At 40.5% G+C, this 144,179-nt stretch overlaps 2 protein-coding genes and 1 long non-coding RNA gene across 3 annotated transcripts; 2 read left to right on the top strand and 1 right to left on the bottom strand.

The window, feature by feature from the left end:
• Window positions 1–50,965: 50,965 nt before the first annotated feature.
• On the bottom strand, window positions 50,966–63,711 carry CD83 (CD83 molecule). The gene is made up of 5 exons (XM_008924160.2): window positions 63,571–63,711; window positions 63,318–63,448; window positions 53,120–53,336; window positions 52,897–53,000; window positions 50,966–51,124 (listed from the first exon to the last, which is right to left on the bottom strand). Exons 1-5 carry the CDS (start codon window positions 63,611–63,613, stop codon window positions 50,966–50,968), a joined length of 654 nt encoding a protein of 217 aa, XP_008922408.1. The 5' UTR covers window positions 63,614–63,711.
• A 23,424-nt stretch (window positions 63,712–87,135) lies between these two features.
• Window positions 87,136–108,752, top strand: LOC108640611. The gene is made up of 3 exons (XR_001921306.3): window positions 87,136–87,251; window positions 93,277–93,405; window positions 108,673–108,752. It is a non-coding gene; the product is annotated as an uncharacterized LOC108640611 (long non-coding RNA).
• Window positions 108,753–114,257: 5,505 nt separating this feature from the next.
• Window positions 114,258–117,996, top strand: RNF182 (ring finger protein 182). Its single transcript, XM_018077638.2, has one exon. It carries the CDS (start codon window positions 114,446–114,448, stop codon window positions 115,181–115,183), a length of 738 nt encoding a protein of 245 aa, XP_017933127.1. The 5' UTR covers window positions 114,258–114,445; the 3' UTR covers window positions 115,184–117,996.
• The last annotated feature ends 26,183 nt before the right edge of the window (window positions 117,997–144,179 follow it).

The following is a 144,179-nucleotide window of genomic DNA, read 5'->3' as shown; positions in this document are numbered from 1 at the left end:
ATGAATATACTCTCTTGTGTCTATGCATTATGGATGCATGATTAATTTATATTGCATTTCAGCAATGTTATACTCTATTCCACACTTAATTATACTAGATAAATACCTAGAGTGAGGAACGTGTTACAGACACTTGCAGCTGAGGAGGTCTTTTGTCATAAAAATAAGGACTAAATTTTTGCAAGGTGGAGATGGTTTTAAGTATTTTCATAGTTAACGCAATCTCACTGCTGTTTCTAAATAGGCCATTAACATCCTACTGTTTCAGAGAGTTTTCTGCTGGAAGACCTTGACACCTACACCCCACCTCACATCAGTGAGATCAACTTCAATTAGTGATGCTGGACCTGGGCAGTTAAGCCAGGTCCACATGTTTTTATCAGAGTTGGTGGTGTGCTTTGTTTCCTTTATATTCCTTTTTAAGGCCTCCTCAAGCCATGAAGGAGTCTCTCTGTATTACGGTGGTGGCACGTGAAGCACGGTGGCCATGTGGTGGGAAGCTGCTCCTCTTCCTCCCTGCTGCCATGTCTTGTGGGCACAAACTTCCAACATGTACTCTAGCATAAAAGCAGTCCTCAGAACTTGGACAGTTTGAGTAGAACTGGTTTTGCACTTTATATTCTCATTTCAAGAGTTTTCCTTGTCTCCTAAGGCCAAGGGATACCCCAGGTAGTGGAAAACCTCCAATAACATCAATGGAGATTGATGGACTGGACAAGAACAGTACAGCTCTTAACCAGGAAATTGAGCAGGTGCTTTCACAGGGCCCTTTGCAAGCCATTGTGTCCTCTGACAGTAGAGAATTAACTGCATTTGCAGTATCGTTTGCCCCACTAATCCTCTAAAAAAAAGAACCCCAAACCCCAAAATGCCCTCACACAGCTCAAAAGATACCGGTTCCAAATATGTTTATTAAATCTTTACAACTTAGCAAATCAGGAACAAATCCTTTTGTACATCTCTATACCCTATAAAGATTCATAAGGATCTTGCACATGCAATTTATTACTCCTTTTTAGGTCGCCTCTGGGAGCCAGGGAGGCAGACACAGGCACGGCACTCCACTGTGTTTGGTGTTATAGACCTCCGAGAGGGCTTGGGACAGGCTCACAAGTGGGGGTAGAAATCAGCTGGAGGGAAAAGGCAGTTTTTAGAGATTTGCTGCTCATTGTCCCTCAGCTCGGTGAGTGACGTGATGCAGAGCAGGGCCGTCGCGCCTTTCCATCATTCTGCCACTCTGCTTGAGGAAGGTTAAAAAAGAAGGCTCTGCAAGCCTTCAGCCAGGAAGCCTGCTTGTGCATCTTTTGTCAAGCTGCGGTGCACACCACTGCTCCCAAACCCTGTCAGCATGCCTGGCTACACCAGTGTTGTGGAAAACTTGGAAACTGCTGAGAGACTGTTTGTTCTCATTGCCCTTAAAAGTGGAGCCCATAGGAAGAGGCTGCTGATTTCCAAAGTAGCCCTATTAGGAGCAGTTACCAAAAATGGAAGATAAAATAAGCATGTGACAAGGTTCATGTACATCTCAGAAGACTATTTGGAGATACAGCAAAGGAGATGACTTAATGCATTAAAATAATTTTTTCCATAAGTAACAGATAGATTATAGCTTGACTAAAAAAAATGAAATCACCATGTGTAAGGTTTAAGCATGCAGGAGATAGAAACCAGATAGAAACCTGGAAATTGTTTTGTTGTGTTCTTGGGCTTGTTGTCTGTCATTCTGGTCTTGATGGGATGCATTTGATGAGACAGACATGGGCTCAGACACTTGGTTTTCTGGGGCCTCTTGATGAAAATTTTTTGTGAGGAATCTCACTAAAGAACTCATAAATTGATACAAAGATGAGCTGGTGGCTGCCCCCAACAGGATTCCCTGCTGTAGAAATGTTTATAACTCAGCTTTGATGTGATTTGATACACAACATGCCACTTGATTTGGAACTGCTATCTTTTATATAATACAATTACACTTATTTTGTGATAATTCTATGAATACTGTTAGAATTAATATCCATCATATTAGTAACTGCCCAGGATAATACTTAATCCACTATTCAATTGAATGAGAGGATTTAAAAATCTCTAGATATGTTTTACACTATTGCCCTCTGGGTTTGATAGCTTTCCCAAGGATGACATTCAGAGTGGTATCAGAGACTAAATAGGTCTGTGGTAGGACAGTTCTTGTCTATTGGATGACACTAAGTTGGCATGCAGAGGTGCCAAGTTTTAGCTGACTGAAAAGAGGGCAGACTCTGTGGTGGAGAATGAATGAACACATTGAAATCACCCCAATTCAGTCTGAGGTTGGCAACTCTCTAAAGTAGCCAGCCTCGGGACTTTGCTTGCAGCTCTATTCAGATATCCCACTTGAGAAGTCTACAAACTCAAGAGTCTCTTCATGGGGAAACAAGCTCAGGCATCTTATTCTGGAATCATCAGAAACCCAGCATGACTGAAGGATAATCACACAAGGGAAGCATGTGTTTCCTGCCTTTCTCCATATTGCTTGTCTCTCCACTAGCTACTTGGAAACAGCAATGTGTGCCTCCAAGTCTAACTGCATGCCATCCTTCTCAGGTAAAAGTTGTTTGCACAAATACTATGTAAGAGCAGTACTGGGTTATTCCTCCTCTTTGAATGCTCCAGAATTGGAAATAGATGCTTCACCATTAAGTAGGTCAGATGTGTCCCCACCTCATGGATCCAAATGATAAGATGGATAGGAAAAGGAAGCAAAGGGTTACACAGTATGTGGGTTTAATGGATGTTTAGATTGGCTGTAAATGTGCAAGCGCGTGTTTGTTTAGAATTACCAGGATATGAATCAAAGAAATAAAAATAGCAATGCATTAAGGCTTAGAGAACCTCTTGGGAAGAAGCAATTTAATATTTTTAAATGTAAATATTTTGACCAAATCTATTAATCATGTTCTTGTGCTACAGTGTGAGAGAGTTGAGTTTGATCTGGTGTCTCCTGTTTTCTGCAGGAACGTTGTGCTTCATCCACCAGCACCTTATCTGACTGATTAAGTAGTCCTATTTTCTTCAGACTTTCCAGTATTACACCATGTATAATGTCTCACTGCATTATTGTGGTTTTGTGTAACAAAAAAATAAAATCAAAACTTTTTTTCCCAGGTTGTCTGTTGTTGATGCATGGCACAGCCAGCAAATTTCAAGTCTTGGCCTTCCTTTTAATGCCTTTACTACCGCGAGAAATTGCAGAAGACATTAAGAATGCTACTTAATTAAATCGGTAAGTTTCCTCATCCCTTTCTCTCTAGTCCTTATAATTCGCGTGGTCTTAGCTCAGATTTTTAAACAAAGGTGATGTTTAAAAAGTTTAATAAAAGATTAACACATGCCAGGACATTACAGGCATAAGAAACATGTTATAGATTGTTAAGAAACATTGTCACTCAAAGATGTCAACATAGTCCTCAGACAATTTTTTAAATACTGTATCATTTTACAACAATTTATTTTTTTTTAGTCCAACATCCTCCTAAGATATTTACAAATATAAAACTAATACTAAACATGAAGTGTATTTGCAATGATTTATTACATTGTTAGAAACAATGATAATTGGAACAATTATCTCTCCTAAGTGATGTACATCTAGAGAGATGATAGTAATCACTTTGCTTCTTTGGCTTTGGCTAGTTTTTCTGAAGAGTGCTGCTAAGCCAGAGGAATCATCTAGAGTTTGTGCAAGGATAGTTCCTAGTCATGGTATTCAAACACTATAGTTGTGGGGAGAGTGGGTTTACCAGCTTCATGCCTGAATCTAGTTGCCCAGGTAGAATTATGGTCTAGTCTGAGTGTTGTTTCTCCCTGCCTCATCCTCCCTTTGCGACTTACTACTTGTGATGCCTACAGCTCACTTTGGGTACCACAAGCCTTGAAGCACGCTCTTGTGTTTACTTTGCACTGTTAATTAAAGAAAGTCTATAAAACGAACACAACAGCGCCTGCACTGGGCTCCCTATCTCTGTGGGAGCAGTCCAGGCTGTGGTTGATGCCTCTGTGAGCCATGTTGCTTTGGCAGTGCATGATGGCATGAGCTAGAAGTGCCTAGACCAAACTATTATTATCATGAGCATTACAGCTTAGACTTAAAATCTTGGGCTATAAAAGAGGCATTGCTGGAGTGTGGTGGACCCAGTTGTTGGAATTTTCTTCTTCCATTGGTCTGCCCAATATGAAGCCTTTCTGCTTCCTCCATTTCTGCCTTACAGAACAGCTATTGTGAAGAATGTAAGGAGTTTTCTTCCAAGGAAGTAGTCTAATGAGGTTTATAATACTTGTAGATTCATATTTTTTATATGTCCCCAGATATATGTAAAGAATACATCTTATGAATGCTAGAAAAAATAATGTAATTGTGAACAAAAAAAAAAAGCATTGTATGTCGCAGCTGCATGCTTTGCCAACCTTTGTCTTGAGTGACCCATTCAAGGAGAAATGAAGCAAAGACTCCTTTTCCTGGGCTCACTTCCAATCATTCAGCATTTTAAGTATATTTAGGCCAGCCTTCTTTCTGGAATATTTGATTCTTAAGAATTTATAGGCAAAGAACAGCAATAAGAAGAATAACATAGCTATATCTGGCAATAGAGTGTTACCAAAATTTTGCTTTTTTAATGTCTTCAAGCACTCTCTAATTTTTTTTTCTCTTAAGTCTTTCTTTGGTGCCTATCAATGTATGGAAAGAAGACAAATTTCTGTATTTATTGAATATATTGATGTAGTCTAAAAGATATTTTATTTCCATTTGTTTCTGACTGGCTGTTAGTTGACTGAGTAACAGCAGATGACTGACTCTTTCTGCCCCTTTTTTATTCTTTATCAGAGATGCACAAAAGCTCTTATTTAACTTACTTTGTGCAAGCTTAGTTTTTCAGCTAAGAGGTTAGTGAACTGTACAATAAAAGTATTGATACTGAAAATTAGTTTGGAGATTCTCATGGGATAAAGGATGAGACAGTTGGAGGTCAGGCTGCATGATATGAGAAGACAAGAAAAAAACAAGTAAGTTTCAGAATTGGGCTCCTATAGATCATTATTGACCAGTGCAGGTAGTAAAATATGTCACTTAGCTCCAGTCACTATATTAAATCACATCAATTTTGCCACAGCTCTGAAATCTCCTTCCCAGATTGCCTCTCTCTTATAGTGTGCCCTGAAGACTTCTCCTGACTTTGAGGCGACGTGCTGATTTCCCACTGGAGTTATAATTCAAATGAAATCACGTCACGCTGACACCAGTACAATTAAATCATAAATAAAGGCCATGACATGTATTTCTAAAAGCTATTATGAAATATATATATAGGCATATAATCACCATTAGATTGCTATTTAAAAGGGGTTTTTTTAAAGCTCAATTTAAGTCAAAGTAGATTGTCCATATTTACTACCCTTCTTTTCTAATCTCAGGGTTTAGCAAACATGAGCCTGTGTTATACTGTCTATTATATAGATAGGAAGACAGATATTAAAGGTGACTTTCTCCTGGTCAGAAAGCTGGGGGCATGGGAATGTTTCAAATCTCAAGCTCCTCCACTCTTCTATCCTCTCTGTTGCATTGACATGTTTCCATACTTCCTTACTTAGCTACAGACTAGAAGTGATCTGGGAAATCCTTTATTGAATCTAGAGTCCTACCACTTCTATTCCCACTAGGGCTGTTCTCCAGCTTTTATAAGCATCCTTACTGTCCATTACCTTCCCAAAAGTATCTAGGCTAATTGAAGTTTTACTGTATTTGAAGCAGATTCTATTAAAATTAGACATGAAATGGAGTTTGTAGGAACACAGTTACTGGCATTAATAGGCATTAATTTGCAGGGGGTAGTGGCAGCCAAACCATGCCTCGTTCCCAGCTCAGTAAAGAGAAGCACATGACAGAAAAAGAAGGGGAAAAGCACTTGCACAGATCTTCCCTGGGGAATTAGGAGTCTGCAAAAGACATCAGCTGGTCCCAGACCCTCAGGAAATGGCTTTCATTTATTGGCATCTAGATAGTGTGGAATAATCCTGTGCCAGATGCCATCTTTTTATACCACATTTTGAAGAGGAGCTGGGCTGCGTTACTGCCATTTGAGAATGGATGCCTCTGAAGAAAAAGTTCAAATTTGCACCACAGCACAGGCTCAAGGCAAGCAGCAAATGTTGCATCCCATCACAATGCATGTGACAATGACATCATGGGAGGGGTTAACTGATGTCAACATGTGAAAGTTTAGTCTCTAGACTTATTGTTTTGAAGCTTGTCTTTGTTTCCTAATCCATCTGATTATCTTTTCAAGAGTATTTAAGTTCCTAGGCAAATGTAATAACACTTTCTCTCTATCTTTGGGTAGCGAATAGTCAGAAATCAACCAGATTAAAGTTATCACACAAAAAAGGAAAAGAAATACTATCCGTCTGGTGGAGACCTGGAGATTTGATTCCTAACTGGCAAAGGCCGAGAGGGATTGAGATTTTGAGTCTACAGGATCTTAACAAGGGGGCAAGTGGGGATATGGAGAACAGCAGCTGAGCCTACACCAGCTTGCATTAGTCTGCCACATGTTGTGTGTCAGCGACATTGACCAACGGCATAGGAATTAAGTGCATTTTGGCTCCATTCCTGCAAGGGTTTAGGCCTGCAGTCAAGATGCATGGAGGAAGGGTGATAAAGATTGGAGTATGCAAAAGACATTATGGGAGAGAGGCATTTTTTTCATCCAGAAACAGCCTTTTCTGCACAAATATTTGTGCCTCAGAATATCAAGCAGCAGCAGAGTTAAATGGAATCATATTAATAAGCATGGATAATCCCATCATCCGGGGCTGGGCTGACAGCAAAGCAGCTCCAAACACACGCAGCTGAGTGAAATGTTCCTGCAGTTAATTGGATTTGATTAAATTTCTCATTTAATGGCTGGAGGAAAAGAAACAGACCAAAGGCAGCAAGCAACTTTTTTTCTGACTGGAGATTTGAGTATAGGTTGCGGATGTGGGAAACTGGGTTCCCCACTGCATTACATGGGGAAAGTGTTGCTCTGAACATAAGGGCACAAGAACACAGATTCTCACAACCTTTCTCTTTGTCCTGACCTTTTCTGAAAGAAAATTTTGATGCCCACACAGCTGTTCTAATGCTGTTACGTTTCCATAAAAAAAGTTGAAACCATTTATTTTTGTTACCAGGAAGGGGAAAACCCAAGTTCAATGCCCTGAAAGCTATGGGGAAATGGAGCTGTCAGTCTCCAGCTAGCTTTAGATTATGATCTGTGAACTCAGATGGGGGCACGGAGCTACTGATACCATCCTTGTCCTTGTTTACATGGCGTTATGCTCTACTCAGAAACATTGAATCTTGATTAACATCTCTTACAGCAAGGTCCTCAAAAATCCCTAATTAGAACAAGCAGTTGCTTTTGCCATCTTGCTAAAATTGTGCATGACGCATGGAGGCTTACATGGATGCAAATCAGGCCTGATTTTGGCTTAATTTCTCATCTGTATCATCAAACTATGCTACTTGTTGAAAACTTGATTTATTTTATACCAGTGACTTGAGTCCTTTTTAGTGTCACCTTGAATAAAGAACTGAAAATTTTCCATGGAATTTTCCATGGAAACCCCAGATCATTCTACAAACTTTCCAGCTGAAACATGTAAAACCACTTTTTCGAAATGCACTGAAAGTCTCAGTGAACTCTGTCTTGCTTAGTTTTCCATCATGGGTAACACCAGTGATGTAACAACAGTGGGAGCTGACATTTACTAGATCACCTGCTTTAGGTCAGACTTATACACTGTAGTGTTTAATGTAAGGTTTTTGTCACAGGGATCCTGTTGTCTCCAAGAAGTAGCAGTTTCTCTACATGACAACAGGGAGGCCAAGTCCAATGCACAGCTCCTGGTGGATCAGGCATCACGATGTCACCACCAGTACATTTAATTCCTGAAATATTGGAACAGAAAAACTTAGTTTATATTCCACAGATTTACAATACCTGAAAAAATTAGAATTAAGACTGGATCAATGGGCTGAAGCCAGTTGTATGAGGCTAAACAAGGCTCAGTGCCAGGTCCTGCCCTTTGGTCACAACAACCCCATGCAATGCAAAAGGGTTGGGGTGGAGTGTCTAGAAAGCTGTCCATTGGAAAAGGACTAGGGGATGTTGGTCAAAAGCTGGCTGAACACGAGCCAGCAGTGTGCCCAGGTGGCCAAGAAGGACAATGGCATCCTGGCTTGAATCAGAAATAGCGTGGCCAGCAGGACTAGGGAAGTGATTGTCCCCCTGTACTCGGCACTGATGGGGTCACACCTCAAATCCTGCATTCAGTTTTGGGCCCCTCTCTTCAAGAAAGATTTGGACCTGCTGGAGTGTGTCCAGAGAACGGAAACAGATCTGGGGAGGCAGCAGGAGCACAAGTCCTATGAGGAGTGGCTGAAGGAGCTGGGGTTGTTTAGTCTGCAGAAACAGAGGCTCAGAGGGGACCTTATCACCCTCCATGACTACCTGAAAGGAAGTTGTATTGAGGTGGGAATTGGTCTCTATTCCCATGTAGCAAGAGACAGGATGAAGAAATGGCCTCAGGTTGGACCAGGGGAGGTTTAGATTGAATATTAGGAAAAATTTCTTTAGGGAAAGAGTGGTCTAGCACTGGAACAGGCTGCCCAGGAAAGTGGTTGAATCACCATCCCTGCAGGTATTTAAAAGACACGGAGATGTGGCATTTAAGGACATGGCAGTGTTTGGTTAATTGTTGAGTCAATGATCTGGAAAGTCTTTTCCAAACTGGGTGGTTGTACAAGTCTAAGAGAAGCAGCATCCCAGACAGTCTTGTGTGCACATATAAACACATAAAGTCAAGTACATATACACACATCTGCATATTTACACATGAGCACAGCTCACCCCCGTTCCTCAACATCATGTTTCTTAACATCAATGTGAATTTTCTCTGATTTGTATCACATGAATATAGATAATTTCTAAAACCATTGTAGGATAATGTAACTTGCAGATGACAAAAAAACCCCACACCTTCTCTTTCCTTCTTAGGTTCTTACATGTTCCAGTAAACCAAAATCCAAACACATACAAAACTAGCCATGCTGTAACTTACAGTGGTGGCTGTTAAAATGCTGGTCTAAGCCAGCCCCCACAACTACATGAGTGAAACTCGCAGGGGATCAAGCCACCTACTTTACCCTCCACTACAATAATTAATACTCCTCCTTTGGAAGTTCCCCAGGCTAAAGGGTGATTTGCTCCTGCACTGGCTTAGCTGGGCACTGACAAGTGCTCTAGGGGTACCCAACTGCAGCTTCAATCCCCATCTTCTCAGCAAGCAGCCCACAGCCAAGCCCTCCAGAAGGACGCAAATTCACTCTCTAATCCAGCATCCATCTTCAGCACCATCCATCAATAGCAGTGTCAGACAAAGTGCCCACACCCAATACAGCACATTTCAGATCCCTGCTCCATTATCTCTCTTTCTTGTGTGACTAATAACTTGCAGGGTTCACCTTGTTACAATCAGCCAGGCAACATGGAGCTACATGCAGCTGCTTCTAGACCAAAATCTGGCAACATCAGCTGCCTGACAGCTGCTGGTGGGATTGCTCCTGATGGATGTCAAGCCCCTAAATTTGCAGTGAAAGAAATGCCTTCTCTGTCCCTCTGGGCAGTAGGTGCAGGCACTTCAGCAGTATGAAGATGGACATTATTCTACAACTGAAATGCACAGAGACTGGAAAGAGCTATGCTGGCAGTGATGTGCCTTTTTTCCCTATGACATTATGGGTAATACCAGATCACACAGGGAATATAAGCTAAAAGCATAGTTTAGTGTTCATCTGTTTTTCTTAATTGCTGTATAGCAGCTCCCTGTCCATTACGAAGGTACCGTTATCCTTTCTTCACAGCCAGGGATTTACATAGCACAGATTTAGAGAGGAATCCAGGCCACGCTGAAATGCACAGATGAATTCCCAAGTTTGACCTTGGCAGGGCTGGGATTTCACCTAAAATGACTTGTGTTATGTATAATGCAAAAAGGCTGTGGCATAATATAGGGTTAAACACTGGTTTTGGCAAAAGAACCTGTTTAAAATATTTATATCTTTGGAGAAAATACTCACTTTGCAGAAATAAAAATCTGTTTGGCCTCATCTTAATTTTGGTGGTGATTTGTCAACATATTTCTTCAAGAGCCACTCAGAATGAAGTGCATGTTTTGTTATATTTTGCCATGAGATTGCTATTTTTTGTTTAAATGTTTTTCTGAAATCTGTACCACATTGTTCTTGTGAGAAACACCTGAACTTACTCTTGCTTTCCTGAGTGAATATAAGGACAATTGAGTTGAAAAGGTCAGAACAAAAATATGTTACCTCAGCTTTTCAACATTAAATACTCAATTTTACTACAACTAAAATTAAATCATTTTGACTTTCTACACCACAAGAAATTATCAATATTTCTGTACTCCTAATTTGGAGGCAACAAAGTTCCTAATCATAGCTTTTTCACCTTCTTCTCCCAAGAAAACAGAATTTCTGGTTTTCAGCCATCTCTGGCAACGTGTCCCTACCTTGTGTTTTAAAAGCTTCATCCTCTCATTGGCATGGGAAGGATCCCCTCCTTATTCTACCTGGTTACTGGTTGGCTTTGGATTCACCTCTCAGAAACTGCCTGGCTAGTGCTCATCCTTCACAATGATACACCCACGAAATACAGTGACAGGGACATGGGCTAGACACGTTTGGGTAGGTGGTACAGTCAGGCTTGTCTGGCCCCTTGAAGGTAAGAAAAGAAATGCAGCAGGCAGGCTGTGTTTCTTGATGAAGAGGTCTGACCATTATTCCTTCAGGGATAAACCCAGGCTAACAACTTATTTCATATCCACTAGTGCCAATCCGGCATCTGAGGGGCTGTGAGGGCTCTGCTGCTGCGAGCCTGCATCGGCTTCAGGCAGCTGACCTCGAGGTGAAAATCTCTCTATCCCATTATACACCCCCGGAGACACCCAGGCACCATCTACTTTGTTTTCTCTGCTCCCTGTCATTTATTTTCATCTCCCAATTTAATCTTCTTAGCATGTCATGTGTGCCCATCAAAGAGATGCTTTCTGTGCAATCTAGCAAGTACATTAATGTGTTTTGTTCCTCTCCACGTTTGGGTATCAGTAGTGCTTTTTTGACTATTTGTCAAACGTTTCCATAAAGATTATCTTTCAGGGCTTCATATAATCATGTTAACAGAGCAGACGTTAAATAGAAGTGGGGAAAAGGTGTTGAGAGGGACTGAGGGAAGAGAGAGCAGTTCTAGAAAAGGGTTCAGTTCTTTCATTGCAAGAAGAGGGTGACCAGAAGCAGAAGATGATTGCTGGATTCGTTTCCACAGCAAGGTTGAGAAATAAATAAACCAAGCTAAGGATGAGTGACTTTAGCTCTGTTAAAACTGGGATGCAAATATTCCGCAGAAATGGCCCAGAAATTTTATTTTGCAGGTAAATGGGGGGTAGGGGGAAGGGGTAGTGGGGGGGAACACTCAGGCTTATGTTACAAGAATGCAGAGCAGCTGGGATGAATAAACCTTGTCAGTATAAAAAGCTTCACTCATTAGGAAAGAATGACCTTCATTTTTGTAGTGGAGATCTTTGTTAGGGCCTTCTGGACTACTGTGGTCCCTAAATGAGGCTTCATTAGCTTATACATTAATTTTGGGTTTTAAATAAACAGCAGTATACCCCGATTTCATATCATATCATGTATCTGAACATATATGTGTTTTTATTCTGAACTGGAATTCATGACATGTTAAGGGCAGCTCTGGTTTTTTTACACTTACAAACGCCTTTTATCATTGGTAAGGCTCCATGACTTCTCCAGCTACTTACCTACATCTGTTCCTTATGCTAGGAATTAGCTTTGCAGGATCTTGCTGTTGTCTCTTCATACCTTAAAAGGCAATTCTACACTTTGACACTTTATTCCAAATAGTCAAAGTAAATGGGGAAAAAAAAAGTCAAAGTAGATGAGTACCAGTCGGTATAATGTTGGTGCTGTTCTACTTGCTCAGCTGAGGAGAGGTGAAAAAAGCCAACCTTAAGAAAAGTGGATGATTTAATATGATTTTTTTGCTTGTTCTGTGTAATTTTCCCAGAAGTGGCTGATGGTGGTACAAAATCTGTTGAATTCTTGGTTAAATATTATCATGGGGGGGGGAGGGGTGGTGTCTGTAATTTCCATGCAACACTCAATAAAATTCCTAAGTCTTTTTGGCAACTCTTCTGCTCCACCAACCCTCGCATAAACACCTAACTGGAGAATTTACTTGCAGCATATTTTATCCAGGTGTCTTCAGTGGTGTGGCAAATGATACTGCTACACCCCAAGTATTCCTTCAAGCTGCACAAAGGCACATTGAAGATTGGACAGAAGCCAGTTCTTGTACTCCGATGACTGTACAACCAGGATACAAAGAGCCTTATCCTTTGGCCTGGTTCTGCCCCAGTGTGGCTCTGAATGCCAGCCCTTTGCCATTTCTGGAAGGTTTTAACCAGTATGTAGTACAATCCTGGCATCCTGCTGCTTGTGGGTTGTTCCTAACGCCTAATCTTAAGGCAATTTCTACACTGCTCGTCTGTCATCTCTCTTCCCTATTTGCAGAAGTTTCTGATTTGGGAAGAGCACTAACTAAAGATGTGTTTTGGTTGGACTATGAGGGGATGAGTTTTAGAGGGGCCTACAGACAATGAAGATGGGAGAGTGCTGTTAGCCCAGGCCTGGCAGGAGCAGCCCTCTGTGCACTTTGTTCTCTGGGGCACCAGAAGTGGGAAGGCAGAGGAAAGCACCTGAAAAGACAGTAAAAATATTAAATGCTAAGGGAAATTGATGCTGAAAAAGGGGAGAAGTGCTGCAGTTATGAATCCAGCCAAATGGCTGCAGTACAGGTGACGTGGCTGGTGATGCTCTGAGGCCAGCAAGGACCTTGACCCAGAGAACTGTGGTCTCCATCCCATGCAGCCTGGAGCTGGTAGCCACACAACATGGAAACTGGGCCACAACTGCCAGAACCCAAATATTGCACAGTTTGGTATTAAATTTTCTTGTGTGGATAGATTCTTCTGCCTAGAAAACGTGTTTTTCCTAACTAAGCAAAGATATTTTTGGTGTTGTCTGTCCTGGCTCCTAGTGCCAAAGGTATCATAGGATGAATGCACCTTTGTGTATAAAAAGAATTAGGATAGTAATAAAGGCAAGGAAATATTGAGCAGTCCTGAATCCTGGTTACTTTTCTGCATTATTTCCAAGTGGGAGGGTCAGATTTGCCCCCGGCTGCAGTCTATGAAGTCTAGATGAAAACATTTATGATATGAATCTGAAAAATCTTTTGCAGACTTTCTTACTAATGTGGTAAGTTTTTGTTTGTTGCTTTAGTTTTTTGTGTTTTGTTTTTTTTTTTAATGTGGCCAACATTGGAAATGTTATATGCCTGAATACAAAATCACACAAGTCAAAGGCAGGATAATGAAAGCCACACTTTCACCGAGCTGATGAGATAAAACAGTAAGGAGGAGCTTGTTAATACAGTCACAGGAGTCTTGGCTTGGATACCCCCTCAATCATCTGCATCTAGCAAGTCTGAATTTTATAACTCTGGGTGTGAAGACTAAACATTAGATTCCATGGACAACCACAAAAGTGTTTTAATACAGGTTTAACTATGAAGCCCAGGAAGATAGTTTAGCTCTGGAAGGAAGGTAATAAGCAGCACTTCAGTTGAAATATGTTGTTCCATAGCTGAGAAGAAGCATGCACAAAACCTTTTTTATTGTGTTGGGACAAACATTAGAATAATGGATGTTGTTTTTCTTATATTGTGCATTTAGATTAGTACTGAAGAAAGTACTTAAATAACTTTAGGTCACTTGCAATAAGGAAAGCACTTATGCACATTATATAACTTTATGCAGGTATTAAAAACATCTCCGGTCTCTAGTGCTTTTACTGAATCAAATTCAGTATTTATTAGTAAATTGTATGAAAAACTACTTTCATATACACACAGCTTGAGTTCCCTAAAACCAAATGTGAACTAGAAATATTTCCATGACTCTTGCATTTAATTGCGCTATAGAGGAAAAAAAGAACAGTTGGAAAGAGAATAAAAACAGTTCCCTGTAGCTTATTATTAGCTTTTGAGCCCCGAAAAGGAGATCATGGTTGATAAATAGAACAGAACAGTTACTTACTACAACAAGAAGCAGAAAACCCATATGAAAGAGAAAAATGTGGGGGATTTAAACCTTTGTCTTGGGAAGCTTTAGTTGATTATTCAGTTAGTTATCTGAAAAATGTCCTAAATCAGGCTTCTGTCCAATCTTCAATGTGCCTTTGTGCAGCCTGAAGGAATACTTGGGGTGTAGCAGTATCATGTACAATAACAAAGGACCACTAAGCCTGGCACTTCAGAAACTTGGATCACTCTCCCTCCCTCTTGAGCAGTTCTCCATCTTGAGTAACAACCCATTAAGTGTTATTTGTAATGTGAGTCAAAGCATTCCTACATACCCCTTGATTTCAATCTTTGCAGCTTCTACGTCAATTTTCAAGGGAAAATTTTCATGTAAAAAGATGCCCTTTGACAGATTAAGGGCATGATTCTCCTACATCTTTTGAATAAGGCAGAATAATACCTGTTGCAGTGTTATTCTTAAGAATTTGAATGTCAATATCAGCACTGAACAGCCTTGAGGAAAGTGGAGAACTGGGAATATAGGAAGATGTCTAAGCAAAGGCAAGTATATGGCTTTGATGTTATTTACAAAGCAGAGAGCTCAGACAGCCCTTGGTATAAAGCCACCATTTGGCTCAGTTGGCCCAAGCTTTCTTGGTTCTCCCTAAATTATTTTTCAATTTTGGAAATGTGTGTGCACACACATGCCAACCTTTTAAGTCTCCTTGGAAAAGGGGAAATTTTGGGTTCAACACTGAGACACTCTGTGTCTTTTTGGTTAAAAAAACCCAAACCAAACCAAAAACCCGCACCAAACCTTGAAGGTAAATACAGAAGCAGGTCACCCTGTGTGTTTGTGTGGCAGTAAGCACAGAAGGGTCACAATTCCAGATGGGGTAAGAGCAACACAAAGTACAGCCAGAAGAGAGTTGGTGAGCAAAGTTACACCTGCTTTGCCTGTGTGCTCATGTATTTGTTGCAAAGTACATGGCCCAATTCTTGTCCCGTACCTATATAGGTATGAGAAGTCTGTATAGTAAAGAGAACAATACCAAAGGAAGCAAGGAAACAAACTGGGCTATTTATAATTGCTCTGTTACCAATATACTCCTCCAATAGCTTGTCCTGATTAGACATAATTGTGTATACTGTCTGGGAGAGTGGTTCTGAATCCTGTACATATAATTTTGTCTCTTTTCAGAAGATGGTTTTATAATGCAGTTTGTATTTATAACTGGATTCTACACATCCTATTACATGGATACTTTAATATTAATTGCTTTGACCTCTGCTTGACTACTGAGTAAAGGAACAGGGGGTTTTTCCAGGAACACAATCCTCATTTTTCAGGAGAATTTAATTTTAGTTTAATTTTATTTCTCTCCAATTACTGTAACACTTGTCTTGTTCTTAGGGTCCTTTTACAAGAGGAAATGATCTTTCTATGTGAGCTTTTTCCCTTAAAATTTCCCCTCAGACTTCCTCCCTACCAACAGACAGAGTAGAAAATCTGGCATGTTGAAAAACAGCAAAAAACTCAGGTTCCTGCCAATCTGTGGTCAGCTGCCAAACACCATAGCTGCCTGCCTTTTCCTCAGGGCAAAAGGCAGGCACCTGAAGGGGGTTCCATGATGCTTCTTTCTACAGAGGGAGGATTTAACTGCTCCCAGTGTTTAATGTGGAGCAACAGCCCCACAGCTGGCAGAGGAGGCCAGCTCGTACTGTGCCAGAAGACCCACTCCCTGCTTCTTCTGCAGCAGATCAGAGAGGCAGCCACCTTGCTGAGACCCCAGACCTTCCCTGCATCTCTATTCCCTTTCCCACCTTCGTTCTGCCTTGCCTAATTACTGTGTGAGCTCTTCAGGGCAGTCTCTGCCACCATGTGCACAGCACAGTGGCGGTCTGATATGGGTTAGGGCCCTGGGGCACTAAATGCAGTAAAAGTCATTACAGGTCAAGAGAAAAATTGTGAAGCATGCAGTAAGGATAGAGAATTAGCAAAACCCTGAAAATTCCCAAATGTTTACTGACCTGAGTTCAGAGCAAAGTGTTCTTTGAAATCTAAGATCTTGGCTTAACTCTTTGATGTTTCTTCTTTTTCCTGACTGAGGATCAGTAGGTTTTGTCCAGTCATTCTGCTTCCCTCTTCTCTTCCCTTCTCTCCTTATTCACTGACAAATCCTTTGGATGGTACAGGTTTTTGGGTTGCAGGAGAGAGTATCATCTCCAGCAAGGGAAGTGGGCTGTCCACTGCTCCTCTGCAATCTTCCAGGGTCCACCAGCCCAGAGGATTGCAGTGGAGCAAACACTTTATTTTTCAATACAGCAAAGGTTTTATTGGTAATGTCAGTGATTCCCATATTGAACGCAACCATTTAAAGAAACAAAAACTCCCATCAAACAAAAATCCCTATAGCTTAAACCTTTACAATGATGGCATCAGGGCAGAGGCTTCTCTCACCTCTCTGGAAGTGGGGATAGGGAAGGTGCTGCGTTGCAATGAGTGTGTTACGTGCTGCATAAGCAGGCACTCATCTGCTGGTACCCATGAGGGAACTAATGTTCCTCTTATTTCCCCATCCCTCCACCACCAGCTAATCTGTGCCTGCCCTTCTAATTTCCTGGCAACTGCTCTAATGTACAGGCTAATAATGTTTGCAGCAATCCTGGGAGACATCAGTGTGCAGGCTAGCTAGATCCAAAGGAGGATTAATTAGGGGAATTGTGGCATGTGGAAAGGGGTAGCTTTTGAGAAGCCCTTCATCCAGGTGGTGTAAGCAGGAGTTCAGATAAGCACCCAAATATTTCTGTGAAGAACTGGAATGCCATCCCCTATTGAAGTTCAACCGCTACTAAGTCTCCTTGATGATTTCTCCTTCTTTTTTCCTCAGACTATCTTTTTTGTTGTTGTTTCCAGCTACAACTTAATGAAAACACATTTGAAAGTAAAATGATGAGTTTCTCAGGGACTATGACCCTTAGGGGCAGCCATGGAAATGCCGCAGAAGGAGCTGAGTACACAAGCTCCAGTTAATTAGAGTGAATGATTCATAGGAAATAATTTATTCAATTAATTTAGCCTCTCTTTCTTTTGCAAATTATCTATGAAAAGTTTGCAATTTTATTGCATTCAGCTGCTAGACAGCAAATGATTTCTCTGCATGTAGTTGACCCCTATGTGGCTTGAAATGTAAGCTCTGGCTTTTGGTTTTTCAGTGGACAAGGGCACTGGAGTTAGTGTTCTTTCTTGATTAAACAACTAGCTTTTAATATGTGCCTTGAAAAACTGATGTTCATTGTTACAAATGTAGAGGTGACCTTCCACAAATATTATTAACCATGGCATAGAAATGTCTCTGCCTGAGAACCCATTTGCTAGAACAATGATCTGGAAAGTCTGTCCAGCACTTCCCCTCCTGTGTCCGACATGATGTGTCTTTGTGAGCTTTCCCCTCTGGCATGCTCAGGGAATTTTCACTCTTTCTCCTTCACCAGTCCTGCACAGAGTCCTTTGCTTAAGCTTATCTCAATGTAGAGGCAACCTCTCCAGAATATCAATTGTCTGATCAAAGCAGCCATGAAGCACAGTTGTTAAAGTCAAAGTCATAAAATTCATTGCCAATAATCTCGTGCCTACTTGCTGAAGTCCTTGTCAGCAAGGTGGATGTTTATTCACCAGAAAGCATCCATGAAGCTTACCATTTTTGATGATAAAGATTATAGCATACTTCACAAGCAGCCAAAAACCTAAATTGTACGTGTAATGACCCTCCACCGCCAAGCAAACAGCCCTACTCTTTGCAGCATTTCCCTCTGCCTGACTTCCACGCCCAGGATAAATTAAATTCACACAGACCTTGGGTGTGAGCAACTGAATGTGCATATCTGACTATCTGGGTTTAGAGTGGGGTCACTGTCTCCAGTGGACTTCATAGAATCACAGAATATGATGAGTTGGAAGGAACCCACAAGAATCATAGAGTCCAGCTCTTAGCCCTGCACAGGAGAAGGGGGATGTGTGGAGAGCCCAACCCATGGAAGGCAGGCTTTTCCTGAGATGCGTCTGAGCATGGGGGTTGCAATGCTGAGCTCAAGGCAAGATTAGTTTCAGTAACAGCTTTTCACACTCCATCAAAAAACATTTTTAAAGAGGACCGATACTGCATGAAAATTAATGCAGGGTAGCGTTCTTGTAACAGGTGCGTTATATTTCAGTAATAGGCTTGTGGGATGTTTATTCACTTGCCAAATTCATTTATCAGGTATTGGATTCAAAGGATTTCCCAACAGGATATCTGCAGAGATTAGTGAGCTAGGCAAATGTGCTTTGAACAAATGCATCCTTTCATCAGGCAGTCATTTGGATAATTCCAGCATCAACATGCTTCGCTGCTGGAATGGGTCAGCTGGTAATTGCATTAACCATTTTTCCGGTGGTTGAATATATCTACGTGTTTAGATCCTACAAGGGCAGAGTTTGGCCTGCAACCTGTTAGTCAAGAGGCACCTGCCCATCCTTGCCTGCACACATGCAGTTTTAGCTAGCCCATTGTTGCCCAAAGTAACCTTTCTTGCCTGGAAAGAGCAGTTGTATCAAAAAAGAAAAAAAAAAAAAAAGACTTTTTCAGCCCAGGTTGACAATACTTTTTTTTAAAAAATAATTCAAATAAAATTACCTTGAAGATGCAAGAACACTTTATTTCAAAGTATTTTAGAATAAAGTAGTCCTCATTTTCATTTTCTTGTTCTTTAGAAGATCTTTGATTTTGTTTTTTAAGTTGAAAGTGAAATTAAACATAGTTTTATCAAGAGAAATTTCCCATCTGATTTGAACTTTTTTACCCTTGAAATTTTTCTTAGGAGAAATTTTGAATGGATTGTCATTTTGATGGAGGAAGGAAATTAATACTGAAATAAGAGGAATTGAAAACTTCAGAAGTTCAGCTTTAGGATAACAAGCCATGCAACAGATGTATTGGAAGCCATGTTTTATTACCAGATTAATGAAGAAATAGCAAAAGTTTTGTTGGTCTTGTTCCAACAACTAAGTGGCTCATTTCTTTTCTTATCTGCTGCATTCTATAGTATTTCTGGTCTTAAATGCTGCAGTGGGTAATCATGGAAAAAGTAATCAGCTTGGCTTATTAAATGGCTGCTTACCTCTACAGAAATTAATTTTTTTCTTTTTAGCTGCCTGACCTAAGAAAATGAGCCTCTATTTGAGATACTTGAAGTGGAGAACCATCATTCTTTCATTGATTTTTGAAAATATGGGTCACCATATATAAAGTACCAAGCTTAAAGCTTATAATGACTTAAATGTGGTTATTCTGTGCCTTGAGCTGCAGAAGTACAAACAAAAGCATGGATTTAGGGGTTAGCATATGATTTTTCAACTTACTGTTTGCTTTTTTGTCATCTTTTTTGAGCCTTTAAAATTGCGGAGGGATGAAAGAACATTCAATAAATTAACTTTTGAGTATACCAATGCTTACCTGCCTTATGAAACCAAATCTTACCAAGTCTTCAGTGTAAAGGGAACCAGAGCCATGGAGACAGAGAAGGACTTTGTGAGAAACAGAAGAAGAATAAGGAGGGTGAAGTGTTTGCAGAATTGGGAAGGTCGTCTGATATGCTTGTGTTTTTCTTTCTTTTTTTTCTCTTTTTTTTTCAGGATATTTTTCATGTAATTTGTAAAGCATAATATTTTGCTGTCCAAGCAATGGTACTCTCCCAGAAACCCCTTCCCATGTTTGCATCCTTTGGAGGTCACTAGCTGCTCACGCACGCTGTTGAGTGGAGGAACAACATTTGTTCACAAGCAGAGACAAGAAGCCAAATTGCTTTCTTGTGTTCATTATAACAACACAAGAGCAGCTGTCTCAGGCTGTAAACCTCAAGTTGTGTTCTGCAGGCCCCAGGAACAGTGAGGTATGATGCAGATCTGTGTTTGGGCTTGGCCTGTTCCAAGGATACATGTCAGCTGTGTGCTCCACATCTGTGTTCAAGTCCACGTTCCCCAAAAAGCTCTACTCGGAGCTCAGGCTTTGCATGTGCCCACCTCAATATATCAGAAATGGCATGGGACAGGGATGATAGCCTTCTACACACAGTTTTCCCATGGTGATAGCACAAACAGGTAGCACATCACCACCTCATCTTTCACTGCCAGACAGCCCACATATGGCCACATCTTGGCTCATTCCACCACAATTTGCCCAGATGTCCCCAGGCTGGGTTCTCCTGGGGAACCAGGACCTTGCACCATGCGTACCCAGCCATGGGTGGGAGACAGTAGGGAAGGATGCTCGCAGTTGTCATGCCCACCATCATGAGCAGGCTTCTCTGGATGGCTCTGGCATGGAAGCAAGTACATGCTGGAGCCCTTCAGCAGTGAGGAAAGCAAAGCCAGAGCACACTGCTGCTTTCTATCAGGGAGAGGTTAAAAGCAACTTGCCAACTGACAGAAGCAGCAGCTGCAAGGAAATTTCTCCGTCACCATGACTTCCCCCCACCCCCACCGCTTTTTTTTAATGACAGCAACATTTTAATCAACTTGGGCTGAGCATGAAAATCTGAGTGGGAGGTGGGAGGAATAGCTGGGGAGGAGAGGAGGAACAGAGGAATGGCTGGCTGCTGGCATATGTCTGAGCTGAGGGACGCTCTCTGCCTAGGAGGACAGTTAACCTACACAAAATGTTCTGGCTTCTTGACTGTATCAGTCACATCATGCTGCTCCAGCCTTTTGTGCCAGATCCCCGAGATGGTGACTGTCACTCTGATAGAGGGAGAGAGAAGAAAAAAAGAGGGGGGGAAAACAGCAAAACAACCACAAAACCACAAAATCAAACATCACTACCCAGTAATAAGCTTGCTGTCAGGCTCAGGTAGAGCAGCTGTATTTTTCAGGTCTGAGCACCACTGGAAAAGTAGCAAGCCAGCTTTGTGCTTCTGCAGAATAAATCAAGGTTGGACTGGAAGCCTCAGAGAGTAAAGTCAGCAGAGCTCCACAGAAATGGCTGTGAACGTACGGCATTTAATAGGGAGCCTGAACTCATACAGTCTAGCTGCGAGCAAACTGAGACCCAGGCTGGGAATTTTTTTTTAAATCCAGGTGGAAGAAACATTGATTCCTAGAAAAGAAAATTCATTGTCAGAAATATCTTGATAACACTTTTGTTTATACCATAGACTTTCTTATACAAGGGACATTATGATAGCCCATTGATCAAGACTGCCTCTGGTTTTGGGTCAAATCTCCTGATCTCCTTAGGTCAGGACTTTTGTCACCTTCTCCCTTACAAACTTTATCTTCTGGAGAAGGCTATTAGCTCGCACAAATAAGAAGTTCTCTTTCCAATTTATTCTGGAAAGCCAAGCGGTTGCTTTCCTCCCCAACACTTTGCATGTGGGAGTTGACAGACCCATGTCATTAACCAGTCCACAAAAAAATCTTTGTTATTAGCAACACAACTGCTGTTCCTGGGTTACTCCACGCAGCTCTCACAGACTGTTCCAGCACCACTGAATTAGTTGGACGTTGTCCATGCAGAGCAAAAATGTCCTCCTTTGGCCACGGTTGTCTCCTCAGCCTCGTGGCTTGAGTTTGGAGCTGGTGGCTCCCCTGGCAAATGACAAAGGAGGGGCTGTCTGTGCCTGCTGAATGCTGGGGTAGGAGCAGAGGGGCACAGCAGCTTTTTGGAGGATGGAGAAGAGTTGCAACTGATCAAAAGGCAAGTGTTCAGAAGTGAAGATACTGCTGGAAAGTGCATCTTAATAGCTAAAAGTCGTGTGTGACTTCGCTTTGAGACCTGGTGGCAGATATAGCCTGCACTCAAATTGTCTTTTCAAGCTGTTCTCTGAAACCACTTATCTATTTCAAAAATATTTTTGATGGAGCCTGAGATCCTCCAGTAGCTTGAGTTCCAAGGGAAAACACCAAATATAAGATTCACGTCAGAATAACACATTATTCCAGGATGAAGATGAAGGAAGGTAGCTAAATTCATTCAAATAAAAGGATGCAGGGTGGGAAGGCTTGAGTATAATTTAATATATTTTGCTTAGACTCATCACAGAAAAATGGAAAACTTCTAGGGACAATTAATGTGATTTTTAAATCTGCATAAGCCACAAATCAAGAAATTTTTTGGAAGCAAACAGAGAAACAGTTGATTTCAAGTACACATTGGGTGCATATGGACCCACCCCTGCTCTTATTCCAACCACCACCCAAGGTATAGGTCTTTTGGTGAGCCAGCCTGTCACACAAGGACCATGTCAGATACCTTGCAAAAACCCTCTCAGTGCCTCCCTCTTCTGTGCCACCTGCCTCTGAAGGGCAGAAAGAGAGAGAGAGTGGACAGAGGGCTACAGCAAACACCTTCCAGCTGGTAGGAAGCTTTCATCTACTCCAAATAGATGGTAAGGTTGCTTTAATAAGCTGTGTATTTATTTCACATCTCCTCAGAGAATTATACAAGTGGCACTGCTGTACCTCAGTGGAAAGACACCAGAGGCTGAAAAAGAAAACAGAAAAGCCTGGGGGATGAATTTTTAGAAGCTTCAGACCTTTCTGCTTTCTTACCATAAATCTACTGATATCTTGCTAGAGGTAATCATGTGGGATGCAGATACATCTGTGGTTGTTTAGGTGCCAGGTTAGGTGTCACACATGGTATGGGATGTAAAAGTTGGAGGGAAAAAAAGGAATCTCTGTGCTTTTGAGCACTTGTTTGGGGTTTATGTGTAAAGAATCACGAAAGATGTGTTTTTTCAGGGCCCTATTTTCTTTCCACCTCTCTACTTCTTGGCAATATTATCTGTCTCAATTTCGTTGTTCAGCTGTCTCTGGTGAAAAACTTCTTGCAGGCATCAACAGTAAAGGTCCTTGAGGTTTTACCTGGATGTTTTAACTCTTGAACAAAGACTTCTTTCTCTCATATCTGTTAATAAAAAGTCCTTCACAACTCCCTGAAGCTTTTAATAACTGTATAGATATTAGAATAGGTGAAAGATGTTAACAGAACAGGGGGATGCTCACTGATGCATTTTTCTCTGTGAGAATGCTACAGGCAGCTCACCCAGCAGTCCTCTCTGTCCAGATACCCTGAAAAAGCCTTCAGCAATGGAGCAGGTGGGGTTCCTTGGGTCATAATGCAGAGATGCGCTCAGTCAGTGGCCTCCCTATAGCCCACTTCTGAAACCAAATGTAGAGAGTAGAGGTCTGTAGAAAGGTGGTAGCAGTTGGGAATGGCTTTCATTGCACCTGCTTTGGTCCATCAGACTCAATCCATGAGTCAGGCACCAAGGCCAAACCAGAGGCCAGCTGGTCACTGGAGAGAAGCTGCTCATCCTGATATGGACACAAGTCATTCTTGTGTTAAATACCCACCTTAGAGTGGTGTGCCTCAATGCCCACAAGCTGCCACAGTGGGCATTTTGCCAGTCTAACCAACTGACTCTGACTTGTTGCTTCACTTTAAGGTCGATAAATTTTTAGACAGTAGTATAAATGCCATCTCTGGTTTCTGAACAGACAAAGCAATAATCAGTTGTTAAATAATGAGTGTTCTGTCACACTGGCTTTCTAGCAAGTCCTGTGGTCAAAACAGACTCCAGCAATTAGCTTCCCTCAGTCTCCTTGACAAAAAATACAGAGCACATCACATCATTTAATGGTTAAGAAAATGAGCTTCGGTTAAATCATGATAAATGGGTTCAGCACTTAGCAAGTTAATGTTAGACATTGCAACAGTCTGCATTTAGAGCAGGATGCATTTAAGTGTGGCATAAGCATGAATATCCCATAAGAGGTGGTGCACCTTGTTCAGTTGATCAGGGATATAAAATCAGAATTGCCCTCAGAAGTATATGTAACTATACACAGAGTGGATTTTAGACAAACATCACTTGAGGATGTGTTTCATTGAGACACTAGGTGTGTCTGAAGGAGGATACAGGGTCCTTTTAAAGCAGAGCAGGGGATAACACTGCCCTCATTCTGTGTGAGAGAACATCTCTCATGATCACCAGGTATCCTCAGCATAATTCCTGGGAAACGCTGCTGTTATGCAGCTAGTAATATCAGTCTTATACAGAGATCCTTTCTGCAGTGTGGAAGAGGCTCTTTTCAGCCTAAAAAGAGGAAGAATTATGAGTTCAATTTGACATGTGCAAATTATCTGAGAACCAGGTCACACAGGCAGGCTCACTGGCATTCGGAGGGCAAGATTATATTTTTCCTCTAGCCCTAAAGACTTAAAGTGCCTTGCTCAAGAAAGACACCAGAGCATGAATGTGTGTCTGCTGAGCACGTGCTGGGGCTCAAGTTCATGTCAAGTGGAGCTCTCTATCTGAGCGTGGATTTGGACCATGTTCAGAGGCTTTATAGAGAAGGCAGGAGCTTCTATTATGAAACAGGGGTTTCATCTGCTTGTTAGGGAAGTGTGTCAGCCAAGATGTTTCATTTGTGATTTCATGGTCATATTAAAGTCCTGTATCTTGGCAGTCATTACAAAATGCCCTGAAGTCCAAGTCTGTTTCTGAGCCCTGAAGTGACCAGATCAGTAACCTCCTCTCAGGTCTCACTGGTTGTTCCTCCCACCAGAAAGGAAGGATATTTTCAGCATCCCTCCTTCAACCTTCAGCAAGAATGAACAAAACAAGCATAGAGATCTTCTGCTCACCCCTTTCAGATCCACACTGTGGATGCACCAGTGATGTTCTTGAGAGGGTCACGTGTTTCCTTTGGGTTCTTGCTACACAGCAATAGGCAGGCGAAATGTTTGCAAGGCAAATGCTTTCTGATGGGCCTGCCTCCGCACTCACCAGTTACAAGCCATTTGTATGGAAATGACACTAAAATTGCTATCCTAGAGCTGCATCCAACCTCAGCTTCTGCCAGCAGAAAATATAGGGTACCAGATGGCAGAAATCCTACCCGAGCACCAAGTGGTTTAAACTGCTCTTTTTGCTAGGAATTTAAATAGTCCATATGCTGAAAGTATAACGCTCGGCTGCACCCTGGCTGCCTAGTGGAGATCTCTGCTGTCTGAGCTAAAGGAGATGAGCAATTAGCTCATAGCAGCTAGGCACTTGTATCCCCCTTAGGTCCCAATGTCAGACTGTGCTACAGTCATACACATGTTAAAATGTCTGATTATGCATTTGGAGGAGGATGGTGGTGCCTGCATATAGTCTGATTCTCAAACTGAGGGTGTTGTGTCAAACACTTGAGAGAAAAGCAAAGACTGAGAGTGATCTCGGTGCCTGGCCTCCTCTTTTTCTCAGCTATCTGCTTCTGGGATTGCCTGGTGAAACCCTAAGCTAAGGCACTCAAAGGGCATAGTTTGTTGTGGATTTCAGAGGAGCACAAACACTGCTCTGTGGGATATTTGCAGTCTCAGATTTCCAGGGTGAGACATTGCAGCTGCTTTGCAGCAAGCTGCACAGTGCCTGGAGCAGAAGGTCCTCAGCTCTGGTCACAGGTTGCTCGCCACTGTGCAGCCAGAATGGCCCTGCTCTTTGATCATTTGGGTGGTTTCATTTAGTTGCTTGAAAGGGCTTGCTTCTTATAGGCATATCCCCTGCTTTATAAGTCATTTTCCGAAGATCTGTCCTCAGTCTGGTTGGCTGAGGCTGTACCCACTGCAGGGCAGTAATGTCTTCTTTTTTTGTGTTGAAAAGGTGACCAAGCACAGTGCTTCAAATGAAGATCTGCCCTGCCTCATGCAGAAATTTTATCCCTTCTCCTGATTTATAATCTCTTATTTATCCAGTCTCCCCTTGTGCCGGAGTTGAACCCATCCGGACGGCTCGGAAAGCTTTGCTAAAGTAACCCCTGGAGAAAATGCCTTTCCTGGTCAGATCACTCTGAATTACTCCTTTGCTTAAAATGCACTCTTGCTGTCCTGGTTCACTGACTCTAGATTTATTACGTAACATTTTTCTAATTTAAATTGTGTTTTATATTTACTGGCCCAGTTGCCTCAAAGGTCTGCTTCATCCTGAATCCAGCTACGTTGTTCATTATTCACTTCTTCTCTTCAGTTCTGGCAGTATCAACCACACTGGTATCTCACATCTGACGTCCTTATCTAAATCATTTACATAGATTCATTTAAACAATAGGGAGGTCAAATGTTTCGAAATCTTGCAAGGTCACTGAAAATAAAGCTAAGATGTCATTTGGTTTTTGCTTGTCTTTTTATGTGGAAAATTGTATTTTGATATTCATAAGGAGACTTTTATTAGCAAATGCAAGAGTGCCTTGAAATGAATATTTTAATTATGCATGTAATTTTTTATAATTGTGACTATTAGTATTTAGTGTGCTTGCTATCCTTGATGGTTTTTTTTTCCCAGAGGGTCTCCAGATGAACAAAGCACAACACACTTCAGTAAATTATTCTCTCTGTATCTGTGAGTTATTGACCCTTTTAAAAAGACTTTTTGCTAATATATATATATATAATAGTACAGTATTGTTTCTAATGAGAATAGACATCAAGCATTTCCCAGTGCAAATGACTCTGTCTAGCTGTTTCTCTCAGACCTGTGTCAGAGCTAGATAGCTTCCAAGGGGCTCCAAGCCCCTAGGAACACAGAGATTCTTGAAGGCAATACTAAGTACTGCTGTTAGGGTGAACATTAAATAGAACTTCTGAAAGGCTTCAGGCTTGTGAAAACAAGTAGCAAGCATTTTGGGCTAGGTCCTCGGAGGAGTCTGAACACTGGATGCTGCCTCTGCAGCAGTGGAGCACTGGGGTGATGTTTCCTCATCTCCTCATATCATGGGGCATATAAAGGCAACTTGAGCCTCAGCAGAGATCTGAGCAGTGTCATGCTGCGTATACACCACCCCACAAAAGCCTTGCCACCAACCCTGTTCAGGAGCATGCTGGTCTGTTTGGGGCCCCAGCAGGCACACATTTCCAGAGGACAAATCCCACCCAAGTGAGGAGGAACCAGTAACCATTTGCTGTCAGAAAGCCTCTTAGGTTCTGAAGAGTGGCCATAAATGAAAGCTGTCTGCCAAATCGCTTCTGCCCTGTGTGCAGCTGGCTCTTTGGGAATAGACTGGGTGCTCCTCACTGTGGACCCTCATGTTTCAGAATTGGGAAGACATGACTCACAGGTTCAATCCAGGCTCAAAATCTCTCCAATTCTCCCCAAAGGCAGTTCAGAGGAATCATAAAACCTTGAACCGCAGGAGGCTCAACCCTTCCTACTATGTATGAACTTGTCTACAGTGTTTCACTGGGCTCCAGGGCAAGTTTGTTCATTTCAACAAAAATTATTTTTCTTCCCAAATACAGAAAATTGTAGGCAATCCTTAACAGTAGATGTGAATCCATTTTCACATGTGTAAGGTCTTACCTCTCAGTAAGTAGACTCCATTTTCACAGAACATGTAGATAAAGGGATTGAGGTCTGGAAATCTTCAAAGAAAGTATCGCATAACGGGGTGATGAAAACTTTTCTCACATATAGCACGCACTGAACTGGTGCATGCTTGCTTTACTGTACATCTCCTCACACTAATTACTTCTCTGAAGTGAGGAAGTGTTGTTATTCTTATTGGATACGTGGGGTCGTTTAATGATGGACAGACAGGAAATCTCTTAGAAAGCTAGAAAATAATCTAGATTTCACAAGTTCTGGACTAGGAAACGCAAGGTTGGGGGTTAAAAAGTGCTATGGATTAGAGAATAAGTCACCAGACTAGGAGACTGAAGTGTGTTTTATCAGGGATTTAATGCCTTTACTCTTTCTCAGCTTACAGTAGTGAAATAAAAATGTCAACGATTGACAAAGAAATTAAACTGATCCAATAGCTATTAACATTTTATACTCCTCAGGTGGCACTAGTCACAAAATAGCCCTTGATTAATGCATGTGCTAAATATCAACAGTAAGTTTCAGTATTTGTCATCAAATGTGCTTTAATACTGGAGCTACCAGTATTAGAAAAATAGAAGGAGAAAATAATGTTTGCAGACAGGAAGAAGACTAGAGATACCATACTAAATATGAAAACAATGCTTCAGAAAGCCACTCTGGTTATTAGGAAAAGAGAATTATTAGAGATAAAACAAGCATTAATATGAGAAAATTAGAAAAGATAATTTTCTGCATGTTAAATGTAAAACTAAATTAAGTAGAAAAATCAGATTTTCAGGAGAACTTTGCCAAAAACATAAATGGTACCAGTGGTGAAAAGGGCAGCAGAATTAGCAATAACAAATGCAACCACCTTTGACAGAGGACAAGAGTTGATGAAACCAGCAGATGAACAAGAAGCAAAAGACATTCAAGAGAGGCAAGGTCATCATGGCAAGATGAAACAAATTATTGGTCTCATTACTCATTACCTGTGGCACAGGTACTGTATTTGGACAAGGATTACACCAGAACTGTATTTGGTAGTGAGTAGCCTAAGGAGCTATCTAAAACAGAAGCATCAATAGAAGAGATTGCTGCACAAATCACAAGAAAGAGATAGAGGTCATTGAAGAGTTATAAGGGAATTCCAATATGAAATTATTCAACAACTAATTGTCATCTGTAACCTATCATTTTTTGTTGGAATAATGTATAGTGGTAAATGTGTCACCAGTCTTTAGTAATGACTGTAGGCATCACTAGGAACTACAGACCAGTAAATTCCCAGTAAAACTTTTCTAAACAATCATAAACAGAATTCTTAGACACAAAAATACATGCATGTTGTTTAGAAAGAACTGCACAGATTTTGTAAAATCTAAACTTTAAAACATATCAAAGAGACTTGGAACAGATGTGATCCAACTGATAAGTAATGAACTTATGTTTCACAAGTCTTTTGACAAGATCTCTCACCACAAGATTTTAAGGAAGGGACATTCTCGTGTGTTCCACAGTACAAGGGACAAGGCAGGGAGGGGAGTTACCAGGCAGCAAAGTTCTTGCTCTTTTTCTACGTATTTGTGTGATTTTCAGCAAAGCTAGTGAATCGTGAAGTGACAAAATTCTGCAGAAAGAATAAAATTACTCAGGATAATAAAATATGAGAAAACTTTTGAGGGAGAATATCAAAGAAGTCTACAGATTTGAGAGTGATGTAGAGCAGGCAAATGGGGAATGGTGATTCATTATTTCTTTCAATATCAGAGCCATGAGGTACCCAATGAAAACCATGAAGCAGAAAGACTGAAATAAATAAAGGCATTTTTTTCACAATATATATAAATTCTTAAACTGTGGTACTCATTACCACTGAACATTGCAGACGTCAACTAAAAATAAGTTCAAAACCAGATCAGGCAACTCAGGGCTATCAGTGACTAAGACATGCTGGTGTGAATGAATTTCAGGTCAGGCCCAGTGTGGCAGTTTCAATACCCTGTGGAAAAAAAGTCATGTTGCTAAAGACACGAAATGGTACTTCTTGTATTAAAGTATTCTTACATTTAAAATGTCACTTTTCCTTAGATGGAGAATTGAGCTGTCAGAGTTTTGTTCTTGGCACAGTTGGTCAGAAAAATTGCAGAAAGACTTCATTACCATCAGAAATCAAAACAGTTTGCAAAAGAGGACTTCTTTCAGCAGACTCCTGGAAGGAAATCACTAGAAAAAGTTCTGACAGTGTAGTGTTGAACCATCTCAACCTATTTTTTATTTTGAAACAATTTTCTACCTTGATTTTTTTTTTTTACTTTGTATTAGCTTTCTTGCTACAACATAATACTAACTGTAAAAAGTCAAAGTCAAAACAGAATGTTTCAGTTTCCATTACAACAAAACCTGTCAATCAACTTGAAATACATTGAGGGGTTTTTTTTTAAATTCCCCTTTCCTGAGAATTTCAGACTTTGGGGGTTTTGTTGCAACTCAGAATAAAGTCAACTTTTGAAACCTAAAGGGTCTGCAAAAACCAGGACTCTTGCTCTTTAAAACTTGAGCAAAGTCACTCTGTTCTTTCTCTTTCAGTTTGCTAATCTGAAAGGTAGCAATAATGTTGCAGACACATTTTTGCGAAGTTTTTTCAGACTGAGCAGGGAAGAATCCCACATTTCTGTGCCTGATGCTAAAATTGCATGATTCCCAAGCACCATCCTAATACGACCACTTTCAGCTGTGACCCTCTTTCCCCTAGTCACGTTCACAAATTTCGGTGGGACTTCTTTTTCCCCTCTCCTTTTCTTCCTGTCCCCGTCTAATGTTTTGGGTCTGCCTTCTGATTCATGCAAACTGCGAATTGTTCCCTTCTGGAATGGGGGGAGGAGTTACTTTCTTGAGGGCTATTGGATTTGCCCTTGTCCAAGATCTCTTTATGATTACTGGCTTATTGAGTGGAGCATGCAAACTCCTGACAGTCCAAGCAGACCTGAATCAACTTTGGCAGGGCAGTATGAGGAAGCTCACAGTGCCTCCGCTTGCGCTATAAATACAAAAATAAGAGGAAGAGCTCATCCCCTAAACTGTACACATCACACCCTCAAACTGGGGACTTAAGCAGGCTTTGTGCTGTACATTAGCCATCTGCACCAGAGGGACTGTCTTCCTTGTTCTGTTCCCAGGACGGATGCATCAGGATTGCTATGAAATAGCGTGAGGCAGGAAGAGTTTTCTGGGTCCTGGAATGCCAATAAGCACTTCAAACATCTTTCTTGGCTTCTGGAGTCCCTGCATCCAGCACCCCGGAGTGTGATTTCTTTTTTTAAAAAGAAAGCCTGTGCTATTTTTCATACCAATCACATGCTGTTCTAAATGGCTTAAAAGTTTCAAGGACTCCAAATGCTGAAAAACAGCTGTATGCTGATGTGAGCAGCATGTGTAAGGATGATTTAAATCTAGTTTTTATCCTATTTAACTCCCAGTGGCTTTTATGTTTTCCATAAATGGATGAGAAAAGTTCTTGGCTGGAAAGAGCCATAAAAACATGTAATAAATTCTTTGTAGTCTCAACATGAGCAATTCATCATATTTTTGTTTGTTTGTTTTCTGGGATTGTGTTTGCTTTCTGTGACTTTGACATGCCTTGGATCTCTGATGAGTCTCTCATTCCTCACTACATGCTGATCCACACTGATCCAAATTGTTCTTTAAGCTTTGGTTACAAGGTAGTGACCCACATCCAGAACTGAATACCCACTGCCTGGGATCGCCACAAGGACAAGGACCACCTCTGTCCTGATGAAATGTGAGTCTTCCTTAAAATTTCTCCTATAGGATAATTACTCTCAGCAAGCCAGAGGCCACAAGAGGCAGTAGGACTCCTTAGCAAGAGTTTAGCAGATTATGAGTAGAAGTTTTGGGTTTTGACTATCCCCTGTTGCTCATTTGGGAAGTGCTTTGTGGCACACAATCCAGCCCAGCAGAACTGCTGACAGAGGATTCCAGGTTTTCCTGAGCAGATTGTAGTGCACGTATTCACATCACATCTCCAGGGTCAGATTTAGTGATAATTTGACTCAAACTAATATCTACATAAGGGGATTTTGCAAATTTATAATTTCCAAAGGGCACATCTGCTAATATTCTATTATAATTTCTGAACTCCATTTCTTTCATTAAGGAGCTAATTTTGTTCCCAAGAGGATCATTAGCTTTTACCCATTTTGATTAATTTAATTCATATTACCAATAGCTACCTAAGGCTTTATGAACTGGATGGGAACTTTTAGCTTTTGCTTTAACGCAGTCTCTCACCATGAGAAATCTTGTCACCTCTAATTGCATTTAGAGGAATTTAAATTCATTTCCTTTGACTTTTTTTTCAGATCTATACTAAGTGCATGTTACGCTCTTCACAATGCTCTTATTCTGCCTTCATAAAAATGTTAAACATGGAAGGCTCTTTGTCCAGGATTATCCCAAAATCATTCTCGAGAGACTTGGTCCCAAGAGGTCCTGGATTTCCTCAACTCCCGCTGAGCTACAGAGCAGCTGTATAGATTTTCTTCTCCTTGTATCTATTGCAGTAGAGTTTAGCCTTGGGCTCTTCTCCTCCTGGGGTTCTTACATCCAGCTTTACAGCTGTCTTGGAAGATATGTGCATAGGAGAGAAGAAGTGGCCAAGGGAATTACCTTTCACCCATCATTGACACGGGGATGAGGTAAAAACAGCAAAGAAAGGACCAAAGGGTGCTTGGTGTATGGCACCTGGGACAACACCCGCACTTTTACAGACGTAGGAGCAGATGTTCTTAGTGAATGGGCCAAACAGGGCTTCTCAGACATCCCTGGTGGCTACCACTCTCTCTGCAGCCCCTGACAAGCAAAAGCCAGCATGCTTTCTCTTTCCCCACTGTCACATTCAAGATCCAAGCACTCGCTATGACCGCGAATATATCCATTACCAGCAATTTCTTTGTAAATCCTAATGGTGACTTGATAGCAAAATCCAAGTGGATGTTCATGCAATCCCCATTTCTTTCCATTTTTGCTTGGATTTGCAAAAGGTACAGTGTTATTCATTTCTATTGACTGTCAATGGGAATTCATCATAGCTGGATGAAAAAAATCACCCTCCTTAGGCCTAAAATGCCACTCTGCATGTTCCTAATTGCCTTGTTATTTTTGGATGCTTAGCTTCAGCTGTGGGGATTGTAGTTGATCCTTCAATTCCCTGACATTATCATTAAAACTGGTGGGTTGTGATCACAGGTAAAACCATGTGATTTAAGAAACAGGCTTTCAAAGCCCTTTACAGTGGCAGCTATAAATGGCAGAAACACAGTAAATGTTTTGCATGGGCAAAGTACAAGCAGAGTCTACATTCTCTAAATGGCACATCCTTGGAGACCACACAGTTGCTATTTAGAGACCTTGAGCATCCACTAAATCCAGCAGGAACTGTGGGCACTATAAATAGACCATGCTAGGACTGACATAGCAGAGCTGGAGCTGAGGAATGGTGCTGCAAAACCCCTGGGATAAAGGCAGAGATGTAAAAAAAAAATAGGTCTGGATGCAGAGTCCACACCACACCTTTGAAGCTAAGGAAGTTAAACCCACAACTTATGTGAATTCCCTTGCTGTGTGTGTTTTGCAGTGCACAAGCAGGAGGCAGCCTGCAAAGCCTTACCTTGTTGCGTGCTGATTGTGAGCTGGAGACAACACCGAGCAGCAGCGCAGGCAGGACCTCCTGAAACAGCTGGCTGCCCTGTGCTTGCAGCACAAAGGCAGTAAACTGCTTATCTCACCAGCCTATAAATCTTTGTTGACCATCTCTGTGCATGTCTATATAAGAACATTTGATCTAATAGCCTTTTAAAAAATTTGCCTTAATTTTCCAGTATAACCCCCCAGTGAATCATTAATGTAACAAGATAAAGATCTCTAGCTAAGGAATTATTCTTATTATAAAGTTCCCAAGTTCTACTAGCAAACCTCTCTAGGGTATATATTAAACCAAAAAGGTCCCACACAATCATTTAAATCTACAAAATTCAATTCATTTCTGACTCCCTCCAGGCACTTGTTTTATAGTGATCTAATAAAGGGGAGTTGTGGCTGTTAAATGATAAAGTCTCCAAAGGGGACGTGGGAACTCTGCAGACTAGTCCCCAACATTTGCTGGGAAGCTTTATTCCTCCACCTGCCTGCATACATCCCTTTTGACAAGGAAACCTTTCAATGTCTTGCAAAATGAATAGATTATTCCGGTTTTAAAGGAAAGCAGAGTCCACAAAATTTCCCTACATAAATGTACTGCTCAAGGATATAGGTTACCAAAAGATTAAGCACTTAATTGTTTCAGAAACTATATGTATGTCTTCACCAAATCACTGAAACTGAAGATGGAGCAGATGCGCATTTGCTCTATTTCCTTTCTACTACGTCCCTGAGATGCTTTTTGTGCTACCTCCTCCTGCTTAGTTCTAAATTACCTGTGAAATTATCATTGGTGCAATTCTGCAGTGCAGTAATGCACATAGGTTCTCTGGCAGGCAGTGTCTGATGGTTTGGGGTTTTTTCCCATAATCTTGAAATTAGAGCGGTAGGGATAACACAATACCAGCTCTCCTGATTGCATCAAAAACATAACTGCAGGTATGTCAGTATCATCCATTAAATTGCACTCAAGAGGCATGAGATGCATTTTTTACAGTTGGAAAATATATTTACATGAGGTGTTAAAAAAATGAGTTGCTTTCCTGATGTTAACCACAACTTCCTACCTAATGCAGACACGGGGCTAGGTCAAAGATTATACTACCACAGCTAGTTACAGTCCACCTGAGAATCCCCAGGGTTAATCACCATCAGGTAATACAGGTTTTGCAGTATCCATTTTTGTCCATGACAAGAGATTATTTATGTTCATTTTTAACTCTATGCTACTTACTGTATTTTGCAACACGCACTATTTTCTTGCAAAGCTGAGACACAAAAGAGAAAATCGGAGCTTCCTTCCAAATTGCAAAAAATAATCCTTCTGAGGTGGATGCACAGAGACCAGAAGAGAGCCAGCTTTATTTCCAAGGAAGCCGATTCAATTTGTCCTCCAGTACCCACACCTTAATGCATCATTTTGGGGGGGGGTTGCCACTGGGAAAGAATGGATTTTTAAGCCAAAGTCAGGCTTTGTAAGAATGTTTAAAGAAATCAGTATGTGATGTTTGTCTAAGGTTACATGTTTGTTAATGTTTTATTGATTACACTATTGGTTGTAAATTATGTAACTTAATAAAGCTGTGGACTCTGTCTAATAAAGACAAAAAGGTTATTCCATTAGCTGGCAACTTAAGGCAAAAGAAACTTAATAATATAGCACATTATAAGACCACAGCCCAGAAACTGACAAATCCAATTCATCATGGAAGTGGCTGTGATGTTGCAGACACTGGGCTATGTCCTCATGCAATTAGGCTGTGCAGGTCAAGTTTAAAAGACCGTGAAGTCTGCTTTCTGAAGCTGTGATGTGGCCATAAAAAGCAGATGAGAACAGTGAGGTGGCCTGAAAGGACACACACAGTTGTTCTGGAGTCTGGAGCACACCCTGGGCACCTTGCACATGTGCACCATTGCAACCTTCTGTCGCGTGTTCATGTCGTGTTCATTTTGTTATCTGAGACTTCTGTTAAGCGTTAGTTTTCCCCAAAACTGCTTCCCACATCTCCTTGGAGATGAACCTGTTTTATTTTATTTTATTTTAAAGAAAGCTCTCAACACTCAGGGGAAAAAATAAATCCTGAAATTGCTTTAAAAGGAAATGAAATGGTGAATTTCTGAGTGACTAAAGATTGCCTCTCCACAATACAATTGCATTTCCACAGCTGTGAAGGACAGATACTGCAGCTCCTCTTGGGGCATGTGGGATTGACAAGCAGTTGGTTGCAGCAGTGGGTCTAATATTTGACTTGAACGCAGTTGCCAGGCATGGGAGTTGTTTTCAGAGCAGAAAAAAAGCACCCCATGTCAAAGAATGATGGAGCACCTCCTCCAGCTGCCTCTGCAACCTGATGCTTTTTTTTAGATGGGAGCAGAGACTCCAAATCCTGTCTCCTGAGTGATGCCCAACCCTAGTCCCCATCCATTCTCACATATCCCTTCCAGCACTCAGCAGTTAAGCACAGGTGTCAGCAAGACCACCTGGACCACTCTTTGGTGCTTGAAGCATCGTCAGTCCACAGGGGACATGGCGAGCACACAGATTTCATAGAAACACAGAATCATGGAATGATTGGAAGAGATCACCTGTTCCAGCCCCCCTGCCATGGACAGGGAGACCTTCCACTAGACCAAGTGTTCCGATCCACTTAGATGCAGAGGGGAACCAGGTTCTAAAACATTCCGATAAATGAGATTAAGGCACAAACGAGGCCAGATGCTGGATCCCAAAACAATAATTCAACTTTATTGTGTAACACAAAAGAGCAGAGAGAAAGAAGGAAGATAGAAAAGTAGGAAAAGCTAAGCATAATTGTTAAAAGCACAGGACAGGAGTTACTACCACTATGAAGTGCCGCTGGCTTGCAAGCTGGTAGATCTCTGCTGGGCTTTTTCCCTGGTCACCTTGTAGCCTCTGAGGAACAAGCCGAACAGGCAGGGTAACAGAGTGGCAGCAGCTCCCGCAGCAGTCCTCCAACAGCCCCCTCAGGAGTCCCCAGGCATGGCCTTAAATATCCCTGTCATGGTAGCCCCCAGACTCACCAGTATCCAAGCAAAGATCGCCTGGTACCACGATGGGCCCTGAGTGACCACTGGCAGGTTCCCCAGTCTTCAAGCAAGATCTGCCTGGCATACCTTATGTGGGAGAGTAAATCCTTGCCATGTTCTTGATTGTAACAAAATTTTATCTTTTTGCTGTTCCACCTGCCTCCGATGGCTTGCTAGGTACCTCCTGGAGCTTTTGCAAATAGCTCAGCTCCTGCAGCAACCTAGTTGTAGCATCAAGGCTTTTTAGCTCTGTGCTCGAGACAATGGTGAAGCAGACTCCATCTTATAATCAGTCCATTACACCAGGTTGCTCAAAGCCCCATCCCTTGAACACTGCCAGGAATGGGACATTCACAGGTTCTCTGGGCAACCTGTGCCAGTGCCTCACCACCCTCACAGCAAAGAATTTCTTCCTAATATCTAATCTAAACCCACTGTCTTTCAGTTTAAAGCCATTCCCCCGTGTCCTGTCACTACATGCCCTTATGAAAAGTTCCTCTCCAGCCCTCCTGCAGGCCCCCTTAAGGTACTGGAAGGCTGCTCTAAGGTCTCTCTGGAGTCTTCCTTTCTTTAGGCTGAACAGCCCTAACTCTCTCAGCCTGTCTTCATAGGAGAGGTGTTTCAGCCCCCCGACCATCTTCGTCACACCCTCCTCCTTATGCTGGGGGCTCTGGAGCTGGACACCATTAATTTCGGATTGACGTATATGGGCTGAAGGAGTAGGTCTGCTGCCAGCAGAGTGCTCCTCTCCAGGACAGCCAGACCTCCTTTTGCCTCCCAGTCTGTCAGTGCAACCATTAGCTGCTGAAATGGAAACTGTCTGTTAGACAACACGGGTCTACCCCATCAGGAAGCACTGGGTGTTGTCTGGTGAAAACACCTGAAATCTGTCTCTTGGGTCAATGAATTTGGACAGCTAAAATGGACATACTTAGGGTCGCCTGGTACATTTTGCAAATGTAAGGTTTTCCAGCTGCTGTCACTAGGAGCTTTTCAGTTTCTCATTTTGATAATTAAACCCCTTATTTTCATAAAAAATTCAGAGGCTGGGGTCAGATTCTGCTCAAAGCTACATCTGTGTGAAGTCGAGGCAGTTATTAGGTGCTGCATGCATGGATTTGAAGCTGTGAATAAATCCCACAGGAAGGCACTTCACTGAGAATTTCAGGAGAATGGCATAACAAAACTGACTCTATGTATTTGCGCTTTTAAAGTGACAGATGTGTCCTGCCCTGCAGTATCCATTGTTACAAACCCACTAAGGTTGTAATCAGCATCCTAAACTGAAGTCCATCCCCCAAACTAATACCTTTCCCTTTCACTAAAATCACTGGCATCTCAACACTGGAAGAGTAACAAAAATCTCACAGTCCAAGTATTAACTCATAAAAAACCTGAAGTTTAAAGAAAGGGTCAAAATAAATAAATAATTTTAAAGAATCCTTAAGGACAGTGATTAACTCTTAATTAATATGGCTGTGTAGGAAGGAAGAGATCAGACCACATTAACACAACACCATGTAGAGTGTTTTGAACAAGGCAGGTCTCCCAGAGTGAGCCTGTGTGCCAGCAGCAGTAGGTTTTATTTTTAAAAGTGAAATGATGGACTGTCAATGCTCTGCAGGGCACACAATGAGCTCCAAAGCATACGACCCACATAACAGCAAATTATTCTGACTTGACCGTTACCCACAGGTAATAAAGCTAATGAGCTAACGAGGTGCTGCCAGCCCAGCCTTGATCTCGAGTGGGAGATGTTGGCCTGAACACTGCAGCAATGACAAGTTGTTCAACTGTTAGCAAGAGAGCAGCTTCGAATCCTTCATTTATCCGACTGGAAGTTAAATTTTGTAGGGGGGTACAAATAATGATGGAAATGAATGATTAAACACAGATTTAAGGTTGTCTTTGCAAGCTGAATTTCTGTTGTATGAAAGTGAATATCTCTGCTGATGGTTGTTTTAGCAACACTGCCATTACTCTATACTGGCAGTGCTGCTGCCAGTATACCACTGACCCCAGTCCCCACCCCATTGTTCCTGGCTCTCTCTGGGCTTCTGGTTTCTGACTCCAAGCAAGCATGAAAGGAGAAGGGAAAATAGAGAAGCTGGTACAGCACCCAGGTGAGCTGTACATTTTTCCACCTTTCTGTTGTCTTGCAATGTGTCATGTCCACATCTAATTATGATCTGACAGTGCCAATACTTGGTATTATTTTAATATTTATTCTTATGAATAACCCCTCTAAAATGAAAAGATTAGGTAGTGTATGATCAAAGCCACTGTAAACTCTGTGTTCTTTGAGGTGGCAAGTGTGTTTCATATTTGCTTCCTAAGCTTCTTTGAACACTGTGGCCACTGCAAAAATAGTGCATAACAATGAGTTTTCAACGGCAACACTTAACAACCCTTCACTGGTGATAAGGGAGAATGTCTGATTCAATCATAATTTTGTTATGGTGGTGTTGTAGTTTTTTTTTCTTTATGAGATTGTTAAATAAGTATGAATGAGGTTGAGTACCCTGGGTTTTATTGGAGGCATAAGCATCAGAGTCATTCACAAAATGGTCCCCATAATCATATGTAATTGAAAAACAAAACAAAATAATCTCTTTGGGAGTTTAAGATATATGATTTCTTTTAAAGAGCTTACACTGTGGGAGATAGGCAGCATTAATTCTGTGCATGCTCTTTTTAACTTGATTTTTTAAAATCTTTTCAATAACTAAATGTTCCTAGTTAAAAGTGCCTTTTTTTTCCTAATTAATGCTAATAGTCCAATGTCAGTTAGCTTTCTCTATGCATGACTTGGATACTTAACTTTATTGCTTATTGATTTTGGTTACGGTGGGACCCAGCACTGTCAATCACTGAGCTACTCTACAGACTTCTGCCAAATCTACATGATCAGAAATAACATTTGGGCAAAAGCAATAAGCAGCAGCTCCCAGGCCAGGGGGATGGGGGGGATGGGGAGGGAAGACAAGGCAAGGGAACAAGTTCACATGTTTTTGTGGAGTTTTGCAGAAACTGCTACCCCACTTTCCCGACATACCTTCTCCTTGCCTGTTGCATGCAGCTTTTTAAAAATACAGGTTGCTATAAAGTGATAGAGAAGAAAAACTAACACCACAGAAGGTGGTGGAGTACAAAGCAGGATCTTGATGGGAACTGTATTTTATTAACTGGTCTGTGGTAGGAAAATGTTTGGAAATTACTCCTGAGGTTTCTGTTCTGCTTCAGGTTTTTTTGTCCCTGGGAGAGTTGTCTTACTGTCTTTCCTTTATCGTATTAACTCAAAGGACAAATATGTTCTGATGTAGCAAGTGTGCACGGAGCAATGGCTGAGGCACAGGATGGCCACAGTGCAAGCAGTTGATGCAAATGTACAGAGAAGGTCTTTCCCATGTCCACAGGGGGTCCCGATGGTGACATTTCTTTCACGTCTTGGGATAGCGAAGTTCTCATCCTCAGCAACGATGAGGCCAGGGAAGTTTCTCATTCCTACCCTCACAGCATCTGGGAATAGCACAGAGCAGCAAAAGGTGGGAGGAGAGTAAAGATGTTATTGAAGATCATAGGTCAGGTTCTGTGAAACTCTTTAAACTTAGCCTAATTTTGTCTACTTAGCATTTCATCAAAATGCATCCATGTTTTAAACAAGCCTCCGATGCCTCTCTCTCCAGTGAAGCCCATTAGATTTTGTGCTGCACAACTTTGATCTCACAGAACAGTCTCTTTATATTAAGTAATAAGGCATCATTTGGTTTGCATTTCATCCATTCTTTATCACATCTACATTCAGGTAATTGCTTCCACATGCTCTTTAGTAAAGAAAAGCTCAACTGCAGTTCAAGCATGTTTACGTTTATGGATGGATTGAGTATGTCAAGTGTCGATGCTTTATTTTATTTTTTTTTCTCCAAGGCGACCAATCCTCACAGACCATTTGAAGGGGGGAGGAGAAAAAAAGTCAGTAATTCATGTTTCAAAAATTTCCAAAATTGCTCCCAACTGAGATGTTTTCAAAGCCCTAATTTACCATATACAAAGCTTTAACACTTGCCATGCCATTGTGTTTATGTCAGGGCAGGCCTCCCATGCATGTGGTTGTGTGTTGCTATTCAATGTGGCAAAAGCTTTAACTCTTTCTATGCTACAAAATGTTAATAATAACCTGTGAGTATTTCTTAAAAGTGGAACAAAGCTGTATTTTTTCCTTCCTAGGAATATGGAGTGAGTAACTCCGTTTGTCTACTGTGCTGCTAGCAGAAAGAGAAATAGTTTGCCAACTAGAGCATGAATTGTGAAGCCTGGGAGAATAACAGTGTGAACATACTAATGCTAAAATACAGTGATTTTTTTTTTTTTTTTAATGAAAGCTATTGTTGAGAAGGAGTAGAAACAAAGTACGGGCTGTTCTGGAAGATGTAGAACAGATCAGTGTTCTGCATGCTATATAAAGATTAATCTTCATATACCGACAGTTGTCAGCCGAGTTGGCTTTTTTTTTCCTTTTGCTAATGTTAATGGAAATGTACTAGCACAACTTACCAGAGACACAGCTGTTAAGATGGAGTGAAATGGAAAGAAGCTGTGTGAAGACAAACCCAGGAGATTTGACACCTGTTTAGGTGATAGGAAGCATGAACTAAGGGGAGAATCTCTTACTTTAGGGTCAATGCAAACTTTGCCAAATTTGGTTGTTTAGGAGCTGTAGGAGTGTTGCTTGTCTTGTTTTACTGTTGGGTGGGTTTTAGAGGTAGTAACATGGGAGAGTAGGGGGTTTTTTCCAAGGGAAGGAGCACTTCAACTAGTCCTTTTAAGCTGAAAGCAGTGAGTCAGTGACAATGGCCTGGATCTTAATCCACTTGCCTGTATTTATGTAATATGTAGGACAGGGGGCCTGGCAACCTGATTTGCCTGTAGACACTGCTCTCTGCAGTTAACAAAAGAGCTCCTATAGTGTAGAAATCTCTTTTCTTCCTGGGAACCAGGTGCCCTCCCAAAAGTCCCACACAGATCATCTGTTTATCCTGGGCACTTCATAGTCCTTAACATAGGCTTACTGCTACTATCCCCAGAAAATAAGGAGTTTCTGAACAACTTAGATCCTGCAAAATGCATGTTTAGAGGAGCTTAGCTGAAAGACATAGCCTCAGAACCAGTGATTTGCATCCTAGAAGGAAGGTCTCAGCATCTGATCTGGGATCTCAACTTTTGGCAAGTTAAGGGCACAGCTGCAAGCCCAAGAATGGGAGCTGTGTGAGACAGTGTGGAGGAGAGCTGCTTCCTTCAGCTAGGAAAGTGGATTTGCAGCTCCCTCAGCAGTGACCCTCCTGCTGAACTGCCCCACAAGGCAGCAGTTTCCAAACCCTGATGTCTGCAAGGACAAAGGCTTTGTAAACATGCAAGGACAAAGGCTCTTTTGCCAGAGTGTGCCACAGGTTAGGAATTTATTTTGTTTTTTTTTTTTATCCACACATAAAACCCGGTGTGGCACAGTGCTGCATAGACCAAAAAAACTATGAGATCATGTGCTAGGCTCCTTGAACTCATGTGTGCATGTGGAGTGACTTGCCCATTGCTGTCATATAGTTCCGAGACTCAGGGATGGGATGAAGACAAAAATTGTTGTTATTAAATGTCACACATTATGAACACTTCCAAAATTCAAGTACAAGATATTCTGGAGACTGTGAATTCCTGCGAGGGCCAATATCATAAGTATTTCATGTTGAGAAAAGCCAGAACATAGAGAAATGTCTCTGATAGTATTCCATGTATCCTTGTGTTTTTGTCCTTGAGTGAAGAGGCGAAGTTTAAAAAATCAAGTTTGTTACCTTTTTTGACTTGCATTCTTCTTTTGAGGCACAAATTGTCCACAATTTATTCTTTCTTTTATCCACAGCTACTTTTTGTACTGTAGTCTAAAAATTCTGTGTGAGATACTGTCGGTCATTACTGGCAGAGGGCAAATGTCTTAGAGTGCTCTATTTGTAGTGCGATTAACATCTTGAAGAGCAGTGATAGTTTTTCTCTGACCATGAAAAGTGTAGATTCATAGGATAATTAAGGTGGGAAGGGACCTCAGAAAGTCTCTAGTCCAGCCTCCTGCTCAAAGTAGGATAAGCTATAGGACCAGACCAAGTTCCTCACAGCTGTGTCCAGTTAGGTCTTGAAAACCTTTGAGAATGGAGACTCCACAACCTCTGTGAACAACCTGTTCTGCTCTTTGGCTGTCCTCACAGGGAAAATGATATTCCTGTCTGAACTACTCTTGTTCAACTTATGCTCCTTACCTTTCATCCTCCAACCATGCATCACTATGAAAAGCCTGGCTCTGTCTTCTTGATAACTTCCTCATAGGTACTGGAGAACTTCTTTTAGGGTCTCCCCAAACCCACCTCTTCTCCAGGCTGAGCAAGCCCCAGTTCCTCAGCCTCTCCTCACAGGACTAGCCCTCTAGCCCTGACTGCCTTGGGGACAGTTTTGGGGGTACCAAACTGGATGATGGAGCCAGGCACAGTCTAAGAGGCTGAGCTGAGTAGGTGGACCTACTTGATCTGCTGACTGTGCTCCTGTTCACAGAGCCCCAGATGCTGCTGGCCTTCCAGACCTCCTGTAATCTCTATGTATCAGCAAGGCTATTTTGGCAGTAATGTGATCAGCTCACTCTCCATTTGGGGAGCTGACACAGCCCCATCAACCCTGCTGCCCACCCAAACACCAGCAACCACGTCTCAAGAGAGGCATGCTAGCTGGTGCTAATGAAGGGAAGGGGTTAATTTCTCTTGGCTTGTACACAGTCCTACACTTCCAGCTTGATAGATGGAAGGAATGTGATTAAATCGGTGTTGATACCAAGTCTGAGAACAGATGTGAGAGTGAATTGGCAGAGCTGGAATTCAGATGTGATGAAAATAGCAAAATGGAGTGGGTGGGAACTGTCACACATTTGTGTTACAGGTGCTTGGTCTAGACCCCAGCATTTGCAGAGACTCCTGAATTTTTCTCCTTACTAATTCTTATTAATCCAGTTTCTCTTGTCAGCAGGGCCTTTTTCCCTTAACATTAATGTCCAGCAGCTCAAACCTCCTGTTCTCTCTCCTGAAGGACAACTTGGGCAAAAAGTTCCTTTCAGCTCCAAGTAGAAAAGTTGTAAATACTGCCAGTTTCTCTGCCTCTCACACTTGAACCCATTCGCTCCCACTTATAGACAGGGAAACTGAGGCACACAGTGCAAATGTTTTTTTTTTAAAACAAACACACAAGAAACCCCAACCACTACAGGCTGTTCTTATTCCCTTCACAGAAGCAACTGAAAGACTCTGCAAGGACCAAAGCCCATGTTTGTGCTGGGCTTGTGCAAGCCATGTTTCCCCTAGGACCTGTCTCTGCTCTCAGTTGTTGCCCCTTGCCTTCAATCTGTCCATGGGGTTGGTTTCTGGCTTTGTTTGAGGTTTTTTTGAAAGTGGTTGTGGTGTCTGTCTTGTAACAGAGCAAAGGCTTCAGCCCAGGCTGTCCATTTCCAGTGTAACAGATGCACTTGCAACTCAGCCACAAGAGTCATATGGCTTGGACACAAAATGAAGCCTTCAAAGGACCCACCACTCCTTGCAGTGATCTGTCAGTCTTGTCACCGCCCATTCCCTTGCTGGATTTTTCAGAATTTACGTCACCACTCCAGAGAGTTAACAGCACTCTTCTTGCAGCTTGACGCAGAAGTAATATCAGCTGTAGCCAGTGAAAAGCAGAGTACTACAAACACAGATCTTGGCAGCAAAGTGAAGAGAGAACAGACCGTCAGCTAAAAAATTTGGTATTGCATTTATTTTTAAGTCTTTAATCTCCCCAACAATTTGTTCCACAAATGACTAAGAACCAGAGTTTCACTGATGCTTAGAAAGGGGTTGTGGGGAAAGCACTTCCAGTTTACCTATCTATGTAGCTGTAACATAATGTAGAAGTGTTGTCTTCACATACAGAGATGAAGAAATTCAATTGCAGCTCCCAAAGGGCAGGTTTATTGGTTGAGGTCACTAAATACTTGCAGTTGATCAATGGACTTGGAACTAGATCCCCTTTGCTCTGCATCGCTGCTCGGCTCAGCACTGAGAGTGGGAAGAAAGGGGACGCATGCTCCAGAGGGAGAAGCTCTTTATGCTCTCCAAAAGGGTCTTATCAAGGGCAGAAGAAAGAAGGGAGGGAGCAACTTAGTGTGCTCAAAGAGCCATATTCTGTTTGTATCATTTATGGGCACATACTGAGGATTACTTCGGTCCACGTTGTTGAATACAAGCATGCTTGTAGCTCCCACTCAGGAGAAATAGGTTGAAAACTGTTCAGCCTTTACAGAAACTATTACTGTTGCAGTGCTGCCAAGGTCACTGTCAGTCTGGGCTATCTGCTGTGTAAGTACTAGTCTCACAAATCAGGCTTAACTAAGGGCTGTAATTCCTACACTCAGCATTTTGTGGATTATGTCCTTTAGCTTTCCCTCATTGCCATTTTGGATATTCATTTAGCTCCAGTGCGTGACTCTTGAAATTTCTCTTTGGGGTAATTTCCCCATGTGACACAGTGTTTCCCTGTACATTTCTTAATCACAGATGTACAAACTCGCTCTCTATGAGTAATTTTATATATAATGCTTATTGTTATCTTTGAATGCAGATAGTTCACTGTTGGATAGAACAATAGAAAAATGCAGATCACAGGGAAAAAAAATCAGTAAAAAAATTACAAAACCCACAAGAAATAATAATAAGAAAGGTCCTGTAGTTAAGGCATCCACAGGAGAGTCAGAAAAAAGCATCTCTGTGATTCTGATCCAGACTTTTATTTATAAAACAAATATTATGGTGTTTCCCACCTCGTGGATTTATCAACATTAACTGAATTCCTCCTTCTAAAAAGTATTGTTAAAAAGTATTATGAAGAGCAGTTCCAGCATACATGTATGCTGTTATGTTATCTTACGAAACTGAGGACGTGAATAATAAGATGAGTGGTAGAAAATCAAACAAATTTTTCTGTCCAACAAAGCAATTATTCTGTGTAATCAAAACAGGCTTTAGATTATGCAATACAGAAACACGTTCTCTTCAATAATGAAGTCTTAAAGTCTAAAGAATGTGTGTGTATGCTCATCCTCTGTATGCTGGGCTGGCTGAGGCATTATTTTTGAATCAGTTTACTTAGATCCAGAGATCCATATTGCAAGGAAAGGACTGTCTCTTCTGAGATACTATGCTGAAAAACATGTGTATCTCATTCTGTAAGATTATCAGCTAATACGTGATTTTTTTTTAATATTTTCCTGTTAGTGCTGGAGTCACTGTAGTATATGAACTTATATCCTTCAGTTGTCTGGTTCTGATTCGTAATATTTCTAGCTAATGTTAGTTTTTGTCCTACAATGCCTCGAGAGTTTCTTTATATCCTTTACACCCCAGATGTGCAAGCACCTTCATCACATTAGGAGGTTACCTGTTTCTCTCCAGCTTTGTGATTTAGTGAAGCATCTTGGCATAAGATTTTCCGTCTACTTTACTTCTTCTAAACAATTTAACACATTTAAGTGGCCTTGAACACAATCACTTCTACTGCACAGCTGGGCCTACAGCAAATCCCCAGAATCAACCAGCCTGAAACTTCTAAGCCTGAAATTTGACTCACAGTGTTGTTGCCTCAGGCACAGTCTTCTGTATTGCAGTTTGGCTCAGAAAAAAATAATGGGTATAGCTGTTTGTGCAAAGTCCTTTTTTCCCATTCTGTCCTATCTGATCTGATCCTATTTATCCTTCTGAAGAAATAATTTTAAAAGTGTTTCGGCATTTGCTGCTGATTATTTATCAACTCCTTTCAAGTGAATTTTCCCTTCCTTCCTCTTGTCTGCTCTCCTAAAAAAAAAAATAAAAATTAAAGATATTTTAAAAATACATAAAGATAATGCAAAGGCATTCCAGATACTCCAGCCAGTGAGTCAGCTTTATCCAGGGCCCAGCTCAGATGTCTATACACAAATACATGTAGTAGGGGGAACAAACAAGAGGAACTAGAGAAGTGCGCACGCCTATGTGGGTATGATATTACCAGCATCACAGAGACATGGTGGAATGGTTCCTACGACTGGAGCATTGGAATGGAAGGTTTAGGCCTTTTAGGAAAGACAGGCTAGGAAGACAAGGAGAAGGTGTAACCCTCTATGTCAACGACCAGCTGGAGAGTATGGAACTCTGCCTCTGCCTGGGGAAGGATGAGGAGCCAGTCAAGAACTTGTGGGTGAAGATTAAGGGGAGGGCAGGGACAGGGGATGTTATAGTGGGGGACTGTTACAGGCCACCCAATCAGGAGGATGGTGTTGATGAAGCCCTCTATAGGCAGATAGGAGCAGCCTCACGCTCGCAAGCCCTGGTCCACAAGGGGGATTTCAACCACTCTGATGTCTGCTGGAGGGACAACAAGACAGGGCACAAGCAATCCTGGAGATTCCTCGAATGTGCGAAAGACAACTTCCTTACACAGGTGATTGAGGAGACACCAAGCAGAGGTGCAATGCTGGACCTTGTACTCACCACTGGGGAGGAGCTGGTGAGGAATGTAGTGCTCCAAGGCAGCCTTGGCTGTAGTGACCACGAGATGGTGGAGTTCAAGATCCTCAGGGCAGTGAGGAGGGCACACAGCAAGCTTACTGCCCTGGACTTCAGGAGAGCAGACATTGGCCTGTTCAAGGACCTACTCCATAGAGTACCATGAGATAGAGCACTGGAAGGCAGAGGAGCCCAAAAATGCTGGCTGAATTTCAGGGATCATTTCCTCCAAGCTTAGCAGCAATGCATCCCAACAAGGAGGAAATCGGGAAAAAATGCCCGGAGGCCTTCATAGATAGATAAGGATCTGCTGAGCAAGGTCAAAGCAAAAAAAGAAGCTTTCAGGAAGTGGAAATGAGGACAGGTGGTCTGGGAGGAATACAGGGAAATCATACGGGAAGCTAGGGACAAGGTTAGGGAAGCAACGGCCCAGCTGGAATTGAGTCTGGCCAGGGATATTAAGGATAAGAGGAATGGCTTCTATAGATATGTTGCAAGCAAAAGAAAGACTAGGGACAATGTAGGCCCTCTCCAGAAGGAAACGGGAGACCTGGATACCCTGGACAAAGAGAAGGCTGAGGTTCTCAGCGATTTCTATGCCTCAGTCTTCAACAGCAAGTGCTCCAGGCATGCCATCAAAGTCAAGAAAGACAATTGCAGAGACTGGGAGAAAGAAGACCCTAAGCCCACTGTAGGAGAGGGCCAAGTTTGAGACCATCTAAGGAACCTGATTGTGCAAAGTCCATGGGACCTGATGAGATCCATCCACAGGTCCTGAGGGAGCTGGTAGACGAAGTTGCTAAGCCACTATCCATCCTTTTTGAAAAATCGTGGTAGCCAGGTGAGGTTCCCAGTGACTGGAAAAAGGAAAATATAACCCCCATTTTTAAAAAGGGGAAAGCAGAAGACCCAGGGAACTACAAACCAGTCAGTCCTACTTCTGTGCCAGGCAAGAATCATGGAGCAGATTCTCCTGGGAACTCTACTAAAGCATATAGAAAACAAAAAGGTGAATGGTAACAGGCAACATGGCTTTACAAAATCATGTCTGACAAATATGATGACCTTGTATGACAGGGCTACAGCATTGGTAGATATGAGCAGAGTAACTGACATTGTCTACCTGGACTTATGCAAAGAGTTTGACACTGTCCAACACAATATCTTTGTCTCCAAACTGGAGAGACATGGATTTGATGGATGGACCACTCAGTGTATTAAGAACTGGCTGAATGACTGCATGCAAAGAGCTGTGGTCAGTGACTCATTGTCCATGTGGAGACCAGTGACGACTGGTATGCCTCAGCCATTGTTACTGGGGCTTATACTGTTCAACATCTTTGTCAATGATATTGACATGGACAGTGGGATTAAGTGCACCCTTGGCAAATTTATGGATGACACCAAGCCGTGTGGTGCAGTTGACACACTGGAGGGAAGGGATGCCATCCAGAGGGACCTGGACAGGCTTAAGTGGTGTGCCAATGTAAATCTCACGAAGTTCAGCAAAGCAAAGTGCAAGGTCCTACACCTGGGTCGTGGCAATCCCAGGAACACCTACAGGCTGGATTAAGAAGTGGTTGAGAGCAGCCCTGTGACGAAAGACTTTGGGGTGGTGGTTGATGAACTGGTAGTGTGTGCTTGCAGCTCAGAAAGCCAATGGAATACTGAGATGCATCAAAAAGAGCAGGTCGAGGGAGGGGATTCTCTCCCTCTACTCTGTTCTTGTGAGACCCCACCTGGAGTCCTGTGTACAGTTCTGGTGTCCCCAACATAAGAAAGACATGGAACTTTTGGAGCAAGTCCAGAGGAGGGCCATGAAGTTGATAAGAGGACTGGGGCAACTCCACTATGAAGAGAGGCTGAGAACGTTGGAGCCCTTCAGCCTGGGAAAGAGAATATGCCGATTTGAAAGGGACCCAAAAGGATCATCAAGTCCAACTCCTGGCCCTGCACAGGACCACCTCCAAGAGTCACAGCATGTGCCCAAGAGTATCATCCAAACACTTCTTTAACTGTCAGGCTTGGTGCTTCAACCACTTCCCTGGTTTGCCAGCAAAACCTAAACTCTGGACATGAGGAGACCAGACTTTAGGCTGCTCAGAGAATTAGTAAGGTCCCTTGGAAAAGTGTTTTTGCAGGTGATGGGGTCCATCAATTCTGGTCACTTCTTAAACATCACATCCTAAGGGCACAGGAACAGGCAATTCCCAAATGTCTGAAGTCAACTAGGTGAAGCAGAAGGCCGGCTTGTCTACCTTAGGTGTCTCCCTTAATTGATGTAATTTCATTGGTTGTAAAATAAAATGCAATTGATACGGAGTATTTCTGGGTTTATTTGCCATATGTGCACACAAAACCAAATGCGAGGTTACCTCTGAATTTTTATTTTAAGTATGCTACACACATTTATAAGTAAAAATTACAAAAAAAGCAAATGTGACATTAGTTTACTATGTTCTAAGTAAATTGCATATCCCTTGTAGCTAGAAGTCATTCTTCTGGTCACAAGCCTCTTGAATTCCAGCAATGTAGGCATCTACCCTGCTCACAGAAGCAATACTGAATGACGTGCAGCTTTCTTCCCCTGAGCAGTTCAAAATTAGCCAAAGGATTATGGGAAGGGCCTCCTTGCCAACAGCCTGGAATTCCGAACTGCATTAAAAATTCTAATGTTGCTGGTCAGTTCTTGAAGTATTTTTTTAAGACTGTTTTTAAGGGCATGCAAATTCTCATGTTTAGGCTCAAATTCCGACATTGTGTCATAAGCATCCACAGCCACTCTAGACTCCTTTTCCCTCACCTTCAGCACCAGCAGTCCAATAAAGGGAAGTTCCTTGATTTCAGACTCCAGGATGTGTCTTGTGCTTTGGTCCAAAAGGACAAATCTTCTCTCCCTTTATTGTGTGCCTGAATTCAGCTTTTTCATGTCCTTGTTTCACATATATACACACTGTCAGCACAAAAAGTAGGTGCTCATATGCCCCATCTTCCATTCCTGTATCTCATGGCTAATTAATACATTGCAAAGACATGGTCAATTGATCTCTTCTAAGCCATGGCTTTGGTCATCACTTGGGTAACTGATATAGGTGTTGCATACATTTGGTTTCATGTTTTATAAACCACAAAATAAGTCATCTTTATATGTCCTTAATATCACAGACTTCTTCATTCTTATTTAACAGTCTCTTTGAAGCTTCCTATGGATTAATCTAGAGATGCCTCTGGGAAATATGTTCCTATTTCTCCTGCAGAGATAGAAAGTTCATCTCTGTCCAGAAAGATTTTGAAAAAATCTTCTCCCTTCTTACGTTTCAGCCTGCCTATAACTCCAAGATTTAAAAGTGGTTTCAGCCTGTCTGTCACTCCAAGATTTAAAAGTGGATGTTGCTTTGATCCATCCGGGACAAGTCCATGAAGTTACCACTTCAGCTTACTTAAACATCACATGATAAGTTACATCTCAGTTGCAGTAAAAGAACTCCACCCAGAATCAGGCTCAGAACGGAGACAGCCCCACACACGTAGCTTTTCATACCGCAGCACCTGTTGTGTTTGCTTTGGAAAGGTGAGAGCTATCAGTTCAGTGAAGAGCTTAATCCCCCAGCTTTGCACTGCCATGGCCTCCCTATAACTTGGTCTTCGTATTATAAGTGTGTTCTTGCTCAGAAAAAGAGGGCTTCACAGCAGAGTGAAATAAAGATGGTACCAACTTCATAACAGCGTTGTAACACGTTGTGTAGCTGTAATGGTATTTCTTAGCTGACTAACTCTCAAAAGTTACTGTAGTGCATAACAGTGCTTGTTGAAGGCTTGTCCAGCACAAACAGATCACTGACAAGTTACCTGTACTTTCAGGCTGTTCTGAAGAGACCATATATTATCATTCATTTCCTCTCCATACCACTCAGCCATCCAGCTTGCATTTACTGATAAGCCCACAGTGTCATCAACGTCAGCTTAGACAGAACTTGAAGTAAGCTCATTTTTGCAAGTGCTGTTGCTGTTTAAATCCTGGAAAGTTGTCATTTCATGTACATTGATGAGGGTGAGCATGTGTTTCATATCTGGTCTGGTTTTTTGGTAACTGGGAGACATACTCTCTTTTCTTAGACATGTCTAAAAGAGAGAACACAAAGGAAAGCTTAAAACTGAGAATCCCTATGAAAGGCAATTTAAAAAAAAAAAAACATAATTTTGAAAGTTCTGCTTTTTCTCCTTGCTAACCATATACCTTTTCCATTTGTTTGTTGCCAGAAGCAGCCAGTACAAAGAAAAACTGCTGTTTCTACCGAAATCAATGAATTTTATAGGACAAAAGCCTTAGTGACAAAAGGCAATTTATATTTTATTCACATTTTCATCTCAACAGGCCTTGCATCAAGCTCTTTCAAGTATGCTTCTACCCGCCTTCAATGCAAGCCAGGGCCTGAAATATTTTCATCAAGTTATCAAAGTAAAACCCCAGTCCTGTCAGCCACTTCTAAACTGAATGTCACTGCTGAGTTTAGTGGAGATAAGGCACAATCTCCACTAAAGGAGAGGACAAGGCAACATGTAAGAACTTATCAGGAATTTTAAATAATGAAGCTCACTTGTGAGATCAGGGTAATATTAAATTTCGATGAAAGCCAGGTTAATACCTAAGACTGGACTTCACCCAAGAGTAAGATACACATAATTCCACCAGAGTGGTTATCTTCACTACACAGCTCTGCCTTTTATAACTGCACTAAAACTGGGACTGTTTTTTTAACGAAAGCTAAGGACAGATTTCTGTAGATTTTTCTAAGACAGATTTCCTGAAATTCTTTCAGGACACTGAGAAGAACGGGGGCATCTATCTCTTCTGAGTGATATCCTTGCTTTCATACTTTCATCCTAACAAATTCCTACAAGATTTGTCTTGTCAAACTTTAGTCTGAACAGCACAAATTACTGGCAGAATTGTCAATCTAAAAAAGAGACAGGCATAAATTTAATTGCTCCCTGAAGATACATGGAAAGCTACATTTAGTTTCAGCTAATTAGATATTCTCCAATCAACAGTTATGATTCATCTGCTGAGAAGCAAAACAAGATGGCAAATATGAAATAGGCAGCAGAAGTTAAATTTGACCTCCCAAAATGCTGAGATTGGTTTTGTTTTATTTTTAATTACAAAGGCAGCCAGTGATGCACTGTATCAACACCCAAAACTCATGCTGCCTCGGAGCCAGGAGGCAGAGACTTCTGCACGAGGGGGTGTCCTCACTGCCACCGCAGACAAAGCATAGTTTTGCTTCTGTGGAGTGAGCTTCCCGAGTACCTCGTCTCCCCTCCTGTCCCAGAACTGCCAGTCAGCATTAAAGGTATGGATAAAACCCATGTATCTGAAAATGTCTGTTTAACAAGAAAGACGGGTGTTCACAAAAATGCCCATGTGAAAGGGGTTGTCACCACTTTAGAGGTGTGAAAACTGAGGCAAAATACAGGTGGACTTGAACATGTCTATCATGCCACCACACAAAGCAATGCTACAGGTGGGAAAGGGATCCCATGGGCCTGTGCCTCCATCTGAGGCAAATGCTATTGCCAGGTACCAAAACAGAAGATCTGTTGCTGTACCCATAACCTGATGAGTAGTTTGCACACAGAGTAACTAGAAACAGAAATGGGCAGTGAGGTGCAGAAAAACAACTGATGGTTTGAGTTATATCAGGGTGCAGTGAAATGTTCTATCTCTTTGGAACTCCATCCTGTGTTCCTTGTGATCAAACCTGAGTTTGATCATAAATTAAGTATGAACACCAACTTCAGACCAGCTGTGCTAAAGTAGTGCTAGCACAGAAAATGAGTGGGGGGGTTTTGTTGTTTTTATTGCTTTGATTATGAAAAAGCGAGTTACTTACACAGGTAAAGAAGATGAGCAGCAAGTAAAAAATCCCCAGGCAAGTCAGCATGAAGAGCTCACCCTTGTACTTTTTAAATTTTTCTTTTTCTATTCCAGGGCAACCTAAAACGTAAAGAAAGGTGTTTGTAAAACATTATTCTGGTGTTTGTAAAATATTTTTAAACTGTTACCTTCATGAAGTGCCATATAGAGCATGGAACAGTTGAAGCTTTCTACTGTACCTGTTACTTTTAATGTGACTGTGCTGCTTAGATTGTGTTCCCCATTCTGTTCCCCCAAAGTGCATTTATATGTCCCGCTGTTTTGGCTGGTAACATTTTTGATCCTCAGTGAAAAGAAGGTGTCGTTGGAGAGCTCCAAGGACCCCCCAAGTTCTTTTGGATAATGCGATTCCACATCAAGGACTTCCCATGCTATTCCTTTGCCGTCTCCAGCCATCTGGAAAACACAAATACATGTCTTTTCTTGGGCAACAGTGTCATCCTCAGTTTTAGGAGGAAGAAAATTTTAAAGCCAGCTTATGGCTGAAAATGAGAGGCTAAAGAGAGGAGGGGAACATAACCTCAAACCCATTTAATACGTTCATGCTCACAATCCGAAAGTATAAGGGCTTTTGCTTAAATGGACACTACATTTATAAATAGGTACTATAGAGCTATTCTGTAATAATTTCTTAAGCTGCCTCACCCGGATACAAGCCTGGTAGGGATGCAACATGATAAAAGGCAGCAGTAGAGTCTGCTCTCAATGTGCCTATGCAGAGGCCCCAGAAGAGTTCAGATAGAGAGAGACAGTCCGTGGGGATGGAGCTGAGGCAGCAAGAGGCAGCCCTAACCAGCTGCTTATCTGTGGCTCTGGGGAACACAGGTCCCCAGGAGAGCATGGCAGCAGGCAGGTAAGCTCCACCGCTGCCTGTGCTTGCCCTGCTAGCACACTTTCTGCCATGCAGTGGTGAGAATTAATCCTGCTAACCCAGCCAGCATGCCACAGCAAGATGCCTCTGCCAGCATGGGCTGGCATTCTCCCAGCAGTCCCCCAGCCCAGAGTTCCTTGTGTGGGAATGCAGCCCAGGAAACTGCACTTCCCTGTGCCACTTTCTGTGCAGCTGACGCCTGAAACTATGATGCCTCTCTGGAGGAATGGGGGTTCCCTTCCTTCCCTTCCTTCCACTGTTTATTGGAACCAAAGAACAAAAAATTGCTTCGACTCCTTCAGATTCAGTTGCGTGAAGGTCACAAGCAGGTTCTGGTGCACTTGGGGAGCATTTGTATGTTGAATTTCTTAATAATAACCAGAAGAGCTACATTCCTTGGCATTGCTGAGAGGCTGCTGGAGGAATGAAGTGTATTCCCAGAACAGTTCGTATTGCAGGGTGATAGGATGCGCTGAAAATGACAATTGGCTAGGAACCACAAAGAAGAGAGAAATCACTAAGCTGATTTGAAAGATGGGAGAAGGGTTTGAATTAGCCCGTGTCCATTCTTATTCATCGAAGTCACTCCCAGGGATTTGAGGCAGCATGCCCTCCATGAAGGTTTCCCAAGTAATGAATTCAGTCTTTCTGTAGACCAGCAGAGCCAGAGCCAGCTCATAAGTCCAAGGCTCAGCATTTCAGCCAAACCTATAACTAATGTAAGCCAAGGACATTTTATTATTATTATTTTATTTTAATAGACACATTTTTGGGTTGTATGTTGGTGCTTACTTGCTATCAATATAGCTACTGCATCGGGGTATAACAGTTACACTGTAAGTTATTAAAATTAACAAAATTTTCTCATACTGGGGCTAGGAGTATCTGGTTTCCCTTTCATGTGTTCGCATGAGGAAAACACACTTGGGAGTCTGGAGAGATATATGGGCCTGCTGCTCCATTATATTTTGCTATTTTTTGCAGCCCTAAAATGGTGTAAAACAAGCTGCAAGTTGAGGAACTTTTCAGGAACTGGAGAATGACACTAAAACACAAAATTTCCGTAATTGTAAAGATTCTTTCTCAGAAAGGTTTCAGGTTTTTTAGTGCATGAACTGAAACATAGAGCAGTAATTCCCTGGGACTTTCCATACATTACCCAGAAAGAGGGAAGAAAGTACCTTCTTCCTCTTAATCCCCCTGTAAATTTACCCCAGGTTCTCTTTCTTATTACACCCAGCCCCAAGCAGCTACAAGCATACGTATGGTGGTTTTCAGGCTATAAGGGCTTCACTGTGCTACGGGGATTTAGGTATTTTCAGGCCCTGCATATTGTCAGACATGTGGCCAGAGGAATTCCAATACCCAGGCTGGGCTCAGCTCTGGTTACAACTCGGTCAATAGCAGTTAAGTGGATATAGCTGACCTCCCTCAAATCTAATTTTTGCCACTCTCCCTTCCCTTACCATCCCCTTCCTCAGTGAAATTTAAAACTGCCCACAGGGCAATAAGGAGAACCAGCCTGTCTGGTCTTTGCGTTGCCCTAAATTGCAAATAGAAGGTCTGAGCTACACACAGAAAATTAGTTTTGTTTTAGGGGTTTTTTTCTTTTTTCAACTCACTGGTAGCATAAATAATTGCTGTCTTGGGTGGCAAATGGTGCTGCAGTTCTTGTGGCTGAGATCTGGGAATGAGAAAACACTTTGATCTTTCTGTATGCAATTGTAATCAGCACTGCTCATATAAGGGAGAAGTCAATTAAGTCCATGTATCCCATGCCTGACTATGTGCTTATTCCAAGTGAAATGTTGGGTGAATGATTTAATTTCCCTGTTTGACGGGAACAGTGAGGGATAGGATTGGTTATTGCCTCCAAAGCTTTTTAAGGTGCTCAGTTGCTGTCACAAGCAGAATGATGGTGACCCTGGTGACAAGCCAATCAGAATTTTGCCTTACATAGACCCGCTCCATGTAAGGCAAAACAGTGTCGATGAAGCTGCACTAACAACGTGCCTTTCCCCAAAACAGAAGAAAAAGTTACTTTGTGGTCTAATCTGACTCTGCCACTTGTGCTGAAACCGGTGGTGACCTGGATGGGGATTGCAAACCTTGCATTTGGGCAGGAGGAGGAGGAGGAAGGGGTCATCTGTGTGGGTTTAATTGGGGGTTTGCATGCATCTCTTTCTTCATTAAATCCCCTTTACTGAAGGGCAAAGGCAAGCAAGGCAGTCTGTGGGGGTGCTCTGTGCCCAGCAGCGTCCCAACATTTTTTAGGCTGCAGAGACATCTGGTGGCATTTTTCCCAGCCTCTGCAGGCAGCGCATCCACCTCTATTCCGGTCACAGCAAGCCCTTCTCTGATGCCTGAACCAAGCGTGTTTCCACTGCAGTCTTATCTCCTGCTATCTTATTAAAAAACAAAACCTCCCCCTCTTAGAGAGGAAACATCTGAGCAAATTTGCAGTGTGTCCCCATATCCCAGCTTTATAAAAGGAAGTCCGTGAGATGTTCAGTAAGGTCATCGTTCTGCCTCTTGCTCTATTCAAGCTGACCTCTTTTCCCCTCAAACCTAATTAAAATTACAAAAATGCCATTTTGTTTGCCACCTCCTGTGAATTACTTGGCAGACTATCACTAGACAGATCATTTTGCAGCTCAAGCTTTTATGATAAACCAGCTCTAATTCATGCCAAGTGTCCTCCAGGTGATACCGCAGCCCAAGGTAACTGCTAGGGGTTTTACCTAATTAATTCCACACATGCTTAGAGGAATCGAAGCAAGTGCTGTCAGTGACAGTAATCCACTTGTGTAGGGACCATGCCTTTCCCAATCAGTGAAAAAATATTTTCTGCCCAGGTTTCATTTGTGTTTCATTTTCTTTACACTTTGCTGGTGAGCCAGCTGCAGCATGCCAGCTTCCCCTGCTCCCGACCTCCAAAGGGAGTAGAAAAGGAAGGTGGTCTGTTCCTGCTCCCATTTTTGCTGCTAATGGCTTTACCACAATACAAAAGTGGGGACAGGTAGAAATTCTAGTGAATCTATTTGCATAAAAAGGGCCTTATTTCCATGCTGTCTGGTGGGGGCTACTGAATCGAGAATTTTTCTGGGAAACAGGGACCTGCAGGTTGCCAGCATCATTCTGCCTATCTGCATAAAACTACCCATTAAGAAAATTAAAAAACAAAAGAAATGCAAGTTTATGTTTATTGTCACATATACATTGGCCTGCAGCAATGTCTGTGACAGACTTTCAGAAATTAGCTTGGGGAAAAAAAAACCTACAGAAGTCTGGTTTTTTCCATCTCCTCCATAGCAATGAGAAGAAATGCTCCCGCCAAGGGCTGATACTGTCCAACACCTTCATTAAGGGCCTGGACACTGGGATAGTACTCACCTAGTTGCAGGTGACATAAAACTGGGAACAGTGGCTGATACACCAGAGGGTCATGCCATCCAGAGGGACCTTGATGGGCTGGAGGAATTGGCTGACAAGAACCTTGTGAAATTCAAGAAATGGAAACACCAAGTCCTGTCCCTGGGGTAGAATAACCCCAGGCATCAAAACAGGCTGAGGACAACATGCTGGGAAGGCCCTGGTGTCCCAGTGGACACCAAGTTGACCACAAATCAGCAATAAACCCTTGTGACAAAGAAGGTTGATAGTCCTGGGCTGCACTTGGCAGAACATCTTCACCAGATGCTGAAACAAGGTGATCCTTCCCCTCTGTTCGGTCCCTAATGAGACACACCCTGAAGTGCTGGGGTCAGTGCTGGGCTCCCTGGTGCAAGAAAGGCATGGGCATAGCGGAGAGAGTCCAGCTAAGGGCCACAAAGATGACTAGTATCTTGGAGCACCTGACCTATGAGCAGAGGGTAGAAGAGATTATTCAGCCTGGAGGAGACCAGGCTCAGGGTCATCTTATCAATATTGATTCAACCTGATTGCCAAGGGGATGCAAAAAACGAAGCCAGCCTCTTCTCAATGACCTTCAGAGACAAGAGGCAATGGGCACAAACTAAAATTAAGGAAATTACACTTAAACACAAGAAAAGCTTTTTTTACTGTCAGAGTGGTTGAACACTCGAATGGGCTGCCCAGAGAGGGTGGGGAGTCTGTATCCTTTCAGATATTCAAAACTAAACTGGACACAGCCGTGAGCGACTAGCTCTAGTTGTCTTTTTTTAGTGAGTGTAATTGAAAATTATTATAGGTCCCAAAAGCTTGGAAACACTTGGTCTAAAGAGGTTGTGATTTTCCCACATATATTCTCTAATCAATTGACTGATTCTTATTAAGTTTCTCCTAGCCCGGAGCTTTTTGATAAGAACAGTGGTGCTGATACAGGGGATATTAAAAAGAGATATGTTTGATTGAAAATACCACTGAGCTGGTATATTCCTGTTCTCTGACTGGATGAATTATGAGAAATAGGTAGAATAATTAGACATCCAAAATTTAAGTGCTCTTCAGCAAATATTTCTTTTTCAGAGAACTAAAAAAAAGGTGGAAGAAGGAGGAGCAACACTTCTCTCAGACCTAGCTGTCTGGGTTTTAGCTGCAGTTTTGCAAAGTGCTACACCATTACATGGTAATACCACTAAACAAAGGCAATTCACCCACGCTGTAGTACTTGCACCCAACTAATCAATTAAATTTTAATTTTACCATTAACACGTGAGAGTGAGCAGTTGTAAACTCTGCTCTCATTAAATACCTTTTCTCATTGAACTTTTCCCACACTAAGGTTATCTTCCAGGTAAATCAAAGTGCCAGTATAATCCACTTTTCCCATAAAAGCAAAATTTTATTTCAAACAAAATGGTTCAGGTCCAAAACTGATGTCAGTTTAAAGGTGGAACATATTAACATCAAATTATTTCCTTCTGAGGGTGGGATGGTTGTAAAATTGGTTTTGTTTAAAATTATACCAGGCATAGTGGCCAAGTTGAAATTTCTGTTATAGAGAGCTAAAACCTACATATGGCCAGAAGGAATTTATTTTCCAAAGCAAAATATATAGAGTTTTTGCCATGCCCAATAGCCAACATATAATGAAACACAACTGAGCTGAAACCGCTTAATAGGTGTATTTTTCAGCACAAAAGCGCTTTCACATTCGATTAGTGCTGAAGGTGCATCCATATGGTTCCTATACAGTGTCATGTAGAGGTACCAAAGTTAAATTTGCAAATAACATATATAAATTCTGGGCACATGTGAGTGAACTCTGAGTGTGCCATAGAGGAGAAGAAAAAATAAAACAAAACCCCAAAAAAATCCAAAACCCAACCCCAAAACAACAACGAAGAAACTATGTGTGACATATGAGCCAGCTGGAAAAGCCCTTTGACTCAGACTCAGTCACACAGTCTCTTTATTGTTTGGTTGGTTTGGTTTTTTTTTTAGCTAAGGGCATCCAGCACCAGTGCATGTCAGGCAAAGAATTGTTTTGATCATGAAATAATTTCCACTGCTCCCTTTCTGTCTAAATCATCGATGTGATGAAGCTACTTGGGGATGAATAGATGTCTGAGGAGCATTTCACTCACTGTTTTGCATATGTTAGAAGTTAGACTGAAGTAATTTACCTATGCTAATAGATCACAGACAGGCACATTTAGCAGAAGCTATTTCCTTTGAAGAAAGGTGCAATTAATATTAAATGTCTATAACCTTTATTCTTATTTTGTAATTCTGCCCCAGTTTTATATTTTTCAGGGAAATGTTATAAAGTTAACAGATTTCTGTCCTCTAAAGCACAACCTTCTTTCCTCTTCCTCAAGATTTGTTTTAGATTAAGACTTTTCTGGCTATCACATGAACAAAATAGCAAAATATCCACTGGGACTTCATTTGTGTGTGTTTAAACTTGGTTTTCAAACTGGATATAAAGTGATAATTATCAGGTTTTATGAAGTGGTTCTCATTTTCAGTGTTCTGCACAAAGAGAAACTGTTCAGTTTTCAATATCCCTATGAGGCAGAAAGGTAAGTAAAGTTTCATTACACAGATTCTTGTCTTGTAGGTGGGCCATAGAGATTAAAACCAGTATTTCCATAGACAATTCCCAGTGCCTGAGTGCTCAGGCAAAAATGACCTAGTTTTCAGTTCTCAGTTAGCAAACTTCCACACTGCTTATATATGGTTTTATGGCATGTAGGTTGCCCAGCAGTCCTAAAAATGTACCACACTGTAATACCACCATCATTACGAGTTCTTTTTTTCATGGCCACACAGTGAATGGGATGAGAGCTGCATCAGGCTGGAGGAGGACTTGGTGCTCTACCTTCTCCCCAGTGTGTTTGGCCAGCCTAGTTAAAAGCTATTTCTGAGTTAAAACTATTTTATCTGAGCTGACTGACTGTGGTCCTATTCTATACAGAGCTACTTACACAGGTGACTTCATGCATGAGAATAATTAGCTCCAGTGATCCTGGATGCACAACAGAGAAACACATCCATGCTATTTTTGTGCAGTATGAGACATTAGCAAAAGTGAAGGAATTACTGAATGCAAACCTTCTTTTTTACATCCAGTTGGATTTTTACATGAGAATATTAAGTCCTGTAAACAGTTTTCTCCACACAGAACTGAAAAAGCAAGTACTTTTAAATTATATCTTTTTTTTTTTTTTAGCAGATTAACTGTAACAAACTGTTTAAAAGCACCGCTTAATTGGTCTGAGCACGCAGAGATGCCAGTGGGAAGGAGGGGTTCACTCACCAAACACTCATCCTGTGCAAACAGCTGCACATGCAGCACTGTAATGTTGCCACCATCATTTTTTTTAAAGCAGCAGAAACAAAGGTTAATTGCTTGCATTTACTTCACAGTTCAAAGTGACCTCATACAAAAGATTTCACCTAACAGCTGCTTGAACTTTACAGCCTGAAATTTCATACCATTTGTTGGAATTACCTTTTAATTAGCCCTTTGGGGGTATATGTGGTGTTTATTGATTAATCCTTCAGTAGTTGTTTCTAAATAACAAATTAATTACCAATGTTGGGTAGCCCAGTCACACTCCACCATCCCCCCACCCTTCTTTTGCACTGTTGGGTGGGGACAGCAGCACAGAGTCAGAGTGTAGCGAGGTGAGGGGAGAGATCTTCAAGCTGCTGCCTATTTATCTAGGCCCATAAGTAGAAGTATTGCTTCTTCAGCACAAAATACTGAGCCTAAATTACTTCTTCCTGCTCAAAGTTATGCTTTTTAGATTTGGTGCTCCGCTTTTCCCAATATGGCTGCAACTGTGGCTTGGGCAAGCATCACCACCTGCCTATCCCCACTTCTCACCCCTCTCCTGGGACGAGTACCCAGAAGACTTCGGTACCATGGCTGGCGCCATCACCCTTGAGCATTGTGGCAAGAGCTGACGATAGCTAGACTTTTGTTACTTCTTGTGTCAGCAGAGAAAAACGTGTGAGGTCCTGTCATGCTTGACACTGGGAAAACAGTCTTTTCTGAGCAAAATGGGTGAAGCAGGAAGAGCAAGGAGAAAATGGAGGGAAAGGAGGTTGTAGGGACAGGGCAGGGGACATGCACTGGCAGTCTGGACTGTAACAGCCTGACTTCTGCAAAGGGAAGCAGCACTAGTGAGGGCTGCTGAGGAAGGAGCCCACACAAAAAGCATTATCAAATACCACCCTCCCCTGCATACGTGGTCATTCTGTGCCCAGGTGGAACTGTAAAGAGCTACAGGAAAACAAGGAATTGGGTCTGCATGCCTTCCTTACATTTCTTCATCAGGGCAATGGCTTTGGAATGCTGTTTGCTGCCTGGGCCTCCCAGCTGCCATTGAACCCAGAGAAGGATGTGCTTCTGGAGGATTGCCACACCTCAGCCTGTTTTTGTTGACTTCCAACACTGGGTTTGGGGACAGTATTTCTCAAATCCAGTCAACCTCTGTATTTTTTCCTCCCCAACCCCCTACCACTTCTCCATTTCTGCTTAACTCCTCCAGGTCCACCAGACTCCATGGTTTGCATTTAATGAGCTCTCTGCCCTTCTTAGACACTGTGAGAAAAATGGAGCCTTAAACAATTAGCATGTATCTGGATGGAAAATACAGATACTTATCCAGCTTTAGAGGCAGAAATCAAAAAAGAATAAGTTGATTTATATCCCAGGTCCCATAGTAAAATTCAACAAAGTGCATTATTCTCTCCTCTCTGTCTCTCACACATGCTTAGTTCAGCATTTTGGAAAAGAAGACTATAGATGCTGCACTTGGTGGTGGGTTGTTAGCCAGATGTTCAAAACAACTCTTTTGGGATGCAGTTGTCATCTAGTCAGTTGGCAGATTCTCATTCTTGTACTAGCAATGAAATTCAGATGCATTGCAATTTTCAACCACAGAAACCCTATCTAAATACACTGTTGGTTTACCCTAGAGAATGGTTTTAAAACTATATCTGACCAAACTGCTGAGGAAGCCAAGGCTGTGGCTTTATGTTCTGGCAGAGATAAATTAACAGTTTTCACCCACCATAAATAGGGGTTTTTTCCCTTCACTTCCATTGCTCTACCATCACATGGGAAAGTAATTCAACGCTTTAACCCACAAAATCTTTATTCACAGATTGATTTTCCACTACTGTAACAAGCAACAAAAGGTTGACTTAACAGGCAACAAGCAAACCACCAAGATTGGCAGGAGTGTGTGGCTGGGAGTGGGGAATGGAGGAGAACAAAACCTTCGTTTTTTTCCTGCTAATTTGGCTCACACTGTAAACCGAAATCACGCACTAAGATGCAAATACACAGTGCCATACAGAATGTCAACAGTAACTTCTTTCACCACTGGGCCATTCTACCTCTCTAAGAAATTTTATCTTGAAAATGTTGATCAGGATTTTCAGCTCATTAGCTGATTGATCCATGTAACCCCTCCTGCAAATAGGTGGTCAGCAGGGCTCTCCTGCTCTGGAGATGGGATTTCTGAATCGGAGCAGTCAAGATGTGACTTTTACTTCATGACTACAAAGAGATAACTCAGAATTTCCAGCTCTGCATCTGCCTTCTGCACACCCTGCCCTTATGCCCCCCTCACTAGTCAAATCTTCCTAAAGAATAGCAAGTACTTTTTTAGTTCTTCTCCTAGCTCCTATTTGGGGAGAATTAACCAAGGAACATCATTGACATTGCAAGGCTTAGATGCCATTTTTTGCTCTGAAGAGAATCCTGGAAAGACTCTTCTTTGGAGTAGTAATTGGCAGGCTGCACATGGGGCATCGTCTGAATTCTGATACATGGAAGCCAGCAATAGTTAGATAGAAAAGCAGGCCAAGAGCAATTCAGAGAATCACACTCAAATAGTCTGTCTATGATGGCATGGAAAGCATCTGTTTTTAGTGATCAGCTCAAATGCTCGTGCTGCTGCCTTATCTCTGCTGCACTGACAGGAGAATGCCTCTCCAGAAAGCAATCCATTTTGTACAAGACAAGCCAGCATCAGGTAGGAAAGCAAAGCAGACTGCTCAAGTAACTTAGTTTTTTTTCTTACTTTATACCAAGATGCTGTCTGGTAGGCGATTGAGGTGTCCTGAAGAACCTTACAGGGCAGGAGTGCTTCTTCAGCACACCTTACAGCAACGTCTGGGGCCGCCACAGAAGTCCCATGGATCAAGCACCAAACTGCAAAGCACAGGTACATATCACATTTGAAAAAGATTGCTTATGTAAATCCTTCCTGTTTTCCCAAAACATATCCCCACAAAATAAAGACCAGAAAGAAAAATGCAGGGCTGCCCACTTACCATTGCACAGGATGATGAGAAGAGTGTGGACGACCAGAGACATGGCTTTTACTGCCTCAAATCACAGAACAGCAACAGTGTGCCTCTTTGCAGGATGGACTGTGAGAGCCGAGTGAAACTGCTACTGCTTCTACAGTGATATTTCTGAAGGCAGACCGAGGAATGCCCCAGACTTATCTTGAGGTTTGTCACAGGGAAAATCCCTACGTGCAGGAAACAAGGCTCCTCCCCCTAAATGTGTCAGGTCACTCCCATTTCTGCAGACACTTGTGTTGGTAGCACCTCACCTCCGTTTTTTCTTCCTTTTCCCCCCCTCTGTGCTTGTCTGAACAGATTTAAGTTTGACCACTGTGGGTTGGTGTAAAGGCCACCAAAATCAGCACTGAAAGAATCTCTCTTGAGCGACAAAATGTCAGGGGAAAGGGCTTGTCAGCCTCCCAAAATCCCCTCTCAACATTCTCTCTGCAGCTCTAACAGAACAGAGCCTGTGCAAAGGTTGGCCTTATGAAGTGACATTTCTGAAACCACATTTAAGCCCTGAGGTCATAGCACCACAAGGATGTTTTGACTTGGGGCTAAGGGCTAAGCAGGAGTTTTCAGCGCGGCTGAGCAATATAATCTGTATTTCTGTAGTGCTGCACATTCAACTCCACATGTAGAACAGCACCTCTTCTTAGTATATTTTGTCATTTTCAAGACAAACAAGGGCATCTGGACTGACGTAATTTTACCAAATTATGTGCTGGAAAATTTCATCATGGAAAAAAGTCAAGACAGCTCCCAGAAGAGGAACCATTTGGACATCCCCTCTAGATATCTGGAGGGAGGCAGGGAAATCCTTTGCTTGTGATCTGTGAGAGCCGTTTCCCCCTGGAGAATTTTTGAGGAAGTCCAAGTTTGATCACAGAAGCATTTACAAATCCTGAAACTGAAAGTTGCTGATGTTATTTTTGGAAAACCATTGTGGCTGCTGTCTTTAGGCTACTGAGATCATGATGGAGAGAAACCATTTAGGGGGGGGGGGGGGGGAGATTCGTAGGGTGGAGAGTGAATGGTCAGCCTCTTTTAAAAACCAGGGTCCCAGAAGCCACTTCAGTCTGGGCATTCTAAATCCAAATCACCTCTAGAAAACTTTGTGAGAAGTCAGTTTGGCAAGTCCTCACCATGCAAAAGTCCAACTCAGATGAGAAAATGCTGTGGGTGGGTAACACTTTTGGAAACTCCACTCTGTTCTGTGAAGGAAGTCAGAGACAGCAATTTCACTAGGGACCTCACTATTGAAATAGCCCACTTATTTTTAAAGCTTTTTGCTTCTATCTTCATTGACCATCATGGTAAATATAACAGGCTCTAAGCTTTATTTTTCTCTTCATATTTTCTGGTTTCAAGGACCTTAATCCATTACTTAGAAGGTATAGGTAAAATGTAAATCCCAGTGGATCTTTTGAGAGTGAGAGAAAATCCTGAAGTCTCACTTCTTTCTCCTGTGTGAAATAACAGAGTCCTTGAGAAGACAGAAGTGGGGGGGAGATGCTGAAGGAAATCTTAAAGAGAAGAGGGCACCAGTTAATATATTTCACATCTATACTTCCCTAAAATGATGACTTTTCTGCCCCCATGAGTCAGTCACACACCACGCCTACCCTTTAGAAGGGCACTCAGCTTTCACCCAAGTGCTTCTTTTTGTGAGTCCTGCAGAGCTATGTATTTACCCTTCATAAACGCCTCAAGCGGCAAAATCCTTCTTTACCTCCCTTTTCACTGTGGGGAAACCCCCAGTGAGCAAGCCATAGTAAGCTCCTGCCTCTGCTGTGGGTCAGCCCAGAGCAATCCTTCCCATAACATCCTGACCAGATGCAGTCTGGAGTGGCTGTGCAATGCCTAAGGCTGGGGTCACAAGTTTGGCTACACAGAAGTGCACTGAAGGTAAGCATAAAGGGTCAGGCTTCAGTTTAATCTGAGAAATGTACATGCCTCACACACTTGCCAAGGTGATATTAAACAACATTCTTCCTCAGTTATGTAAAATACAGGACTCCTAAAAACACACAGGTTTTCCCTCCAGGACAGGCATAGCTTCAAGGAAAACAGCCCTTTTCCTTCAGAAGTATTTGCAAGCTCAGCTGCTGTTCCACAGCACACTATGTGAAGCAGGAGAGCACGATATAAAAACCAAAAACTGAAACTCCCTTTGCTAGGGGAGGAGAAATAATTTTGTTTCTAAACTTTCCCTGGTTGGGATTTTTTTCTTTAGGGAAACTTTGAACTGGACTGTACTTTCCGTCCTAAATTTTAATACCCTTTCTATGGTTTCAAAGAGCAAGTCTATTGTCTCCAGAGCCCTGGAACATGCTTTGAGTTTCACTCCCGTCCTGAGCAGTTGGAAGCAATGGTAGCTCCGTGGAAAGGCTTTGTGTGTTGGAGTGAAGAGGCAGTGATTGCCTGTCAACCTTCTCTGTTAGAAACAGACCCACATCTTTGCAGGCCCCTCAGGAACTAACTGCAGGAGCTGCACAGTTATGTGAATAAGTAGAAATTTACCATTAATGCATTGTTCTGTGTACCTAATGAGACTTGCTTTCCTACTGGAGTGTTCTATTGCCTCTTCCTCTCCTTCACTCGCCTGTACTACTCCCTACACCAACTGTAAGCCCTTGATCTCACTGAGGAAGAAGCACCATCTGCTCTGGTGAGTCCAGAGCCACACACGTGATGACTGACATTAGCAAGCAGTGTGTAAAACGGCTGGGTTCTGCCTACCTTTCCCTTAGCCAGGGGACTCATTTGGATCTTCATCTTTGACCCAGCTGCTGATTTTCATGAATTTCATAGGCACTCAATTCTCTTTGAGCCCCCATCCCTCTGTCAGCTTGATAGAAAGCAGGTTCAGAACATACTGGCTGATAGACAGCCAGATGGCATGATCACAGAAATTTCATTCTCTGTGGGAAATGAGGCTAGAAGCAAAAGGATGTGGGATGGATTCATAGGATAAGGTTAAAAGTCAAGACTGTATATTTTTTCAGTGTTGATAGTGCGTGGAGAATGCTGTTGTGGAATCATAGCCTATTTCCTTGAATCAGGTAGCTACTACATCCCTCAGATACTTGGGTAGTGGATTTTTCTGATTTTTTTAGTCCAGTGTGTTGCTGCAAAATATATGTAAGATTGCTTCTTATTTCATGTATTTTCTCCCGAGTGTGAGTGGGTTTTTTAAGAAAAAACAAAACCTTGGGTCTCTAAGTGCAAAGAGTATAGAGCTTTGCACAATGAAGGATCAAAGGTTAAGACAATGGTGCCAAAAGAGCATTTAGCATTTTCTGTATTTGGGATATGGTTATCAAATGTCATTTGTTCCACTGCATTTAAATTCCTGCTTTGAATAAAGTCCATCCATGTGCCTCATGTCTCTTGTGAAGCCTCTGGTGAGGGGGTTTTTTTGTTTATTTTTATTATTATTATCTCCTGTGCAGCAATAAAAACTGCCTGCTTCAGTTCAGCTGACAAATCCGGAAGGCTTTTGTTTTATATTTTAGTAGACGACTCTTTTTTAAATTACATATTTTGTGTAATGTGGCAATGTCAACCAAAGGAACAGTGACAGAAGAATCCACGGCCGCAAAAGCAGGGTAGTCATATTTTCTGAGGGGCCCAGCAGAGCTGCAGTCATAGCATTTGTTTTCCTACCATGCTTGGATCTTGATACTCACCACACCAAGTAAAAGCAACTGAGACTTTCCAGGTTGCAGCTAATGATAGGTACACGGATTACTCACAGAACAAGGAAAATTTAAGGACAAAATTCTCTTCTCTGCCCCTTCATGGCAGATGTTAGGTCAGGGACTGCCTTTGCTGTTTAAACAGTGGCAATCCAGCAATACTGAGAACCCAAAACATTGGAACTGTGACCTGCTGGGTGGCACAGAGCTCTGTGCTACAGACTGTCTCCCACTGGCAGCTCAGTAAATAACAATTAATTATACACAAACAGCCACTCCTCTGAAATGCCTCGACTTTGGAGTGAGCCTTTTGAGATATGCCAGCCCTGTTTGTCAAAGTAGGAACTAAGCACACTCATGCAGAAATTGAAACATGACCCAAAGCACAGACCCAAAATGGAGGCATGAAAAATCAGAAGCCTCTTTAGATGCTGTTGGCCTGGGAGTTTAGGAATTGCCTTTAAGCAAAAAGAGAGCAAGAGATTATCCCATGTCTAAACATGCAACTGTAAGAATTAGAGTAAGGCTGTACTGAAGCTTCACCTAATTCAGCATCTTGTCTGCAGAAGCAGGCAGTGAGCTATCAGGTAGCCAGGTGGGCCAAGGTGCTGCCTTCAAACTGCAGTATCTGCTGGAGATACACATTTAAATCTCATTTTTAACAGGTCCCTGGATCCTCTTTTATCATCAGTTTTGCTAGATGGTGCTGGTGTCACCAGGCCTAGGGACACCTTGGACAACAGTTTGCAGATCTCAGTGTACTCTACATTGATTGCCCTGCATGTGAGGCCATCCATGCTGACTTCTACAGAAGGTAAAGAGCAAATTATCACTCATGCCGTCTCTACTGAATTCTGCAAGAGTAGTCCCCATATGGTCCCAGCTTTGCAGAGGTCCTTCTTGGACCTTGCATCTCCTTATCACATCCAGCTAGGCACTGTTTTACTAGAGATCTAAATTTCAGCTGGTCTGCCCCCAGATCATGCTGTAGAAATGTTTACTACTCCTGATGCTCCTCTCTCTTTTCTCTTGCCTGTACAACTTCCCTAGGGATACGTGCCATGGGACTTCTTACACTGGAAGAAATGAAGGATCCCAGTAGATCACCTCGTCCTTCTAGCTGATCCCATGGTCCACCAGAAATGTAAGTCAGAAACTCCTTCTGGGAGCAGCCTGTACTCACAGTAAGTCTTACAGGATGTCCTGACCACAGTGCACCATCAGAGGACCCAGCCATGCATGCAGACCAGCTATGCCAGACTGTAGCCCCTTTCCTGGTGGCTTCCAGACCTCTTGTTTGTTTTTTTTATATCTTCCCCATCTGAGTCATGGGATTTCCTGATCAACTTCCCCCACCATCCCCAGCAGAAGAAAGAGGAAGCCTGGTGACATAGTCCTGGTGACTGCGGTGCCCAAACCCATTCCCTTTTCCTCTGAAATCTCCCAGCACAGCATCAGTGGCAACCATCCACTGACTCCTCAGATGTCTTCAGGGTGGTGTGCCCTGCATCCTCCTCTGATTCCCTGTGTGTACATTCCTGACCCTTTGACATTGATCTTCCTCTTATCTCTCCTTTGTTGTCTTCCATGATCATTTAGCTTTCTCCAGGCCTTTCAAAGAGCAGAGCAGGCATATACTGACACCTCAACAGAATACTTGTGCCTTTACCAAATTGTCTTCTCACCATATGCCCTCTTTCCAGTTCATTTGTAAACAAGTTAAACAACAGGAGCCCAAGAACAAAACCCACTTAAACATCACTAGAGACTTCCCTCAGTTGTGGACGCTGGCCATTTACCCTCCTTTTTTAATAGGTTATTCACATGAAGGTTTTTTTCTGTTGTCCCATGGTGCCATAATTTCTTTCAGAGCCCTTACTGATGGACCTTTATGTCTTCAGAAAGTGTTGCTGGCATTCTATATGGCTGACCCTGTTGTGGTTTTCATTTAACTTGCCAGAGTTTATGATCCTTCTTATTTTCCATTCTTGGACACAACTATTTTATGAAGAAAGTCTTCTGCTTCTAATAAATTCCTTTTTCCCACTGTTAACTCAGCTTTCCTTTTGGTGTTTCCAAAGTCTTTGCCCATACACATATGTTTAGAGAAAATACACTACATGTTATGTTTAAATAGCCACCATGCAAACTTTTTAACATTCAGACGTGCATTTTAGTTTATTTTTGACAAAGTTCCTTGCTCTTACGTAATTCTATTGCAGTTGGGGCTTTTTTTTCTTTTTTTGCTTTTGTTCCCTAAACAAGAATGTTGAGCAGGGGCATTTTGAACTAGGTTCTGCATGTTGCTCTGGGCTAATATACAAGTTTTTTCTTCTTTTGTAGGCTCTTTCATGCAGACACAATATTTTCATTTTATGCAGCATCAATCCCTGATGTGACATTTATCCAATATGCAGGTGGGAAATTGATATCTGTTGCTATTGTTGCATTTCTTGCTCTGTCAGCAACTCTGTTCTCCCTCAGCATGTAAGAGATACAGATATTTGATCCGACCCTGCTATGGCACATTTCTGGCTTAGGCCAGGACTGTCAGTTTTTATAGGTTTTGAGCTGCTGATAAACGAAATTGGCTTATTACTTTCATTTGGCACAAGTGTTTCTTTAATATATGTTACCACTTCTCCACTGCTTCTGCCTCCTCTGTCTCTTTTTTATACTTTGTACCCCAATTCTGAAGTGTCTGAACAATTGCCTTTTCCCCATTGAATTTCTGTTTAAAGTCAGGTATTTTTGTTTCCCATCTTGTTTGTTAGACTTCTAGCATTCATTAAAAAAAATCTTTTCTTTCTCTATATTATGGGATTCTTCTTGATTGATTATTCATCATTCTCTCTTTTTAAGTTTCACCAAATCATTGTTATTCACTGGAGGATAAAGTTTTTCTGACTCTCTGCTCTGACTATGTGCCATCCTGGATTATGTTTTAGCACTTGTCAGCTTCTCCCTTCTTTCAATCTAAAAAAATCTCCTAACACCTTTTAAGTGCCACCACTGGTTTCATTTTTGTTTGCCTGAATCTGATTATATGCATTACGAAGGTTTTCCCTTTTTCTAACGAGTTCAAATCCTTTGTCTTCAACTATTTCCTAGTCACTCATTGACAATTTGTCTCTGCTTCTCCCAGTTCAGCCCTGCTTATGGTATTGGAGGTATTCCAACTGAAGCTGCTATGGCACTCCTGGCCTCCAACTTACCATCTGACTGCACCCATTTTGCCTCCAGAAACCCTCTCCTCCCTTCCTAGTTCTTTGTTCCATGCACTGTGTCCAAAGACTCTCTCAAGCCTTCCCAAAGAACCTGCCCAGATATACCACACCATCCAGCAAGCAGATATTGCATCCAGCAGTCTAATGACCATGCAGTCTTTTCTGGTATCACAAAACCACATGGATGTATGCTTGATAGAGCATCAGTGGCCCTCTACCACTGTATCTTCCTGAAAACTGGGACCTGAACAGAAATCTCACTGCAAAAGCGTATGTGCCTCAAGATGTGAGATAATTTCTGTCCCTCTCCCCTCTGCCAGATAAGATGTCACTGAAATGCGTAGGTGGAGCAAACTGAGGCTCCTTGCCACTCATTATGGAAATAGCCAGCTACTGTTTTAGTTTGCTTATTACTAGAAGGGCTCTGATAGGCTCCATACGCAGCTCCAGGCACAGATCCCTGAAGGAGGAGCCGTTCAAATACCTAAACCAAGGAGACAGACAAAACTCCTCATCTGGCAGATATCCTTTTACATCACACAGCACCACTGGTCTGGACCTGCTACGATCCCATGGTGAGTCTTTGCTTTCTCTCTTGTTCCTTGTCTCTGACATTCACAGAGGGAAAAGTGAGAGCTAAAAGCACAGTGCAAGGGATGCTGAAATAAACAGCCATTGGTAAGTATATATTGTTACATTGCTTTGCCTTCTGGTACACTTTGGATCTCCATCTTTTTAGATTGGAAGGACATTTTTACAAACATTTCAGTTCTACTGCCCTGAGCAGAGACATTCCACAAAAGTCAGAAACTGTGACTTGGAAACAAGAGACCTTATACTAAAAGCATGGTTGGGGTTAAAGTATGTTCAGTCTGTTTGGTTACATTTCTGCTATGTACTGATAGTTGTTCCTTCATTCTCCTTCAGCTTTCAAAGCAAAGATCTACTGCCTGAGAGCTCTGCACTCATGGAAGACAGTAAGACCCAGAAAAATGGAGGACAGCAACACCCAGCAAGGACTGTGAAGAATAACGTGTGTAGTTGCCACTGGAACAGACACTTCATAAGAGTTAGGCTAGAATGGAGCCCAGCTTGCCTGGAGATGAGGGACCAGGACAACTAGATAAGGGAGGACACACATCTGAGTTCCCATAAAGTGTTTGAGAACCACTTTCCTCAAAACAGTAGGATACCGGGCTCTCCTAGACCTCAGCTTCCACAGGCTCCCTCATTCCTTCAGCCCAGGGCTCTGCTCACATGCTGTTGTCAGCGAAACTTTTAGTAACCATGCTGATGCACATAAGAGATGGAAAGGGGAACCACTGTTTTTTGAGGGGGAGGCTGAGGAAACAGGTGATGTGTGGTGGGAGGATGAGTAGTGAGAAATGGAGAAATGAAAAATAGAAAGTTTTCACTAGAGCTGTAACAATTACAGCTCCTCTAAGTGTAATGGAACCAGACAGCAGAGTGGGCGGAGATAACTTGATGGCCTTTAAAAGAGGAAGGAGTGACAAATACTTGAAGATACTGAAGTGGTCTATGTTCCGAGCACCCTGACTCTCAAACTCTGAGGGTTCATGTTGAGGTGATTCTAAGAAGCTACTGGTCCAAGTTGCCCACCCACTGCCACAGATTATTGCCCTATCACTGACTTATCGGAAGTAGTGGTGTGCCCACACCATAGGCACCAGGCTGATTTATTGACATAAACTGAGGTGACTGTGGCTAGTTCAGTTTACTAGGATGTAGACTGTGGTGGCCAAGGCATCTCCTTCTTGATCCCTATCAGGTTTAATTGAATAGATGACCAGCTGAGATCAGAAACTCCCTGAGTCACCACAGCCTAACAAGACAAGCACCAAAAGTGGCCAAAAGAACACCAGGAGAACCTCGATACCATTTTAGCCAATTTGCATGTCTTTAGACCTTCTTTTCTCTGCCCAGCCCTGGGCATCCAGCACCTCCATGGGAATGGGAATGGGCCTGTGGCCAGGCAGGGCAGGGTTGCAAGGGGCTGGAGACAGAGATTGTCTCTGCTGGAGCAGAGATTCACAGGTCAGGATCCTGGACTCTGTTCAAGGTGTGGGTAGAGCCCTGGGGAAGTTGAAATGGGGCCCTGGTCCCTGGTCAGGGTTGGGCAAGCCCCAGCTCAGCTGGAGCAGGAACAAGCAGGGCTGGTGGTGCCCTTGGGATCCCAACGATGTCACTGACTTTTGATCATCTCTCCTCATATTAAGGAACTACAGACAAAAACCTACTCCAGCAAATGATTTGCAAAACTAAGATTAGTCTACTGTACTTCAAATTCCTCATTGTTATCTTGGTCAGGTGCTCTGATAACCACAGTCCAAATGACCACTGCAGAGCAAAAAAGATACCAGCCTTACACCTGGTGCCAGCTTTGCACTGCTTCTGGAGATTTGGTTTAGCTCTTACTACAGCTATCCCTGCACATGCTAGGAGGAACTGCTAATAAATGGCAAATAGTCCCATGAGAATCACAGCTAATGGCTGCTGCTCAGTGAGATAATCAGCCAATTAATAAAGGGTGAGCTTCTACCTCTACACTTCCATGGATAGAATTAATGCATTACTTGTCTCTCCTTAGCCACGTATTTCCACAAAACTGGTAGAAATTTAATGTTTTTGAAACCACTCTTCCTCTATTACTCTTACCTGAAATTGCCCGATGGATTCAGAAGTTATTAGGAATAGCTAGATGGTTGTATGGATGTTGACAGGGACAGACGCAAAGCATTATTTTATTAAGAAATTGCTTAAATTTATAGCAACACAGATTTTTAAATCATATTAACATCCAGTTAATAGCTACTATTATGAGGTTTATGTTTCATGTCTACACAACTCTGCCTCACTAACAGCCTGAGAAAGTAAAGGAGCTGAGAAAGAAGACTTCATGCCTTGATGGTCTTCTCTAGGAAGGAGCGATGGCAGGGTCAGGACTCAGCAGAAAGGCTTACATAAATACTCTTTAGAGACTAACAGTTTTGCTTTACAATCCAATTCTTTCAAAGATGCAGCTATCTTCTTTCTTGTCTCCAATAATTTATAAATGAAATTCCTTCTCACTCTGTCCACTTCCCATGGTAGACTTTCCCTTCTTGTGCCTTGAGACTTGAAGGTGCAGAGGTTGCTGCTCTTATTGATGCTGAGCTTCTCAATAGCTAAAAAGCCTTATTGATTTATGTGAGTATCTGTTTCTCAGGGAAGTTCAAGCTTTAGGTATAAACATTTGTGAGTAATTTCTCCTTAGGACTGTCTAAAATATAATGAGATGGACATTTTATATTGGTTTGAGTTTTTGTTTACTTGTTCATGCATTTTTGAAAACGGATGCTGCTTGCATATTTCCTATGAGGCAGATTAAACACATTCTAGAGAGCACACCTAATCCAAAGGTCAATCTTCCTTAGCAAGCCAGCCAGCAACAAACTGCTTCATGTTTTCTCAATTTTGGTAATGAAGTCTTATAAAGTGAAGTGTAAAGTAATTATATGTATTTTTATTTAAACTTTTACAAACTACTGAAATACAAGTTTTTGAAAAATTTTTCCTTAATGGTCTGCAGAGCATAGCATCTGGTTTTCTACATACAGTATTATTTAATTTGGAAAATTCCAACTCTTGCAATAAATTGGTCTGGCAGCTTTCACTGCAGAATTACAAGCTGAGTGGTTTCCACTACCAGCCATGCCTACAGTTCTGCCCTTCTGAGAAGTATATGTGTCACAAGACTTAAGATTCTTTCCAATTAAAGTCTGAAATGTCTTGGTCATATCTGTGGGTCACTGTACTTTTATTGTAAAACACCTCGTTTAACTAATCCCACTGCCATTGGCTTTGAAGTTATGGTGTTTGTGCCCAGGACAAGTCCTTTCTTCCATGGGAGGCTTGGTTACCTCAGAAAGTTCTGCCAATTATGTTAGGGAAAAAACCTCTCTTCAAAATACTCCATGTTGGCCCTAAGCAGAGAAGTAAAAACAGGTTGGTGAAATAAAACCTGTGATTCATCACTGTATAAGGCTAGAAGGAATTACTGAAAATCTCCTTGTGTTCCCTCCTCACCCTCTGAATCATTCTGGGTATTACAATTTAGCCCGTGTATTTCAAAAGCAGAAGAGAAATCAATGTAGCATGAGTGTTCAAAATGACAAAGCCACCAACAAGCAGCAGATATGTCATTTGTTTGAGATGATATACACATACAGATTATTCTGTAAATTGTATCTTAAATTAAAAATTCTAGATTGTTCATTTTCATAAAGGGAATGGGCAGTTTGAGGGGAGATAAAGAGAGAAAAAAACTTTTTTTTTTTCAGGAAGAGGTTTTTACTGCCCTTCATCCAAAGACTCAGCAATAGTTAGCTGGTCAGTTTGAGTCTTTTTCTTAAATGAGTATGGGGAATAACAAGTCGTAGGAAGCCTGGCCATAATTCCAGGGGAGAACAGAGTATTAGTTTCCTAGCTGTTTAAAGTGGTCAATCAAAATGTCAACTTCCCTCAGCAAAAAAGCAGAATTACATGAACTTAAAAATATCACAAATATTTCAGCACATAGCTACATATGCCATGGAGACTGAGACATTTTTACTGATGGTGGAAGCAGAATGTTTATATTAGAAATTATTCTTGATCGTTCTGAATGATAAATGTCAAAAACAAGTGATCCTAGAGGGAAATCTATTCTAGCAGAATTCTAAATCTGCTCTGAAAAGCATATTCAGCCTGAATAAATTGATGGAACTGATATTTTTCATAAACCCTTGGTTTCCTTTTTTCATCTACGGTTTCTCAATACAGACATGTAATATTTTTCCCATGCATTTGGAAAATGTGAATTTCTCCTGAGATGATTTCCTAATTTTTTCCACCACCACTTCACCCTCATTACTTATCTGTCCTGATATTTTACCTTTCTAAAGTCTTGAATCAATCAATTATCTTGTGAAATGTCTAGTCAGGCAGGTATGGACTACAAAAGTTCATGTTTGGAGCTCTTTTTCTGGCAGAGATGGGAGATGACCAGGTAGTCAGTGAAAAGGGCTTGAGCATCTCTAATCTCCCCTACTCTCCTTTATTCTCTGCCTTAGGAATGTTTGCACTTCAGAATGAGCATTACAGAGAATTTTTCCTTTCTTTCTTTTTTAAAGATTTCACTAGTTGTAGTTGCTCTAGGACTCCCCAAGATTATATTAGAGTACAAATAATTCAAAATTTTTATTAGAAATGAATGCACAAGAGAGCAGTGAGAACAATATTGGGATGTTAGTCAAAATTCTGTGCAGTTTCAGTTTTCCAGTTACTCTGGTAATAAAATGGAATAAAATATAGAAGTGGGAATAAAATTGGATAAAATATAGAAGTCAATATAATCGATATACTGATTTTGTTTCAGAAGCAAGTGTTTTATTGTCCAATGTAGAAGTGGAGACTCCACCTACACAAGAGTTGTGAATCTGCAGCAGTTGTGTTGAACCTTCAGTGGGATTTTATTTTCCACCAGCTTTCATCTCAACATTTAATTTCTTTCCTGATCCTGTGTGCCATGTATCTCCACATGACCAAAAGCAATGATATATGAGCTCTGTGGTTTGAAGAAAGAAAAGGGAAGATGGGTGGAATGAAGGCCCTAGATCCAGATAATCCACCAGCAAAGCACCCCAGCAACCCCACGCGTAGCCTTGGCACTGCACCCCATGCACTTGTTGCCCCTGAGTTAGTTGGTTTAGTTGTAGAGACCAGAGCTGTGCTTCCATCCTCAAAGGTCAAGATCACTGATGAGTGCAAGTGGTCTCTCTGCAGACCCTAGTGAATGTAAGGCTACACACTGTCTTGCATTCTCCAGCAATTCAGGTAGAGGTAGTCAGTTTGTTGGAAAACCACCTGTATGGTTTTTAGGTTTTTTTGGGGGGGCTTTGTAGTGGAAAAAAACAAGGCTGAATGACAGGGTGGGAGGTATCTGGGTATGCTGGAGTATTCCTTTTTCCTTAAGCAGACAGGAAAAAAAAGACATGCAGAACAACTGTTTTGATGAACTGACTCTAGGTGGCAACAACACCCTGTGTAGCCTTAAGAGAGGCTAGTCAGGCAAAGACTAATGCTTACAGAGAGTAAAAAGAATGACAGCATTTTCAGTACAGCTTCTAGAAAATTTTACAGCTGATCACACCAGCTGCATATTGCTAGAAACATTTTCGGATTCTGCCAGTTTTCATTGTAATAGGGGACTTGGTTTTCAGCACATATTTTGAATAAGATGCTACATGTTTCATTTTGCAGCTATAATACTGCAGGTGTGTAGAGGAAAATTAGCAAATTATTCTCTTCGGGTTATCCTACTTGGATGGGCAATCTCAGGAAGTGTGTGTATAACCCTCATTTGTAATAGTGCCCATAAAAGCGCAGAGATGGATATACACAATTGCAGTTCTGTAGCATTCACCAAGAAGGGTCTTGAAATGCCACTTCATCATCTTGTCAAGAAAACAGCCACACAGGTACCTATGGAATGCTTGACACAACTTCTGTGTAAAACACTGTATTATCTGCCAAGAGATTTGTAATGCCCTATGTCATTCCTTCTTCACTATATATCCAGCTTCCTGGGCTTAGAAGTAGATAAGCAAACACTTGCACAATATAAAAATCCTTACAAGTATGATGGCCTGCAGCATTATCACATTTTTCTCAAAAGTCAGTTTAGCTGTTAACTCCGCTGACCCTCGAAATATTGAAATCTATTATTGATGTGTTCATAGACATAGAGAGAAAGCAGAGAAAAAGATACTAGCTTTGATTACTCTTTGCAGCAAAAAACTGTCATTGTAACCGCAGTATATACCAATAATGACCACAGAAAATTTTTCAGGTGTGACAACATCATGTTTGTAGCAGGCCAAACTGTCTGATGGCATCTACAGGATATGATAAACTTCTTTATTACTCTGTCAAAGTGACAAAGCTGCAAATCCCTGTGATTAAATCAGCTGATTTGTGTAATTGACCCATTCACCTGCATGTTGTCAATTAATCTCCTCTGGGACTACTTCCATTATTTCAAACCTCTAAGCTGCTTTCCAAGACAAGAACTGTCCTTTAAAATGTTAAAATGTATCTCCTGAAAGCAATTTCTTCCTTTCTTAACAAAGTGTGGGATTTCCCTTTAAATTATACTGAATCAGATTTCCAGATTCACAGTATTCTAAATCAATATCTTACAATACTCCATAAGCCTGGTACACTGATTTTTTTAAATATATATTTATAAATTAATAAAGATTTGTTCTTACTAGGTATATATAAACCTATCTAGGATGAGAGTGCCCTAAAAAGGAAAAAAAACCTTTAAGGTACTTTGTGTCATGGTATTTTGTGTAGCATGTATTTTTATTAGCTTTTCTTCCTTCCAATTAAGGAGTAGTTTTATTATACATTTATCAAAGAGCAGGGACATAATGGCAAAAGTAATGAAAACACAATAAGAAAAATTGCTTATGTCTATAACATATTGTCTCTCCTCCTACTTCCTGCTCCTTTCTCTTTTCTTTCTCTTTCAAGATGTCAGAATTTTGAACACAAAAGGCATATAGGGCCAAAACAAAATGAGTAATGTATTGAGACCAACAGGTTTTCTCCCATCGACTAGCTCTCTGAGCTCAGGAAGTACATTGCCAATGGTAGCTGTCCCTGTGGCAAAACAGGAGAAATGTGTAGCTTGCTGAGAGCCCAGTGGGTTTCCAGCTGCAGCTGGGTAGGACATATGCTGGCAGCTCACCAGTCTTATCCAGTATTGACATGGGCAAAATCCATTTGACAACAGGCAGTGAGAATTATTGTAGGGACTGATAGCTGTTAAATCATGTGTTCTTTTACTCTTCAGTATAAAATTCCGTGGGGGTCTCTATCACCATTGTTTTACCCCGTGGGCGTCCCTCCACCTTGGTTTTCATCCACGTCAATGAAGGTTTCCCGCTGATGGCTGAAATGCTCCCTGAAACTTGTGAATCAGTGCATTAATGAAAAGCTTGTCATCACACCTCAGCTAAAAGTACCATAAAGTTGTATAAAAAAATAGCCTTGTCTCTCACGCCAGCGATTGAAACATCAAATCCATAAGTGGCATGTCAAGGTGGCGGCACAGGCGGAGGTACTTGTGAAGAGTGGCTACAGCAGGCCTACGTGTGTTTGTCACCATACCGCGTTCAGAATCAGGCAAGGGGACAAGAAGCAACTGCAAAGGCTGATGAGATGCAAGAGCTTTCAGAACATTCTTTATTTGTTTTGGTTTGTTGGAGTTTTTACTCAAATAGGGTCAGACATTACTTTGTACAAATTAAAGTGTCCTATTTTCTGAATGAAATTGTCTCGTGTTTGCAATGCAACACTTTGGGTGCAATGTGAAATTCCATTCTCTACATTACTACCAACAGTTCCAGATAATCAACAAGGGAAATAATTCAAACTCAAAAAAAAATCCAAATGTCCATGTGTCCCATAAGTGCAGATTCCATATTTTTGACCCACCTAAAGGAAGTCACTCCATTCCCTGTTTATACTCAACAGCTGTATCCATTTCAAAGTAAGTTTTGTTTGGCAAAAGAGTTATCACATTTTGAGGAGTTTTGCCTTCTACCAGATGTACACAAATTTTATCTGGTAGAATAGAAGAGCTCTTGGTGACAATGGCAAAAGCTCTGTAAGGACATGTTTGGCCGTTTGCATGTGATTCTATTTCAACCAGCTACTCCATTCTTCCTTCCATATTACAAGTCTCCACTGTGATTTACAATCCTATGTACAACTCATATTGCAGATGAGTTGGAAAGTAAAACCTCTATGTGGCTGATCTAGACTATATTCTCTCCACAAGTTGTAGAAGAGTAAAGACCTAAGCCAGCCTTAGGAGACTTTTATTGACTATATGAACAAAACCAGATTTTATATTTTGTGCTTATCGGGTAAATCTGGAAATAATGAAAAGTGGAGAAAAGCAAGAATCCAAATTAAATGTAGACTGTTGACTTATTTCAATGACAAATAATATTTCAAAACTATTTTTTTCCCTAACTAAAGCCAACCTTTCTGAATTTCTTCCCTTCTCCTCAAATTCACTTAAATTTTGTTCTGTGTTCATTTTTTACTTTGGTTCTCCAATTGTCTTTTACCATAAGACAATTTAAGTTGGGGGTTTTTTGCACAAGGCAAGCAATATTTAACATAAGAGTTAAATTTATTATATGCAAAATTGATTTTAGGAAAGTAATAATTAATCGCAAATCATTGATTCAGATATTGAAGTTACCATTGGGGCTTACAGATCTTAGTGATGCAGAAACATTTATTCAACATTATTCTGCCTGCAGTGGACTTCTTACTATATGCATCATTAACTCCTTTATGTGCAGTTAACAAACAAACAAGAAAATATATTCAAAGTAAAGAGGAAGTTGAAAGGAAAATATATAGTGTCTTTCTTTGGCTTCTCATTTTTTGTTTGTTTTTTTTTTAAACCTGGAAGCCGCAGTGTTTTGTGTTCTTGTTTGGTTTTCTTGGTTTCATTTTTTCAAACTTTAAGAAGCAGCAAACTGTGTTTATAGAGGTTTCAGGCATTAGGGCTTCTGATATTCTCTCACAACGTAATTAATGTTAGCCTACCGACTCCTTCATATCTCACAGAATGTGTATTTCCTCTGGGAACTAGTATACCTTAAGAAAGCTAAGATGTTAGGACATAATGTGAATGCTATCAATTCAATAAAATGAATGCAATCAAAAATTTTCATGCCAGTGATAGATATGGAATCATATCCCAGAGAAAGCTGAGCTACCATTAGGTTGCTATTTTGTTCCTTACTGTTGTTTGGGACAGGGGTGGGATGTGTAATGGTTCATCAACATTTTTATTGAAATTCATCCTGGCTTTAAAAACAAACAAACAAAAAAACCCAAGAACAAAACATTATATAGATAGGGTTGATGGCAAATGACTATTGAAATGCAGTTGTTACAGTTTTCTGCAATTGCTTTAGCTGTGCTATCGCATTTTGTGATGTGGTTAGGAAATGCAAAGGGGAACAGCCATTGCTGGTACTAAATTGCTGCACAGAGTCCGGCTGTGAGCCTGTAATAGGTTTTTTTGTGTGAGGCAAGAAACGATGGGCACATTTTGAATCTGTTAAAGTTGTTAAAGTTAAATATAAAACCTATACCAATAGGTTGGTCAACCTACTTGGACAATTTCAGACTGGTTTAATGCACAATGGCATTAAAAAAACTGTGATTCCTAAGTACTAAACAGATAACTTAAGTCTGAGGATTTGTTTGGATGATGAGGCTTATAAGACAGTTGAGAAGGCAACAGGTGTGGTAGTGCTCTGTACTGACATCATAATTCACTATCAAATTTAAGCATAATTCAGGTTCATATATAGGTAAATCTGTGTGAAGTGTAAGTAGTTTTCTCTTAGCTGAACATCTTGGGATATGTGTGTTCTTGTCACACTGTTATCTTTCCCAAGATGTATGAAGTCCCTACTCTTTTTGCTAGGCACATTTAGTGTGGTGTTGTACTGAGGACGGAAAATATATATCTAAAATGGATGAATCTAAATTACTGTGGGGAAGAAAAAAAACTCCTAATGTCTCCAACTGGGAATTTTGTGTGACTAATGACTGCAAGGCTTGAAGTGAAAATTTCATAGACTGGGGATTGTAACATATTTAAAAAATGAAAACATTCTGCCTCCAAAGTACGTAGCTTCTGTTGGTTTTCACCTAGTAAGTTTGCATCTATTTGAAGAAACATTAACGGGTCACATATTCAATCTACCCCTGAGCTGGGTTAAGTTTGAACCACACAGCAAGTTACCAGCAACAGTAATCAAGAGGTTTTCAGACTGGAATCAGATGGTGCTTTGCAGAATTACTTAGATCAGGAAGCATACAAATACAGGTCTATGCCTGTCACATGGATGTGTCTTTAGATACCTGAGTTCCTGAAGGCCAAATTTGCAAATGAGTCTAAAAAGAACAGTTTGTGGGTTTCCAGCAATATTGTCCTGGGTGAACTGTGGAAAAAGAAACACACAGTTGTGCAGTTGGAGAGGATATTTACCCAGGCATAAAGGGGTGACTGTCCATGGCAGGATATTAGTCCCTCCTGGCTAAGAAAAAGAATCTCCATATCACATGAGAAGCGGTATCATCTATTACCATATCTTCTCCCCCTAACCACCAGCAAAAGCTGCTTCAGAAGAAGCTTCAAGAAATCCAGTAATTTGCCTAAAGAGCGGTTTCTGTTAATGCTTCTTTCTCTGTCCCTCTAGCTTAATGACAGGTTTATGCATTGAAATGTTAAGGTTTCTATCTCTTTATGTGTTTTATACAATCTAATCCTTTCTCTAAATTTAATCTCATGTAACAGCAAATGCTTTCACTTTAATAGCTAATATTTCCTTTCATCACTTTCAAATTTATATTTTTTTAATTCTACCGGATGCACTTTTGTTCTTAAATTATTAAAAAAAAAAAAAAAGGTGACTAGAAGTGCACAATTTATCCTCTTTGTACCATTCATTATTTTTTATAAAGCTCTTTCATGTCCTTTCTTCATGCCATTGAGATACAAAATTTTTCCCTCAATGTCTATCATTTGCCTTGCCTGTCTCCCAACAATCTCTCTGTCTGCTATATCTATTTTGCAGCTGAATTCCCAAACTGAACAAAGAACTCAAGATGTAGCAAAGAACCAACCTGTGGAAATTACAATGTTTCCAGTTTGATTTTTTTCTTTCACACTAGCATTTCGTTCAACACCGATGTTCACTGAGCTTTTCACAATAATGCCACGATTTTTTCCTGAGGAGTCGCACTCAACTAAGGACCCAGTAGTTTGTGTGAGTAACCCAAAATATGCCATCCAATGTAATGCTTTCCCAGCATTAATCGCTCCGGCCACTGTGATGTTTATTCAGCTTCTTAGGGTAGGCTTCTTTTCACTATCTCAGGATAGGCTTCTTTTCACTATCTCTGAGGCTCTTTGGCAGTAAGCAAAATTAAGTAATGGTATTCGTTCTGTAGGTTGCCACATCATTTCACCTCTTTCCAGATCAATAATATTTTTAACATGCCCTTTTAACTCATGTCTTTCCTTGAGATGCAATGTTGTCACGGGAAGCCTCTAAGTGTATATATGCACTTGGGATGCATCTACGCTGCCCCACACAGTGAATACAAGCACAGTCAAGCATGTCAATAAGGGTACAGCACTGCACTTCAACTTGTATATTGCCTGTTTCTCAGTAGACTAACTCACTGTTTTGTTTTCAGTGGCTGTGGTATCTCAGCAAGGCACTACACGGTGAAGGGCGGGCATGAGCCAGGTCATGTTGAAAGGCAACCACATAGTAGTAGTATTTGCTTTCTGACAGTTTTGAACGCCCAGTAATACTTTGTCTCCCACCACAAGTTTTTATAGGACCCCTTATAAACCTCTGACAATTATTTTGTTGAGTGATCAGCTGCAAGTCTGGACATATGTATACGTACTTAAGTTTCCTTATGCCAACATCTTCCAAATGGGGTAAAAAAGTAGACCTAGAAATAGGAAGATTGTGAATCTGAGCATGCCCCAGATACCGTGGATCTGGTATCTACATTTCTCCTACTCAAGCTCTCCTTCCCTACTTTTTGTGTCCCTCACCCCTAAGGTCTCTCACCACTCAGGCTGCTGTGGTGGCTCTGCCCAGCCAGAGCTGCCTGTAAGAAGCAGCTGGCAAAGCTGGGGAGAACCTGTGTCCTTCTGTCATTCCAGTCCTTTTGTACTGCTGTAGCTTTGTCTCCTCAGGATATCCAGAAATCTCAAGCAGTGGTTTAAAATACACATTTCTGCCCAAGGTAAAGAAAAAAAAATGCTCTGGGGAAAGGATATTTTCCTTTTACAAAGACAGAACCTAGGAGTTCATCCCCTATTTTAGCATACTCATGTTTTATTGCTTCCTTCAATTATCATTTCAGTTCATTTTCCAGGTTCCAAAGTCTCTAATTTCCAAAAGGACTGCTAGCCTACAGACACAGAAAAATGGTTTTGCACTGTCTATTGTCAAAGTTATTACTAAAATTATTACATTATTTAAAATTTATATTACACATATCTAAAAGGCTGCAATTAAATTAGGTCCCACTGCACTCACCACTACCCAAATGTGTAACTAATGGCATTTCAGGCCCTCAGGAAAAACATTTAATTCTAAGAAAAACTCCTCTGGGCAGAAATTGCCTATATTTTTGTTCTGTGGGAAAACAGTGCCTGGTGTTGGTACAGCCTAGAAGCTGCACCACAATTATAATAATAATAGTAGTAATGATAATTAATATTAGTATTAAATATTGTTCCTTCAATTTTATCACAGTTTACCCCTCTCTTTTGTTTTAATGTTATGTGATAAGAATGTGTTTCATTCCTTCAGCTGAAGCATTCTTTATTCAAGGTTTTAGTGATAGTTAAGGATACTTTGCTCTGCTTCCAAGGAACAAATAGGCCAAAAGTGTTTGGTGGGATGAATGCTGTTTGGTGTGAGAACAAACGGCAAAAAAGAAGGGACACCATCAAAGGCTATTCTGCTCCATATGAATGTTCAATGTTCCACAATGAATTCCTTCAGTACACCAAGTTACTGGAAAAAATCCTCTACTCTAGGAAAGACGCACATGTCACTGCTGAGTCAGAAGCTGCCTATGGTCATATCACACATAGTACACATTTTTTTAGATGTTCTTTTTTGGGGGTTTTGTCACCCTCCCCCAAAGAAGTAGACGCTTCTTTAAAATTATTGCCAGAAGGCATTCCAGTTGTGTATTTCAAACATATTGTCCTTAAGCCAAATTGGGAGAAATAGGGACAAAATGTCAAACCAGAAAGGCAGGATAACTCACTGTTAAAATTTTACAAAATTTACAAAATGCTGATTTAATACTGATTAATGACTGCAATGCAAGAGTTTAATATTCTTGTGTTTCATTCCCCTCATTATACATATAGAACTATTGTGACTGCAAACAGCCCTACTTTGTAAATAGTATTGCAAAAGTTAGGCTCCAAACGGCATTAAGCTAGCTAAAATTAAATACACTTCAAGTAGAGTTAAAAAAAAAAAAAAGAAAAAGAACAAAAACCACACAGTAAAATATTTTACAAGCACTAGAACAGTGAACTGGCTAAGGTTCTGTCCTAAAGATACAGGTGATATCCATCTACAAAAATGGCTCATCTCTGTTAGTAAAATACCACTGTAACCCTAACAAGGAAAAGTAATCTAGAGGGCATGGATATCTGCACAGTACTAAGATACATTCTGTTGAGTTTTCCTGCAAGTATTTTAAGATATCATCCAATCATCTCAATTGCCCCTTCTGGAAATGTTATTCTTCACCTTCAGCCTAGAGAGGGATATGTTTATAAGTCTGTGTGTAAAACTGCATTGAAGATTAAAAGCCCCAGGAACACACGAAATGATATCAGTACTCAGGTGCCTTGTATCAGTGAAGACCAGATAGTAAGTATGTCTTCCCTATAATTTTTCTATCTCTTCCTGTACCTCCACCTGGGAGAAAGTGTTATGAATTTATTTTGTAAGAAAAATGAATAGGCGGAATAGCAACAGCATTGCATTTCTTGCTGTCAAAACAATGACCATTTCTTTGAGCAACGTTTATGTTGCTCAACTCTCTTCTCTAAATGCACCTTAAGTTAAAAAGCATTCTTATTCTTCTAAAAGATTTTGTAATATGAATTGCTTTCCAGTGTCTTAGGGGTTTTTTAAACTATAGTTGTTTGAATTGTTATGAATATTGATACTCCATTTGATTAAAAGGATGTGAGCATTCTTTTATATCAGGAAAAATGAGCAGAATTTCTCCTATGCTATGAGATCCAGCATGTGGCAGATCTTTCACTTTTCTAATGTTACTCTTTCCACTTCAGAGCAAGCAAATTCACTATAAGGTAAAACAAACAAAAAAAAATAAGCTCTGCTATGCTCTGACTGGATTTACCTTTTTTTTTAATTCTACAATTAATATTTAGCATGCAATTAGATAGACAGATAGATATGTGGTGACCCCCTGTCTTTTGTACCCAACCTTCTGTCTCCCTCATTTGTGCCATCATTGTCATTTGGCTGTGTTAAGGTCTGCCAGCAGCTCTGCTGTAAGCCACGTTGTTTTGTGAAGAGCTCTAGTGGGGGTCTTTCTTGTCTTTGGCAAACTCTTCCTAAAGAGTATTTTCTGCAGCGTGCCAGCAGCTCTTGGCGCAGATTCATCAACTCACAGTGACTTGCAGTGCTGATACTTAATAGTCATCCCCTGTAGCTTAGCAGTAGCTGAGATGGATAATGCAGCCTCTGAGTTGTTCCTTGCATGTTGGGCTTCTTCTGTCTGGTAAACTTAAAAAGTCCAGTTTAATCAATACAAACCAGGGAAAGAGAAAAGGGGAGATCCATCTTGCACTTTGAAGGATGTTTTATCAACTTTACTACTACTGAGAGAGAGAATAAGAATGTTTCAGGCAGAGAAATTAGAAGAGAATAGATTCAACAAATTGATACGACTGGACCTCCAGTGGAGGAGGAAAAGAGGAAGAAAGGAGGGACTGCCTCAGCTTTTGTCAGTCGTGCCAAGCAGGGAGAAGGATGTGAAGATGGGCATCCATGACACGCTGTAGGCTGTTGCTGTAGGAAAACATGCTACTCCCTAGACTCAAAATAACAGAAGGAAGACCCTAAATCTAAAAATTGGCAGAACACAATGATAACTCACACCCACCTGGCCACTTTACCCTGATCAATTCTCAGCCTTTCCCTCCTCTTCCTTCCCATAGCCCGTGTTTCCCTTCCTGTTTGCTGCCTGCACAGCGCCCAGGGCAGTGGGCCCTACACCTCCTCAACCCTTAGGGTCTGCTGCATCATACTAAATACTCTACAGAATTCCAGAACCCTACTGAATCCTTGGATCTTCAGCGACCACGAGCTGCCGTCCAAAGGGGTTCCAGCAGCAAGTTCCCGCACAAAAGCAGTTCCTCACCTGAGGATGTGGAGCTAAACCACTTCCACAAAATGAAAAGCTGTTGTTAAAAAAGTTTGGTCCCGGCTTTGTCGGGGTTTTGTGGTGATGCTCTGAGATCAAACGGGCTGCAAAGGCAGGGAGGGGCAGGAGCGGGAGTGCAGGTCAACTCCGGGCATTTCACGGTATGGGTGCTCCCTGGGTCCTCGCTGCCCTGAGGTCCGCTCTCGGAGTGTGAGTGTACCTCTGTGTGCGTTTTGCGGGCAAGTCTCCCTGAGGAGGTGGCAAGGATGGGGCGGGGGTGCTCTGAGCCAAGGGGCCATATCCTAGCCTAGGGATGCGGGTCAAGGTGAGGGCGGCGAGCCGCCTTCCCACCCTCGGGCCGGGCTGGGCGGTGCCGGGGGCTGGCTGCAGGCAGAGGCGAAGGAGGAGGAAAAGGCCAAGATATTCCTGAATGAACGGCTCTCTCCTCACCCCACACCTCCGCCCGGCTCCCGCCTCCCTCCCGCCACTCGCCGGTGTCTGTTCGAGGCGCAGCCAGTTTCTATAGCGACGGCGCTGAGCCGAGGCTCTTCCGAGTAGTAACAAAGCCCGGCGCCCGCTGCCGCGCCGGGGCTGCGGGGGGACGCGGATCCCTCTCCCGAGGACACCGCGACAGGTACGGGGCGAGAGGATGCCCGGCGGCGAGGCTCGGGGACCCTGCGCCGGCGGGAGAGGGGGTCCTCTCCCGCGGGCCGGGCGGCGGCTGCGGGGGAGAGGGGGAGGCGTCCGTCCGTCCGTCCGTCCGTCCTTCCTCTGCTCGCGTCTGTGGCAACGATGGACAGCGGGGAGGGGTTGCGGGAGGGGAGCCGCAGGTACGCCCCGGGCGGCCCCTTCGAGTTGGCCGCGGCGGTGGTGCGGCTCCCCCGGGTACCCCCCGCTGGCCGGGGCGGCGGCGGCGGGAGGGGACGGCACGGGCGGGCTCCGCGCCCCGGGCGGCAACCAGTGGGCTCGGCTCGCCCTCTGCACCGGGGACAGCGCTTCTCCTCGTCCCTTAAGGTTATCCCTTGATGATGATGATAATAATAATAATAATAGTTTTGGTGGTGGTGGTATATATATAAAAAAAATGACCACCTGGAAATGTTGGGGTTGCAAAGTTTCATTTCTTCAGCTTTATGAAGTAATGATAAATAGGATAATAGTTTTAAAATGCGCCACTTGGAAAAAAAAATATAAAGGATTGGTATTATACATAAACAAGAAAAATCACTGCTTGTTTCTAGGAGTAAGTGTTCCGAAGGGTTTTAGGTAAAATGAGTGTAGCTTTCAGAGTCAGAGTCTAAGATGGTAGAGGTGATAAACATTTGCTTATCTCGTGCAGCCAAGGTTAGGCAAGAATTAGCAGCCCTCACCTACTAATATCAGAGAGTGGATGGGAAGGTCATTAGCAGGTCACCTGCCTGAGCAATGCTTGTGGTGGCTGCAATCAATAACATCCGAATAGTAGTTGGCTGTAAGAATAGCCACGCATTTCATCAGAAGTTTAAAATTCAGAGGAACTTCCCAGTGATAACAGAACGGCTGACCCTGCATGATGAGGTCCTGAGGAGCAATCATTATGGTTCGTTGCTGAGTGATTTAGGAAATAAACTAGATAGCGAGGCAAGGCAAAATTGTGCTGTGACTTGTATGCAGTCAGCAGCATATTCTAGATGGGAATCTTCTTGAATGTGAACAAGGGGGAAAAGGGAAATAGTATGTGAGATGAGGAGAGTGGCTATCATAGTTATTGAGTGGTGGACAAGAACTGACATTTTAGGTAATATGTAATCTAAATATCAGATTATTAGAGATCTTAAACTCTATGTATAAGGTAGTATCAGGGCATCAGAACTCAAAGGCTATGCGTTGACTGGAAGAAGTTTGAGAAGCATATAAGTGAAATGTTAAGTAGAGCTACCAATACCATTTAAGTAAATGATGTGAAAATAGTGGAAGGAGAAGATACAGCAATCTTCAGCAATCATGAATACAAGTAGCATAGAAAATGGAGACAGGCTTCTCTTGCAGAGGATGTATAAATGAAATCAAGTTTTAAATGAGGCTTAATAAAGTTGAAACATTTCTCAATATAAAATTTAAACTAGTAATGTAGTGGTAGATGCAGTGGAATTCAGATGTAGTTTTTTAAAAACAGCAACAACAAAAAAAAAAAAAGGGTGGAATTTCTCAGGTATGTTCATTGCAGTGGTTTGCCCAGTGTTTATAAGTGCTTATCCTTTGCTGTTTTCCAAAGTGTCACAACAGTTGTTCTGTTGAAAAAGTCATAACCTTCTGAATGACCTCTGTTTTTCCATGCAACACTGGAAAGAAAACTCTTGAGTTTGTTAGATGTGTAAAAATGGAGACCTCAGATGAGTTTAGCATGATGGAAAATAGCATTTCAAGACCATACTCTGGGCTATCTGAAATTGAATGCACCTAGCAGGAAATAAAAGGTCAGCTGTGTATAATAAAGACCCGGACACTTCTACTCCCTTAGCTGCATGCAGAGAATGAGAAATATCAAAACTCAGTACGATCTTGCCTTAAAGGCAAAAGGGATAAGTAAAATATATATAGTTACGCTAACAAGTGGCATTTCAGTCCTGAAATTGTTCTTTGTGGAACAATTGCAAACTCCACTAGATGAAGTTTATCAGAGGTAAAAACAATGTAGCAGCTGAGACAGTATCAGGAAAGAACACAATAATTCAGTACAGATAATACATCCTATAATAGAGCCTGACATGCATAAGGGTTTCTGATGGTCTAAACTGTTCTAACAATTAGATCTTAGTCTCTCAGGCTAAGATCTCTCAGTTATGTCACACCTTTCTGATGTTCTTCAGTCCACACTGGGTTTATAAGAAGCCTGTTCTGAAATTCTCATGAAAGCATTTTCTAAAGCTGTGGACTCTGTGCACTGATATAAGGCCACTGCAGGGGTCTGTTTGCCAGTCCCCTCTTGCTGTCCTCAGTCTGAGTTTAACATGTTTGTCTATATCCTGGGTGTGATGACTCGCTGTTAAATGTTTTTTTTTCTGGAGATGTACGTGTGCTTGCTGTAGCCAGCAACTATTTCAAATATACAGGGACCGCTGCCTAGAGGTTGTGATTTCAGTCCTTCCAGACAGGTTGCTAAGGAGAATTAGGGATCCTTGGAGAGCAAAGCTCAGGAAATTCTCCTGTGGCCTTTGCATACATTGTGTGCTGAAGCATTACCTATCTAATATAAACTGTTGTTCTGACAGTAATATAGTATGGACTTTGTGTGTCACAGTGTATAACACACGACAATTGTGACTTTCTAGTATAAAGAAAACATTTGCAAATGTGAGAGTGCTGTGGTAAGATGCAAAGAACTCGAGCCTCTTCAAAATGTACCTTAGGTTTCAAATTCATTTGCAAAGACAGATGAAGTGCAATATGTGCAGCTTTTAACCTACTACAGCTCTAAAATTTTTAAAATCCAATCCTCTGTGTTTCATTCAGCTTGTTTTTCCTGCAGAGACGATGTAGCAGGATTTTAGGCATAATCAATGCCATAATTCAGCATACCTTTCCTTTTCCTATTTTATCTTTTCCACTGTAGATGGGTGAACATAAACATTCAGTAAAAGTTCAAATAACACAGCAGCAGTTAAAGTTTAGTCCAGGTAGTGTGAAAACCTGAGATGTTATATCTCTGAAGTGTTAAGCAGACTTCAAATTCATTTAGGTTCTGTCTGATACTTCTTGCCATTTCCAGGAAATTTAACCAAAGTGTTACAAAGCTGTAGTTCCCTGAAAGACTCAGGTTCACAGGTGTTTTGTAGATATGTATCACATTTTGAAAGTGGCATCTATAAAGATTACTACAACTGGTGTTGCCATATTCAGAAACTGGGGAAAGAAATGGAATAGACTGTTTTATCTCTCGGCTTTCCTATCTTAATTAGGAATTGCCCAAGTTATTTGCAGAAATGGCAGCCTGCTAGAAAGAAAGGGGTGTGACAATCTGGATTTGAGAAAACCTGAAGGTATATAGAGCTGCAGTGAGGAACAAGATGGGGTTTGAAGTGTGGTCCATGATGGAGATGTAGCCCTGGAGTCAAGGGCCATGGTGGGAGAGTTACCTGGGACTGGTAGGAGGAGTCAAGTTGAGAAGGGAAAGGGACAGGCTAGCAGAGACCCAGACAGGAAAGTCTGTAGATATTAGACTGTGTGCATCAGTTCCTCATAGTGGATGGCCCAGTGAGGTGCTGAAGGCTTCTTTTAGACCCCCTTTTGTAAGCCTTCAAGGCTTCATTGGCAATATTTGTGGCAAAGTGTGTTGGTCTAGAAACCCAAACCTTTTCATAATAGTTTCAGGGCAGGTGGTGTTCCAGGCAGGGGAACTCATCTTGGCAGGCAATTCATGACAAAGAAAGGAAACTCACATTTCGGATGGATGTACTCAGGCAAGAGATGTTCTCTTGTGAACGGAAAGAAAATATTCCCCCCTTGGTGACTCACAAGCAGTGATGAGAGTCTGCTTGAAAAAGCATCTGACCTTGAAGCTTCTGCTGTGGCACAGCTTTATGTGAAAGTATGGCTTGAGCACTGAGGAGGTACCCTGCAGAAGCCATTTGTCTCCCAATATGTGATGGGGGACCTGGAGTATTTCCATAGTAGTATTCTCTGTTGAAAACAAACCTACTCAAAACTCAAGCTGATACTGGCTTTTCACTCTTCAAACAATTCCTCCAAGTAACTCTTGAAAAAAAGCTTGTTAAGGCTTACCAGTGCATCTACGGCTATTGCAAACATGTAGTTTATTTAGCTAGAGTTTTGTAAACACCTTAAGCAGAAATTTTGGGTAGTATTTGAATCACCATGTGGGCTGTTGTATAACGTGTGTGTAATGAGGGCTTTTATCTTCCTGGATCTTTTGTAGTTCATTGAGTTATACTTGTGAGCTGTTAAAGTGACAACTAAATGAAAGTAAAAAAAAGTGAACAATGAAGTGTTTGGTGCTAGGTTCACATAGTACAATGAATGAATTGCAGGACCACAAATTAAACAATGAGAGTAAAACAAAGCATTCACTAAATAACCGACTATACTGCACACTCAATGACGCTTCCTGTGGCAGAAAATGATGTGCTGTTGTATGACTAAAACTGTATTGTAATACATATTTTCATTGGAATGCTGATGTTTTGTAATGCTCTTGGATTTGTTTTCAGCGTATTACAGACATTTTACTGTGTCCACTAAATCAAAGAGCGCTTTTGTACCTGGTGCTTTATTCCTGTAATCAAGTTGCCTCTCATTCTCTGGCAAACTAAACAGATTGAGCTCTTTAAAGCCTTCACATGAAGGAGTTTTATTCAGCTCCTGAATATTTTTTTTGTGACTGATCTCACTGTTCTGTGAGAAACTGTCCAGTCGTTCAATGTCCTTTATAGAATGTGAACATCAGAACTGTACAAAATATCTTAGTTTGACTTTCACTGCAGCATAAAAGGTAATGGTATCTAGAGGTAGAACCCAGCTATGTTTCCCTCCTCAACTATCCCATGTTGCTACATCCATGTTGCCGTGATTTGTCCTCTGTGACTTTTACATGTCCCTTCTACATTTCAAGGGGGTTGGACTAGATGACTTTTAAAGGTACCTTTCAACCCAAACTATTCTATTCTATGATTTTGTATTTTTTCAGTTTATTTGTTTTCCATTAAATTGTTCTCCATTCTCAGGGACTGGTTTGATAATTTGAATCTCTGTATCTGGTTGTATTCAGGTGCATTTTGTTTGAATGAGCCCAGTTTGCTAAATAATCCTGTCTTCTTAGATATTTAATTTTCTGCCAAATTTTTGTGTAATCTATATAATTTATCAGAAGTTATTTTATATTTCCTTCAAGTCCAAAGGTGAAAAAATTTATTAGCCTACTTCTCAGCCTCTCATTTAAAACATACCTATTGGATAATCCCTTTTAGCAGGTATTAGTGGAGAAAAGGCTGTGAATTTTTGATCTACATGCTTCATTCACAGTGTGAGTTAGGTATCCAGCTTATGTGAATGGTCATAGCTTTGTCTATAGCGATCTGATATGGTAACAGTGCAGCTAGAAAGTGCTTAAATATTAAAGAGAAATGCTTTTTGAATTTTCTTAATTCCTCATTTTATTTGTATCACTTGAGAAAAGTTGATAACTGGAAGTGTTCTCTGCATTTTTTAAGATTCAAATGTATTTCTCCTTTCTTCTCTGACATCTCCATGGCAGACCAGAAGTTGTCTTTTCCTTCCAATACGTCTCTGAGATTAAGTCCTTGATGTTTGTGCTATTAAGCTCAAAGCTGACACTTTGAATAACACTTGTTTATGGAAATGAAATATGATCTTACTAGTCAGATCTATGTGAAAAGACCAAAAAGGAGAGCACCTTCTGTCTGTATAGCTTATGTTATTCTTCATTGGCCATTAGGGGGTATTTTACACTCCGAATGATAGGCATGAGTACCTGCTCATTTAAAGATCAGCTAACAATGAAAAATTTCATTTCTAACCCACTCTATCTTTTAAAAATTAGGTGCGAGTATCTATCCAGTAAGATAAAACTGCCCTGTTTATAATGTAAGTTTTTCTTAGCCTGAAATATTAAACTTAATTGTCAAATACCATGTCTCCCACAGGACAAAGAGAGAACAGAGAGCATACCATCGATGATTCATCTGTTTTTGTTATCAGTCATTCAGACCTTTTGGTGATGGATGGATGAATAAATTGAGCCTAAAACTATAAGCCAGCTTGGCAGCTGGCAGGTAAGTCCCTGGAAGCTCACCAAAATACTTTCTCAAGCATCACACTTCTGTTTTATATGTTGTATTTTGCCATATTCTAGAATATAAAATATCGTCTTAAGACAATAGGATCACACTTAAACATACATCTACTTTCAGTGAAACTTAAGCATGTAGAGACTTGTACATGTGCTCAGGTAGGGATCCGAAGAAGGATGCTTTCTTGGATGGGAAAATAGAGAAACAGTTCTTGCAAGAGTTGGAAAGAGCAAGTCAGAGCTGAAAATTTATGGTGTGCAGGTGATGTAAAAATGATGTAATAATATTGCATATTGATGAATCCCACAAAAATCCCAAAGGAACCAAGTTTCCGGTAAATTTTGTGTCATCTGTTTCTGAAGAATAAATTAAACTTTCTTACATGACTGCCATGCCATCTAACAGGCAAGTTAAAGCATTTCATAAGCCTGAAATAGAGAAACATTAAGTGCAGTTGTGCCTCCCTACCTTTCCCTGGTATATCTCCCAAGATAGTTTGTCCTACAGTAGTGTGCTGTGGTAATGGATCTGGCAGCATTTGCATTAAGAAAATTGTTTTTATGAATATATTGTAACTTGGCCAAAACATCTGCTTCTTGCTGAAGTGTGGGTTTTAGGGTTTGAGGATAGTTTTCAGTGTGTTCACTGGTGTAAATGTAAGGGTTTGGTAGCGAATATTGACCTAAATTTATTAAAATATGAATTCTCATTGACTTTGGGACTGGGGGGAGGGAAGCATATCACAATTACACATAGCAAGAAACTTTCTGGCATGGTTCTTGTATAAATGCAGTTTTGATATTCAGATATGGCTATGAACAAATTGAACAGCCTTCTGAACTTCATGCTGTGTTGAAAATTAAGTCATCTGCCTATTTTTCTGTTTCAGTAAAGTAGAATTATTCATGAAATGTCAGTTCTGTCAGTTTTTTAATTAACTTTCAGTTTTAATAATATTAATATCATGCTTCCCTCACTCATTTATATAGATAGCTCATATAGTGCATATGTGTGTATTCAGAATCCTGTAGGTCTCTTGAGAGAGTAAATTCTCTGTAGTTCTAGTCCACATACATGTGCAGACACACATTTTTACACGCTACCTTCTCAAGAGAGCTAGAATGTTTAAAATTATGCAAATATATGTACATGTATATTTATATTTACCAGCCAGACCAAGGGTATAAATTGACATCACAGATACATGTGTGGAAATTTCCTGCATACAGTGCTGTAAATTACTGTACAAAAAGTTCAACCCTGTCACCTTTTGTTTGCCTGTTGCTCTAGGAAGACAAACAATTTCACACAGTATGATCAGTAAAGTGCAACTGTGGACATAATTCATGTCCAAAAAAGAAGTATCTGTCCACTGACTGTAAAATAGTAACTTGTAATAAACAATCCTGTTGCATAGTCGATGCCTCCTCCTTTATGCTGTACCACTTTGCACCCCTTTCAATAGCAGTATTATGTCTCTATCCTTAGTTTTTTCACCCCTTTATTTCACTTTTGATCCTGCGTGAGTGAAGAAAGCCAACCTCATTGCAACACAGATTTTAATTTTTTTTAAAGGTCTTCCAAAGAGTTGTCCTATAAATTTTAATTTGCTGCTCACACATCAGCAGTGTTAGCCAAAGCAGAGATAAACAGCAAAAAGAAGCAAGAAATAATGCTATGAGAAATAATAACTCCTGGGAAATAAAAAATACACAGTGATCAGCACACAGCTGTTTGTATTGAAAAGTCAGGTTCATATCACCCTGTTACTGCTGGCCCAGAGCTTCTTTGATCATGTTTGAAAGAGTTGCATTTGTTTGGGGATGTTTGGAGGGTTGACAAAGGGCAACTTCAGTGAACATTTGCTTTTATGTTTGTATATGCATAAAATTAAAATCCAAATGTTTATGTGTGTGTTACAGTAATGAACATAGCTGATGGATTTGATTCATTATTTGTTGTTCAAACGTTAGCGATACCTTTCATGGACAAGACACAATAATATGAACTTTCCTGTGCACAATATAGTGTCTAAACAGATAGAAGTGCAACAAGTAGGGTATGTCAGAAAATTCCAGAGAAGGAGATTAATATTATTTGGCGTCAGTTTTGAGTCACAATGGATTGAAGTGGTTTGCTGGGTTTTGTGGGGGTTTTTGTTTGTTTTGGTTTGGGCTTTTTTATGGTAGGGAATATGAAAGCTAAGGGTCTTTCAGGAAGAAATATGAATTATGGGTGGGATTTCTGGACTGACATGTGGATGAGAATGAATTTCTACCCTGACAGTATGTCTGTTAAAATACCTAATTTTGCACTACCAGTACACACTGAAATGTTTATATCAAATTTTCTAGAGAATACAGTGAAGGAGTGCGGAGCACTCAGACAATGGGCAAAGCCTGAAAGACTTACACAAAAAAAAAATCAAACTGAACCCATATATTGCAAGATCATATTGTTCTGAGAGAAGAAACAGATCTTGGGAAAGCAATTTCATCAGCATTCATAGCACTAAGCCGTGGCACAGTTCCTGTGAAGCCTGCTCCAGAACTGACGTCATTTGTCCACCATGACATACTAGGCCACTCTAACTGGCACACAAATACTGAGCAGCTGCCTCACACAAATCCAGTTGCATATCTCTAGCAAAAGAAAGACTCTAGTCAGAGATATGAATGGTTATTCACCCATCTGCAAAAAGAAATGCAGTGTGCCAGGCAGCAAACAGCAAGCATCATACATTCACTGATGAGCAAAGTGATAATGGGGAAACCACGGGGAATTGTGTTGATAGGAAATGGGCAAATATTGGGGCTCTGTTCAGCTAAACCCACTGGTTCCAGCAAGGACACTTGACAAAGCTCACTTCCCGTGTACAACTCCAGATGTCCATGAAACTTGGGTTGGTTTTTTTTCCCCCTACATTTCTTTCACACAAGCAAAGAATGGCACTGACACTAACACACTAGAGATGGTCCACTGGAGGGCTGAGAGGAAGGCAACTGAAGTCATAGATCGCTCTCTGCCTCTCCACAGTGCCAGCTGCCCTGGAAAGATTGAAGTTAAGAGTTATGGCGATTGTGTTCCCGGATCTGGCTTTTAGGCTCTGACAGCCAAGATGTGCACGAGTCACTCCAATTCTAGGATTTCTTTTCATTACATTTGGAACCAAAAAGGGCTGTTGTTAAGGAACAGACAGTATAGAAACATCTTTGATCCCTTGCCTAGACTGGGTGAATTAACTAACTGGTGAATGTCTCACACTGTGCAATCATTATTGTTCATCATTGTGACAGGCCGGAAAGAGCAAACATAATAATTAATACACGGCATTGTGATAATGGCATTGTGTCCCAGCTTTAAATTGTTTCAACGAAGCTTCTCTTTTATTTAAGTAACTCCCTGGTAATTCTGTTAAACCTTTCTTTTCTTCAGTCTTGAATCAGCTTTTCAATAGAGACATCTTGTGTCCTCTGGTGAAGTGGGCTTACAGGCAGGGAATGTCTGTGTTTGTATGTGTGTCACTCCCTTTCAAGTACTGATTGTAGAGCATAACTACGACTGATGAATTTTCTTCAAATAGTAGATAAAATTATCCAGCTAGACATTATTCTACAGATGCCACCTGCAGGTTAAATCATTGCTTTATTAATGTAATGTTCAAAGAAATATATTGAGCTACTTTTCATGGAATCACACAATGGTTTGGGTTGGCAGGGACCACAGAGGTCATCTAGTTTCAACCCTCCTGCCAAGGGCAGGGACACCCTCCACTGTACCAGGTTGCTCAAAGCCCCATCCAAACTGGCCTTGAACATTTTCACTTCTTCTGCATTTTCAAAAATGCAGTGTTTTATTCCAGTTAAACAACAGTCACCAGCAAAAATATTTTACCTGTTATGCTTTCTTTTATGAAGATATAGTAGTGCTCATTTTCAATGTGAAAATTGCAATTATCTTGCATTTTTCCCAATATATAGTAACTGATTTAGAAGTATGGAAGGATAAAGTGTGAAGCAACACACTTTATCCTTCAACAACGCACAGTCCCTGGAAAATGGACTGTATGTTAGACCTGCTTTTGAAAATCAGAACAATCAAAAAAGTAATTTATTAAGAAAAATACCTGAAAATGTGATCATTTGCGTTCAAATATGTACACATAAATTTTATCTTTATTTGATATTGCAGTTCATGTGTGATTCAAACAAAAGTACTCAACAGTGAATTTTGTTTGTATGTTTCTTTTGGTGTTCATTCACAGTGCCGAGAATGTGTAATGAATAGAATCCTAAAGATGAAGACACACATATGGAAATTGCACTAAGTGCCTCTGCTAAAACTGAGGGCTCTCCCTTAAAGGCCAGCCTCATTTTAGAGGTAGAGAGGAGGTTGCCACCCTCAGGGATGACTAGACCCCAAGCTATGACACAACTGGCAGTTCCATCTAGGTAAGAGGCAAAATGTCATCTGCCAAACAGTCTGAGGGAGGATTTAGTAAATCATATAGCAGTACCCAACATTTCCAAGCACGTATTCTTTAGTTGGGGATTATGGAAACCAAGTGGGTATTCAGCTGGCTTTGTTTCTCTAGAGCAACTCTGTGATCTGTACTGACCACAGGTAGATGTCAATGCCTGTCAAACTTCTCAAATTTACTGTTCCTTGTGTGGCTTTGAAAACTTTCCTTATCATCTTGTGTTTGCTTTGTATGTGGGGTAGCAATGTGCTTGGTATGAGAGGTTGTCTTGGATCTGCCCCCTGAATGGTGAAAGAGCTAACGGGGGTATGAGTGCGTTCTTCACTGCAAGTCACTGCCCAGAGGGTTTGTGAACCCTCCACCATCACTGGAGACATTCAAAACTAAAATGGACAAGGCCCTTCAGACCTGTCTTTACTTCTGTTGAGAATTGCAATGGAAACCTTGATTGGTGTGAATTGGGATTGAATAGGTGTAGAAGCACCAAAGTAATAAGAATGGCTGTTGATGGTGCCCAAATTAGAAGGTCATCTAGATAACAGCACACAGCTACGTGCAGCTTCAAAGGACACCCACTTCAGGAGACAGGTCAGTGAGTAAATCCTGATGACTCACAGAGGTGGGACAGGAAGAATAGATTGTTTGCTGTTGCCTAAAGACAACAGAAAAACACATCCAGCAGCAGCACGTGGTTGCCTACCTAAAAAGAAACCAGAATTTAAGGTGAAGACTGGATAGCTTGCATCCCTTGTCCACCATGTCATTGCAAGGAATGTACCTCCATTATGAATACTGAACAGATTTTTGGTCACATATGCCTTGGTGCTTGTCAGTGCATGGAATGGACTATCACCCCCCCATTTCCTAGATCTCCCATTGAACTTTACTAAATTGTTGTTACACAGTGTTGCAGTATCGTTTTCTAGACTTTTCAGGAAGTGAGGTTTGAACCAGATGACTTCCAGAGTTTCCTTCCAGTGTAAATTGTTCTGTGATTCTATCACTTGAGTGCAGGAATTAGTGGAGTATGTTCCATGAACTTCACTGCACAGGAAGTAAGATTAGTATAATATGATTTTGTGGTCCTTTCTTAAATCTTACATTTTTATCTTCATTTGCTCCACCTACCCATGTCTTCACAGGCGAGGATTAAATGTTGTTTTCTTTTTTAAAAATGGATTTGAGTCATGCAGGTACCAAAAAAAGAAAAAAGCAAAACCAAACCAAAATATTTCTAAGCAAAGCATAAAAGTTAGTTTCACATTCCCAAGAGGGGTTATTTTGACCGTGTTAAATAATCTTGTACTTGAAAAGATTCCATGCAGTGTGTCTTTCTGATCAGAAGGCTATAAATCTCTGAACTTCAGGGACCTGAGATTGAAATGTTGTCTCAATTGTTGACTAAGACAGGATCAATGACAAACAATGAGGATTATGTATCCACTTGAAAAAAAAAACAAAACAGTGCCCAGACTGAACTTTCCAATTTGCAGACCTCATCTTGTTGTGTTCTTTATGATGCTAAGCTGATTGTATGAGCCTGGAACCACAAATAATCTCTCTCATTCAGCTCTACAGCAGTATTGCTGGACATATAGAATAAAGGCATGTTACTCGAAATTATGCACATCTGTCAGCTCTACCACAGGCCAGGAGTTGTGCTTCTTGGTTTGCTTGTTGTCTGAGAAAATACTGTTTTTTAAAAACACTAAAGGATCTGCTGTGACACCCCCTCGTACCCTTAATAGAATTTTGTGTTAGATGAACCAAACCATTTGTCATGTTGGTGGTCTTACAACTCAGGAAGTAAATGTTGTACAACAAAATAAAACAGTTTTCTCCTGAACTCTGCTATTTCAATGTAGCTATTTTATGGGTATTTCCAGTGTCAAAATTACATGTTGTTCCTACATACTTTCCTGCTCTGTCATTCTGTTACTATTTATCACATTCATTCTCATCAGTGTGGTGGGCAACAGAAGCCATATGTCATATCTCCGTTGCTTTTCATATTCAGCTTGCTACCAAAATTTCCCATGATCTATTCTTGTATAACACTCAAAATTTTCCTCACCTCCCACCTCTGTCTGTGCCTTAATACTTTCTTACTTTGACTCCTGTAAAATGTAACATATACCTTGTAACCTACACTTCCTTAGCTGACTTGACTCTTCTATGGCTTCCCTTCCCCTTATCTAAACCCCCTGTACCTTTTTTGGCCATCTTCCTAAAGTGTGTAATACTGTATCTTTGAAATTCCCCACAAATTCATCTTGTGTATCAGCTCAAACTTGGTTTTATGCCATTCAGACCTTCTCCCCCCATACGTGCTTTCTGCTGTATTTCCTTAACGTGCCAATTTGGAAAGCTTTTTCCTGAATTTTCTTCACTCACACTTAGCTCTCTCTATCCACTCCCTACATAAAACTCATCATACTGCTGAAGTCTTTTCTCTAATTCACAGCTCTCTTCTGTAAGGATCCCAAGACTCTCAGATAGCAATCTTGTAAATTGCATTCTGTGCTCAGTTACACTCAAGCCACATCAGTAACTCAATGGAACTGAGCTAAGTGGCTTTGCACAAATATAAGCAAGAGTAAGATTTACTTCAGAGTGCTTAGAAAAGATAGTGAGCATTTACTTAGAAGGTCCTTTTTTTTTCCATTTAGGTCTAGTGCTTAATGATGTGGTTATTAAGGTGTTGCTGTAAGATGCCTTTTACAGTCTTTAAAGAGAATTATAATGTGTAGCACTCTACTTTGTTTCTCTGAGTAGCTAGGTTAAAATCTTGCCATGTGAGGTAAGGATTGCTGTTGATGGTGAGTGGGATCTCAAGTTCTTTCAGAACCACTGGTGTTACAAGCCAATGGTTCCACCTGGTGCGTTCACAGAATATGAGACACATCTGAGTCTGCAGTGTCTCATTCGGATATGATACCAAGTCTATGTGAGTGTATCAAATACTTCATTCACATAATGTTTGATCAGTAAGTCCTTCAGACTTGATATCCTGCCAATGGGGCTGCCACAATTCATGTATTCATAAACAGTGTCCTTGAGATCTTGTCTGCACCTTTCTGCACAACCCAGTGTATTAAAAGAACTTTATCTTTTCGGGGAAGGGAACAGTGTCCTGCAGTTTTTATGAATGACTAGATGCTGTCATAGTTGTTTACTGATGATGTTCCCTAGTTGAAGTTATATATTATGAAGCACAGTTGTTTCCAAGATTTAATAATACGGCAATTAAAAAAAATAGTAATTTTTTTTTAGTAACAGAGCCAAGGAGAAATTAATGGCTGTTTGTGTCACTTTTCTAGTCAATCCAGTATGACTTTTGCCTTAGCAGGGATTACAAATTAAGAAATTGAATAAATGAGGCAGTAACAAATTTTAGAAACATCAAAAAAGTTTCTGATCTATGAAACAACAATGAAGAAAAGCATACAGTATTCTACTAGTGCTTAATCCTACCAAATTTCTCCCTGTTACCCAAATAAATAAGAATTCTGCCTGAAAGGCCTGCATGTGCATCCTAAGAAAATGTTTATATCCAAGATTTATTTCCTGCTGTCATTTTCCAAGGTAAAGTCAGTGACAAGATTTAATGAACAAATCCCTCAAGTAAAGTTTTTCTCAACACTTCTTTAGAGCTACAAGCAACCATAAGGAAAGCAACAGGAAGAAGACTTTTTTCCCCAGACAAAGGGCTCTTTTAAGACAAACCAATGTGATTTGTTGACATATTTGCAAGTGTTGCACCTCATTTGGTTGAATCACTCCTGATTTATACAAGAGGATCTCTGTCGAATGGATTATCAATATGCCGTATTGCCATTTTGCTTATCAAAAGAATTCACGACTCTGGCCTAAAAGGAGAGAATGATTTTGTTGCTGTACTGTGCCATAAATACATCTCTAAAAATGCTGTACAGAGCTTTTTATTTTATGCAGTTGAGTGGGATCATTGAAAGCTAGAGATTTGGCATTGGCAGAGTGATATACTATCACCTTTTGCTGTGGAAAAGGAGTGCTTCATTAATAAGGCAAAATGGATACTAGGGTTGTCTAGTGAATCTACTTCACATAAAATTCACTGCTGGAGCAGCTGCTTCTCCCTCAGTCCACCTTTGTCTTATGATCTGTCCATATAGCAGTGTTCTGTGAAGCCCACTCAGAAACAGGAGTCTCTCAGGAGAAAAATCATGAAAGTTCAAGTTTCTCAAGCCTTCTAGTGTAAGTCTTGTCACTTCAAACACACAAGACATTTATGGGTATAAAAAATTTTTGAAAGGTATCTGTATGGAGGAACACAGACATAATGTGAATAATTACATTTGCATAAAATTTTGAGTAAATAGAAATGAAAGACCCCGTTTTCTGTGGTTACTGATCCTCCGAGATACCCAGTTCAAACTGAGACGTATCTAAGCCTGGAAACTGAGAAGGAAAGGTACAACTTTTACTGTCTTTTAGGTATCTCCTATTGCATTTCAAAATGTAGCTTCTGTCAACACTCTACGGTGATGGCTTACAGATAGGCAAGATATATTGGCACAGGTTATAGAAAAGCCTCAGCGTATTAGCACAGGATGATAGAGTGGGAAATGGTACATAAGGTTGACTGATTCTCCTACAAGACAGATTAACTTAGCTCATCCAGAACTGCATGTTATTATAGCTAGGTTGGATCTGGCTCAGTTATGTCAACACTGCACTGCAGTTTAAAGTGTAGATGTACCCACTGCTGCGAAATATATCCACCACAATTAATGGGAAATACCCCTCAGAATGCACTTTCTTTGAGTGCACCTTCTGAAAGAGCCCTCTAGAAGCAGAGAAGGACAAATATGAGCTCAGAAACTCTCAACTAATATTGTAATCATTTGACTCTGGAGCAGAATTGGATTTTAATCAATTTCACGGAGTTCTTTCTGTCAAGAAGCCAAGCCAGAGGAAAAAGGTACATTAACTTGCTTTAAATTATGTGGTCTATGTTTGCAGAGTTGCGAAAAAGTCAGATTCAGAGTGGATGCTATCCTGCCTTCTGCGCATCTTTCTAGTATTACTTTTTGGAAAAGAGACTTACATAGTAGAACTTTCAGAAGCCTTATATTCACTTGCTTAAGTAAAAGCAGAGCAGAGGAGATTGATTATTTAAAATGTTTTGAAGAAAACTGTCATTTAAAACATCTGGTACTTTAAGATGTTCCTGGTTATGTTTCTGTTCTATCAAAAAATCTTTTCTTAGTTAGTAGAAGGCAAGAAATGCTTTTTAATTTCCTGCTTTATTCCATAAGCCTCAGCCAAAGTGTTCATTTGTATAGAAAACCTGATATCCTTGAGAATACTCACTAAAGAGCTGCTGTGTTGATGTTGTAATTTTTATTACATTAAGTGAAATTCAGAACTTGTTAGTGTTCTATTTTCTAGTTTTTCTAGCCTTGTACTACGTGTTGCAAAACATTTAAACTAAAATCCCTATTAATTATTACCAGTTAAGAATATACCAATATGTGGTTTCAGTTACTAATTTACACTAAACCAGGTTAATAGGCAAGTGTAATGAATCCCTGTGGACTGTGTTGCTTTTTAAACTTTTAGAATTACATTTTATGTTCTTTCTATCTGTTTTGTGTTAGTTGCTTTTTTTTTCTTTCTAATTAGTTTAATATACAAGCTGTTTCTGAATATGCCTTGATTACTTCCAAAATTTCTGAAGCATACTTTCCTCTCATGCATTTTGTATTTTAAATGTGCTCAACTAGCAGACTTCAAACGTTTTCATTTAGTTTAACCTTTCAACCATTCTAGTTACAAATGGCATCAAAATGCTGTAGCTCTGCTCTTTAAAGCAAAGACAGTTTCATACCCTTCATTGAGTTTGTGAGACTTGGTCAGTGTAACTCTTTAGGATGGTGGGAAATTTATAAAGTCCAGGTTGTCCTTGTCCCAAGATAGAATTATGCAGCACTTGCTGAAACACATTTTCTAACTGCAGATTTTCCGATTTTTTGCAGGTTCATATTGATACGATTTAGACCTGATTGGATTTGCTGCCACGGCAGTAAGTGGCAGTATATTTCTATCAGAAACACATGTGAGGGAGGTACACAGCATTATTAACTGATTCTGATACATGCTGTGAATAAATTGCAGCATCTTTCTGCTCCTCTTATGCCATTCGAAGGGCACTCCAGGCCTGAATGTGCTCACAGAAGTAGGAGACCCTACCCACAAGTCTCAGGGTGACCCTGGTGACCATGATGCCTTCAGAAACACCCAGAGGATATCATATTTCAGCTCATCCTCACAGATTCCTATGTGCTTTAGGAATGACATACACACAGTAAGTGGAGGTGATTTTTCTTTTGTCCACTGAATAAAATGTGACCCAAAATCTGAGGTCTGGTGAGGGCTAACCCTTCAAAGCTAACTCTCCAAAACTAACTCTCAAGGAGACATTGAGACTACCAATGGAGAGGATCTCTCTTGGGAAAGCAGTCATACCGAAGTGTCTGCTTACAGAGTGTAGTCTCTATATTATTGCTGTATGTAGAGTCTCAGCCCATAAGGATTCTGTCCTTTACTTGAAGTATTCCATCCAGTAGCACTTCAGCTCTCTCTGAGAGTTCAGAGAATGGGTTAAAAAGTACCACATTGCACTGCTAAATAACATGTTAAAAGCAGAACAATTCATATCAATCCCTCTGAAGTTTATGTCCTTTACAAGCATTAATCTCAGTAAGCAAGTCTCACCAGCAGAACACTCTGGTGATTCTGAGATTGGTTATGTAGCAATTTATGGAGCTCTGACAGTCCTGGATCAACCCCAGTAGCTACAAAGATGCTTCCAGAGTAATACTTAAAGCTACTCTTGTTTGATATGATCCTGTATTCCTTAAAGGAATAGAATAAAAGCTGTGTGTATCATTTGACACCAATTAATTTAATTGCTTCCATCCACTTTTTAAATGCATGCAATTTTATTTCGCGTACCTGCATCTAGAATGATGGGTGTGCATACAGTGACTATTCATTGCATATGGTGTATAAATCAGGCCAAATGGACTTTTTCTCACGAATACTTTCTAAGAGGGCAGTATATGTGACTGTCAAAGTAAATGCCTCCTCACTGACACTTGTCCATTGGGATCATTCATTTCTCATGAAGGCAGTTGAAGACATACAACTTTACTGCAAGATCTATTGTATTTTTATGGCATCTCAGGGTTTTGTGTTTACCTTTTTTTTAAAATACATCAATAAGATTTTTTGAAAATTTTTTCTTAGTTACATCATTGATACTCTAGTGATTATAATGATGTTATTATAATAATAGATACAATAATGTCAAGTTAGGAGGGATTATATGTCAACTATTGCTATATTGCTAAAATAAAAATAATTTTTATCCCAGTAATAACTATTTTTAGATGTGTGCTTTAAGTGAACAGTTTACTGCATCCAGGTTAAAGTGTTGTTTCTTCAGACCCTTACTTTTCAAGATATTAGTACTTTCTGCAACATCAGCTAGATTGGATTTTGCTTACCAGCATTTCAAAAAGGACATGATGTTGGAAGACCAGGTCTGGAAAAGTTGTTTGTAAGTGGAAATCTGTATTGGATTTGGAATATTTTGACATTCAGTTTTCAAACATTCTGTGACTGAAGTAACTGCAGTTGTTTTTTACCGTTTCCTTTCTGCACAGGATAACATGCAAATATCTGAGCAGTAGTTAAATGAGAAAACCTGGTTACCAAATATATGTAAAGAATACATAAAATTCAGTAGAAGTACTGCCCTGTATAATGCCCTACCCTTTTTATTTCCTGTTTGCACTAATCTATTGAGATAAAATAGGCAATATAGTAAAATCTTTATGTATACTCATATCCTCAAAAATGTCCGAAACAGAATGAACCGAGTTAAACATACTTGTATTAGATGGATTGTTCTTATTGACAATAGAAAAAGCAAGCAGTACACCTTCATTTCTAGTCTGTTCTGAGATTGTTTTCAGCTTCATTAGAACAAAGCTAATGCCACACTTACTTTCTATTTAAGTCTTATTTTGAAGGTTAATTGGAACTTACTTATAATGCATTAAAATGATTCCCATGTGTGAAGAGGAATTTCTCCCTGGGTGATGTAATCAAGTTTAATTTTCTGTAATTTTGTCTCACCTGCTCCCTCCCAAATTATATAACATAGCAAATATGTCCAAAGAAAGGAATTCTGTCATATTTTGGGGATCTTACCTTTTGAGTATGTCACTTCATGTCTTCCAGCACAAGTAATTTTTATTAAAAAAGTAAAAGTTATTTGCTTGCATTTCTGGACTTATTTTAGTTACTTACATTCAAGCATACAGTAGCTAGCAAAGCAAGGATGTAAAATTCTACAGTGCTATCATCATGTGTTCTGAAACCTAATACAAAGCCATATTGGCTTTTAATAATGTCTAATATAAAGAAAAATGCTAGACATATCTGTAGGTCATATAATTAAATATTTATGCCTGTATTAAGTAATACTGGGAAGCTTTTTATTTATTTATAATTTTGTATCTTTCAAGTCATATTCTAGAATCCATGTCCTAAAGTCTGTTCAATTCTCAGAAGAGCTTCTAAAGGGCAAAACCACTAGAGCAGAGTAACAGAACTCTATCTTATTTGATAAAACTGCCAAAACCCACCCCTGCTACCAAAAAGGAGAATGTCTAACCTTTCCCTGCAATAATAGTAAGGTCATGAGTTCTATCGTGAAATATATTTTTACTGGAGTAGATCATTTATTGGTGTCAGAGTCATAAAGGAAAACCCACTGGCAGTGAGAAAACCATACAAGAGAAAATGCTAAAACAGCTCAAGCAAGCAGGTTGTGAAACAATTAAAAATAACTTTAAAGGAATTAATTCTCTTTAACTAGTGTATTTCCAAAAATAAAACTTACCGTGTTAGATACAAATTTCGAGCCACCTCCTTTTACTTATCAACGTAATCTAATTAAGCCAGTTTAAACGAAGACAACTCATAAGAGCTCAGATCCTTTGTCCTTTATTAGTTTTATTCTTAAAACAGCTGCAAAGCAGCCCACAACCGTATGTCACATTAAGAAGTCATTCGGCATATTGCTATATAAATAGCTCATGAATTCTATATGAAGGAGAGTTTCTTCTTAAGAAATATTGGAAGAGGGTTTGCTTTTGCCTACAAGCCTAAATAATAAAACATTATTTTCTACACCATAGTCAGTTTTAAGATTCATATCAATGCTGTAGTAGCCCGTAGCTAGAAAGTGAGTAATTGAGAATAGTAGGATTTCAATAAGGCACTCAATGCTTATTCATACCATTTTCTACTACTACCTGACACATAATGTGAGTTAGTGGAATAATGGAAAAGTATTGCAAATTATACTGTTAAAAAGAAATGGGATCTGGTAATATTGAATGTGCACATGCAAAGGATGTAGAAAGTACCCTAAGAGCCAATGTCACTATTGTGAATTAAGTGAACTCTGCGTTAGATGAAAATCTCCCTGCTTACTTAATAGTAAAAAAAAATAATTTGACTGTTTTGGGTTTTTTTTTTTAGTATGAGATGACACATTAATATTACATGACTTCTGAACTAAATGAATAGAGACCCATGAATTCCACTTCAAATATGAAAAACTATAATTTTCTGTATTTTGAAGTTTTGTGACATTATTGTAGAGGATTGAGAGAGATCAAGAAAGGACTCTAAATATTGTCACAATAACTTCTGATAAAAATGCTTCTGTTTTGTATTAGTGTCTTGTGAAGCAGTCAATAATACACAACTTTTTGCTGTATGTGTTGCAGAGTTTCTCTTTCGCGCGTAGTTATTGGAGGAACAACCTCATTACCTATGCCATTGAAAACTAAGTTTTTGTGAAAAGAATGAAGGTATTTTTCATAGCAGTTTATACAGCTGACCATAAACTGAGCATGGATCAGTATGTCACATTCTGTAGCTCTGGTGCAAAGTCTCGCATTGATTGGAGTTGACAGGGAAATGCCCATTGTTAAAACCCATCCACTGTTAGCAGAAATGTGGCATGAAACAGGTTGAACATGTGATAGCTGCTGGCACTTTGAATGTAGTCTATTCAAATGTCAGATTAGTAAAGCAGTTTGGGGTGGGTTTTTTTGCATTGTGCTTAACACAAGCTGGAAAAATCTGGTGCGATGGTCATTTCCTGCTGAGTCAGAATGCAGCAAAGCTGCTCAAATGTGAATGCAGTGGCCTACAGGAGATGGCTCCTTTCTGGACTGTGTTGGAGAAGAGATTGCAGCTTGTTTGGAAAAGTAGAAGTGATCAAAGATCTTCTATGACACTTGTGAAGGAAAGTATTTTGATATGTTTTTACAACTCTTCTTTCGAAGCACAGTTTATCTCTTTGGTTGCCTTGCCTTTGGTGTTTTTTTTTTAGTGAATTGCTAGCATTTGTGAATATGTGGTTGCTAGAAGAGATAGCACTTCAGAGTGTTTAGCACATAATATTGAAAGAAGCTTAAAATCAACAACAGATCTATAAAGATAACTGGATTATGTTACAGAAATAATTTTAGTAAATGGGATTTACCCAGTATATTTCTCTAAATGAAAATCTTAACATATGGGTATTTCTATCCAAACTAGAGAAGTTGGACTACTTCCTCTCTTTCAGAGAAAACAGACTGAAAAATCTCCCAGCTGTATTCCTGCTCTACTAATTTTGTTTCCCTCGTTTTCACTAGTTCTTGCCCATGTGGAGAAGAATAGGCTTTTCTTGTGTGCTCTCAAGTGAACCTTAGGAAGAAGTTGTTTTTCTTGGAAAGTAAGTTTCTCTGTATCTATTTTTCTCTCTACTTCCCTTCTCATATTTCCTAAATATGCTTGGTTTGCATGTAGAGGAAGCTTTTAAAACCTTTGAAAATGCTGCATGTTGGTTGGCTCCATGGATGATATCTTATGGAAGTTCCTTGCTGACCTCATATATTCATTTTAGGTTATATGTGAAATTTTGGCAAATTCCCTGAAAAAAAAATACTGCAAGAAATGTATGATAAAAGGTTGGTCTGATGAACTAGGCAAAGATGATGTCTCATTAGGGAGCAGAAGCACAAATTTCCCATTTACTTTGCCCTGTCAGAATGACTGAGCTCCAATATTGAGAGTTTCATCTACAAGTAATTGCTTCTGGTCTCTCATGAACACTTTGTCTACACAGTGTTTGATAGATGAGTGCAAAGAAGAGCCATAACATGTTGCAGAGGCCATTCACCTTTCTTTCCATGCCTGGGAAGAAAGCCTGCAGTTGCAGAGCAGTAATTTGTAGAAAACTGATCAATGGCCAGTGGCCTGTTTGGGCTGATGTAGTCCTGTGCACTCTGTCTGGCCATACCTGGGACCACACATAAGAACTTGCTATTATTTATTCTGTCTCGTCCTGTGGGTCGCCTCCTCTTGCTCTCAAGGGAGGATATTCCCCCTGCTTCTGGGACAGCCCTCCAGCAGTCAACTGGAGCACTGTGAGGACTGCTGGTGATCTTCTGCCATCCAGAAGATGCCTCTCTGGCTTCAGCTTTTTTACCTTTTTAGTAAAATGTTCAGGTAGAGAAGTTTGTAAGGTACGGGAAGGGGAAGAGAGGGAGTCACAGCTTAAGCAGCAATGGGAATGATGGATTCACTCCTGCAGTGCTTACTCAGGACTCTTACAAAAGACAAGTGCTTGTCATAGTGTAACAGATGTGCTTGTTCTTGAATTAACTGCAGTGGATGCTGTCATCATTGTACGTGTCTAGTAGTTAATCTTTTGTTCAGAAAGCTGCTATGTGCTACATATTAGACACGGGAATGAGAAGTTCTGCAATTGGATTGCGTTGATCTCATCAGATAGGTTCTGTGGAAGACAAAATATGAAAAGGTCTCTAGGTTTGCTTGTAAAAATGAATTCATATATTAAATGAAAGAACTAGTATCTAGGAGCAGTGTTTAGCTATACAGGCAAATGTCAGCCTGATTCCTTACTCAGTAAGGGACAAAGCTTCTCAAACAGATCACATAGAGTGACTTCAGGATACCAAAGCAGTAAATCATAGAATAATTTGGGTTAGAAGGAATCTCTGCAAAAATCCTGTTTCCTTTGCTCACAACAGGGCGAAATTCCAAGGTAGACTGGCCTGACCAGGGTTGTATCCACTGAAGTTTTCAATATCTGTAAGGCTGAAGATTTCATTTCTACCTATCTTGACACCTGTTCCAGTGTTTGAACACCTTGTGAAATATTTTTTTTTCTAGTCTCTAATTGAAGTTTTCCTGGCTACAACCTGTGTCTGTTGGCAGGTGAGATAAGTCTATCTAAAATAAGTTCAAGTGGAAAACTGGACATAAGGAGTGATTTAAACTAACGACAGAATTAATAAAAATAAACTCAGTGCTTTCAAAATAGACATGGGACCTCACTTTGACCTCCAATCACTAGCAATTTTTTAGTTGAAGAGAAAGAGGTTAGGCTCATCATAGGACTTGCACTCAGGACTTTTTACTTCACTGCCCCCTGGATGTCAAGGTCAGAAAGAAGTTGCAACTACATGCAAGTTGTAGTCCAGTATTTTAAAATAGCCCAAATATTAGTGGAGTATTGGAGCATGTAATAGGGACATACCTTCTCAAGGCATCATAAAAAACATGTCCCAAAGAGGAGGACAAAACATGAACATATAGACACAATCACTTTTTTTTCTGTGTAGTATTGCTTTCAACACACAGCAAGGAGAAGTATGTGAATTGTCACCTTTTTGGTGAGGGAACAGGATTCAGAGGGGCAGCAGTTAAGCTATTGCATTCTTTAATTTCTTATTCTGCCTGCTTCCAGTGAATACCCACCTGGGAGGCATGCAAAAGAAAAGCTAGAAAATCTTTCACATAGAGTAGAATTTGCTTGAAGACACAGCTGGCCATATTTCTCAAGAAACATTTCATTTCCTCAAGAAATAAGGATAATTTGAAGTCAGATTTCTATAAAATCCTCAGTTTCCTTATATTTTGAATAAGTCTCTGATCAGAGAACTTTTTAGGGTATGTGGTGTATTTAACAGAAGGGCAGCATTATTTAAATTCGAAAAGGTGTCAGTTCCCAGCAGAGAAAAAAAAAGAGAGCAGGAAAGTGGGTGTTGAGAAGGAAAAATAAAAAAATTCTGTAAGAAATCAGAAAAGCAAAAAAGTCAGAGGAAGCATCTAAAACCACCACAGAGCTGAGAAGGTAAAAAATGTATGAAGAGCATTAATAAGAACTGGTGATTGAATTTTAATTTTCAAAGGAAAAGACTTTTAAATAACCCATAGTAGTAAGCAGTGTTCACACTAGGACACATAAGGAGAAATCCAACATCTAAAGTTAGCCAAAGAAAAAATAATCAATGATGTTTTATTACTGATGGATATGTTTTGTAGAGACTCTGTGAAGCATCTGGTACAGAACATTAAAGAAAAAAAGTCTGAAAATAATTTGTAGACTATTTCATGACAGAAACTACAATAGGAGGATCATTGTGCTCTGGACATGGAGCTAATAATCCCAGTTTAGCACCTGGGGCATTGCTAGTCCCAGGGACTTGCTATTCCTTGTTTTAATGCTAAATGTTGGCACTTATAGCAGCCATATAGGAAAACACATTCAGTTTGAAAGCTGATTCAGAGGGAAGTGATCCATGTCCAAATAGAATTGGTTGGAAAGCAGGCTGGTTTTTGTGAAAAGCTGGTCATACTAATTAGAAAGATAAACACTAAAATACAAAGATTTTTCAAGTTGGGAGTTTTCAGAGAAAGGTCATAATTTTCGATAAGAAGCAGACACATTTTCTGGAAGATTTTTGGTTTATCATGAATCTAGTCTTATATCATAGGACAATGTTTGCCAGCCTTAGCTTGTTAATAATCCTAATTCACCTCAGGTATAGAAGACAAATGATATTCAAGAGGTAAAAGTTAAAAACAACTGCTTTTTTGTTTAGCTTCTTAATTTTTCAGCAGTGCTTTGCCTTCCTGTAGGCTGGCATTTCACTTTTTTTGGTCCATTTTGTGGTTTCTTTATCCTTTGGAAAGTTAGCATCTCATGACATTTATATCTACTTAAAAGTCATCTAGAAGATGATATTTGGAATGAAATAAAAAGAGGAGTAGAAATTAATAGGGAAGCATGCAGTGTAACAAAGGATAAAGGATAGGTTATAAGTTCTGTAGAAGATGTTCTTTTGGTGTCTTAGATGATGTTTAGCTTGTACACTTTGAAAACTGTGGATGGTTGGTCTTGTGTTTGCCTTGCCTAATGGAACACACCACAAATGTAGTCACAGTACAAATAATAAAAACAACAGTCAGACAGAGATGAAAACATTTAGGCCACTAAAGAAATAAGTTGGAAGAGGCAGGGAAAGAGTTATTGAGATAATTGAATGGGGAGGGGGCCATGTCTCTAACAATTCTTACAGAAATATGTGGGGTTTGTTCACTATGTTGTCATGGGTTTTTTGTTACTGGATTGTCTGATGTTTACATCTTTGTTTTAAAATCCAGGAGATGAGTTTTAGAAATTATGTTGCTTATAGAAGTTATATATCCTTCTCTGTTATGTCTTTCCATCCTCTGATGGATTTACAGAAAGTTAAGAGAGAGAACAGAAAATACTTAAAGCACAGTAAGAAGAAGAGGCCCATGAAAGAGACTTTACTGTACCTGATGGTTGGCAGGTAAAATGTATTGATGGAAGGATAACATTGCTTAAAAGAATTGCTTCCTGCATTGACCTCAAAAAAAAAAAAAGGACAAAGATCTGAATGCTAGGAGTGAGTAAAAACTTCCCTAGGAAAAGGTAAAGGAATCAGACATTTACTGAAATGCGTAGTCAAGAAATAAGTTTATTGAAAGAGGCCACTTTTTTCATATTCAGTGTGTGTGATATTTATTGATAATGCAAAAGGCAGCCAGACACAAGTGCTGACCCCATCATTTGACTGTGGCAAGTTCCCTGCTACTCTAGCACTGAAGACATGAGTTTGAAAGCATGCAAAATGCAATGCTGTGATATGCCTGAATCTCGAGCAAGTTTTTGTCTTCTGTCAGATAGAGCTGCTTTTTTAAATGCTGGTGACTTTTGATCTCCAGAGTATATAGTCCTGATTAATTTCTTGTTTATAATACAAAGACTGTTTCCTGAAGTCATGAAAATGCATGATTACAAAATATGACATTTGTTTAAGGGCAGCTGATGGGTCTGGTAGCAAAACTGCTGCGCAGAGTGGGCATGCAGCACCGCAAGCGTGCCACAGACCTCTCCTCAGCTGAGGTGTGAAACAGCTGTCACAGTCATGAAACACTTGAAAACCAGTGCATCTGGCAAATGCCCTTGAGAGACACGTTAGCTTTCACCCTAGCAGCCACATATCCAAGGAGACAATTGTTGCAAGCTAAAGAACACTCATTTTTGTAATCATGTGCCCCACAGCTGGGTGGAGAAAATGAGCTGTTCCACAAGCAGAAAAATTAATAAAGCCTGATCTTTTCCAAATTGTACCTAGATCCCCACATAATTCTTTGCAATAACCCCAGCCCTCTTTCATACCTACTCCACTCCCACAAACTCTTTATTTCCCCAGAATATCACCAGTTTCCCCCTGGGTTGTACTCCTCTCTGGCTTAGCAACAGACAGCATGTTGCCCGTTCAGAGCAGAGAGAGGGGTTTGCTGGCTGGCCATTACCCCCCAGGATAAAATGGTAGATATCATAAATATCTCTCCTCTACCCAATTGCCAGTGTTCATTTCCTTTCAGAAACTTAATTATCTTCAGTACTGTGGCCCCTCTGCTGATTTGTTTGAAATTGGTCAGCGGGTTCACAAGTTACCAGGAAAGACCAAAAGCTCCAGGAGTCGGGTCTCATTTCCTTAGGAAACCAGAATTTAAACAAACTGTCACAGGTCAGTGATCAGATTGCATCTTCTGCTGAGAAATTCATGGGCTGAGCCAGTCAGAGCTACAAGTCTAAAACAAATCTGTGCAGCATGATGCCATTTTATCAGCATGACTGTTATATAGGCCCCATATGCCACAGGAAAAAACTACCTTAGAGGTACTTTTAGCAAAGAAAGCTGATCTTGTAAAAAGTAAAACTTGTATATTTCACCTGCTAAAGCTGTCCCTTTACCTCTCCCTCTCCCTTGCCTTCTCCCTCTCTTTCTCCCTTTCCCTTTTCCTTTCCCCTTCCCTTTTCCTTTCCTGCTTTTTCCTTTGCCTTCCCCAAAAATTCCACTTTGTTTTTTTCAGATGGGTGCCTGGCTCAGAGTAAAGGACATGCAGTGCACAGTCTCTAGCAGAAGTTGAAAATGGATGATGCCTACTGATGCTTTTCGATGATGTCATCTCCTTTTTTCCTGTTTGAGATGTGTGATAGGAAAAAGTTCTAAGACAAGACTGACTGACCTCTTCATCCCTTGACTTCTCTTTCTGCAAGTCTAAAAACCATCTGAAGAAATGACCACTCAGCTACCAGAGGAGTCCCTGGAGACCCAGAGCTCAGATGAGCTTGAGTGCAAGATATGTTACAACCGCTATAACTTGCGACAGAGAAAACCAAAAGTGCTGGAGTGTTGTCACAGAGTATGTGCCAAATGCCTTTGCAAGATCATAGACTTTGGTGATTCCCCACAAGGAGTCATAGTGTGCCCATTTTGCAGGTTTGAAACATGCCTGCCAGATGATGAGGTTAGTAGTCTTCCTGATGACAACAATATCCTTCTAAATTTAGCTTGCGGGGGAAAGGGAAAGAAGTGCCTACCAGACAACCCAACGGAACTGTTGCTGACTCCCAAAAGGCTGGCATCTCTAGTTAGCCCTTCTCACACCTCTTCTAATTGCCTGGTTATAACAATCATGGAAGTACAAAGAGAAAGTCCCCAGACTCTGAACTCAACCCCCGTGGTGGAATTTTACAGGCCTACAAGTTTTGACTCTGTTGCAACCGTGTCCCACAACTGGACAGTGTGGAACTGCACATCCTTGCTCTTCCAGACCTCAATTCGGGTGCTAGTGTGGTTGCTAGGTTTGCTGTACTTTAGTTCCTTGCCTTTAGGGATTTATTTACTGGTATCTAAGAAAGTTACCCTTGGGGTTGTCTTTGTAAGCCTTGTTCCTTCGAGCCTTGTTATTCTCATGATTTATGGCTTTTGCCAGTGTGTTTGCCATGAAGTTCTAGACTGCATGTCATCTTGATAACAAATATAGTAAAATAAGATGTGTTACCAGATGTGCAGCATAGTTGATTTATCCTGTCTTTGTATTCTTATTTATTCTTATTGTTGTCCATCCCACTAAATGGAAGCAGTAGCCCTAGTTATATGGTCCTTTTTTTTCCCCTACTGAATTTGATTCCCCCTACCCAGAGCTTTTTTTTGAGCTAAAAATTGGAAATAAAATTTACATGTTGATTTTCAAAGGCCAAGTTTTAGGAAGGGATAAAGCAAAATTGCCAAACTTGGTGCCACCTACTGCTGCCACTGTTCAAATGAGTAGCCCTTTGCTTTCTGTTGGCTTCATCAAGTCAGTCCAGGCTGCAGGATCCACCTAAAAGAAATTAATGTAACAGGCACCTTCCAGGTCCAAGTACCGCATGTCTTCACCCAAAGCATCTCATGCTTTGGAATATCTGTTGTTTATCATCCATTTTTGCTTAAAACAAATTAAATCACTTTGTTAGTTAATATTAAATGAAGAATAAGACAAGCTACCATTGCTTTTTTAAGTTCTCGTTACAGCAAAAATACATGTAGGAGGCCAATGGTTATAGTCTCGCCATATTTTGCAAAATGAGGAATCTTTTTTTACCATCTAAAAACATGTCTCCAGAACACTTTCCCCAAAAGGAAGCCTATTTTTCTTATCACACAGTTGCAGCTCACTGTGAAATATTCCTGCTAGTGAGTACTTCCGGGGACCCAGCCACATATTTGCTGTTCTCCAGGTGCACTTATTTCAGTGTACATACACCTTAGGGCTTCCCTTTGAGAGTTCAGAGCTCTGCAGACTTCTCTAGATATGTTCTGTTGTGCTTACCCTCCCTTCCAGCATTTCCACAACCACCCCACATTTCCAAGCCACTAGTCCTCCTAACAAATGAACAACCTCATGCACAGGTACTCTGTGGTAGTTATGCTGGAGAATTTGACTTATGTGACTTCAGCTCTCAAGATAGACTTTTATTCCCAACCATTAGGAAATGGATCTTTAATCACTAATACAAATTGGAAAAAAGTTCTGAAATGATTAACTGGTTTTTTGTTCATTTTTTTTCTCTTTCTGAGTTCACAGAATGAGCAATTTGAGGAGATACTATGACTTTAGGAAGGTTTCAGTTTAAGGCATAGTTCTTCAAAATGTTTAATATTCTGAACTCCCTCTGTCACCATTGTCAGTTGATGGCATTCTAGATGTGGCAATTAGAATGCCTTGATTAGTGGGGCTCAGAGGAATTACTGATAATTTATCATTCCGCAAATAGACCCAGGCCCTGTAAGACGTGCTTATATGTTGCATGGTTTAGGCTACTTTTTGAACTACTGGAAGAGCACAAAAATAAGTAATATTTAATGTTTATGTGTATAACTAGGTCTAGTCAATGCCACAACTGCAAACTGGTTTTCCTGTGCACAGCAGAGTAAAAGCTGAAACGGAGTTGAGCAGTGCAAGGCTGGTTTTAGGCACAAGATTTAGTAATTTCGGGGCAGTGTAAAAGGGAGATGGGTTTGTTGCATGAAAACTGAATGTATGACCCAACAATATACTCTTAGAGCTAACAGACTTTGGTAAGAATGAAAAATGACAGTGGGAAAAGCAGAGCCTAAGTGGTTGTTGTGTCTGTCAAGAGGATCTGAAATTAAGCTGGTCCAATTTTTGTAGATGGCAAAAGTGGTATCTACAGTTATATTCCTATTGCAAACATAGAGAAAAATAAGAAAATGTAAAGGTTCTGCTTTTCTCGACACTCAGTTTCTAATAGTGCGTATATATGTGTGTGTATGTACATATAGGCACATATGTAAGAAGAAAACATAGCAAAGTTATAGTTTTCAAGTGTTTGGGGTTATGGAGCTGTGTATTGAATGATTAAAGGAAATGTTTCAGACTTTTCTGTAATGACAATAATTATAACTAAAATATTTTCAGAATTCCTAGAAATAACTATTCCTAAGTAATTGTTTTTAACGTCTGTGGTAAAGCACATGTAGTTAGAAGAGGTATCATCTCCATTTCTGGTATAGTGCAAGGTTTGACTCATCTATGAACTCATAAATTTTAAGTATCCAACAACAATCATGTCAAAAAGCAAGAAAAAAAGAAACCTATGTGGTTTTATAGTACTTCATAACTTTGGGAAAAGATGTATTTGTAGTGTTAGGGATTTACATGTTTTAGGATTTGTTCAATTTGTCTGAATACAGTGTCTCTAATAAAGGGCTGACTGATAGAGGAAGTAGGTTTTGCAAATATGTGATATATATGTATTACCTTTGCACAACATGTTCTACAGTGCTACCTGTTGTCTTTTCCTTTTGATTTTCATCTGACTAAGTTTATCTTAGGTCCAGTACCAGGTATTTTCTTTTCTGTTTCAAAAGAGAGCCTAATCTCAGCAAGATTAGGCTGACGCAGTGGTATCAGTTACATATCACAGCAAAAATAAATACACCTGTTATTATACTTCCCTACTTTTAAGACTGCCAGCCCATTAAATTTATACTGCTGTTTTAGGCTGTGCTGCAATACTAACCCAATCAAAAATCCAAGCGTGCAAAAACATACTGATTGTATAGCTATTCTGCTGCTCACCCAGAGCACTTTATTACAGCTTTGGTGTCGTAAAATACCTATATGACTTACAGTATGGCCATTAAGAATTGCTGGGAGGTAAATCTCAATTATTTGTGGAGAAGATATTTGCTGTGAGACTAGAGGAACTTCAGATATTACTCTTCTCTTACTTTTATTCTCTACCATCCTTAAGAGTTAGAACTGAAAACTCTTGTGTCCTCTGCAGTGGAATAACTGATGAAATCAATGTAAATGGGGCTAAAATCAAGTCTGGCATACTTGGCTGCCTGCTTTTCCTTCTCTTTCTCTGACTGTTTTTCTCTTCCTGGAAAGTAATGGCTCCTGTGGTTGTAAAATACTGCCTGCACACCCAGGCAATTCCCTTTCAGTGGGATTTATTCCTGCTATGACCAGACATATGACTCAACCAGGTAAAAAGTATTATAAATTCATTACTACAGGATTAATTTTGTCCAAATGAGATTTTTTTTTTTTAATTCCTGCTTATCCTATGGAGGCAGACTGCATCCTCACCAGCTGCTCATTTACAGTGTGATATAGTGATATCCCCTGAAGGCTGGGGCAGGATGATGCAGTAGCAGCTGCTGGACACAACATAGGAAGGATGTTCTGAGCTGGACCATCCTCTGAGCGAGACTCAGTGAGGGATGAAGCTCTGCCAGTGTGGCCTGAGCCCAAGAGCCTAAAGAACAATTAAATAGGATGCGGGACTGGGGTTGTGCTGTGGCTGAGAAACTGTGCAAAGCAGAGATGGGTCTATGCCTGGACAAAGGGGCTGTGTTTTAAATAAGGATTTTGGGGTACAGCTGCTGCAAACAGTTTATTGTTTTTCAAACTGACTCTTCTGGAGTTTAAAATTCATTTGGTAATTAAAATTACAGTTGAGTGTTTTTACTTTCCAAATGGCAAAGTATTGAACTTTATTCTAATTTAAAGACATACTTAGATTTGGGCATACTCCCAAAATAAGGGCTGATTTGATTTAGCTGCATTGGGAGTTTGTCCTACTGTATCAATTATATGCCCACAAAACTCTACATGCTAATATAAAACACTTCACAGAATCACAGATTCACAGAATATGATGGGTTGGAAAGGACCCACAAGGATCAACAAGTCCAACTCCTATCCCTGCACAGGACCATCCCCAAGAGTCATGGCATGTGCCTGAGTGTATCATCCAAATGTTTCTTGAATTCTGTCAGGCTTGGTGCTGTGACCACTTCCCTGGGGAGCCTGTTCAGGGCCCTCTGGGTGAAAAACTTTTCTAACATCTAACCTAAACCTTCCCTGCCACAACTTCAGGCCATTTCCTCAGGTTCTGTCACTGTTCACCACAGAGAAGAGACCAGTATCTGCCCCTCCTCTTCCCCTCATGAGGAAGTTGTTTAAAATAGGCAAATGCTTGTCCTGATAACACCATCTGCAAACTTCAGAGTTGCCAACATTTTACAATATATCCACAGATAGACACTGTTCTGAACAGACTTTATTACCTGAAGGTACAGATAAGTCTGGCAGCCCACAGCCAAACAGATAAGCACAGTACAGGAAAACACAACTTTCCAGCTAAATGACCACACATCACTTCAACCAGAGGAAAAGGAATGGAGGAGGTTCACAGGAAGGTGGATGATATTTCTGAGGGAGGTCCTTGTCATTCAGGTACTGGACCACTGTTTTTCTTAATTCTAGCTGGTTCTAGGGATAGATTAAATTAACTGTTCCCCTTACTTTTCTGCCCCCTCTTCTGGGACAAGACTACATTGAACTGTGGGTAAACAGTATTTTGAAATGAAGTAATATTTTCTACTACACTGAGTTTGCAACCCAGTCTAGCACAACAAGACTAATACTGAAAAGATGGTAAATTGCAGCCAGGATGCAAGAGTGAACAGGCTGCAGAGGGGAAATGGCAGCATGTTGTTAAAATAGTTTTGATGTCAAGGCAAGGAAAACATGTGGCCACATCTTGCCTTTTCTTGGCTGGTTCAAAAATAGTGAGAGGCCTGAGGACCGCTATGATTCAACACCCACCCCAGCGTTATCTCTGGGACAGTTCACTTCAGCTGTGCATTGTGATTTCTTCTTCAGGAGTTCTACATCATGATTTCATCTTCCTGTGTGGATGGTGGGTGGAGTGAAAGGTCCACAGTGTTACGCTCTTAAACAGGGTCATTTTGACTATCCTTAGGTTTGTCAGGGTTGGTTTTTTCCATATTTCTTCATATTTCTACAGAACAAGATGGTATACTTTATTTTAAATAGAGCAGTGCCTTCAAGGATTAAAAAAAGAAAAAAAAGTGGGAAAAAAACCCTGAAAATTTTGAAATAATTTTAATATATTCAAAGTGATAGAAAGAAACTGTTCTGAGAGTCTATTTTTATTTTCATGATAGCAGATTAGATGTCATGCTTTGAGTGACATCAGTAAATATTTAGTGCTGGAGATTCCTGAGGGAGTTTATAAGTCTGCCAGACCTTAGGCACAAACCCCGTATTCCACTGCTTTTCTCTAAAGCACCATTCTGCCTTTTGCATCAGCTACCCTTGTCAAAAGTTGAACCGTCACAGTTTATAAAGAGTTCTGGCACAAAGAACATATCCCCAGTCTGGGGATGCTAAATCATCTTTTTAGAGGCATGTGTGCCAGTAGCAAAGCTTTCAGTGCTAGACCTTAAACAAAGAGAAGTCATCTTGCAGTCTGAATTGCTAGCATAAATTTAATTTTAAATCAAGTTTCATTGTGCTGGGCAACAGTACAATTAAAAACTGTTTTATTGTTTTTCAGCCTTTTGCTTGTGTAATGTGGTTTGCATTTTAAAAGATGTATTAAATCATAGAAATCAGAGATGGGTAGAAAAAAGCCTAATAAGTAATTTTATCCATTTCCTCTGTCCCTGTAGAGATGAATGCTTTGTCTAGTCTGTTTTTAAATATGTCAAGTGATGAGGCCTCCACTTCTTCCCACAAGGGACTTTTTAGCTGTTTAATAGGCTTCTTTGTTAGGAAATGTTTGCTTCATACTGATCCCAGTTTTTTCTTTTGCATAATGTAAACCCTTTATTCTCTACCCACTGTTTTAACTTTTATAAGATCTGGGAAATGTATTATATTTATCCATTTCATACTGTAGCTGAATAGTTCATAATCCTTGTTGTTCAAGTAACACAAGGGATAAGCAACCAGTTGCTGAACAGCTAATACTTCACTGAGATGGTGTGCCATGTACCAGTAGACATTTCCTGGCAAGTCCTGGCTCACACTGCTTTCTACATTAGGGAGTGAAAAATGTCAAGTCAAACTGAAGAAATGCATCTTCTCAAGTGCATGCACGGCAATAGTACTGAAATTTCAAGAGGTGCTGAGGCAAACAGCCTACTTCTTTAGACATTTTCTTTCTAAAAGTGGATGATTTTATAAAAGTATGCTTTTAAAAAAAGCATTTAAATGTCATTTTCATAAGCAAGCCTCTATGTGAGAACAGCACTATGTCAAAACTCTTAACTTGTTGAGAGACAAGGCTGAATTGATTGCCACTCACTGCTCAGCAGTTTTTGCTGACAGCTTAGCTCAGAAAAAAATTCAATCCAACGGTAAAGAGTTTGAAAAGATGCCTTTGCAACTGCGTCACTGGAATCGGATCTGTGCATGAAAAAGTGACTCATGTCTTGACAACAGAAACTGTGCATTTCTGATTTAATTACAACATATTAGATAATCCTCTGCCTGTCTCAAAGGACAAGAAGGAGCAGTGTGACTAAGGAAATCCTAGGTGGACAAATGGATTTTATATGGTTTCGCAAGATACTTACTTTAAAAAAGTGGTACTATGCTTTATGCTGACTCTGGGTCAGGTGGAAGGTCCGCTGGGTCCCTCTAATCTAAGAACTGTAGTGGGTGCATGTAAAAAAGTACATGAACAGCCCACATGCATGGTGAGCTTTCATATACCTCCTAATTTATAGCAATCTGCAGTTTGGAGATCTCTTGAGATGGAGGGTGTGTCTGTCTGTGGGTTTGATTCTTGCCCATGGATTTCTGTTAATTCTTTTAAGTGTTGTTTTTAACCCATTTATAGTCTTGGCATCTAAAAAGTCCCACAGCACAGAGTCCCACAATTTAATTATATGCTTTGTGGTAAAGGTCTGCTTTGTCTTGAAAACTTGTAAGACACTTGCTATATGTCCCCCATTTTTTCCAATAGGAAAAGCAGTTCTGAGATATGATGGCAGATTGTTTCCTCTACACCCCTTAGAACTTCATCTGTCTTTAGAAATATTGACAACGTGATTTTATCCCTCATACTTCTCCTTGGCTGTCTCTTGTCCAAGCTGAAGATCCAAGTCTTTTTGATCTCTCCTTAGGCAGCAGGCTTTCTGTGCTCAACACCAGCCATTGCACCTGCCTGAACCTTTTCTGCTGCTGCTTCTTTTTTACTTTAAGGTGAGACAAAGCACTCAGAAATAGGTTCTAATTAGTGTAATTTGTTAAAAAATCATGTGACCATGTAAGAAATCTGTACTGCCATGACCGTGGAAATCACTTTGTCATTGATATTGTTCCTGACGGCTCATCTGAGGTGTTACACTTGATTATTGTTACTTTATATATCATGCATTATATGGATGTGTATTGATAAACTTCCTAACATATATTTATCCTGTGCATTCTAATCTTTCTGCTTAAATTTTCCAGTTCACATGGGTACAGGAGACAGTAGATTCCAGGAAAATATTTAATTTAATCTTGGCATAGACTGTGCAGATTTTAGCTCTATTAAGCACATGGCCTGATATTGCTGGACTGAGCAGCTACTCGTCAGCAAGTGCTGTAAAATGCCTTCTCTCTCTGCCGTAGTAGTGTGCCTACCTCACCCACTTGCTGCAGCCATCCCAAACTACAGCCTTTTTATTGCAAGAATACTTTTTTTTAAAAATGTCTTGTACTTAATCTTTTATTTCCTCAAGACCTGTGGCCTTTTTCGTGTTCTCCTTTCTTCATTCCAAGAAGAGGAGATGCTGTCAGATAAAATAAACTAAAAATAAAATAAAAATAATAATGCTGTTTAGAGGGTAGGGTCCTTCATACTGCCATACAGGTAGGGCAAAAGTTGGGAGTTTCTGCCTTCATTGTCTGCCTTACCAGATGCAAGCAGGGGGCTCAGGAGCTTGCTGTCCTGGGCTCCACGGAAGGCTCCTTGCAGCCTCTGGAGGACATCACTGTTCCACCTTTGTTCCTGCTTTTAGTTAGAAAAACTGAGTGACTCCAAGAAAACATTATTATTGCATTAAAACTGGATAGGGCTCATTTTCTCTCAGTGAAGAATAAAATTCTATGGCTGAAACTTTTTTGGTCCTTCCAGGATCAGCTGCAAATCTTTGATAGCTTTTTTTGTTTGTTTTGGTAATGCAAGAAAATAATAAAACCAGGTCAGTGAGGCTGTATGAATAATGCAGGTAGTTAATGAGATTTCAGAAGTAGGTTCTGAAAATTGGGGGGAAGAAAAGGGGTTTTAAAAAAAAATTAGGAAGTGGAGAAAGAGGCTTGATGACACAATATGGCTTGGGTGGAGAGGACAAATAGCTGTATATAACTTGACAAGACAAGACATTGTAGAAATAGTGCGCAAAGACAGGTAGAATGTGAAAAACATGTGTGTATGTTCCAGCAAATTATGAACACATTGTAGTGTGAAATTCTTGGTCCAACAAACTGAAGAAAACTCCCAGAATATCTAATCATATATTGCTTTACTTTGCCACCAAAAATCCACTGATTTCAAATTCCAGATGAGCTTGAGGCTTACCAAACATAACATGAGTTTTATGAGAGGAGTTTGGCTGCTGTAACTTTGCCTTCTGTAGCTGTCTTTTTTAGGTCTATGAAGAAAAGTCACAGTGTGGGGTGTTCATTTTGTTTGTTTTTATTTCAGGAGTGGAACGATGAAATATAATCTTGTAGACAAGGAAACTATAACATGGTAGCAAATGGCAAAAGTATAACTATTCCTATCTGAAATAATGAAGTACTAATGTAAAAGCAATTGTTTGACTCAATAAAAATTTAATTTTTCAGTAAAGATTTCTCATGATAAGCATATTTCTTAATGCCTGAGTCTTTCAGATTTCATTCCTGTTACTCATTGGAATTTTAAAAAATAGACTGAAGGTGAGTATGTGAAGGTGAGTATATTTCACAGTGTTTTAACACAGTAAGACAAAATATTTCTGTTTATTGCATGAGAATGTAAAGTATTTTGTGTAAAGGAAGATTGCAAAAAAAAACCCAGAAGCTAGGCAGATTTCTAGATGACCACTCAACCATGTATTTTTAAGATAAAATGACAGGAACATGTATGAGGGAGCATTCCAGGTAGCAGCCAGAAAGTACTTTGGAGCATGTATTTTGCATTGGATTCCTACATTTTCTGACCTTGCCAACTGACTGTTTTTAAAAACACAGGGCTGATTCGTGGTTTAGAGAAGGATGTTCTTGCCTGGAATCCCTTAGTACAGGCATCTCTAAAACCTGAGTCCACTAGTGTTTGCTGCTTTTGAAGGCTGCAAGCTGCAGGCCATCGCCCATGTTATCAGAGAGGTGTCAGTAGAATCTGGTCAAAGGGGATGGGAATGGGATTTGCACACACATGTGCACAGGGAAATGCACCTGCTTGGCAAACACACACTCCCCTGGCATGAATTATTCCCTCTTTTAGCAGGACTCCAGGGAGTAAGTATGTTGTGTTATTCTGCTGGCTTCAGGTACAGCTGGACTATATAGGAGCACAACTCCCAGGAGCGTAGTATGTGATCTTAGTAGTAGTGGGCAGAATAAGAAGATTTATTCACATTATCCAGTATGTGGCCACTGATGTAATTTGCATTTTGAATGGATGAAACTTTGGTTTAGTGATGGTTAGATATAAAACTCATGCAGTGTTTCTTTATTTTTTAAATTGCAAAACTTCACCTGCCACACTTTGCTTCCTTTTCTCTCTGTTAAACTGAGGGATAGCCCAGAACTGATAAGCTTTCTGATATTCAGAGCCTCAGCTTGCAGATATTTGGACCCTGGGTTGTGGGCTAATCCCACTCTTAGCTGAGAGTAAACCATCCTTGGAAAAAGATGGTGGTATATTAGCTATCCCTCTTTCTAGTGTAGAAATAAAAGCTCAAATTAAAATTTGGGCATTTGTTTTGTTCTGTGGCAGATTCAGACATGAAGTGTCTTTATGGCTTTATTTTTACCACCACAGAATTTCAGATATTTCCCCTGTTTTTTCACAACACAACCTGATGCATAGGTTTAGGAAATCAAATGCAGTACATTAAGAAATGAGAGAGAATGTGATTTTTGCTCAGAAGTTCTTGGTTTCCTTATTGAACGGTACTGATAAAAGCACTAAACAAATAAATAAAAAATGGGAAAATAGGCCACATTGTTGAATATTCAAACTGCTGAACTTTTAACACTAAGCCAGCATTGCTGGAACCTCCAAAGAGGAAAAAAAAATCAAACTTAGACTCATATTCTTGATATGTTAGAGCTAAAAGCCAGCTCTTCCCCTACCCAAACACAGAAAATATCAGGAACTGCTTATGCATCGCAAAGGGATGCAAACCCATTCCTCTTGTCATTGACACATTGTTCGAAAGGCAAGTTATTTGATGGTTAGTTTTGCTAGAAGTGTTGCTGTTTTGACCTGGGACTGAGCCTCTGGTAGTAGCAGGGAAACGTATCTCAACATCACCTGTTTGTATGTCCCCATGGCAACTGGGTGGGGAGGACTGGGAAGACTGTCTCCCAGGCCTGGAACAATGACGACATTTAGAGATGCTTCCTGAAAGATGTTACCTGCCAGCTGTGCCTGCTTGTCTGAAACATGAATCATGATTGTCTCCTTGACCAAGGACATACAACTGAACCATGTGGTGCCCAGACTCCTCTGGGAAATCCTACAGAGCAAACTGAGCTGGCTTCAAAGGGAGAACTGGGAGGAAGAGCCTTGTGGGTATCACAGGGTGTGCTTTTTACACAGCAGCAAGGGAAGAAGCCCTTGTTCCCATTAACATGAAGAGGAATGGTGCATTTCACTCCCAGTGCTGCATGTGTTTACCTGGTACAGGTGGCTTATGTTGTGTGAAGTATTCTCCCTGCTGCAGTGCTGTGCTCTGGTGGTATAGCACTAACTTCCATTGTCTGCACAGCTTTTTCTTCCATGCTGCATGACTAGTAAAGCTGCAGGGCAGCTGCACTCAGGCATTGGCAACTCCAGCACTTTCTCCCATCCTTCCCCACGTGGCCTGTATACACCTGGCACTAAGCACACAGCTCTTCCTGTCCAAGATGCCAGCCCCATAGCTCTTCTTCCCTGTCCTCTCCCAGCTCCCTGTGCCACCCCAGCCTGCCTCACTGCTAGGTGTCTTAAGGAAACATTGCAGCCATGTTTTGCTCCCTCCATCTGACTCTTGTGTTGCTTTTCTGTGTTTCCTTCTGCTCTGCACAAGGCACTGAGCCCAACTACATGAAATGCTATACTTAGACCTGACCAACTAATTCAAACATAATACTTGACAGAGTTAATTTAGACTTTGCCTTTCCCTGCTTGCAGAGCACTGCACAGAGATCATTGTTTCCTGAAAATAATTTGATGCTTATTTACTTCTTTAAGTTGATATCTCCTTGATGATGCTCTTCAGTGGAGGGATAGTAGATGCTTGCAATACTAACAGTGTGGATTGCAATCAGTTAAAAACATTGGGGTGGTGTGTGGCACAAATGCTTACAATGCCCAGACATTGGTGTGTAAATTTTACATTTGTTTAAGATTGTGTAAAATTGGGGAAAATTTATCTGAAATGTGAATGATTATTTTTAGAGAAAAAAATCATTGCAATTTTGACACATATGGAGGCCTCAGGTTTCTGGACATGGTAAAGTGAGAAGAGTGAGATGTGCATCCCATGTCATCTCTGCAGATGGCTGTCCCAGCGGCCTGTGCTGCAAGCACTACTCTTCCTTGTGAGCACACCTCCAGACTACATGAAAAACTCCCTCAAACCTCCTCTCATGCTGGTCAGTGTTGGTTTCTAAACCCAGGCAGAGCAAACAGGGTAATGTGAATGCTTTTTCTCCAGCGCTTCACTACTTGGAAAGAGTAGGGCAGCACCTGTGGGGAACCAAAGGGAAGTGGGGAACGGGAGTAGGGGTTCCCACAGTCCAAACAGTGATATGTGGATGCAAGGAAGGCTGCGTGGTGGGGAGGCAAAACCGGGAGGTGGAGGCTAATGTAAACTCAACCCTGATCCTGAGCTAAAAAGTCTTCTGGCAAGACTCTTTATGCATCAGTCTTCCAGAAAGACTTTTTCTGCATCAGTCTTCCTTAAGGAAAGCCTGTCTGTGAGAAAATGGCTTGTAAAATTAATGCCAGTGACAGGTAAAATGGGGCAAGGAAAAATGAGATGGTCACTGGTTAGCTTGGAGGCTTGTAGGAGCAGGAGCAGGTGTTCAGCGAAAAGCCCCAGAGATAACTGTCCAGCGAGGGGCCTCAGAGATAACCATGGAATTCAGCAAGAGACCCTGAAGCCTGAGCGAGAGAGAAAAAGAACTGCTAACTCCACCAAAGTGAGACCGTGCCAAGTATGCCTGAGACGAGAAGCAATTCTGAAGCCAAAAGACTGTTTATAGACTGTTTATAGTAGCTCCATTTTGGGACTACATATTGGTCAGCTAACTGATAGTAACAAGTATGTTGCAATTTGGTTCATGAAGAGTTTGAATAGTTTGAACAATGTGTAGTTGTACGATGGAAAAGTTCCATGCATTCCCCTCACCCTGTAGTCTGTATATCCCTCTGCAAAATATGATAAATTGTAGCGAATATGTGTAATAAAGATCTTTCTTTCAGGATTCAGTTTACTCCAACAGAAACAGAGCTACACTGTGTCTTTGGACTACTTTTTAGGCATTACAAAGGCTTTACAGTCAGGCATGTCAGATGAGGTTTTGCTAGGCTAAAGATCCTGCTTAAGCTGTCTCAGACCTATCAGTGGACCTCTTCAAAAATTCAGAAAGGATGGAAGAAACACCAGGAAGAAGGGGGAAAAAAGGTATGTTTATGCTTACATTTTTCAAGGTGGAGTGGGTAGGAGCAGGGAATAAGTGATTACTCAGCTCTCTGTGGTTCCCCTGATTAAGCCACTTGTATGCTTGAAGGTAGATGCAGGGCTACCCAGTGCTCCCACCATGTTTTGTCCCTTGAATGATTGAAAAATTCCACATTTGTTATGGTAAAGGGAAAATTCCAAGGTGAAGATAAAAGCATAAATGGAAAAATCTGATAGAAAAAACTATAGGAGTTGCATGCCTCTGAATCACCTAAGATTCATTTAATAACCAATTGTTTCAGTAAAACAGCACTAAAAGAAATTTCCTATTGGCACAGGTTTTCTTCAATAGCTGCCAAGCACAAATCAAGGAATGTTTACTTTGGTGCTTTTGTCTGACAGAGAAGGATTGTTTCTGGCAAGTACTTTATATTGTATTAAGAAATCAGTCAAAACAAACAAGCATGTGAAAATTGCATTTTAAGAGCAATTTAAAGCCACCATGCAGAGTCTCAACATTAAAGGACACAGTGAGGGCAGATGTGGTTGGTTTGAAAATAATATATTCATAAGGATGTATTTGCTTCTTTTAAGTTCCTGATGTGAGCAAAACTCTTCTTGATCTATGGATCTATTATTTTTTGCACAGGGAATACTGCTCAGTCTTTACAGTGGCCAGTGAGTGTTTCTCCCTGCCCCTGGACATCCCAACAACTAATGTTCTTGTGTAAAAAATAGTGATAATACCTTATCTGCAGGCAAGTCACAACTAAATCCTCTATTTCCACCATCAAATACCGGAAGGATTAGAGGAAAGGAAAAACAGCAGATCCAAGCAGTGTCATTAAAATATTTGAAATTCTTTTGAATTAATAACTTATCTATTGCATATAGCAAACAATAAGTTAAAAATACTTCAGGTATGCAATTTTTTCTTTTAACTTTACATAGTTTGCTTAGCACATGACTGTTGAAAGAGACTTTAATGAGTATTTTTTTTCCAGTTGCTTTGCTGTACAACTTCACCTTTGAATTTTTCAAACTGGCAAAAGCTTCAGTAACTCAGTGTGCCCAAAGCTCCGTGCTGTTAGTCCCACTACAGCATCTTAATTGCAAACCAGAGATGATAGCTCATGTTCAATGAGCAGAGACACAGGTAGGGCCAGTGATCTATCTGAGCTCTGTTACAGTGTGAAGTCTTTCAGAGAATGCTGCAGGCTAACATGGAGAGAACAAAAATTAAAACTAGTGTGTCAAGAGTACAGGCATTGGTACCAAAACCACTCTGGTCCCCATCATTGCAGGGCTTCCAAATGGGGAAATGCTCCCCAGATCAGGGGAGGGACATGCAGCTTCCTCAAGTTCCTCCTTCTGCTGTCAGGCATAGCACCACACCAAGATGTGCCTTCCAGCAGTATGTGAAGTGCTTGATGTTACTGAGGTCACTGACGGGGATTTCTCCTTCCTTAACTCTGGGTGGGGGAATGAACCTATCAGATGCCTGATACATCTGATGTGTGAAAATTAAAACGTAACAGCATGCTCTTAAAACATAAACATGACATATAAGATTATCATAATTTTAAAGATGCTGCAGTCAAAGAAATGCATCTTCCAGCTGCAGCAGCAAGTGGTGAAGGATGAAGAAGGTAGATGAGAAGATGCGTTGTTAGATCCCAGAAGTATCCCAGAAGGAGGTGCAAGGGAGGCTCTGCCTGCCACACAGGTGAGTCCTGCTCCTACCTAAAACTTCCATGGTGCTGAAAAATGAACCTCAACAAACTGGTCTTGGATAAAATTCCAGCTGTCACAAACCACAGGGTGCAGGAATGGTAAATCTAGACATCCAATGTTCAAGATAGTATATCTGGGAAGGCAACAGAGAGATAATTAAGATTTGCTGAGGGGACCTACTGTATTGGCACAGACCCACGATGACTTAAGGAGATTTCCCAAGCACTGACATCTTCCTCCCCACGTGCATCAGAAAACAACAACTGAGGCTGAAGCCAAGTCATTGCCCACCAGAATGGAGCAATCTCTGAGCCAGAAGCGATGGAAAACATCAAGCACAAAAGCCACGGCACGATGCAGCAATACATGTGTACAAATGCTGCGATGCAAAATGATGCAATTTAGGATCAGTGAGCTGTACTGTACAAGCTGAGGCAGTTAATTGATGAGGGAAGCACTGTAACTGCATGATCCTCTCTGAAAGCTTCCCACTGCCCAGTGCCACGGCATCTGTCTTACTTAGATATTCCTCTTTCATGGCTTGATCCCAAACAGCAATTCATGTACACAGTAGAAGGTTTTCACTCTGCTGCCAACACTTCAGCCTATGCTGTCCAGCCAGCCAGCCCTGAAAATGCAAAGAGAAAAGGAAAGGAGGTGGAGACAGATTTGGGTCCCGTGAGTCCTCAGAAGTGAATCCTCCTGCAGCAAAGATGCTCCCTGTTGAGCACTGTTTTTATTGTTCTAAATGACTTTACTTAATAGTCCTCATGCCCTGCCACTTGTCTCAGGCAAAATGCTACTGTGCATTGGGCAGCAGTATTAAAAGCCCACAGTTGAAAGCAGAGTCTAGAAATCGATTGGAAATTAATATTGCCTTCAATGTGAAGAGTCCCTTAGGGTCAGCAATTCTGTATGGAATATTTGTTTGAATTTGGGTTTTGGACAGTCTACTACACCAGATAATCCTGTAGTTGGCCTCCAGCTGTCTTTGCTTTGATGAGCTCCCATTTTGCTTCTAATTTATTGTCTATGATATTATAATACATTAACTTATTGTTACACAATCACAGTAATCCCCTATTAGGACTGGTATCCCTAGCCATCTTTTTAAAATACAATTAGAAGTTCTATAAAAGTCTGGCAATTCACAGTCTTGTAGAACCAGATCAGCCCTGAATCTTCATAGTAGTCTCCCCATAGGGCCCGACCACACACGAATAAAAATTGTCCTCCTTTTATTGGATCTGGTTTGGAGAGAAGTGTGGTTTACATTATAACATTCCTGTTAGTGAGGTGACTAAATTCTTATTTACCTCGCTTGGAAGGAGGTTAAAATGAGGATTGTATCCTTGTGGTTCTAAGTCAGAAAAATATTCCTGTCTATGCTGCTGTAAGAAATGTGGTCTTAGCACATGCTGCTTTCAAGTGTATGTTTAGGAAATTTATTTTTGGACAGAGGTGAATTTAAGCAGCATCTTAAGACCTGTCTTGAACTGGGACAGAGTAGACAACATTAACTTGGCCAGATCTCTCTGCTAGCATCTAGTTTACCTAAGACTTTTGTACCACTAGTAGAAGGGAAAAAAACGCATGGTATTAAAACTTTGATAGCAATGGTGCTTGTGCATACTGTAAATGTGTCATCATTTGCCTTTTGATAGTGTTTGTAACACTGAACTGTTAATTACAGTCTTGTGTAATCTTGAATTAGTAATTACAGTTTGGTGTAATCTAACTATTTAAAATTACTTTTTTATTTTTATTCTTTTTTCACTAAATTCACTGATGTCGCATAAGCTTTTCATTAGTACTGGTCGCTGTTGACATCGAAATTAGTAAGTAAATTTAGCACAATACACTTATGTGCAAATAGAATGCTTCTTAATGAGCCTTTGGGGGATTTTTTAGATCATCCCTTTTTTCCCTCTTAAGATTACAGCAGCAATACAAAGCGTCTTTACCTTCCACAGGTGCTGACTGCCATCATGCATTCTTGCAGCCTTCTGCTGTGTTTCCACAGCAGCTCAATGCAATCTTCACAGTTCAAGAGATAAAATGATTAAGTAAATTGTCATAATAAGATAAATCTACCTACCTGGCCACAGTTCATTTGCATTTTACAATTCATCACCAAATTTTATATGGAACATGTGAAAACAAAATGCTTTTGACAAGAGATGGAGACAATCTTGGAGTCCTTTATTAGCATGGATAATGGTAACAGAAGAGGTATAAATCATTGATACACCGCTCCTCATTACAGAGATCTTAAAACACAGTAATAGACATGTTTGCAGCACTTGGCATGATCTAAACCAGCTCAAATAGAAATCAACCCATAGATTTCTGTGACATTCTGTCTTAGGTGCTTAGAATGAAAATCATAGAGAATGAGGAGCTGAACAAAAGGTGATTACCTAACCTCTCTGAGTCCTGAAAGCCTGTAGATTGCAGGTTATTACAGTGCCTAAATGATAGGGATATTTTCGATAAAAACTTTCTTTTACCTCACTGAAGAATCACAGGATTCTGGAGCTGGAGGACAGGAGCTGGAGGACAGGGGATCAAAGCCAATTTAGGCTGTCTGCTTTGCTTAATTTTTAGGTCTTTGTGTTTTCAAAATGGGTTCTAATTTTTCTTGAAATGCTCCTGCCTTTAACTCTATACTTCTGAATTCAGTTTACTTTTAAGAATGTTGGTCTGTTTCATTCACCAGCGAACCCCTGGATAAAAACAATGCAGGAAGGCTCTTTCTATCTAAATAAATAATCAGTATAATTCTTATTGCAAGGAGAAGAATGTATTTTTCTAACACAAATGAGAGAATAATAAATAGAAAAAACACATCAAGCTAAAAGTGAATAAGAAAGGAAGGTTGAGCTAGGGGTTCTGTGTTTGCAGGTTCCCTCAGGAGTGAAGAGGAGGATATTCATGTTACCAACAGCAGATTCTGGTCCTATTTTAATCCAATATTTATAGCAATTATCACAAATTTCTATGAAGACTGATCTTGTGGATTGGTTCAGTAATAAAATACGGGATTCAAAGGTATAGCATCTATTGAAATAAATCACAGCTTGTCTGAACTACATTGTATATGTCATTTGAAAGTACTGACTGCAATATTCCACTCATTAGGAAGTTTCTGTGTTCTACGGCATCTTAGGAGTAGCAGTAGTATAACTCAGGTGAGATTATGGTTTCTTTTCAGCACTGGGGAGAAAGCCATTGCTGTTGCTAACATCATGTTATCAGCTTCAGTTTCTTTGTGATGCCAGTAATTTTCCACCTCCTGACCACCTTCTCAGGAGCTGGACTGATCCTGCCTGGTAGCAGAAAACACACACACAGGTCTTCAGAGCCATCAATTATTCAGTGTAAACTGCCAGATGAAAAATACCTGTACTGATTCTCCCTCTAAGAAGTCAGTTCATCAAAGTGATTTGAACCATTCCCAGACAATCTTCCAAGGTAGATTAGACTGGAGGCAACGTCATCTTGTATTTCAGATTCCCAGTTCTTCTACTTTTATTTTTGTTTAAATCACTGTCTTCTAAATATCTTACTGAAATAAATCATATCACAGAGAACCCAAAGCCAACAGAAACTTTTGCAGTAACAGAGATGAGACTTGCAGGAGCAACTAGACTCTGCAGGGAGAGGCAGTGTGTGATGAAAGAGCTGGAACAGAAACCCAAGGAAATGACTGTTAGGAGAAACTGGGGTTGTTATCTTGCAGCCCTGTGTAAGAAGATGAAATCAAACTCATATAAACACCTGATGGAAAAACAACAACAACAAACATAAAGAAGATGCTAATGATAGGCGTGAATTTGAACTACGGTTATCTGCAGAGCTAACAAAAACCTCATTTCTTAAATGGAAAAGAGGAAATACTTCATATAAAGACTACTGAAAAATCTGTGTAATTAGGCTCTCAGCACAGATGCTACTCAACTGAATTCAAAGTAGGGAGTAACGACTCCTGTGCTTGCTAGGATTCATCTCAATTTGAAGTATAAAATTCAAATGTAGATTATCAAACAACAGCATGATTTATCTGTTAGACGTATCAAAAGAACTAAGCCTGGGGTTTGAATGGCTTTAAGCCACTTCATGCAACATGGTATTTCTGCTCTCTCTGATCATGTCTTCATCTTTTTTTTTAACCTTTTTAAGATTTCTTTTTGTGTCTTGAGCAAAGCACACTGCTCATTCACAAGGGAGATTGCTCAAATCCCAAATTCTCCTTTATTTCTGATTTCACTGTGTGAATGGTTTACTCAGCTCCTTCCCATTTTGGATGAAGAGGGGATGCATGCACACTTGTGCTGCCTACTCCAGTTGGGACTTGAGCACCCATGACTGAAGCCTTAAACTCACCCCTCCTGCTCTGCTCCCAACTTGCCAGTCTCAGAAATGGCCAAGCATCTTCCACAAGGAGGTGAGCCACTTTGATTCCTACTGCTTGACAACACAGCTTCTTCTCCCAAGATTTTACCTTGAAACAATTCTGGATACAGAAAGGCATTAGGAACCTATTAGTGTTGCAAAGTGTTCTTCTTGGGACATCTGTAGAAAGTACTTTTTAAACATTATAGGTGTAAAGCTGCATTTCTGAACTGTAGAAAAGAAGTGTGTTCTCCCTCTAAGTATTTGATTATCTGTGTAAAAAATGCTGTTCCTCTTTTTTAGTAATCTTAATGGACAAGTGCCTTTCCTCATGATAATTATTTATTGTAAACAGAACTTCTCAGTGCATTAGAGAAGATGGGAAAACAAACTTGTACCAGATGCTAGTCACACTATTTAATGCATTATTGGAAGGTACTCATATTGTGCTGATGACCGCAGTATAAAAACCTATGCAGGATAGAAACCAGCGAGTAAAAAGCTTTCAAGCTAAAATGAAAATAGAATTAAGTTGCCCAACTGTGCAGCTCTGGTATTCTATTTTCTTGTATGGAATCTGATAGGCTTTGCTCTATTCTCCAGAATACTTCATTGGGCCAAATTCATTCGCAGTGTAACTCCATTGACTTTAAGAGACTTGTACAAGAGCTTAGTTTGGTCTATTGTATGTCAGATGTTTTATGTATGCAGCATCATTCCTAGGAGAAGATTACTTAAGGATAGAAATGTTATCTGCATTTAAAGACATGGTCCATCTTCCAGTTGAAACCTAAGAGAGAAAAAACAAAAATATCAACAAATTAAGAATTGGCAGTTGCCCAGGAAAACAAATTAAAATACTTTTTAAAATAGTGATTTTTTTTTTCTAGAGTTCCTTGAGAAACATTTTTATTATGTTGTTTTGTGAGGGGTTTTTGTTTATCCTCTATTTAATTCATTTCTATCTTCATGATTAAAAAGCATCAGTCAGCTACAGAGACTAATTAGGCAATGCTATAACAGGGATTACTGAACTGTAATTATTATTTATACAAATCAGTGGAAGAATTACCAAGGCTTATGTTAAAGACAATAGAAGCTAATGGAGGAAGAAGCGGAGGAGGCCACTAGTGATTTTAACTGCATATTGTCAACCACCCATCAGTGTAAAAGTAGCCATCTAATTGACACCCTGAAATAGGGGCCTGCTGATATTGGCTCATGAGTCATTCATTTCTACATATTTTTAAACCTTTTTAAAAAAACTTTTAAAACCTCTTTTTAAAGAAATATCGTTGGGAAAAAATGGTATGCAGGGTATGAACACTAGTATCACTAGCTGGTCGATGAAATAAAGTGCCAGGAAAAAGCTACAGAGATATATTTGCCTGGTGTTTTCACTGTATTTAAAATGTGGGGGTTTTTGCTCATTCTCTGAAAGACTCCAGACTGCTTAATTACTGCAAGTGCCCACGGCTTTTCATCTGCAGTTTTAACCCACCAGTTACTTCCCAGCTGCACTTCTAGCATTCAAAAAACCCAATTCCATCTGCATTTTAATTTCACTGAAAAGTTTCAACGCTCCCCAAATGGAATCAGGCTGAATGGCCCAAGGGCCTCCTTCCCCTTATCCCCTTCCCTCTGCACAAGCTCCAGCAAACAAATTTGTTGGGGCTAGTGCAGTCTGCTGGCACATTATGGTATAGTACCAGAGTTTAATCTAGGCAAAGATCCTGGTCTAGTGATAAACTGGCTGATGTCAGCACATCAGTATTAGCAGTCCAGATTTGTTTTCCTCTGATCTAGCATGAAATGCTTTGATTCATTTGAACAAAAATGTTTTAATTCTGGTTAGTCAAAAAATATTTCCATTTTACCCGATTGGGTAAAAATTGAGATTTTGTGTAAACTGTCTTGCATTTAGTTGTACTTTCTGGAAATGAGGCCCAATGCCACTCAGGACTCTAGGTGCTAGTAATGAAAAGAAAAGAAGTAGAAATTTAAAGCTGCAGTTCCCTTTCTAGTTCTTCCCTGCTCTCAAACTTCCCAGATTTGTGTCTCTGCCTTTGTTAATGGCATTCCCCCAAAGTCATGGGAGATGAAAAAACAGGGTCGGGTGTGGGGGTCTGTGTGAGGGAGAGATTTTAACAATGCACGTGTCTTGCCAAGGGATAATCAATGTGTAAAATCACCTTTTAGAGATTTTCTTTTTTCCACTTGATAAAGAAGAGATGTGCTTATTTTCCTCCCGTGCAGCCTCATTTCTCTTAACTTTGTGTGCATACACAAGGAAAGGCACATGGTAGGGCACAATCGCAGTCTGGGAGGATATCACAAAAGACCTGAGGTGCAGTCATTGCTAGGGCATGACTTCGTGAATAAAAGTTCAGCGTGTAGGACCCCAACTCTCCTGCACTCCTGCAAATTTGAGGACTGTCACTTGCCACAGGGAACCATGAGCTAAGTCCTTTTCTCTTAATGAAAGCACAGCTGTCACTTTCAGGCTAGTTAAACCTTGGGGCTCCATCACCACCACTATGAGATTTGAGAGATGAGTCCATTTGCCTTTACCTCCACAAATATGTGTTCTTACAGTCCATTTACTGGAACTATGCAGTGTCTTCAGTATTAGCTTAACAATTCATAATGATTTCCTTGCTCCTAGCAGTGTCTCACCTTCAGCTCAAACCTGAAGATACAGGTAATAAAAGTTAGTGTCCAGATGGATTATATGTGTTGAAAACATAATTTTGTATTGTTAGTTTCATATAATGTGTCTGATTTTTTGTGTCTGAGCTCTAAAATTCTGCAACAAAGATGTAGTTTTGCTACATAATCTTCTTATTTGTTTTTAAATCTTTTATTCAGATTTATGCAGATGTTCAGTCTACAGCTATGCAAAATCTCAGATGGTTGTAGACATAGAAAACAAGATCACAAGTGTTTACATAAGCAAAATCCCTCAGCAATGCTGACTTGAAAGCCTGAGCTGACTGTCCCCACTTCATCTCTGCATAGCTGGCTGATTAGCATTTGGTTTTTAACTTACCTCTTCAAAGTACAGCAAGTGTACAGCTTGGTTCTCCTGAAGCATTTATAAGTTTGTACACAGTAGCTGAAATGGAACTTTCGATGTCATCACACTGATCCCATCTGTCCTTGAGCCTGCATAAAAAGAAAGTGCTGATACACACTTCCACGCTCAGAAGAATGGTTTTGGGTCCTACTGACAGACATTGCTCTGTTTCAGCTACTGCTGTTATAAAAGCCCCTTGGAGCAAAGACATCCTTTTTATTTTTGTGTGGCACTTAGTATTGTAATGTCCCAGTCTGTGACTAGGGCCCTAAGATGCAATGGGAATAGAAATACAGGCACTTGGAAAATTCTGCTCAGCTGGCTTTCTCTTGCAGGAATTTGGCTTTGCTCTTGATGAGGTCATGTGAAAGGAGCATTTATTTATTTATTCATTATTTTTGCATATGTACAAAAAGGTTCTGGAAGTGCACCCTCAGCACCTTTTACACAGCTACAAATTATCTTTATAAAAATAACACTAAAGCAAAGTGCAGAGCAGCCACTCAAAAATAAGTAGTTAAAAATACATTTGGCAAATGAAAAGATGGAATCACATTTCTATACCAGTGAGATTCTGCCCCCATCACAGCCATGTTCAGGGAAAAAGGGTATTTATACTGAACCCATAGAGTCACACATAGCTCCCACAGATGGGAGCTCTTCCAGACTTAGAGGACTTGATGAGTTCCAGGGCCTGAAGGCCAGATGTAAACTCGATGGAAAGCCTTCAGATTTCAAGTGACTTTCTTGACACAGTGGAGATGGTTGGTATCAGTGGGTGTGAGATTCCCTATATTGCTCTTCTGTGTTCCTATCAAGCAATAAATTATATCTATTATTCCAGCTATTCATGTCTCCAATATCATATCAAACTAAGCAGGACAAGACTCACACTCTGAAATTATTGAGATAATTTTCCCATCGACAGCTCTGTAGGAAAGTAAAGATACAACAAAAATTACTGGGTGCTTGCTAGTTTGTGGTCTCTACTAAGGTAGAAATAATGGCTATCTGCTTCTATTGTATCTCAAAGTATTTCTTTGGATTACAATTATACAAAAAAATCTAAATACTTCATGGAACCAGTTCTGCTGAAAGTTTTAAAACCGTATTCTAGGTGATGTTCTTTGTGAACACAGCATTGTACTCTGTAAACACCTAATGATACAGTCATTCAGGCTGATTAGTTTTGTCAGGCACTGCAAGTTGAGGATCTTCCTTAGGGGCAGTATTTAGGGTTTCTTTTTTTTTAAATATAAATTGTTTTCTTTTAAATACAAAAACTTTTTACCTTGTTTTGTTTAAAAAATGCATCCACATCTGTCTCACTTACTAACGTCATTCATCAGATGGCATGAGCTATATAAGGATGTGCTCAGCCTGGATTTCGGAGGAAATGCTCAGAAGGACTATCCAGGTGGAGATGTTGCTGATGCTGGGGAGTCCACTACCATCCTCTCAAGGTCAGCATCAGATAGGTGCAGGTACTACGAGCAGGTATGATACGGGAGGTAGGGCAAAAGGAGCTGAAACACTTCACAGAACTGAAACTCACACACCTGGAACCTGCTCCAGTACTGAAACAGTGCCCAGAAATAGCATTATGTCCCATTTCAATGATAAGAAGAGTGACTACAAAGTTTAAGGAACTGAGCTAAGGTTTATAAGATTGAATGTTTGGGACTGCCATTCCTTCAAGAGAAAAAGCATATTCATATTTCAAACTTCTTCAGACGTTCACAATAACCTTAACAAAACTAAGATAATTTAAATGTACAATGAGTTTCTACTTGCCCTACTAAATTGTAGGGACTTTACCTTATTGGTGAAAATACATGCAAAAGAAGTCAAAAAGACTATAATTTAGGGGCTTTACATCTGTAATACAGAAATTATAATAATATTGCCATTTCTCACAGCGGTGCCAAAAGGAGTATTCATTAATATTTAGCAGGCAGAATACATCTCTACATAATACTGTCAACGAAAAGATGCAAAATGAAAATCTTCAGTGTGTATAAACTAATACAAAGCTCTTCCAAAAGCCAGAGAACCTTGCTTCATCTGATGGCCAAGTCACAACTGAGGTAATTTCATTTTTTAAATTCTGTTGTTTCATTTGGGCACTCCAGCAGTATTTCACATCAATTAGGTACTCATTTCAACAGCTGTACCTTCCCTGAATATATTTATATGAATGCAAAGACTACTTTTGTCAGATTTTTACAGAATTGACCAGCTTGAACCTTTCAGCAACAACACAGATATTCTGTGGTTTTCTGCCAGTTCCAGAAAAGGAATTTTCTGCTGACAAGCAATTAGCTTTCTGCTATTATAAAATTATTCAATGGCATTTTTGCCATCTGTTACATTGCATACTCTTCTTAAATGCAATGAAATTTGACACTTAAAAAACAGTGCAGGAGAGAAAGGTTTCTACACAAGAAGGACCTACCTCAAAAACACCACAAAAAATTAGGCACCCAGAACTGTAATCTCTTTTCATATATTGCCAAAAATGCAATGTCTTTCACAGATAATTATGTCCCCAAATGACCTTACTGATGCAAAATCTTTTATTGAACTGCTTTCTTCTATCTGGAAACATTACAAAATGTTATAACCTAGACTATTGTTCAGTAGAAAAAGGAAACCTGTTACTTCTTCCAGACACAGTATTAATTCATAATAACTTCTGGGTAGGGGGGAGAAGTTGTGTTTTCTGGGTGATTAGCATTTTATTTTAAAAGGAATTGTGGTCTAATGAAATCCTAAAGAAATGGAGGTTAGCTCTTAGTTGGTAATCTCCTTTCTCTTTCTGAACACTTAAGCAGTTATCTATTACAATTTAAAGATGTTTTCTTCCAGGTCTTTTGGCCTTACATTTATTTTTGGAAAGCACTAGGTGATGTTGACATTTTAATGTTTTTTCCAAATAAACAGGCATTTATTTTATGTCACTTTTATGGTTTTAAAGTTAATTGTATCTCAGTCCTCCTATGAGTCACTCCAAGTGCACCCCGACAGGGATCACTCTTTGTGTCAGCCGTAGAGGTGAACATCCCTTATTTTTAGATGAGTCTACAGTGCTCTGTAGTGCAGTGAGTCCCAGCCCAGTCACACAGCAGTTTCTGCCATTTATGTCATCTCCCCTGGGAGTCTATGATGAGGTCTCATATTTGAGAGATGATTAGAAGAAACAAACATTTGATAACATCTAGGATATTTTAAGTAGCTTATACTTGTGTCTGTCCTGCCTATGCGCCATTCCTTGGACGGACTGTCTTCTCTGAGCCCTCATTAAGTCTGTGTGACTTCTTCACAGGTAACTGACATTTCAGAAAGTACACCATGGACCTCATGAGTTTGTAGAGTCATTGGTCATTCCTAGAACAAATAATGCCTTCAGGCTCAGAAGGAATTTGATTGTGTGTCCTCAAGGCCATTGGATTGGCCATGTCTTTAGGGGTTTCAGCATCAGTTAACAGGCAGCTGTCTATAAGCTAAATTTTTCTGAATTGAAACATTGCAGTTGCACAGAAAATATGCCTAAAACCATCTTGGTCAATGTACAGTCCCTGTGGAATATTACACAAAATAGAAACTCTTCACCTCCAGACTACATGGAGGGGAAAAGAATCATTTGGATCAAACAAGAGGGTACATGTATCCTACAATATACAATAATTATCAACCACAGAGCCTTGGGTCCAGAGCCAGCTTCTAGTCTAGATGTACTAAAGATATCTGCAACTACTGCAGGCTCCTAGGAGGTAGGTCAAAGATAAGGGAAGAAATGTCCTAAACTGCAACTACAACCAAAGGTATTACTTGATGCCAAGGGGGAAAAAAAAGCATACAAGAGTTATGGGAAAGGAAACAAAGTTGTTTATCCTCCCTTTTCTATGTTTTTGTAAACAAGATTGTAACATGAGTTTTTCTTCAGATTCATGTTGCCAAGTTTTTCCTCCCTCTAACTACAACTTTTCAGGTCTTTGAACGCTGATTGGTGTTGCCAAGGAACAAGAGTATTACCTACAGTATCAGTCATCCCTATAACCCAGACTTTATATGTTCCTATAACCCAACAATCCAGGACATAAAGTTCTGCAGGAACCTTATAAAATAAAATTATCTATGTGCATGTAATGATCAAGAGAATTTGCCTGTGTGAATAGCTGAATAATATTGTTTCTAGATCTCTTAAAGAAAAAAAAAAGAGGAAATGTCTAGTTATGATTGGCAGCTTTTCCCCAGTGTAGTCCTCCAAAACTAAAAAAAAAAACAAAAACAAAAACTAAAAAAAACCAAAATAAACAAAAAAAACCCCACAAACAGTACAAGCTGCAGACTAATGCACCTGAAATTGTATCTCTTGCTTTTATAATTTCTGGATATTTTCCACATAGAAATGTTTATTTTCTATTCATGTGTATACTGTATCTGCATAATGCCCAGTTGCATGGCTGAGTTCTCATAAAAGCAGCACTAACTTCAGCAGCTCTGAATCTCAGAATAAGGATCTTGTCACATTGCCTTAGAGATTATCTGGTGCAATTAGTAGTGATTGCATGTGCTAGTTTTGATTCATATGTGCTGCACCAAACTGGCAACAAAAAGCCACAGATAAGGTCAAATACCAAGAGTTAAAGTTAACTTTCTCTACTTCAGATGAGAATAGGAATTTACAGCACTTCTACTGTGGCTGAACAGAAATAGGGCAGCATGATATTCAACTGCATCAATCTGCTTCTGCTTCAGCAGATGCCATTTTCTTTTAAACTTACTTTTATGTCATATTTTTCTATTTCACATATTTCTGCATTGTGCTTTTTAACATTTTAACACATTAAGAAATTTCTCTTACTAGTTTCACGATTACCTTTGCTAAAAACATATGAATAGCTATTACCACTATTGTATTATCATCACATCTTAAATTTGCACTCATTGCTAATCAGAAAATAATTCTAGTAACCCAAACACTCCAACTTAAAAACATATCATATAACTGTTTTCCTCTCTAACCAACAAATATGACATTAAAACCTTGTTGGATAAAACACTAACTGTTGCATTTGAACATATATCTTGACTCGTTTGTGTGAAAAAAATATTTTAGACCTGAATATTCTGTGCTTGCATTGCAGTGTTGCCCAAAGGGGAGGCTATAGGTTTTATTTAGGTGAGGCAGACCTCTTTGCAACTTCTCTTCTGAGCTGCAGCAGAAAATAACAACCTTAACCTTGGCTGAGCAGGGGATTGGGAGCAGCAGGAGAGACATTTTGCCAGCCATCTCAAGAATCCAGCTAAACTTGGAACAGATAATAAATCAGTATACTTCATTGCTAATGCAGGAATAAAGACTTGGAAATTTGTTTTCTACCACTTTGTGGTCTTTCTTGCATTTTTATCTGTTTAAAGTAAGGCAGCCTTCCCTTGAAGTACAATGCTTACATTTGACACCATCAGAGAGTGCAGTGTCCAAAAGGTTGGTTGTTTTTCATCCATCTGTAATAGCAGAGAGAGATGACAAAATGGAAAGATTTCTTTGCTGATGGTTGACACCTATTTTGTAGAGGTGGAAACCAATGCAAGGCAGAGAAGAATCCAGCTTTCAGGTTCTTAGGTAGAAAGTGCACAAAGAAGTGTGACTCTGAGTAATCCCAGGGCCATGAGGAGTCCTGAGCTTCTCTGTGCAGGTTAGATAGCTATGAAGATCATAAGCTCCTTCTACATCCCACTTGTCAGAGCCACAAAGTTATCTCTCAATTTCCTTCATCTCACCTCCACATCCCCAGTGAAGAAAGGCACTGTGGAGAAATAGGCTTCCTCTCCTCCACTTCTGCAATGGCTTCAGCATCTATTGCAACACAGGTGAGCCTAGTGCAAAGAGACAGAGGAGAGGATATCACAAAGGGTCTGAGAACTGGTGCAGGACTTGTATCTTCATTAGTTTTGCATTTATTTTTATGGGTTTGGTTTGGATTCTTTTTCCTGTGCATGAAGCTGCCTCAGACATCTTGCCCCTTATCACAAAGGAAGATTCTTCATAATTAATTCTCAACATTATGGTCCCACTTCATAATTAATTTATTCATTCTCTTGCCTTATAACTGTTTCTCTACTTAACTGACTGACTTTGGAAATAGTTCTCTGCATAATTGATTTATATTGCTGTTGATTTTCCCCATTTTTATTTAATATCAGAAATGATTTGCTGTATAACTGCTTCATTGCTTAACTCATTATCTACACAATTGCTTGGTATCATAATTGACTCACTGCTTAACTGTCTCACAGGATAATGAACAGCAAGTAATAGCCATCCACTTTTCACCTCCATTTCCCTTCCCTACATCAGCCTCTTCCTTTCTTTACATGACAACCCAAAGCTTTCCTGACATCCATTTTAATCCTTCATCCCAGTACAAAGTGTCATTGCTATTGCCAGTCCCCTGGTGCTTATTCTGAGGCCTTTGGCTCCCTTTAGGGTCCTTCCCCATTTCTCTCCCAGCTGCGTCACAGTTGGTAGATCTTCAGCTCTCTATCTGTGCTATATTCACTATGCATTCTCAGAGTGTTTTTCAAATCTTTACGTTCATCCCTTCTGTCCTCTTTTCACCACTTTACATTCATATCTGTACCCTCCATGGACATTTTTGCCTACTGACTCTTGTAATCTTTCTTTCACACATTTACACCTAGAAAGCACCGCTGGGCTATTCCACAAAACCCTCTACACTGCCTCCTCCTTGAAATCTTCCCTCAAACCATACTTTCTGCACTGCACACAATGCCTGCTACACCGGAGGCCACTGCAGTATTACTATCCTCATATGACAGTGGTAAAACTTTAAAACTGCTGGCAACACACCCAGATTGCTCATGCATCCTTGCACACACCACCACACTGCTGATGATCCTAATTCTCTTCACAGCATATTATGTCCTTCTTTAAAAGCACACAAAGGCTAGTGACTTTGTCTTGTATATTTGCACTGCCCTGCCTGAGATACCTGGGAAAAACTGTAAATAATAAATGCATTTCCAGAAAATTAAAAAG

This window comes from Manacus vitellinus, unplaced genomic scaffold (assembly GCF_001715985.3).
Source record: "Manacus vitellinus isolate BGI_N305 unplaced genomic scaffold, ASM171598v3 scaffold_39_pilon, whole genome shotgun sequence".
NCBI classification, from domain to species: Eukaryota; Metazoa; Chordata; class Aves; order Passeriformes; family Pipridae; genus Manacus; species Manacus vitellinus.
This window is presented reverse-complemented; position numbering and strand designations above follow the sequence as displayed.

Coding starts and splice junctions, on each gene's coding strand:
- CD83 (XM_008924160.2), bottom strand. CDS start 63,613: ATGTCTCTGGTCGTCCACACTCTTCTCATCATCCTGTGCAATG. Junction 53,337..63,317: donor AGACAGCATCTTGGTATAAA/GTAAGAAAAAAA, acceptor TGTGTTTTCCAG/ATGGCTGGAGACGGCAAAGG. Junction 53,001..53,119: donor AGTCACATTAAAAGTAACAG/GTACAGTAGAAA, acceptor TTTACGTTTTAG/GTTGCCCTGGAATAGAAAAA.
- RNF182 (XM_018077638.2), top strand. CDS start 114,446: ATGACCACTCAGCTACCAGAGGAGTCCCTGGAGACCCAGAGCTCAGAT.